Genomic DNA, 132091 nt, shown 5'->3' with positions numbered 1-132091 from the left:
TCATTTTAGGAAGCTGCTTGGCAGGCAGAAAGGGGTGCTATGGCATCACTTGCAACTGAATGTATTCAAAACCCACAGACAGACCTGGAGAGGAGCTGAAACTCAAGACTAGAGAGTCTTTTCCTCAGGCTTGAGGGGATTTGGATAAGAAAACAGAGCAAGCAGCTCAGTTTCATTGGCTTTATGCTCTGCTGTGCAAGTAGGTGCTATTAAAAATAATTTTTAAAGTCATCATTATAACAAAAATAAAAATTAGAATAAAAAATTGAATAGAAATGTTATGTTCTTGGGGGTTTATAATTGCAACTACTGTTTCTTTAATAAGTAATGCTACTGAGTACTACTGAAAATCATCTTTTTGTTTGGTATTCAGGGAAGTTGCATTAGTAAATTGTCATGGTTTTGCTGGTTCTTAGAAACTAAGCAGGAATTTTTCCCTTCCCCCTGCCTGCTACACAGAGGGATGTTAAGTGGGCAGTTAAGGAACACAAAAGAAGCTACTGGTAAAGCCATATTCCTGGTTAGTGGTCCTCAGAATCTGGTCTCCTGGGAAACGGGGTAAGGAGTTCCTTTTACTTTTTTTTCCTCTTGTCTCCTGGGAAATGGAAGAGAGGAGTTCTAGTGGCTGCTGAAGCTGGAACAAGGTCAGAGGAGAGCTCGGTGGTTTCGTTCTCAGTCTGGCTGTCAGCTGTGAACTCTGTTTGGATTTTCATCAGAGAGGAATTGTTTCAGGAGGTTTTTTTCCCCTTCCCTGTTCCTATTTGTTACTTTCTTAGCAGTGGTTCTTGTGCACATCAAAGGGAGAGGGAAAACTATACTGCACAATTCAGTCAGCAGTACAGAGTGAGTTTTTTTCCCACTGGGGAGGACCTTATTTTTTTATTGTTTCTCTCCCTCCTCTTTCTCCCCTTTCCCAGTGTGTGTGTGGGGGGGAGAGCAACCCATTTTCGGTTTTGCCAACACACCCCAGAGGGTGTTATCCCCATGTGGCAACAACCAGTGATTCCACAGCGCCCCCTGCCAACCAGCATAAAGCACTGCAAGCTCTGCATTTCCAGTGATCCAACAGCGCCCCCTGGTGATTGGCACAGAACACTACAAGCTCTGCACCTCTGGTGATCCAACAGCACCCTCTGTTGACTGGGGTTACAATTGAACCAAAGGACGCCAACTGAACTGTTCACTTTTTTTTTTTTTTTTGTGCTTGTTTATTGGTTTGTTTTGAAGGGGATTATTTGTGGGTATAGGAGTATTGTTTGGTTGTTTTACTTGTTTTCTTTCATTGTTTTTTCCAATACACATATATCTTTTAATAAAGGGCTGTTATTTTTCCTTTTTCCACAATTTTTTTCCCTCAACTGAAGCCTCTTAATTTTGGATTTACAGTTGCTTGGAGGGAGTTTGAGTCTTCCTCATAACTCATCCTCAGCAAAACACTTGTGTCTCATTTAAACTGAGACATAAGTCCTCCTCTAAAAAAACACCAAAACATTGCAGTCTGGATCCATACTACTACTAAAAGAGTAACATCTAGCTGACCCAGCAAGATTTAACCATAAAATACTAATTCCTCTGCTACTGAGGGGAAGAAATGCATTTCCTTCAGCTGAAAAGGTAAACAGTAATACTGAAAAAGAAACTTCTCATATACTCCTTATCTACTGTATGTGCAGTAAAACTGAAGTTTCTATAGCTTTCTGCAGCTGTCTTGCAAGAAACAATAGCAAATGTCTTTTCAAAGAGGAAAAACATAAATAAATCTGTTATTGTGATGTTTACCCGTTCTGCCAGATACATTTTACCTTACATTATGCCTGAAATTGTTAAATGAAGGGTTTTTGCCAGCAATTTTTACATTAAGAAAAACCCCAAGCAGACTTGAAGGCCACTTGTGCTGCTTGTCAGTGCTGCCCGTTTCCTTTGGGGTACATTTTGGACAATTGTGGTGACAATAGGGAGATTGTAGCACTCACTGTTTAAACAGCCCAGCTGAGGTTCTTCATGGTGTTACCTTACAATTTAAAGAACCCAGCAAATGGAAAGCAGAGACACAGAGAAGGTATTACAGAACGGCCTATTTTCATAGTAAAAAGAGCATAGGGGTTTGAATGAGATCATAAAAGTTTGATTATACCCATAATTAACTCACAGAATGTTACAAATCTCGAGTGGAGTGGAAAATATTGCAGAATATAGAGTAAAACTTACCTTTTTTTGAGGTGATAATGTGAGCTATGATGCAATTATTTAAGCTGTCCATGACATGATGTTTATGCTCTTTGGGCAATTTATTTTATCCCCTGGATATTTTGTAGTTAATGTCTTTGCTTTGCATTAATAATTTTAATCTGGTATAGTTGACATTTTTTCATATGTTTCATTAGACAAGATTTTTTAAAAAAAGAATATTATTGTAAAATAAAAAAAAAAAGAAGAAAAAAGAAAATATAAAGGTCATTGTTAGGTGATTGATAGGTAACTAAAAAAGCAATTGGCTTATCTTACTACAAGAAAGAGTTTCTCTGCCACTGCAGAAGCATCAAAGGTAAAAAATCACCAAATTAACTTAATCTTTCTGTCTAACAAAGCCAGGGATATGTTAGCTCTATGAATCTCTGCAAAGAGGATGAAAAGATAGATCTGAATATGCTTGAATAGTGATGAAGTCGGTCCATCCCAAACATGCAGAACAGAATCCTGATGCATTAGCAAAACCCCTAGATGTCACTCTAATAATATTAAAAAAAGAGTAAGAGCTGTAAATAGTAGCAGAGTTGTCTTACAATCAAGATGATCTTGAATGACACTCAAGGAACTTGATAAACAGATTTCAATCAATGGATAAGAGAGGAAAAAAAGATATTTTGTAAAGTTGTTGAACTTCAGAATATTGTATAGAGTTTGAGTTTCCTTTACCTTTGCCTTTACCTGTCTGAAGATTCTAGAAAACACTTGTAAAACAACATTATTTCAATAAACATAACTGAACTACAGCGTGATTAAAAGTTGTTTTATAACACTGGTCTGAAAAGCTCTATTACTGAAGTGTTACAGATGTTATTCTGTGTAAAGTACTTTGTAGGCTAAGATAGGCTAAGATGAGCATTGCAACATTTTATTTTTATTGAGTTTTCATAGTTCTAACTGGACAGTTGTTACCAAGTCCTTCTGAAAAGTATTTACATGTTACACATATAAAACCGTATTTGTATATTTGCACTTACATAAAAATGCAAGTACGTTTCCTTCCTAAGCAAAGGAGGAAATCTAAGACAGTAAAACTGTTCATATTTTTGTGTGTGTATATTGAAAATAAAGTCTGATGACAAAGGCAAGATTTCCTAGATTGTGATAAAAAATTATGTATATGTGTATATATATATATTTATATATAAAATAGATATGATGCTTGAATTAATGAAGAGAGATCTATGACTTTTTCTCTGAATGCAAAACACATCTGCAATCTGTGAAATGTTCTACTGTAAGCTGAAGGGGAAAGGGGTGTAACTAGCATTTCCTTTTCAGTCTGAAAATTTACAGGAATGCAACAGCACATCTGTATGAAATTAGTATGGCTTCTCTCCCCAGTATATTGAGATTCACGTGACGGCAAACTGAGAGTCTGTAATCCTCAGTCCAGATCTGTTTTGCCTAATAAAAACATCAGGACTGATTGTACCTTAGGGTCTAACATTTACAAGACTGAAATTATATTTTTAAGGAAATAAAACTAAAACCAGGCAGTTTCATAGTATTTTTAAGCTGCATCTTTAGATATCTGTTTAAGGGGCTGTGTGCAGCAGCCTAGATACCAAACCTTATACCTATATTTGCAGACAGTACAGCTGGATCTGGGAACATCGGTATACTCAAAAAAATCCTTCTTTCTGGAAAGCCACTTTACAAACATTTCTGATGACTGCTAGTTTTCTTACGGAATTTTCACTGGTGTATGACCTATCCTTTCTTATTCCATTAGTCTATATGAAAGACAAACTGTATATAACATGTCACAATTACAATATGCTGGCATAGTGCTGCTGAAATACAATAATGAAAACTTTGAATTGCTCTTAGTATATATAGTGTCATTCACAAATTTTTTTAAAACATTCCCTAATGATAATATATATAATATATAGTAGTATATATTAGATTTTTATAATAGGATATATAACATATATTGATTTTTCTATGTGCTTTGAGCATGGACCTTTTTAAAAAAATCTCCTGAACAACCAGAGTTTTATATACTGAGATTATGCTCATTTATTTGAACCTTACATAAATTCAGCACCAATCTGTTTCAATTTGCAGTTGAGCAAAAATTACCAGCTTTGCCTTTCATAGGTATGTGCCTAAATAAAAGAACTTCCATGACAATAATTTAGCAACTTGAGCCTGCTGTGCAGTCTCCATCAATGGAGATATTCCAGAACTTTCTGGACACAATCCTGGATCATGTGCTCAGGGATGACCCTGCTGGAGCAGGGATGTGGGACCAGATGACCCACCAGATGACCCTTCCAAACTGAACCATACTGGGATTCTGTGAACTTAATATCTGCATGTGACTTACAGCATGTAATAAATCAAAGTCTACCTGTACTTATATTTCACGAAACCATTTTAATTTGGTAAAAACAAACTCTACTATGAATCACAGAGTTATTAAGTTTGGAGAAGTTGTCTGGGGTCATTGGATCCATCAGAGACAAAGAACATAAAAATAACACAATAGAAAAATGTTATTAAATGTTTTGTTCAAAATTATTTATATTTAGATAATGCTACTGCTTAGTTCGGGGCTTATTAGAGACTCTTGGGACTGCTGTTACAATTGCTTCACTTTTGTGATTCCACAGGACAAGTAACACTTAATAAAAAGAGAGAACAGAGTGATACAGGGCAGTGGTCAAAACACATTTACATAAATGGTGGAATTCAGTTAAACTGAAACTTCGCTGCACCTCTTAAAGACTCTCCCAGCTCATTGTTGTCTTCAGTTGTCTTCATGTGGGCATGCAGAAACACTGAAATGTAGAACAGCTCTGTAGAACAGAATGTTAAGCGTGATCTCTGTTTCTTCAGATTCCTAATTTGTAGTGCAACACTCATGTGCTTGTAGCAGCAGCTTCTAGAACTTCAGCAATGGTTTAGACTAATAAAACTGCGTCAGTGCACAGAGAAACTGTGTACATGTTGTTAACAAGCTGCATCGTATGTACTATTTATGCTTTCAGGTGGAGGAATAACTAGAGGAATGTGTATTTCAATGTGTCATCTCAGTGAGATTTAGGACAGTTGAATCCTCTCTTTCTAAAGATATTGCCAAAGAGAAGCTGAGTCAGAAAATAATACTTAGAGAAACCTATAAAAGCACAACTATTTTAAATCATACAGCTATAAAATTATTAGTGTATTTAAATAATTAAAACTATGTAGTCCATAGTGAAGTTCTCCTGAGTAATTGAGCCCTTTCATGTACTCCGCCTACAGGCTCCCCAGTGTAATGTGTCTAGAATGAAGACAAGTCAAAATAATTATTAACAATAGATATCTTCCTAATCTGGGAACTACTGTAGCAGCTATGTGATTTTTTTAGTCATAGATAAAACAGAATATCCAGTAATATCTGTTGAGGTTTATATTTGTTTAACTGATTAATAATTTTAAAATACACAGGTGTTTGAGCTCTGCATAGGGATAGCTTCAAACTCCTGTTTCATTTAAGACATATATACAGATGTTATTTCCCTTATTAATTCTAAAATCTGGTTAACCTTTTCTGCATCTAGGGGGAAAAAAAAGAAAGACAATGCTTAATTTGGGGTTTTTCCCTCCTTTGACTCTTTCCTTCTGATGACATTTCAAAGCTAAAAGTAGCTGAGATGTCTGAATTAGGAACATTTCCATTTTATTTGTTATTACTTAAAAAAAAAAAAAGAAAGAGAAAAGTCACTACAGAGCAGTCCAACCTACTTCTCCCATGCTAAAAAAAAAAAAAAAATCCAAATAATACCAAATAATACCATGTTTTACAAATGACACAACGAAATCAGTCCTGGAAGGACTGCAATACTCCTTATACGCATTGAAATTTTACTGATGAGCACAGACAGGGAGGAGATTGTAACTATTTACTTACTTCTTTTTTATTGAGAATACATTTGAAGTTGGAATAAATTAGTTTTATCTCTTTTTGCTTACTAGTTTTTATTTGTTATTTATGAAATTATGGGCAGATACCAAATCACTGCCTAAAGAGTAGGGAAAAAAAGGAAGTTAGGTCAGCTAATCTAATTTCCTGGTCTGAAATAATGCTGAAAAAGAAATAATTCAAGTTTCCACATGAAAACAAGAACACCAAAAACAACCAAGAGAGATTTGTCAAAAGCAAGTAAGACATGGGCAGAGAACAAAGCAGATAGATTAAATAAAAAAGTAGATGCTGTCTACCTGATTTAAGTAATGCTTTTGAAACAGTCTCAGCTGATGTTCTTTTAAGTAGGAAAAAAAGATCTCAGTCTAGACTAAAATACTATTTATTCCATTTGCAGATTAATGCTAATCTGGAGGTAGCACAACTACACTGGAGGACAGGATTAGAATTCAAAATGGTCAGATAAATTAGGTAAATGGTAAAAAGGAAAATAGGTAAAAACAAACAATCAAAAAGAGTACACAGTTGAATAAATTGAAATGTAAGTGTTTTTACTGCTTAGGTAGTGCTCTTATGGAAAAAGATTGGAGTGTATTAGAATGCTGTGTCCAACGTCTTTTCTAAAAACATTGTTAAAATAAATCTATGGTAAAGATACTGGAGTAATTTACCAAATGGTCATTCACTGAAAAATGTGAAGATAGGGTTCAATTCAGTGGGGAAAAGCGAACAACTGAAAAGAGTCAGAGTAAAGGAGTTTCGGTAGACAGAGACATTTCTGTCAGCACTAATCTCAAAAAGGTAAGGCCAGAAAGGAGGAGGCTGCAATAAGTGAGGTGCAAAATAGGACTTATGGAATCAGTTTTTTATCAGAGTAGACTTACAGATTGAAAGTACTTTTGGGAAGAGAGAAGGATATAATGAAATTTACAAAACTGAGCAAGAGAAAATTTACCAAAAAAAAAGGTGGGTTGTTTTTAGTTTGGGGGTTTTGTTTGTTTGTTTGTTTTGGGGTTTTTTGAGGTTTTTTGGGCGAATTTTTTTTTTAATGGAGAATGAGTATTAGTTTAAGAGGATAAGTCCAAAACCCTAATTTTTACAAAATTTATTTTAACACAACAAATAAACACATACAGTAAGATGTCAGAAAGACAGGGTGAGACCTTAGACTTGTCAAAGAAGAGTGTATCAGAAATGGGTGTTGTGTAAAAGTCATCAATATACAGATAGATGCCCACTCAGTATCAAATGTTTGGATCTGTACCACACCACATGCTCAGGTTTTGTAATTGGTGTCTGGCACCTAATACTGATAAGACAGCTTTGTGTTCCTGAAATGTACAAGAGCACAAATTATGTCATGGTACCATGAAACAAAACAATATCAACAACAATAAACAAATAACATAAAGCAAACAAAAACTTTATCCTGCTGGGAAACCCTCCAAGACAAGTATGTTCTTTTATATCAAGTATGGGTTAAAATTTATGTGCCGTATTAACTTTAAGAGAAAACTTCCTGTAGGACATGATCAGCCTAAATAGATTAAACTCCTCTAATGCTGTAGAAGGAAAACAGCATGACAGCAGTTTGGACAGTAGCATTAAGAAGTAAAAAATGAGTTTTTTAGACTTGACATTCTCTTGTCATTTGTACTTTCAATACGTGTACTTAATATATCCACCATTGGGTGCTTGTAGTGATTCAAGTAATGAATAGCTGAGGATGTTTTTAATTTAATTAATTTAATTTATTAATTTAATTTAATTTATTAATTTAATTTAATTTAATTAATTGAGAGATATAAGTTTTAGCACTGTAAAAAAATTATTTACATCCAACAGATCTATTTTAATTGGATCCTGGATTACCAAAGTGCTTTTCCATACTTTTACTTTTTTTCAAAATACCAAGATAGTATGACTGTCTTTACTTAAAAATAACCACCACCCTTGCCTGGGAAGAAAAATGTCAATCACATGGGAAAAGTGTGCATTGAAAAATAATCTTCCCTATGAGCTTCTCTCTGGAAATATTTTCTGTTTGTAGATGTACACTTGCATGATTCCCGAACATCCACTATGTATAACATTTTGATCAATTTTTATTGGAATTGTTCAGACTTGAAGTGGAAATTCAGTAAGAGCAAAACAGGCATTGTTCATCCTTTTGCATCAGTTATGTGATGTCAGTATATCATGGCATCCCCTGTGAAGGAAGCTTTTCTATTTAATATTAAACAGGTAGGGAATAGGATGGGAAAGAATCTCTGGAAGGAGCAAATTCAAATGCTTTTCAAGAGTTGAAAGACAAAACCTACAATATCTTTCCTAATGAAATCCAATTTCATCCCCAAAGTACTTAGTTTTAGGTTCTACTTTTTCTCATGCAGAGCTTTTTCCTGTCTTATCTAAGAAACTCCTAATTGTAGCATTAATTTATTATTTTATACTTTTTCCTATTACTTTCCTTCACTATTTTTAAGAGAACTGCTGTTATCTAAAAAAACACCAGCAGTGTTTTAGCAGTGATTTTCTTTTCTTTACTGTAGTAGTGGTGTTTATGGACAGTTATTACAATTTTAATACATCTAGTTCTAATGTGAATGATCAGAACATAATCATTATTTTAGATCATGTCTGATCTGTGTCCTGTACCCATAAAAAGTATTTATGTTTCCTTTCTAACAATGACAGCTTTCTTGGGAAGCATTAATTTCTATGCATATTTACACAGAGCATTTTCATTGCAAATTTACTAAAAATAAGACACCTTGCCATTGACTGTTTTGTCGTTTTGTGTCCTAGTTCCTTTCAAAAATCTAGAAAGGGGCTACCTGGTCCTTTTCAGGTTTGAGTGCAAGAAGGTCTCTTGAGTCTCACAAATCATTTTACAAATCACTGTTAGCTTCTGTCTTTACTTCTGTTCCTGTGCTCTGTATTTGGAGTTTCAAAGTATATATCTCTTGGCTTTAAACTATAACCTCCCCCCCCCCCAATTTTTAGACCAATCCTGCTGTGTAATTGCTTAACTTTTGTTTTATTACTTGCTTCATTGTGGTTTTTTTCCATTTAAGATTTTCTAGTGTTGTCTTTTCCAGATGTGGTGTGTTTAACTTCTAGGAATTGCTTCTTTATCCCTGAACTTCCTGATATCCAAGGCTCTAAGTTTATCTCAGATCAGTACCTGTAGCCTGCGTGCTTATTCTTTGCATTTTCTGGAGATAGTTATTCAACCAAAGCAGCATGGAATCCTTCTCTCTCCCTGACTTTTTTTAGTAGCACTTCATTCATGACAAGTTTAACAACTTCTGTTTTGAAGAACAAAAAAAAAATCTCACCTATACTCAGAAGATCCCTGAACTATTGTATCCCATTTTCTTCATTAAATAGTTCATTTATTAAATACTTCCCTTAATTTCTCGAGATCTTTAAAGATTCAGATCCTCCCATGCAAAATTACTTTTGCTAACCTTACAAATCTAAACAAAACCAGTTTCTGATGTGTCAAAGCACAGATCTGTAAATGGAGCCCTTGTTAAAGCCAAATGGACCATCAAAGCAGGGCAGTCACTTGAACAAGAGAGTGGCTTCATGACCTCTGAACTAGTGGTTTTTATTTCTGAGATAACAAAAGACGGCTCCTGATTCTCATTCCAGAACTGGAAGTCACAAATAATATGCATGTGGAGCTAAATGAAACTGTTAAATGTTTTTGTTTTAAAACACAAAACCGCACCAAACCAAACCAACAAACAAAAAACAAACAGGTTTTCTGGTTGCCACACCATGATATAGTAAGGTGTTCACCCCTATAGCTGTAGTTCCAAGGGATACATCTCAGATGACAAAACCAGATTGTACCCTGTTATGAGAATGACCCCCAGCCAGTACTCGGTGACTTTCAGCAGGTTTCATTGTTTTGTTTTGTTTTGTTTTGTTTTTTGCTTTTTACTGGTGTCTAAGTATTCAGGCACATCTGGGTAAATGAATGTTTATGGCCTTAAAAATAAGTGGGAAATTAGCCAAGTTGAGGTTTTGACTTTTTATATAGTGAGAAACAGCAAGCAGAGAAGTAAAACTTTCAGGTGTTAACTCGCAAAAACTACTCCTGAACGGATCTGTGAACTAAACCAGTACCACGAACTAATCCAGTACCACAGGTCTTTCCTATTGGTGCTTTTCAAGTGTTGTGGAAAAATACGTCAGCTCCCCCTGAGACCAGCTCTATCTGCACCCCGTCCTCCGAGACTACTCAGCATCCCGGCAGTCACCTGCCTCCGCCCCCTCCTCTTTGCTCCTTCCCCACCCGTCACTCCCTCCCTCTCCTTCCCATCCCCTCCCAACCCACCGTCCCCTCTTCCCGGCCCCTGCTGTAGCCCCACGTGTGTGCCCCCTCCTCCCCATCTACATCCCCGGGGCAACCGGCCCCGCCTCCGGGTCTCTCCCTCTCCTACAGCTCCGTAAACCCGCCTCTGGTGCTGGGCAGCGGCTTTTTGCTTTCCTCTCCCTCTGTCCCGGCGTGTTTATCTAGGCTCGTTTAATTATCATCTTATTTCTGTAGGGAGAAACTCAGCGCGGTTCTCTTGGATTTCTTGCTGCGGCGGAGGGGAAGAAAATCCCACCCTACTCGTTTTCTTTTATCCTTTTTTCCTACCCTCTCCTCGGGGGAAGGGGCGGGGGGGGAGGTGGTGGTGGTGGTGTTGCCGTCGTGCCCCGCTGCCCGTCGGGCAGTCTGGGGAGGGCAAAAAAGAAGGAATTCCTGCCACTGGAATCCTCCCCGCGCCCCGGAGTGGGGCGCGCTGCCAGCGGTGCGGGATCGGCGCTTCCCGCCGGGATCGCCACAGGATGGGGAGGCGGCGGCGGCTCCTGCAGCAGCGCGGCTGCTGCTTCTTCTTCCTCCTGTGGCTCTGTCTGGGGTTTTGGGCGCAGGGAGCGGCCGGGACACAGCAGCAGCAGCAGCAGCAGCAGCAGCAGCAGCAGCAGCAGCAGCAGCAGCATCGTCCGGCGGTCCGCGGTCCTGGAGGAGCTGGAGGCACCTTCCAGGAGGACGGGATCGGGAGCGCCTTCGCCGCCGGCCGGGTCCGCAGGCGTGGACAGCAGAATGCGCTTCGCGGGTAGGGATGTGCAGCATTCTCCCGCCTCCAAAACCTCTTTCCTATCGCCTGTTCTGTCCCCTCCCGGGCATCCCCCCAGTTCCGGTGGTCTTCGCGTGTGCCCCTCGGTGCATCCTGCCTTCCCGCTCCATTGTGGAGTTGAAAGGTTGCGGTCCAGTTGGACTGGGTGTTTGGTGCTTGATTATGAAATGTGGTCTCCTAATTACCGTGGTTTATTTAAAAGCAGACATTGTGTGGGGCTACATTACTGCCACATTGGGCTTCTTGATCCAGCATGTTACGATCTTAAGATACTTTGACATTCATTGTATATTGGCTTCTACAAAGAACAGTGTCAAATCTGTGGGGGTTTGTTTGTGTGTAGGAGTCTGGGGTTTTGGTTTGTTTTTTGGTTTTTTTTCCTAAGTTTTTGGGGGAGAGAGAGTTCTTGGTAATGTGAATTACTTTATCTATCGTCAAAACCAAGCATCCCTTCTGTCTTGTGTCAGATGGCAGCATGAAGGCCATTTTTCTACCAAGGCTTCTAAGATGATACATGAATGCAGAGCCAAACTCAACCCTCCCACATTCTCAGTAGTTTCAACAGGGATGAATCTGGCCTGCTCTTGCCTTGTCTGCCTCTCCTCTTTATATTAACCAGTTGAACTAATCAAAAATAAAATGCCTTGGAACTTCTTGTGGTGGAGAAAGATTTTGTTCCTTTGGAGAGGACTTTCCGTAGATATCTTTGCTACGTGTTTCAGTTTGTTTCATGCAGTGAAAGCTGGATCCTGCTCTTGTGTGTACATAAAACTTTAACTTCTTTTTGCAATGGGTTATATTTTTGTATACATATTTACTACTTTGTCTGTGTTACAGACCAAATGTGTGTGGCTCTAGATTCCATTCATATTGTTGTCCTGGGTGGAAGACGCTCCCTGGAGGAAATCAGTGCATTGTTCGTAAGTGTCTGACTTCGGGCTCTAGGATAATAATAAAAGTCAATATTCTCCTGTGAGTTACTGTTCACTCTGAGAAAAGATAATTCATTTGTGTCTTTTAGCTTATTTTTAAAAAGAAACAAAGGAGAAAAAAAAAAGATGGATTTACAGGTCTACAGGTAATTGAAGGGTTACCCAATTATTGTAATTTCTTTGGTGTGCTCCACCTAGTTTTGTCTCCACCTAGTTTTTTAAAAAGAATGTGACAATGAAGGAAAAAGGAAAAAAATTCCTTAAATCAAATAAACAACTATAGTAACAGGGAAGAAAACCCCAGGAGGTCTTGATATAAAGCAAGCCAGATCTGAAGTCCTCTGAAACTTTGGTGCTAGGCTTGGAATTACAATCAAATGGAAATCTTTTTTTAACCTCTGGGGTGCTTATTCTCTTGCCTGTCATTTTCATTTGTGTTTTAATAGCTGTAAAGCATGTAGACTGATTGCTGCCTGGTTATGGTAGGTGCTGACAGATGTGGCTGTTGACATACATGGCTTGGCAAAAAAATGTTGGGGGTAATGTGCTCAGTACTCAGGTTAGGGGATGTTGCCTAACTTGAAATAGACAAATATAATTATGTTTAATTTTCTGTCTGTTGGATAAAAGTTGATAGGAGACACGTGCTTCTTTCAGCCATTAAATTTTAATTTCATTATGTTCCTATTCCTCCTAGCTTGTCAATGTCTCTTGTGCTAATAACTATGCTCAGGTTCAGAATTCAGGTTCAAAAGCATACTGCCCTTTCTATAAGCAGTGTAGGTCTTTGTAATACTCCATCTAATAAACTGCAGACATGCCGGACAAAAATAGGGAAGGAAGGAATAGTAAGCCAAGGTCTGTCAAACTTTTACTGGTTTCTGGACTGTTGCTTTATGATCCTGGACTCTCAACCTACTCACATCTATTTATTTTACATGAGTAAATTTGCCTTGCTAATACTGATGATAACTGTGCAACGTATCACTGACTTTTAACTAAAGTTGGCCTAGCATTTCCCATCAAAGGATAACGATGTTACTCAGAGAAAGATACTTGGATCAATGCCCCTATGGAATAGGAGGAGTTCCTCAAAATGTCCAGTTCACATTTATAAACTCTTTCAATATTGTCTTACTTTAATGTATAGAAGAATTTTAAAAAGTATTTAGGCTGACTATTTTGATGTTGATTCTTCAAATTCAGCCAGGATCTGTCTCAAATGAAAGTTGGTGCTTTCAGACATCCTTTATAAACTACCTTTAAACTGTGACTCTCAGTGCCTCTTAAAGGCTTGGGTCTCAGTTCTGTCCATACCCGAAATAGTCTTTGATTAAATTTATGTGCACAAACCACTTTTTTTAGCTCCTGCTTACTTACTGGAATCTAATTGCAGCTCTCTAACATCTTTGAAAGGTGAATGATTTTGCCTGTGACAATTTTCTTTTTGTGGTTTTGGTGAAGGTTTAAGATCACATGTTGCTCACATTTAATGTTTGTTGAGATGATGTTCCCTTTAGCAAGAGCTGTTTATCCAGACAAAGCATCCTGCACAGGATGCTGGAAAAGCTAGCAATCTTCTTATTGGAGATGTGTTAATTATAATGGGTACAGATTGTAAGTGGTGATTTTACATTGGTAATTCATAAAGAGCTATGAGCTAGTGATGGGTCAGCAGGAAACCATTCTCACCTGACAGTGTCTTCAGTTGATGTGATGGTGGTCTGTGACATATTTATGATTAAAAGTGATGTTTAAAAACCAAAGGTCTGCTTGCATTTACTATTTCTTTATGTAGAATAGGGGAGCCCCTGGTGGTCTAGTGGTTAAGGACACGGCGCTGTCACTGCCGAGGCCCGGGTTTGATTCCCGGTCGGGAACACTCCCTGGGCAGATGGAGCTCGTTAGCCCTTAAAGGCAGCCCATCTACGTCCTAAGGACCTCGCTGCCACTGTCCAAGCTCGCTTGGCCCCGGCAGATGAACCTTAGGATTAAAGGGTGGGCTCAGTTCCGCGCACACTGTGTCTCACCTAAAAAATCCAATGCGCAGGCTGGAAGGATCTTCACTCGCGAAGACTGGCCATTATTATTTATTATGTAGAATAGATTCTACTGATGAAAGCATATTTAGAATATGCTTTAAGTTCTAGGGCTTTCAGTTGATAAAAAATTACTCCCTAACAGATAATAAACTAACCATGAGGTCTAAATGTAAACCTCACTTTATTAGGAGATTGACCTATGTTGTATGTATGTATATGTTGTATGAAGTTGGATTGAACAGCAATATAAGGAAAACACCCGTTTCCTATGTTTGTTAATAGCTTGAAATCCAAGTCCCGTTTCTCACTTTTACCTCTTCTAATGAAAAAATTATTTCATGTCAGTTAATGGTGTGTCTCTAATTTTATTGAATAGGAAAATACCACAAACTCTTTCACCTCTCATGCATTTCCATTTAGGGTGTAGTTTATAGTGGAATTTAATGATAAATGTAGATGGTGCATGCTGCATCATTTTGATGCCCAAAGAGTGGTGTCCATGGACCAGTAACATGACTTTGTCTGTTCCACTCTCATAAAGAAAATGTGGCCTTTATTGGAGTATGTCAGGAATGGTTTTGGTCAGGTTGGGTTTTATTGGTTTTGATCATGTTTGCATCAGTACAGAGCTTTTAATTTGGTGGAGAAAGGGTAAGAAAGTGCATGAAAATTTCACTCGAGGTCTATTTGAATGCTATGATAGGTCAAGAAAACAATTTGTTTTTTTTAATGGGAACTGTGTTGCATTTATGTATATTTTTCTAAATCGTAAGTGAAGCACAAGCTTTCTGGGGAAAGTCTTAGCTCTGATTTCTGGGTTTTTTATATGTATGGCCAGGTGTGTTTTGGTTTTTTTTCTTTCCTTTTTATGTATATACAAAGTTTTTTTAGGTAGTCGCTATTTTCTTGCCAAGTTATTTACTGAAGGTATGCGTTCCATGGTAGTTCTTCAGTTGAGATGTGCTGTCAGATGATTTGGTTCTCCCAAAACCCCAGAGTTATTTACAAAAAACCTGTAATTCTTGCTTGGTTTTTTGCTTTACAGGCTCTCTGTTTCACAATATGTGTCCTTTTGAAGTCCTTCTGGGCTGTGGTGGCTCTTAATATTTCAGATTCTCTTTTGCTACGTTTGCTAGTCCAGCAGATTAATTAGATATATTCATTTGTATCTACTTTAAAATCTAGCTTTAGCCTTTTAATTCTTCTCTGGTTCTGTCATTTCTTTGTGCAACAGAACTCTGTCAGATGGTGAGTGAGAAGGGAAGGCACAGCTTTGGGTCATTAGGGAGATGGCACAACATTGGGCACACATATGGGGTGAACAGGCTTTCCTGAGGTTTTTATAGCCAATTTCTAAATGACAATGTGGAACTATCTGTGTACAGAAAATTATATTTAGGGAAACAACACAAAATCTGCAAAGTCCAGTGTTTGGACATTGACTTTCCACAAAACTGCTGTGTGTAAAGGGTATATGATCTCAGAAAAAGAAATAAAGACCCTAAAATGCCTTTAAAATGGTGATTATAAGAGTGAAGCTGTAGCATAAATGGGCATTTTTTATTTCTGTTGTTTATAGTCATTCAAGTCTTGGATTCTTGGTAACATTTTCTACGGGTCTTGTAGTCTAAAATATATAATCTTAAAAATTTTACATTAATTTTGCATACCTGGATGGTATATCTAATTATGGAAAGGTCTGATTACCTGTTTTCAGTGGTCAGATCAGTGTTTGAATATGCCATATTTGGTTGTTTGTCTTTAGATTTGTCAGAGATACTGATCATACCAAAATTAAGTTTGCTTTGTTTAACTTACAATTACTTTTGCATGTGTATTAACTGTACCAGTGAACTGATCTTTCAAGTGTTGGTTTGTTGTCGTTTCTTTTTTTTTAATAGAAGCTGTTAATATTTTGTTAAGGGTTTTTTTCCCTGCAATTTAAGAGTAAGGTTACTGTTAATCACCATCACTGTCATTTTGTGTTCTTCCTCAGCAATTTGTAGAAATAGCTGTGGCGATGGATTTTGTTCCCGTCCTAACATGTGCACTTGTGCAAGTGGGCAGATATCACCTACCTGTGGATCAAAATCTGGTAAGGACTTACTATATTTTCATTAGAGATTTCATCTAAAGTGATTGTCTTTTAAGCTTCAAAAAAACCACCAACTTCTTTAAAAGTAGCTTGTCAGTACTGCATACATGACTCACACTTTGGCGTATTGCTAGTTTTTTATAAAGTTTGATGTACCTTTTGTGCAACAAATTGAAAAAAATGTGTTAAAAGAATTAAGCAAGTTAAAATATATATGTGTAGTACCATTCACTGGTGTCTCCCTGGGCTCTGCTCTAGTCCAGCAGTGCAGCATCAGGTGCATGAACGGTGGGACATGTGCAGACGAGCGGTGCCAGTGCCAGAAGGGCTTCTCTGGGACTCACTGTGGGCAGCGTAAGTCACTCCTACATCTCTTGCATCTAAAAGTAAAGCCACATCAGCTCTGCAAGTCAACTTTCTTACCTGAGTTGGAAGATAAAAAAAGACAGTATGTAATGAAATATCTGAAATAAATGCTGGCTTGGGGTATAGCATTTGGCTGGCAGTCAGTTAATTCATGGAGTGCATTTGTATTCTCTAAAATTCAAATTAGAGATCAAATTCACCAAATAGTTTCAGAAGATCCTTGGGGAACAATGTCACTATACATCCTACTCTTCATACCACATGATCACTGACTTTTCACTCTCTTTAACAAAGTTTCTCTGTCTCAGGACAACAGTCTCGCTGCTGGGTTAAAGCAAGTTTTTCTGATTTCTACTTCTCTAAGGAGAGAAAGATGAAATACAGTTCAAGCTTTTGAATACCTTTTTAGGTTGTCAGACAAGCTGGAAAGTCAGTTATTTGCACAAGTCTCCCTACAACAGCACGGTGTTTACAAGCTATACAAATTTAGCAAACAACAAAAGTCACTGAAGGCTGCACGGATGAGGAAAGACTCAAAGTGTATTCCAAGGCCAGCTGACTACTAGTTAGCCTTGAGATTAATTCCTGAACGTAGTCTGAAGGAAGTAGAGGAAATCAAAGGGCTGCTATGCAAGGAAAAGTTAGACTGAATAGTATGAACATCCTTTTGCCTTACTAATTTTTGAAAATGCTGGAAGGCAGTCTTGTTCTTGCTTTATTTCAAACTAGATAAAACTCTCTAAAATTTTAGCAAATAATTGTAATCCTAAACAGTAACTACAGTGAAATTTACTATTAAAGAGTTGCTGGCACCTTCCTGCTTGTTTTAAAGTATTGGATCAATATCATATGCTGAATGCTCTCAAACAAGGCATACTTCCAGTGAATAAATGGAAAGAGGACTGAATTTTCAGGAGGTGATCCTGAAATGACCCAGAAAATCTGAACACACTCTGGAGATGGGTTTCAGTGTATAGGACAGTTAAAATTTCAAGGAAGATGTTTGAAATAGGATATTTGTCTTTAGACAGTCTTAAAAATGTAAGTAAGTTTTTATTTCTGTTTAGTAATGTATCTTGTATATACTAAAGTTAAATGGCTCACTAAAGTATCATTGTCCATTAATTCAGTAATGTAACACACATAGCAAAGTATCTTCATTTTAGTCATAAGGTAGGCATTCTCAGTAAACATTAATTTAGTTTTGTTGTTCTTGGTAAGAAGTAAGGCTTTATCACATTTCTACACAACAGTGTATTTTATGTTTCCCATTATGATACAGGAAAAAAAATGCACATTTTTCCAGTTTGAAATACTTACCTTCTCAAGGTTGCTGAGGCTCTTTTGCACTGGATGCTCAGATGTGCCACCTTCAAAGTCAGGGAACCTATGTAGGAAGGCAGCCTAGCAACTTCCAGAGCAAGATCTCTTTTCTGCTGTTGAGCGACTTAAAAATGTTGTGACTGTCCTTTAGGGTGAAATGCTTTGATTTGAAACATGCTAAATTTAACAAGGCATATGTTCATGTCCTCGAAACAATGAGACTTAAAATAGGTGGAATTAATTAGCTAAAGCACTCTTTAAATGATATTTTTCAACCCTGCTGAAGAACTGATTTTTCAGGAGGTGATCCTGAAATGATCCAGAAAATTTTCAAATTGAGAAAATTTCTGTGGTTTGGCAGGAAGCATCATTCTTGATTCAGACTGTTGGTAAATATGGGTGCTCTGAAGTCCCATGACTATGAAGTATCTTCTCCATCTAACTATACTCTGAATTTATACCTCCCTCACCCACACCCCCAACCTACACAGCAAAAATTTTATTTCTTGTTGGAATCTTTAAAAAAACACAGTTTTTTCAGGGACTTAAAAGATGAGTTAAATTGGTAATTCTTTTTCCTTGTCTCTAAATATTGCTTCTTCTGCCAGCAGTATCAGGTCTGAGAGATGATTATCTGTCTCTTGGACTCCCCAAGCCTATCTCCTTGAAAGGTTTGTGCTGTTGTGACTGAACAGCACAATTAAATATGCTCCAAAAAACTTGAAATAGTTGAGGTTTAGCTAATAGCTAACTTCAGTGATGGATATAAGTTCTTATGATTAGTGACTAGAGCTGTACAACTGATTAAAATATACTTAAGTTAAACATCTGCTATTAATCTGTGCTAAACAGCTGTTTGCAATTAGCATTAAACAGGTACTAATGGAATTTGATTTCAACAGTTAATTCTGGTGATGGTGGTAGAAACGAAATCAGTTTCATCTTCAGGTCCAGAAAGACTTGGAGCAGTGGAAGGAAAACAATATTTTTTTTTTAATACTGCACATATTAATCTTTGAAATATTATTGATATAACATGTAAAACCTTTGTTGTTGTTGTTGTTTAAAGCTGTCTGTGAAAATAGCTGCCAGAATGGAGGACGGTGTATTGGACCCAATCGCTGTGCCTGTGTCTACGGGTTTACTGGCCCTCAGTGTCAAAAAGGTAAAAGAAAAAAGCAAGGAAGAAAATTATGAGCAGTTACATGCAAAAAATTCTGTATGTACATATTTTATGGTGTGCATTTTCTGGCTGAGCCAGTAAGCTTCCAGTAAACCATTTAGCATTTGTAATTTGAGAAAGTGTGTCTTTCCTTTTTAGTCTGGAAGACACGTTACAAATTGACAGGTACAAAGGTGTTTTAATTGGCAGGAATTTGAGCTAATTTAGGTTGCTTATTTTGTTTGTATAATACTTAAATGATTAGCCATCTTTTGCTCTCAGCTACATGAAGTAATATTCCAGCAGAATTACTGATGGTGTTAGAACTGTGTAAGTGTAGCTAATTGGAGGATTGTTTTTCTGTATAACACCTCTTTTTTACAGGGAACTTGGGAAGTAGTTTGCTCTTGTTATTTCTGACCTATCAGAGAAAGTCAGAGATGGAATGAAAAAATAACCCATTACCATAATACTGAGATCAGTTACTAAACCTATTCTTACTCAAGAAAGCATCTTACATGTGGCTTAATTTATGATGCTTTTAATTGCTCTATATCCTGAGGCAGTTACCCTAAAGAGGTGGTTACAAACAGCAGTAAAGTCCCCTTGAAACCTTAAAAAAACATTGAGGCTGTTGAACTCAGTTCCCTCAGCCTCCCTACACAGGGCAAGTTCTCCATCTCCCTGACCTGTTTGGTGGTTTTCCTATGGACCTGTTTCAGTAGGTCCATTTTTTTCCTGTGTTGAGAGTCCAAGACTGGACACAATATGCTTGATGCAGCATCATAAGTGCCAAATGCAGGTGCAGGGCAACTTCCCTGTGCTGGATCCTGCTCTCATCCTTACACAGCCCATGCTCCTGGCCTCTCTTCTGCATGGGAATGCTGCTGCTTCACAGTCAGGTTGTTGCCTGTACCTCACCACTCACTGTATGTTTATGGGAGACCGTCCCAAAAGCTTTTCTCAAATCAAGCAAAAACCACTGCCCTCTCCTTGTGCTCCACACGTGGGACCTCATGCCTGAAAGCAGTGATGCAATTCATCCTTGATAAATCCACACCAGCTGCTTTCAAACATCTTCTTGTCATTCATGTGTGTAGAAAGTGCTTCTGAAGGGAATTCTCTGTTTCAACTGCAGCTCTGAACGCTTTTTTTGTTGGTTTTTTTTTTACATTTGTTAACCTAAATGAAAATTATTTCCATGTGGATAAAGGAAATAATGAAACCAAACAGTGAAAAAGCAGGAGTTTCTATTTGCTATCCCAGGCTGTTTTGTGTATATCTACATGCATGAGAGAAAGATAGAGGATGAATTTTTTTGTTTCTAACTGGTTGTTTCCTTCATTCATCTCACTCAGATTTACAGTTTACTCTTTACCCCACTCTCTGTAGTCGCTTCTTATGAAGAAAGCGCAAGGACTCAATCTTCTAAATTTTGGTTAGTGGAGAAATACGATTATTCTGTTAAAGTCATGAATACTGACAGTCATTTTATAGCCATTTACAGAAATATGTCTGTGTACAATGTGCACCTGCCTAAAATAAGAAACTACGAAGTCTATCTGTTCAGAATGGATTTTCAAGGGATTGGACAATGTTGGTTTGCATTATAGTTTGACCTTTAGTTCTGATGGAGCTTAAGATTTGTCCAAATTCTGCAGTCTGAGGTATGTATCCAAAATGGTTGATAGTTATAACTGAACTTTAGCATGATAGAGTTGTAATATTCAAAATGATTCATTGTTTTGGGGGTTTTGTATTTGATTGATTGCATTCAGGGTTTTTTTTTTTTATTTATAGTCAGACAACTTGGTAAATTTGCCTTTTTTTTTTTCCAGATAATAGAAATTATTCCTAGTTAAGATTTTCTTCTTTTCTCTGACTAGATTCAGGGCTGTGAAATCATGTTAATACCTGTGACAGACTTGCATTTTCTTGCTTGAAATAGGAGGCAGTAAGCGAAATTTGCTTCTGTCACTGTCACAAAAATACAACAAACATTTAGTATATGTAATTGCATATATAATAGCTATCTATCTAATGTAGCTATCTATCTAATGTAATATGCTTTTACAACTGTGACAGGGCTAAGTAAAATTTTTCCTGATCTTGGTGTTTCATAGACTTCCTCATGTTCAATAAAAGAAGTTACTGATTTATTTTACTATTACTCAGTTAAAGAAAGATGATTCCTATAGTATATCTTGATAATGAAAATGAAAAGTCTCTGAAAGTCTCAAAATTCTCTTAAGTCTCTAAAAGTCTCTTAACTGTAAATGTTACTAGGGTTTTTTATGCTTTAAATGAGATGGAGTACTTGAAAATACTGTAAAAGATACCTTAAATGCTTATTTTGTTCAGTAGTAATTTGTAATTTACGCTTTTAATGTAATAGTTCAGGTTTTCCAACAAAAAGCAAAAGGCAATGATTTCTTCATCTACTGGTTACAAGAGTTACCTGTAATATTTTACAATAAGAAGTGTCTCAGTGGTTTAGTTTTAAACTGAGTTTGGCAACAGTTCATAACTTTAACTAAAATTTTATAATTTAGGGGTGTGTGAACTTCCCTTGCAAATCACATCAGAGTTATAGGAGATTTTGTTTTGTTATTTTTTTACATCATTGTGTTTCAAATGCATACTTTTTATTGTTCTGTAAATTAAGTTCTCTAAAATTAGACAATTTCTTCCTAATTTAGAACATATGTAGCTTTCCTTCAGTTTGGCCCCCCATACTAAGTTATATGATAAAATGTTCAGCTATCTGGACTCTGAGCAGACTAATTTCCGGGCTGGAGACAGGAGGCTGAGCAATAACTAATGACTGGCATGATTACAGTATTTAATTTGAGACTTCTGCTTGGTTAGAAAGAAAGTAGAACCACTTTGGGAGCTCATGATTTTTCTGATACGTACACTGACCTTTTATATTTCCTATCAAATCTGATCTCTGGTTAGCTTCTTGTCTTTGATTTGTAAACACACAAGGTTTGAGCGTTTTATTTTGTCTGAGTTTTTGTTGTTGAGTTTTTAAGATGGAAAAAAAAGGTGTTGAAATTTTTGCAGTTGAGTTTGCCCAGTGAAAAAGTTGAAAAAGAAAATACAGCAGGTTAAGAGGCCTTGTTCTCACTTGTAAATGCAAGAGCAGGTTTTTTTTCTAGCATGACCAGTTCCTTTGGTTTCCCAACATGGCCTGAGTAAATGATATTTGTATTACTGCTGTATTACTGTGCATTTTTTTAATTGATGTTCCTTCGGGATATGAAGCTGTGGAAAAGCAATGATGTTTTCTTCCTTCTTTATCATGGGATAAAGGCAGTAAGAAGTGGGAAAAGAGAATCCTGTCAGGGATAAAAGTTTGCCTTCATCCCATGTAGAGGGAGAAAGAACAGTTTTCACTTACTCTCTACATAAATGGCTTGTAATGGAAAACAAAAGGGTTTGGAATGAATACAAATGTGTAGCTTGGGAAGAATGTCCTTTGCAAGAGGATTTCAGATAAAGCTACCAAGCTTTGACAGGTGAAAAAAGGGGAAAAATAAGGAAATATAATAGTTCAATAACAGCCTTCCAATACCTAAAGGTGGCCTACAATAGAGCTGGAGAGGGAGTTTCTACAAGGCAGTGAAGGGGTGATGTCTTTAAGCTGAAAGAGGGCAGGATTAGATTAGATGTTAGGAAGAAATCCTTCCCTCTGAGGGTGGTGAGGCCATGGCACAGGTTGCCCAGAGAAGCTGTGGCTGCCCCATCCCTGGAAGTATTTAAAGCCAGATTGGACAGGGCTTGGAATGGATCAACGTGGGATAGTGAGCTAACATTCCTGATGCAGATTCCACAACAGGGGACTTGGACCTAGACGATCTTTAAGGTCCCTTCCAATCAAAAACCATTCTATTAGTAAGATTCTGTGCATATAGCGTAAGGATTTTTGAAGAGGGGCAACTTTTGGGATATTCTCAGGAGACTTGTTGTTCATGTGCTTTAGACAAATATGTGTGTTGCAGCTGGTATTCACAGTAAAAGTATCAGGACACTTTCTATTGACTGAATATTGGGATTTTTTTTTTGTCAGTCAAAGGAGATAAGAGCCTGTACCTCATAACAGATGCAGTAAGTCTGGGGCAGCTGCCGCCCTGCAGGTTCTTACTGGGTTAACAGGAAAAGCTCGTTGGTAGAAACCCTCCTCTGTGCAAGGCAGCAATTTTTATGTCACTTCTGCAGCACCCAGAAGAATTTGGCCCAAGCAATTGAAGAGTCCTGGGTGGGGCAGTAAACATAATAAATAAAATGCCTCTGGATCTGAAGAAGAGCTTGCTGCAGAGGATAGTGAAAAAGGTTTGAGGCAGAAAACAGAACTGACATAGAGATTCATTTTGTGGAGTAGGAGAGCATACATCTAACATTATTTTCCTGTTGCTGAGGGTCAGATGAAAGTAACTGATCTCAAATATAATCAGTGATGATCCTATGTCTAAGGACAATAGAAGAAGAATGGGAGAAAAGATAAAAGGGTTTTCTCCAAGCTGCAAAGAGGATGGAGAAGCTTACCAACAGCACAGAGAAAGGAGTAAGAGGAAGTAAAAAGCACTCACAGTGTAAGTGTTAATACTGTATTGTAACTGAGGCAAGAGAGTAAAGAACACAGAACCGAAGTGGAGGCATACTGAAGCAGCTGATAGGCTTAAAAGTTGTAAAGATGTTTGAGGATAATACATGTGATTGAAATAAAGCTCATATAGCAAACTGACACAGATTTATATAGGACTCAATACTTCTCAAATGTATTTCTATTATAAAGAAAACTTACAATTTATATTTAGTCTATAGTGCTACTGAAGATACTTGTGTGTGCTTAAGTGACAGAGATTAAGTATAAATGAAGCAACATCCTTTAAGAAACTACTCCTTCCCCTGAGAGGGGTTCAGAACTTTACGCAGCTTTTCCGTATTTGTTTTTGGGCTGTATTCAGATCTTTTGTATTTGGTCTTACTCCTGTGATCTCAGAAACTGCAGAACCTCTTGCCATGAAGGCTGTGACAGGTTATGCTCAAGAAGTTTCCTGAGCTCCAGTTATGGCATGTTGCTGCATGAGTGGCAATAAGAGGACCTGTATTTCTTCTCAGGTTGGTTTACTTTAGCTCTCTCCCAGTGACAGTAAACTTCGTTCAGGTGCTTAACAGCAAAGATGTGCTTTGATCAGTGAGCTCATCTCTTTTTGGATGAGTTTTGGGAAGGTAACCTTTTAATTTTGCTAAGTTTTGCTTTATTAGTGAGAACTATTAGCCTGAGCTGAAATAAAGGCTCTTTATGTGGAATAGGGCATGTATGTGCGTATGCCAGTCCCCAGTCTGAAGAGCAAACTGGACAAAGAAAGTATTATTACTTTCTTCCCTGCCCCCAAGACAGGCTGAGGCACTCAGTGGTTGTCCCTGCTGAAGGCTAAGCAGAGAAACTTCAGCAGAATTTACAAATCAATCAAATTGAGTTTAGGTCTGAGGTTTTAAATCCTACCTGTTCTATTAACGTGGTGTAATACTGTGGAATGCTCTAGGAGTGAGTATAAATGAAAATACAGGAAAGTTTAGGAAAAGGTAGGAAGAAAAAAAGGCAATAAAATTAAATAAAAAGTAATTACTAAATGATGCTCCCAGATATCAATAAGCATTCTTCTTACCTTCTTGCCGTGTGTCGTCCTGCCTCTTTCTTTTCAGCTCACAGTAAGTGCACTAGACTTACCTACATACACATCAGTTTAATTCATCTTCAGTCTGATTTTAGTCTTTGGGAAGTGAAGCATATAGTCGTGAGATATTTTGTGCAGGTTCATAAGGGAGTCGTGCAAGGCCTGTTGAGTGAATTCACAGAGGGTGTTCACGGTCACTGAGGTAAACACAAGCATTTCATCATCAAATTGGAGTCTAATTTAACAAAAATAAATTAAGCATAATCAAGTTAACTAAAAATAAGTCAGCGATAGTTTAAAACTACAAAATGTGCATCTTCCTAAAATTTGCAATTTTCACCATGCTCTTCTACTTTTATCTTATAAATATTTAGTTAAAAACATTTCTGTCAGATTTCTCCACACTTAGTGGAAAGCTGATTATAAGCAAAATACCATGATGATCATAATGTTTTTAACAGAAGAAGCTTCAGTTTGAAATAGAAAAGCACATCTCTAATTAATCTTGGAGATAGTAACAGATAACAATTGCAAATACCTGCTAAGAGGCCAGATTATCTGTGTTAGAAGAACCTGCTAGTTATTTTCATTCTTTTTTCTGAGACTAGAAACACACTAGAAACACTGCACACGGCCAAGTGCAGTCCCTGCTCAGAGAACTTTTTCTTCTGCAGGTTCTGACCTGTAGATACCAGCATACATCATTCCTTGATGGATTACAGCAGTTCTAAAGGCAGATTCAAATAGCTGCTTTCACACTCTTAGATGTCAATAACTGGCAGGATTAAAAGGCATTACCTGGCTTTGCCATCTATCATTATCTCCAATAATGGTTTTCAAAAAGATTTTGCTTCCATTGCTTTGACAAGCTGGCAAGAGCTTTGTAAATCATTAAAAACCCTACAAGGTGCCTACAGAGTATGTTTACTTGTTGTTAGCAGGTATCTGAAAATTTCTTCTAGCTGTGTACAAGATTTAGCATTTTGCAATTTTAAAAATGACATGTAGTGTAGTCCCAGTCAATATCTTTCTCTTACTTCCCTCTTTTTTTTTTCTTGTTTTGTTTTTTCTTTTTTGATTAAACCCCCCTATTTGAATGACAATATGTTTCTATCCACAAACAACACCAGAAAAGAAAAAGGTAAAAATCCTTCAGTGGAGCAACCTTGCTACTTCTTACTGCAGCTGCTTTTGAAGAACTTGAAATCTCTAATGCTTTTTAGTTAACTCAGGCATATGACAGGTAATTAAAGTGTTATAGACATGGTGTTAATGAAATTGTGATAAACTAAAATCAGAAGGATCTTGTTGCTGCCAACAGCCAGTTCAACAGGAAAAGTCCCCAATTTTATTTCTCTTTTACTTTTTTTATTATTGATTTTTCTGCAGTGACTGTGACCAGCTTTTTTTGTCCTTTTCCTCGTTCCTAAGGTCCCTTAGAAATATATGACACTGTTGGGTCCCAGCACTCCTTCTGGTGTGAAAATTAGTCACATACTCCTCATTTCCTCTCTGTTGCTTCTTACCTATGTAAGCAGTTTCCCCCTGACTTTGTGTCTTGTCTTTTTGAAGAGCCTACAGCTGAGGTCTTTTGAGTATCCTACTACACTCAGTCTGCATCCACCTAATTGGTGTGTTGACTCATTAAAGAACTAAACTAGATATATGAGGTTTGATTTCCTTTCACAGAAGCCACATTGATTTTTCCATAATGCTGTACTCACCAGTATTGCCACATCAGTCAAACCCTAGTGGTTGAAAAAAGGAGATTTGTGGCATTCTTCTTGGCTCTGAATGCTTTTTTTGAATTTAGATTGGTGTGGGAATGGGTTTAGAAGTGGAAATTACAGCAATTTCTGCTGTATTTCTGTAGTGAAGAGACATTAATTTCTGTAAACTTGGAAATAAATTCGTGCTCTTGGTCTGCGGAGTCTGTCTTAGTTTTACCCTCTGGCGTACTCTGCTTCATTAGTTTATCTTCTTGTTTTTGAACTGTGGGTTCTTGGTACTGAAACAAATAATCTTCTTGGGATCATTCCACTTCTTCCCATCCAGGCTTGCAAAATCCTGGAGTGCTAAAAGTAAACTGATTCATTCTACCTCCAAGTAGTAATTTGCTGTATGAGAAACAGGAGTTAATTACTTCTTTATTGAGAGATGATATGAATTCTTTTAATTAACTTCTTTTCTATACTTTGCTTGTTAGAATATGCTCATCTTTATAATGTCCCACTCAAAGTGTTGTATAAGCCCAAGAGGTGAATGTCTAAAGCTCTTCTGTTCTACTGAACAAAACCAAAAGATTTGAAAAAAAGGAAACTCTGCTTCTGCTTCTACACAGGCAGACCTCTAGTAAATAGTAACTGGCTGGGTTGTTATTTTATTATCTACTCCAAGTATCATGGTAGTCTAGAGAGTCATCTGAGGAAACACAATTTAAATGTGGTTGTTTTTTTCTAAGGGCAGTGCATGAAACAGTTGCTTTTCCTGCTTATATTAACAATTATCAATATTGCATTCAGCTGCATGTCTCTAGTTTTTAGAAGGTTTCTGATATACTGAGACTTTTTTGCATACCTTTCTTAATTTACACTGGAATTGGTTATGGAATATTTTCCTCCTCATTTTGTGTGTATGGATGCATTCTGAAAGCCTTCCTGAAATGGTTTCTGAGAGGAATACAGCTAAAGCGGGAGACTCCATGGCTGCAGTCATTCACTTTTACCTAACCTTGGCAGAGGCTCCATCATGCATTATGGAGTCCTGACTCTGGGTTGTGGCCAGCTGGGGCTTAACATGTAAACATCACCTTTTTGCATCTTGCTTCTTATTTTTGACCTCATAAAGTAGTACACATATTAGCAGAGGGTTGAAAAACCACTACTCCACCTACAAAAGTTTTAAGTTATGTTTAGCTGCTTTTAAGTTTTGCTGCTATTGAAAACTCTACATTTGACTTTAAAATGCCCTGATTGCTTTTTCTCATTGGACTAACCAAAATACATCCTGACATACTACAGTGACATGGATGTTTCTGAGAATAATTAGGTGTTCACTGTGGATCTGTTCTGCAAACCCTTCTCTGTGTGGATAATCTTAACCAGTATAAAACGCTTCACTTTCATTAGTGGCATTAGCTTCTGGCATGAGGAATGACACTGAACTCTAAAGTGGGAGGGTGGGGAAATTACGCTGTGTTTTTTATACTATTCGTCAATACTCTTAAAATACCTAAAAGACTTTAAAAGACCTAAGCTTTTCCTTTTTCTCTGCTGACAAGCGATTTCATTCCTTTGAGTTTGAACTGAATAGCACTGATTTCCTGAGACAGGGAACCGAACGTGTGTGGACAGTGTAATTCAAGTTTTCTTATTATGGTCAAGAAAAGGAGCATATTTTCTTTGCAGGAATAGAGTGAGGTATTGACTTCTTAGTTCTTGGGATACAAGAGAAATAAGAATATACTGTGCATCTGTCTGGCTTTCCAGACCTCCAAGTTTTAATGAGAATAGTATTTTTCTTTTCACCATATGGGCAAACCCTGTCTTGTCAATGAAATCTGGACGCAAGGTTCTGTGTAGGGTACAGAATTTCAAGAGTGGGAAGGGGAATCCTTTCTGTCAATGAAAAATCAATAGCCAAGCTGTATGCTTTCTCTGCTTGTGTACATGTGTGTATTTTTCAAAATGTCTTGTATCTTAAAATATTGGAAGCTTCAATGTTCCGACTGATTACATAAAATTGCATTTTATTTCAGAAATAGTCTTGGTTATCTGGTACTTTGCTATCCTTTTCAGTGTGCTTAGGTGTGTAAGAATGAATTTTTTTTTAAATAAATAATAAAGAGTTTTAAGATCTACAGATAATGCTACACTTAAAACTGCCATTAAATCAATTATATTAAAATGTGTGTGTGCAAACCTTGGAGTCTTCTTTTTGGAAAAGAGCTGCTTCTACTACTTCAGCCAGAGGAAAATGAGAATGTGCATAGAATGGACGTGACAGCAGTACTGGTGGAGACTGGAATTTTTCTAAAAGCTACTAAGCCCACATTAAACATGGCTTTTTTCTTCTTTCATTTAGAGCTGTCCTCCACTTCCTTTTTAGTTGTCAAGTGTGTATTATTAAGTTACCTAATCAATCACAGGAGTCTGTGTGATGGAAAATACTGCATCACAGGAGCTGTTCAGAAACGGTCATGTGGGATCAGTAGAACAGTGTTAAAAATTCAGCCTTAAAATGAAAGCTGACAGCTTTATATGGTCAAGTCTTCCTAATGTTATTAATATGAATGTTCAAAATCTTTTCAACTAAACTTCTCTTCTTCTCTATTACATATTAAAATAAATTTTATAGAAGTCATTTCTTCAGGTAATGGCTGAAGAACCTTCTGGGGATGTGTCTCAGCTTTTAGTTATCAACAATTCTAAGTGTTTAGAAGACTTTTATGTTCATTTTTTACACTAATAATAAACTTAATTGTATTAAATACTTTATTAAGGATTTTACACACAAGTTTCTTGAAACAGTCAATGAAAGGAGGCTCTGATTTGACTACTCAGGCTTTGATTTATAAGTACTGCTTAGTCTAAATAGCAGTACTGCCTGCAGAATATTTTTTTCCAAGAGAAATTAATAGCATTGCCAAGTCTCTTTCATTTTTCAAGAGACTAGCTCTTATTTCCATCCAGAAATCTTTTTTCTGTAACTTTTTGGATGTCACCTTTGAAAAAAATGCTTTTTATTTATATCAAGACTGAATCAGTACAGTTGATATACCTCCTTGTTACTTTTGAAATTCCACTTATCATGAATCCTCAGTGTCAGCAGCTGAGCATTACTGCAAAAAAATGCCAGATTTCCATATAAGATTGATTAAATATTGAAAGATAGAATTTAATAAACATATGTACATTTTTAATATTTAAATCACATTTTGCATTACTGTGACTTATGATCTGCAGATTTGGAGCTGAGTAAGAATAATAATATTTACGTATATGCATACATACATTTCAAATTTGTGGTCTGAAATTGAGGACAAGACTATGTAGGAGTTGCATGTTATGGAATTTCCTCTTGCAGGAAGATGGAGCCCTATTACACTTTCATTTATTGAAACATTTAGATTTCACTTTGCAAAGGGAAAATTCAGTTCCAATTTCTTTGAAAAATCTCATCAGCAAACGAGCAGGTGCAGCAACAGGCAGCATAAAGAGTTTCAGATGTCTTGAGACCCCTGAGTGTTAGCAGAAATCATGGGGAAATTTGCCACCTATCAGAGTTGTAATAAAGACAGTTAGTTCTCCTTCATGTTTCCTGTTGGGGTATCTTCTAAACAAGGTTCATTTAACTTCAGATCTTTGCAGGTATAGACTTAATGTCTCCACTCTGAAGGCTCCCACCATGTTTTGCACCGCTGTGTTAATTTTTCTTTCAGAAGGGAGTAAAGTTCCTAGTAATGCTGACAGCATTTACTTCTTTCCAGCATTCAGATCCAATGTATTAGATTGTTCATCTAATAATGCTGAGGTATGAAATGGATTTTTGAGGTGTCATTAGTAATAATATACTTTTTGCTCTACTTGAGCCTGAAAGCGAGGTGGTCGAAATGAAATCACTTGTTTTCTTATATATTCCTTAATATTTGTTAAGCCATCCTTATGGGAGAGAGGTTCTGTAAAAAGTTCTTAGGAAAGGCAGATTTGCTTTATAAGGAAGTGAAAGACATTTATTAAGTATTAGGTCTTTAGTTGGCAGGGAATGGGAAGGTATATCTCAGACATCCTCCTTGACTCACTCCTTACGTGATTCATACTGATCAACAAGCTTAAAACTGTCAGTATTTTAGTTTTGGTAATAGACCTGTCAATATTCTAAATCGCTATGTCCTTACTCCCTTCTGTGGGCTGAATGCAAGAGACTGACATTGCACCACTGCTGGACTTCACACAATAACAATATTTTGGTATTGGGAGCCTTCAGTTGAATTTTCAGTCTGTGTTTTCCCATGAAAACAGACTCAAGTTTTTATGTTCTTCTGGATAACTTGCAGTGGACATTCCCACACATCTAGATGACTTTTTATTTTTCTTCATGTGTCACTTTTTCTCCTTTATGTTACCTGAGAAGAGGTTATTTTTTTATGAGCAGGAGTAGTAGTTAACACAGTATGAAGTTGTGGAGGCTAAGACTATGATGAAGTTCAGGTAGAAACTGAATCCTTATAATATGTACCAAAATTGTTTAATGTTTTGTTCTGAATGACAGCAAATGGTAGTTGAGGTGTTAAACATTATGTTTCAGGTTTTTAGCTGGTGGGTGTTAGACACAGAGGAAACTTAAATGGTGCAGACAGACTATCCCATGTCTACTTACAGCAGACTTCTTACACCTTCATCTGAATCATCTGCTTTTGGCCAGAGGTACAGGAAGAAAACCAAAGCAGATGGATACTAGACCAAAACCAAGACTAGAATTCTTAACATTGCTAATTCTTGTCTAAGGTTCCTGTCAGCTAGTCTTGTTTTAAATTACAGGTAGAATTAGAATAGACTTCCAATTTTAAAAAGGAATTAATGAAAAAGATCCTAAGACCTGTGATAGTTGGATATTCCCATTTGAGAATACAGAATACACGCTTCTATGAAAGGATAGAAATGTTGCAGATCAGCTAAATTTAGAAGTCTGGGATTTGTTTTTTCCTTGATGCCAAGGAAAAAGTACTTCTTACTAAATTTAATTTCAACAATTTGGATTGTTGATGACGATTGTCATTCTTCAAGTCATGGTGTATATTGAATATAATTTTCTGAAGCTAAAAAATATATGACGTGTGTGTGCTGAAAATCACTTTCTTTCACCAAAGCAGTTACCCTTTATAAGTAACAAATGATTTCTAACATATGTTCAACATATGTTCACTCTGGCAAAATTATTCCATCAGCAATGCTAGGAAAGGAGCAAACGAAGAAACACCTAACAATAAGACAAGAAAACCCATATGGAAAAAATGACTGATGCATAAACTGAGAGTTTTTAAGGTCAGATGAACCATTATAATAACATAATCTGACAGTACGAAACAGACCATAGAATGTTACATAGCAACTCCTGAATCAAATCCACAGCTTCATTTGAAACTACAGAGTATCTTCAGAATGGCATCGAGTTTTACTGTGTTTACTTCCCACAAGTAAAAATGTACTGTGTGACTACAGACCTTTGTGTAAACAGCTGTACTTTACTGTTTACCTTACCATACTTGCCTTCACTGTGTATTTTAAAATCTTGCATTTGTTTCTTAGGGTAGAAGAGCAGCCACTGATCAGTCTCTTTACCTTTGAGCTTCAGATTGGATAAACTGAACAAATAAAGACTTTGAAAATGGATACACTTTTTATGGATAATATTTTAAATTACAGTGATATTTCAAAATTTTGTTATAAGACATGTTTCAGAAATCTTAATTATTCTTTTGACTTTTTGCATAATTTTTGCAGTTTTCCAGCATCCTGTTTTAATTACAGTTGCCATAGCTGTGCAAAGAATCACTGCAAAGATTTATATATTCTCTGTTTATTAAGGCAAGGGTATGTATATGTGTATGTGTAGGTATAGGTTTCCAGAGCATATATTTTCTATTAATAGGATATATTAAGGAATAGGTGTATTGTATCACTCCTTCTTGTACTTAACTCTTTTATATTCTCTTGTACTTAACTCTTTCATATTCTCTTGTACAAACACCCTTTATAGTCTGGTTTTATTCTCTGACCCTTGTTTCAAACACACCTCTAAATTGAACTTTTCGTCACTAAGTTTGACAGAGCGTACACATCTTACATCTTATGGGAAGGTAATGGAACTCAAATACAATTTCCAACTATAGCTGGAATTCCAACTTTGATTTTGTCTGATTGAATCCCAGGCTTCTTAATGTGGAAGATCTTTGAATCCTACGGATGACCAGCTATTAAACAGAGAAATACATAGTTTGTATTTCTGCTCCTACTGTAATTGCTTCATGATATCAAAAGATTGGTCCTATAAAAAAGTGTACCTCACTATAAAATCTCTATATAAAATACATATACAATATTATATATATATATATATATATACACACACACATATAACACACCAATACGGAATCAATATATAAAAATACAACACTGTCCAGCAGAACTACTTATTTTCAGGATACGAATGGCAAGGTGAGCTGGGATGTGAAGATTATGAGTCCTGCTGAATGTAAGTTTTTAAAATTTTAAAGATGCATAATCACTATTTGATTTCATTATGGGGGGCATTCCCCCATGAAGAACGGGACTCCATGAGAGTGTGTGGAGCAGGGAATACATGAGCAGAAAATGCTGCAGATGAATAGGCACACTGAGTAGCCTTTGAGAAATAGATTCATGCTGATGCTGAATACAACTTCAGAATTATGAAAGGATTAGATAATCACATACAGATCTGTGTGGACTCAGAGATCACACACTACTGGAAATCTTACTTCATTCTGATAGTGATTATACTTCATAATGTGACTCTCAGTGTTACTAGAGGGTCATAAATGGTCTTTTTGCATTTACCTACACATATCTTCTTGGTTTTTTCAGCCTCATATTTTTGAACATCTTTTTCATGTGAAGTCTAAAATCAATCCCAAGTATAACTTTGAAGATTATTTTCTATTGAAAATCAAGAAATATTAAAATTCACAGGCCTAGCTGAGTATTTAAGATCTTTTAATCTCTGCAAAAGTCTTTCCTAGATTGATACCTGAGTGAACCTTACCAAGGGGTAGGGAACAGAGCATCTATTTCTGTTTGAACAAGCTTTTACTTAAGAACCAATAAAGCTTAGTATGACATCCCACTGGGAAGACCATTCTCTCCCTTTTCAAAGATGCCAAAGCTGATATTTCTTCAAGGTGAAAGTATCTAGTTCTAGAAAGCGTCAGTTGTCCCATTTCTAGCTTGGTTGTGAGACTAATTGCACAGTAATGAAGATGTGTGGAAGACAGTGTGTGACCAGTAGATAGCACTATTTTGCAACAAGCATTCCAGCAGGAACATTGATTCTTTGACAGTCTCTGGCATGGGTTTGATCAACGTGGAGTGAATAAATGTGTGGCTGCTGTGATCTGAAGCTCCCTCCCGTGAATCATCATGGAGTAGCTGAGAAAACCAATTTCCAATCCTTGTTTGCTTAATTTGATCTGCTCTATTATCTCTTTGTTGTTTGTCTGTAAAACTCTTGCTTATTGTGGATTTTACTGTATACATTGCCAATGCACAGAGTAGTTTAAGGTCTATCTGCCTTTCATTCACTTGTATCTATCAGAAAGAAATAAATTGAAAGGTAAAATAACTTTGTGAAAACCCTTCCCTTTAGTGGAAGATGTCATGCAACTTTTGTAACAGGAACATAGCTTAAATTTCCAGGTCCTCTTGGAATTTTCCTTATATAGGCATTTACTGGATTAAAAATCAAGTATTTCTATAGTTACTAGAACACCGTCTTGTATAATACAGTGAACTTTCCTTCTTTTTTCTAGATTACAGGACAGGCCCGTGCTTCACACAAGTCAACAAACAGATGTGCCAGGGCCAGCTGACTGGGGTTGTTTGCACAAAATCCCTCTGTTGTGCCACCATTGGGCGTGCGTGGGGTCACCCCTGTGAGATGTGCCCTGCTCAGCCTCAGCCTTGCCGCCGTGGCTTCATCCCAAATATCCGCACTGGGGCGTGTCAAGGTAAGCCCTCTGATCCAGATCATGCATGACTGTTGCGTTGTGTTGCTGATGCTCATCTTGAAAAATCTTGCAGTCCCTTTAAGGCAACATCACTGTTTTTCTTGTTTGTGTTCTGTGTCTTCCTGTTGAAAAAATTTGAATGTGCTTTGCTACTTCCAGATTTTAGCTATTATACGTTATAGAGCAAAACTCAAGTGCTAGAAAAAAATCACAACATTCAAGGAGACATAAGTACAGAGCACAGAAAGGTCAGAATATGCGTTTAGCAAAGCAATCAGATATTCCATGAGAGCATCAATCAGGCAACTGACTTATGTTTTAGACTTTAAATAGTACATGCTTAATTCATTTCTCTGTTTCTTGAGATGGAGTTGTTTTCTTTCTCAAATGGTTTGGAGTTATCATATAAGCCGCTTTTTTTAATCCCATCATTTAAATAAAGCACATAGTGAGCTGTCTCGATGCTTCATTTGGATTATTTGTACAGGGCTAGAAAAATGCATGAGTAGGGAAGGACTGAAGTCTTCTGTGCTAATTAAGAGACATAAAATGTTTGAGAAGTGGTAAAACCTTGTTTCTTATCAAGTCTCTCTTTCCATGATATTAAGATGCTGTTCCTCCTTCCAGCAGTTACCACATGGCCTGAAAGAACAGGACATGTGGTCCTGTTCTGGTGCAGCTGCTTTGTTAAATTTAATAAACTGCATGAAGAATGCTGTAACAAAGGATATCCGAACTCCCAAAGGAGAGTGTACTACTTTTCTGTTGCAGAATGGCACACATGGTCAGTTTGCAGGCTGTGTTATTTTAGAAGCTTCCAAAGAAGCAGTGGAAACCAAGTATGATTTTTGACAGTGGCTTGCAGTGGGTGTTCACTAATGTGAAGGCATCCTTTTCCTGAGGCAAGATAGAATGGTGCTTAGGGTGCAGGCAGCTGGCTGATGGACATTTTCCCAGGTTTCATTTTTCCACCCGATAATGCTGGGATAGGCAAATTCATCACTATACAGCCATACCAATACCTGAGGGTGTCTGTCTTCCCATGGAAGCATTCTTTTCCCCCACAAATAAATCTTGATGCACAGTATAACATCAGAGGACCCCCTTTTTTAAAGCACACACGAGTCTCACTCTTCCTTCCAAATTGATCACTTTATATCCCTAGGTACAAAATTATGAAAAAGTGTACAATAGCAGGATTTGTTTGTGTGTGTATACGTTAGCAAGAATATGTGTTAGCAGAGAAGGTATTTAACACTATCTCCCATAAGATGTTGATGGACAGGACGGATGAGCAGATGGTGAGGTGGATGGAAAACTGGCTGAATGTCGGTTAATGCTGCTTTTCCCTGCACTATATCATCGTTCAGTAGTTTAAAATCGCACAAATCTAACAGAGTCAATTGTTTGGCTGGATTCCTACTTCAGGTGTCCTCCATAAGCGTTTTTGTTAAGAGTCCTCTATGCACTTGAGTTAAAAAAAATGAGAGAAAACCAAGATGTTTTAAGATTTTTAATTCTTAATAATTAAAATTTGATGAAACATGTCTTTGGACTTTTCCACCAGTTTTCGTTTAACACAATGGTATGGTTGACCTGCAACTTTGACCTGTTAGCTCAAATTCCATTCTGAGGGACTCCTCATGGCATTATCTCAGCAAAGGCATCTATTTTATTTAAAATACTTGAATTAGTTTTAAGCAACAATGAATCCCTTCATTTTTATTCACTTTAAATATTTGCTTTCCTGTTTTTCTGTGCTTATATTGCTTAAAGTATCTAAATTATACTAAGGAAAAATATTTGATGCCACTTTTCCTTGTATGTCAGAGTTAGGCCTCTATCTGCACATAACAGCTTATGTTTTAGTGTTCATCTTGAGATGATTAGTATGTTTTAGACATTCTTTTCATAACAATGTTGTAAGCAGAAACAACGTACAGAAGGCATACACGTTACAGTCTCCAAGTCAAACTCCATTGTATAACTCAGTCAGATATAATGAGTCCTCAGAACTTCCCTACCAAACAGATCCTGGAATAGTTTCTGAGGCTTCATTTAAGTTATGGGAGAGATCAGTGGTGCTCTTTAGCACTCATCCCCACAATACTTTTGTTTTCTTTTTCTGAGAGTATATGTTGTGTGGCAAATATTTTTTAAGTTACGTAGTTGACAGCATTGCTAAAGTCCACAGGGTAGCATAGAAACAATGTGGTGGTTTACTTTGTGTGATAGATAAACAAAGTTTAAAGTTTAAGTTTAAACAGCCGTAATTTTGGCTACATTTTTGACATACACTCACTATATAGGAAGCTCTGATTGTATTTATGTCAGCTGGGCTTAGCGTGTGATGTTACAAGATGATGGTAAGGCACAAACGAAAAAAGGTTGACTATTCTGTGTGGGGAGACAGAATTCCTTTTTTTCACAAATCATTGCTTTGACTTCAGCAATATAGACAGTCCCTTTTAAGATTTAGTAAATCATAGTAATCAATAAAACTTTGTCGCATATCAGTTAGACTGGATTGACTCAGCCCATAGTTTAAATGCTTGGAATTTTTGAAGTGAATGTTTAGGTGAGTAGAAAGTCCAGTTTGGAAATTGGTATGAACAAGTGAAAATCAGTAAAACTTGCAGACCTTACTATTGGAAAATAGGTTATAATTTAAATATGTGTTATGTGTTAGATGTCAGACTGTGACAAGATTTAACTACTGAGTGACTACTGAAGTCGCTCCTACTCTTCACAGGATTTGCATGATGCAGTCTTAAATGGGTCTTTAGCTCCTTTTCAGGATTAATTATGCTTTCTGAGCAATATGTTTGTATAGAATATTGTAATACTATTGGTATTTCATTATTACCGTGAACAGCTTTAAAAAGATTAAGGAAGCAAACTCAATCAAAATTCAGATTGTGCAGTTTTGTTTCAGTTTTTTAACCCTAACAGTTTCTATTCAGTCATTGCTTAGAGACTAATTGTAACTGGTCAGCCATTTTTTATCCCAAGAATTCAGGCAGGGACTTAAATGTTCCACTTGAATGTACTTTATTGCCTTTGCTACATGGATTTAGGAGAAGCATAATGGCAGAAATCCTGTGTTGGATATTTCCTCAGTTCCCCCTGCATTCCTCAACAGTCCCATTTCTCAGCTACACCCTTTCCCTTCAGACAGTTAATGTTTTTGCTCTAAGGAGAGAAAAGTGGTTCAAATTCAAAATGAAGAGTGATAGATGATACTTTTAAGGTAATCTAGTGCTTGGAATTAATGTATCTGCTTACTGACTATATTAACAGTGTCATCCAGGATCCTGTCCTGCTGTTATTAAACCAGGGAAAAAATAGCTTAGTATTACTTCTGTTGCATGTAGTATTTCTTGTATCTAGAATGCACAGGGAAGACCACGAGTTTTCCACTGTATTCATAACCAGTATACTTTTTACTTCCCACATGCCAAATCAATTGCAAAGAAACTTCCCATACATATTCCAGGGAGATTTAAAGAGAATTTTTTTTATATATAATTGTTGTTACTATCAGAGTAAATATAAAGTGCGATCTCCAAAATTTGTGTCTAAAATCTGAGAGGATTTATTTTTCCAGAGCCTTTTAGTTTTTCAGAGTTTTTTTAAGAAACAACCCACAGATCAGAAGGGGAAGGTACTTTTGGCAGTGTTTTCAAAGGTGCAGATTTGAAGCTAGCTATGCAAATCCTATGGGCATTTTGCAGAGAAAACTCTGCAAAAGCACAAAACCATTTTTTTTTTCTTTTTACTTATCAGGTATTAGACTGTGAACACACAGAAGCATTCTACCTAATCTGTAGCATATTGAACCTTTTTATGCAGGACTGTATCTAAAACTTACTAATATAGTTTTTTATTTATGGCAAAAAGTTTATTCTGGTAAGGTGGTTGAGGTTTCAAAGTGTGAGGAAATAGATAATTAATAATCCCAAAACTCCTGTGTGATTTAGCCTGACTGTCAAAGATACAAAAAATTAAATAAGAATATGCTTCATTTCAAATTGGTTGTATTTTCAGAAAAAATATTCTTATACCTTAAAATGACATTTAGGAAGCAATTGATAAAACATGCCCTTTTAATAAAATACTTTTGTTCTTTTGGACTTTTCTCAATTCCAAAACACCTCTTGCAGTGTACATATATGTTTTTAAGCTAATATTAAAGCTGAATATGCTTACTTTCTTTACATTTAAATATGATGTATAATAATTAACATACAAGATTACATTAAGATTGCTATTAGCAGAAAAAATCAAGGGAGCACTTGTGATTCAAAGATTTCACCTTTCATAGTGGTACAACTTTCTTCACTGAACAGGCACTGCATAGCAATGCATAATTTGGATTGGCTTTTCAATTTTAGAAATATTAACATCCATTTGTCTTTTTTTAAATGAATTGAAAGAAACTAATGGAATCAATAGATCTTAAAATTTTGGTCACTCCAAGGCTTCAGTGATACTTTTTCTGTTTCTGGAAAGTATTCATTGCCTGCTGCTGCTGCTGCTGCTGCCATTAATTTACTATTCCTTGACATCTTCGACTTATAAAACTGTGTCAGATACACAGTGGGATTTTTTTTGACAGTGATCTACTGACACTGTAAACCTAATTTAAATAAGCATTAATAAGTGACATAGGTCACAGGCATCCTGTGTGTGATAAGTGCATTCTGAGGCCCAAGGGTCAAAAGACAAACACCATATGTTTTACTCAGAAAGGAGCTGCTGGGTGGGCTGTGTATCTATGAATGATGAAACCATCTTCTGTCTAGATGCTGTCAAGTCATGTCAAGATTCACGGAATCATAGAATAGTTAAGGTTGGAAGGAACCTCTGGAGATCATCTAGTCCAGCCCCCATTCCTTAAAATACTTCAGAGATGAAATGTTTGCTTTCTAAGTAAACAAGTAGCACCAAGCATTAGTTATTTAGAAGAAAAAAATATAGGAAGTTTATGCCTTTGGTGAAGTCCTTAATTCACTTACGGTCTAACTGTTGCATTTAGACATGGTAGTGTGCTGAGTCAGCACAGATTCAGGAACTAAGTGCAAACTTCTCCAACAAATGTACTTAAACCCAAATCCAGTGATTAAACAAAAATTGCAAAAAACCTTGCCTTCTTCCTTGACTGTGGGAGATTATACTTGCTTAAATGAAAAAGCAGATGAATGGACAAGGCATATATCATAGGTTTTATCTATAGCACAAACACCAGGAGGAATAAAAACTGAAGAAGGACTATAATCCACAAACTAAGGTGGAATTTCAGTGCCTTGTAAGGGCTTTGAGATAATGAACATCCTCCTGAAAAAGAGTACTGTATTCTAGCCATATGTCAACTGAGAGCATCAGACAGTATAAGAAATGAGGATGGGGAACAAAAAAACCCCAACACAATTTGAACTGGATGTAGCACTTAATAAAATACAGCAGGAAGTTACTGAAAGCAACTTATGTATCTTATACCAAGTAATCATTTGGTTTTTTGTCTTTGTAGATGTTGATGAATGCCAGGCTATCCCTGGAGTCTGCCAAGGAGGAAACTGCATTAATTCAGTAGGTTCGTATGAGTGCAAGTGTCCTGTTGGTCACAAACAGAACGAGGCAACTCAAAAATGTGATGGTAAGTGATGTTGTAAGGGAACATACCTAAAAAGTGGTCTTGTAAAAATCAGAGCACTTTAGTAATGAACATTACTGAATAGCTGAATAGTTGTAGTTGTTTGATTTGGGCAGACATAACATCATTGAGCTGTACTTTTTGTTTCTTCTTCACAGGGAGGGAGAAAGGGAGGGACAGAGGGAGGGAGGGAGGAAGGAATCACCAGTCCTGGCTCTTGCATTGGTGATGGGGTTTCCAGAATCCTGGGGGTACTGCCCGGCCTTTTTGGGGGACCATTTTTATAGATACGTTTTCCCCACCCTGGTGATAAAATTAGTTCATTTTTCTAGACATTCCTGGAGATGGCTCGAGTAACCCCAAATACCAGGCATCCCTTCTTGGTCTAGCCTTTGATTTTTACCCACAGCCTCTCAACCTGCTTATGGCTGTTTCCCAGAGGCAGCTCTCCACTGTCTATCCATTCCTATAATCTGCTCTAATCTATCCATAGTTACTTACCAAGAAGTGCACTTAAGTTTTTGATTCTCTTTTCCGTGGTGTATTTATTATTAGTCCATGAAACTTGGTACAGGAGGAGTTGGGTAAGAGTGCTTTTACCCAAACTGGTTGGAGGTGGAAGTCCCTGCCCCCTCAAAAAATACATTTTAATACAATATGTCATCAAAGCAGACAGCCTCTGGGTATCTGCTGTGATGGACAGTAGGAGTTCAATAAATGAAGTTCCTGTTCTGATGATGTCTGTAATCCGCCCCTGGCAGTGCTCATGGTTTTTCTGCTGTTAACCCTAGAGAGCTCTATGTGAAGGAGCTCCTCTCAGGCAAGGATGCAGTTAAAATATATTAAATAGATGTTCTCCTAGAGATCAAAAAAATTCAGGTCATTTTTTGTATGTTGTTTTTTTGCCTGGCACGTGCTCTCCATCTTTGATGACAAAAGGAGAACTTGCACAGTGATATGTTTCTTTTCTTCTGAAAACAGTAGTTAAAAGTTAATTCTTTGCATTCTACTTCCATAACCTATATAAAGCTCTGCTGTAATTTTTGAAAATGCTGTTCAGCATTTCTCCCTGATAATAACCACAAGAAAAAGTGAATGTATTTTTAAGACAGATCTGCTTAAAAATCTGTGGTGCTCTTGGGACCATGCATAGTAGAAGTGAAACATTACCTGCAGTCTGAAATATTTATTATTATTTATTTCATGGTTCAGTAATCAGTGGGTTTTAATTTCCTGTTTTGTTGGCAGTCTACTGTAGAACAGGTCATATGCTCTGGCTCTGTTTCTTCTAAGCCCCTACCACTTCTGTCTGTGGCAGAAATTAGTCCCTGGTCACCCTTCCCCATTAGCTTCCCTAGTCAGATAATTCCACACAGAGAATTATGCAAATACAACTTGTCCTACCCAGTTTGTACCAAATTTTCTGGGTAAAAAAGACATCATGAAACTGTTGCTTGTCCATTTCCCTACACATCACAACCAAATGGTAATGCCAGAATTACACAAGGGTAATACCATTATCCAACAACGGAGCAGAGAATGAAAACCAAGCCATAGTTTTATTCACGCTTGTTTGTTTGTTTGTTTGTTTGTTTGTTTAATTAAGTGTTCATAATCTCTCAGTGTTAAATTTATAGGATATAACTATAGCCAGTTCTTCAAACAATTCCACTTTTAGTGGGACTGGCCATTTGAGTGAAGTTATGTCATTTACATAATACATATATGGACAGGCAGGATGTTAAGAATTGGTATCCAAGGAGCTAGAACCTGTGTACAGAGAATTTATTTAATAGAAATTGCATTCTTTTTATGAAGTTTTTTATTTAAAACATTGTGTAGAAATGGTGTGGTATGAAGTATTCTGCTCACTCCTTTCGCTTCTTTACATATGGAAAATGAGGTCAAATGTTACTTACTGGTACAAGGACAAAATTCTAGTTGGAGTCAGTAACTAGTTAAGGCTCCAGTGTTCAGAGGCAAAGGCTGAAATCTTACACTAAATTCAAACTTCCTTATTATAACAGCAGTTCTCTTACTTAAGAATGAGAGATTTGAGATGCTCTGCCCTAAAGCATCTAGATATATTTTGTGGGTTAGAGTTTTTTCTTCTGTTGTTCCTCCTGGAAAAAAATTAGCTATTGTTAGAATAAGTAGGAATGTTCATGTTGTTCTTTTCGTACTATAATGGATTTTCATAGAGCTATGCTAAGCAATAAACATTGCTTTGCTGGACTATTTGCTTGCTTTATATTCCTATGTTTCTTTTTTTTTTTTTTTTCCAAAGCACATGGGCACAACTTGCATGTGTAACTCTGTGTGCCTGCCCTCATGTGTAGAGATGTAACTGGATAACTTAGGCCATTTGGGAAAATATGAACTTTAAAATTAATCCAGCTCTAGGCTCCACATTAGTAAGAACCCTTATTATAAATTAAGAAGGAGACACATTATAAATTTATCCCAATTTATAGACTTTCCACTGTAGTCAGGATGGCGCCTTCCACTACTGGGAAAGTCATGAGAGGATTCAAGGCTCATGAGCTCTAATGGGCACAGGGCTGAAAAACTTTGGAAAAGTCCATTACAGAAATTGTACTAAATCCAGTGCACTAGTGGGATGTTTTAACTAAACAAAAGAAAACCCCAAACCCTTCATTTTTTTGGCCTAAAAGTTTTGATTTACAATTTATTGAGGTTTCACTTTTAGGAATGAAATTATTTTCATTTTTAGAATGTTACTATCTTCCAGAGCTAATGCAACTTATGTCTTTGGGTTGTTCAGAGATGAATTGTACAAACTGAGAGGAGAAATAAACTTTCAGTTTGGCTTGCTGCTTTACAAAAGAGGTAGAATACTACTTATCGTATTTCAGGGATCTAGTAAATGTGCTCTACTTACTGTTCTCAAATAGAAAATACATCATACACATTGAATAACTGTAGTTAGTTATGACACCGTCTACAGTTAAAGTATTAAAGAATTCTAGGAGATAAGATGCCCTGATGCTTTTCTGAGAAGATATTTTGCTATACTTTTGACATCAAGGTGTTAGGACTACATGACACAGACTAAGTCCCTTTTTTGGTTTTTTGGGGGTTTTTTAGTGTTTTTTTTTTTTTTTTAGATGGGGCACCAAAAGAATCTTTTAAAATAAATAGTTCTATTTCCAAGTTTTTTCTAATTTTCCTACTTTAGTGTATCATTTCATTAGGCTGTGTACTATTCAGATTTGATGCTACCAGGTATTACTATAGACTAAAACTATTTTCATGGAACCCTTTTGCAGAACTCAGCATCTGGGAGCCCTGTTTCTGGTACTTTTAAATCAGTTATTTAAAAAATCCTGCTTACCATAGCAATAAAAATCATGAATTCGTAATCATGGGTAGCCAGGCTGGGTTTTTTTGGCAGAAACTCACCTATTAATACATCTGCAGAGTTTATATCATACATTTAAATTGGTTCTCATGCTGAGATGGGCTTTCTTATCCTGTATGCAGCATTGGAACTTTTGCTCTTCATGCCACCAGTCTTCTTTACCCTTAAGACAGCACCTCCTCTTTCTTATCATTGGAGCATTTTCCCTGAGACCATTAATTTATGTATTTTGGAGGAGGAAAGGCAGGAAATTGAATAACTTTTTCAATCAGCCATCCTAAAAATAGCCCTTCCAGAGGTAAAGTCTCAGAATTTCCAGTCAGAGGTAACAGAGATATTTTGAAATAATTGTAAGGACCAGGGATTTGGCTCAAAAACTAGTGAAACAAAAATCTAATTACTTGGTACTGCTCCAGTAAGTAAAATATTTTTCTTCCACAAAGGTTCTTCACGTTAATTGATAAAAGAAACGGTTTTATTGTCCACATGCAGAAGACAATGGAGTCTTCATTCCACTCTAGTCACTGCCCAGATTTCAGGAAGGTACTTGTTCCCTTCCCAGCATCCTGTCATTCTTGGACAAGAGCCCTAGACAGTGTTAAACTCCTGTGAATGTAGCCAATTGAGAAGGATGATCTACATCCACAGGTTTGCAGAGGTGGTTAACTACTTCCTTCCTATGTCTTTCACTTGCCAGCTACAAACTCCACCTTGTCATTGCCTCAACAGCTTTTTACTGTTTAAACACAAGTTTGGAATTTTGGTTTCCCTTGGTAGAAGGTCAGGTGTTGTGTTCTTGTAATTAAAATTACTGCCTCTAATTTTACCTGTGCCAAACAGAGTGAAAATGAAGATCAAGCTTTCAGTTTTCAAGGGCCTAGTGGTTTTTTTGTAGTAAGATTTTTATGGGTTAATTTTTTTTTCCTTTCTTATGCATAGTAGCTGCTGTTGTATGTACTTCAGAAGAACAAAAGAATAAAATGCTATGAAACCCACAAGATTTAAGACCCAGTGTCTAAAAGAGTGACTGAAGGAAAACCACATTTTTTGGAAATGCTACATTCCTGGCATAGGGATTCTTAAATTTAAGAATCTTAAATTTAACTAACTCATGTAGTACTGATGACTGTTGCATTGCTGGCAACAGTTTTGTGCCCTCCCTGTTGTGTGTGCAGATTTTGCATCTCCAGGCAGCATTTCCATGCTGGTAAATTGTGGCCATTACACTGGTTATACCTTGATCAAAGTTTGGGCACCTCTGACGTTTAGAATTAGTCTTGGGATTTATTTTTGGAACCACTACAGCAGTGATGAGAAAGGGTAGTGTAGTTTTTTCTCAAGACTGAAGGTATGCTGCAGGGGATAGTAAGCTCAGGGAAACTTTCTTGATGCACAACTTTACTTGCTCTGATTCTGCCCCACAGTGTAAAACAAAGGATGCTTATAGGTATGGACTAGTTAGAAAGTTCAAAGATTTGAATTTATCTTACCCATAAGATAAATTGTCTTTTTTTACATTGCAAATGATATGACAGTGGGAGAGGGAGTGTTTTGTTCATACCTTCACTTTTAAAAAGACCATTTTTCATGTTTTTAGGGGTCTTATGGCAAAACTTAATCTTCCTTTCAGTACTTGAATGTCCTCTGTAGATTCCTGTCCAAAGGGAGTTCTCACAGTGGGGAGTTTCCTCATTAATACCCTGTCCATGGCAGATCATTTTGTCACTTGTCCTTTCCTTTGAGTTTTCAATGTGGAGAATGTAGTGATACATTCTCCACATAAATAACTGCTAAAGTGTATTTCTCAAGTAGTTCATTCATCTCAAGAGAATTTCTAGAGTGACAGGCCCAAGGAAATGAAGGATTGATATGACCCATGGGTTCCCAAGGCTTTCCCACAAGGAAGGCAAATACCTTCAGTGTCATCATGAGATAATTTCTGTCATATGCTCTTTCTGATGCTTCTTCTGCATTATTTGATATGAGACAGTCTGAATTCAATGTCTGACTCTTCTGTTTTGAGGTTTGTTTCATAGTGTGAAAGCTAATTCTAGTTAATACTGGATCCAGATTTTTACAAACAAGTTAAGCCAAAATCTTGTACCTGTGACTAGCTTTGGTATCAAATCCTGCAAACCCTATGGTATCATCTCACTCCAAAAAGAGAACATAACTCAGCTCTAGTTAGAAACTTGGCACCAGTTTTTGCGTGTTTTCTCAAATACCTCTTAGGCCACAGTTCACATTCACAGCTACTAATGTGCAGCGGTCACTTGAAAGCAAAATTAGGTTACTAAGATGACCCTAAAAATACTCATGTGTCTAGAGATTGTCCCAGTTGTAGAATGAAGTGATTACTTAGAATGGCTTGCTTGTATAAATGGTCACGATGCAGTCTTTACTCTCATGCTTTTCTTCCCTTCCAGTTTGCTCTGCTATGCTTCACATCCCTAAGAATAAAACTATAGTCATTCTCATTACCTCTTCTTCTCATTTTGTTTTCAATTTGTTCTGGGAGAGCACACAGTGCTCTCAGATCTAATGTCAAGAGCCTTAGCAGCTCCTTGTTACATACAGCAACTCATTTATCAGCTTGATGACATCTCACTTTGTATGTATTTACATTCAAAATTGATTTAGTGTTCAGATGAGGCCACTGCTTAGTTAACAGAAATATTTGAATGGATCAATATTTTTTTGCATTTGAAGGGCTTGGCCAAAATTATTACTTACAGTTGGAGCATTAGAAGGCCAGGAAACAGTCAGATGTAATCAGCAGTATTTCTGTGATTGTGGAAGCCCAGGGCTGTTATGTTGTACCATACTTCTTCCTTCAGCTCCAAAGCATGGTATGTCTTTTGGTATTGCATTGTAGCTATTCCGTGTTCCTTAGAGGTGGCATTCAGTATGTGTCATTAACAGGAAATCTCAGCCTGCTCTCATGTATTTGTGACCTGAAGTGGTGCACCCTGTGTGTGTGTAAGGAAAATCTCCCGTAGATGGCAAACAAAGCTGTTTCCAATATGCAAGCACTAGGAATAACAACTTCAGTTCAGAAAAGCTCTCTTTCCCTTTTTTTTAAGCAATATGTACAAATGCTCTGCTAATTATCCCATGTCCTTTCCATTTTGGGTAGATATTGATGAATGCAGCATCACACCAGGGATTTGTGAGGATGGTGTGTGCTCTAACACAGTGGGAAGTTACTTCTGCATCTGCCCTAGGGGTTATGTCACATCCATGGATGGATCCTGCGCTCTTGGTAGGTACTCCAGCTCTCTGGCACTTCCCCCCATGCTCATTCAGTGCTAACTTACTTGTATCTCTGATCCAGCTGCTTAAATTTCATAGCATCCTCCTGTGATGGTGATTTCCAGTACAACCACCTTCACTTCAACAGCAGATCCCTTTGTGTTGGCTTATTGTAGCCTGAGATCTGGGGGAAAAAAAGCAATTGATGTCTCTTTGATATGTAGGCAAACATAGAAAATGTTAATTATATTTGTTTCTCAAACCTGCATCTGATTAAATCAAAAGTTATGCTCTCTTAGGTTTTAAAGGAGCAAACTTTTATCCTTGGTACTTCAAGTCCAATCTCACTTAAACTTTCTATTTAAACCTTTCATCATGGCTAGGCTTCGCGAACGGAGATTTGAGAAGGGCTCTACCCACACTTGCTACAAGCGCGCTGATGGCTAAATTTGAACCTTTAGAGACCAATATAAGGCACATATATAACCTCAAAAGGCTTTAAGTAGCATATACTGATGTGCCACTAATTTTGCGGAAACAGATAATAAATGAAGTGTTGAACTTCAATAGATTGCAGCTTTTACAAGACAATTTATTTAAAAGCTATCCCTGTATTATTAAAAATACAATGCATATTTCCACATGTGGCAATTTCTTTTATAGAGCTGCATGTGTCAAGTATGTGATATAAAAAAACCCCTTATGATGAATTAACTAAAAAATACTGCATATCATGTAAAAATTAGCAATTGCTAATAATAGTGTCTTTTCGAGATCTCATGTGGTTCCTCTTATTTCAGATAAGTCAAAGCACTTTGTTCTCATGTTGGGGAAGGGAAGGGAATTCTGAAGCTATTTTTAAATTGCAGATAAATGATGTAAACCAGTAGCAGCACAAGACCAAGAAGTGATTTCAAATGAATAATTTTTTAAACAATGTAGCCAGCTTCTGTTGTCCATAATAGGGTTTATATATATATCTGTGTAGTTTTTATTTCTTTGTATCTTTCATATAATCCGTATTTCCTGTTAGGTTGAGCAGACTTCAAGATTGCTTGCTGGATTAATGCAAGACTGGTGTCACTGCAACTGTGTGATCCTGCAATAAATCCAGTGTGGAATGTGTGGGTGCTGATCACCTCAGATAATTATTGGGTGTCTTTTGGGTGCTTTATGGTTTTGCTTTGGTTTTTTTTCAATACAACTTGTAAAACAATGTAGTCCTCACATCCAGTGAACAAAAGAAAGTAATTACAACAGTTCCATGTTACTATTTTTAGTTTTCTTTTAAATTAACTACCAGATGAGAGGACAAGTACATGTTTCTCCAGCACTATGAGTGGCCACTGTGCACAGGAGCTGCCTGGAAGGTTCACCAGAAGGCAGTGCTGCTGTCAGTCTGGGAGGTGCTGGGCCACTGGGTCTGCTCCAGAGATGTGTCCTGTCAGAGGATCTGGTGAGTGGCTTTTTTAGTGGGTTTATTTTGGTTGGTTTATTTTCTCCTTCTTGCTGTCCATTCTAGTTTGGAGGGAGGTCACAGGAATATTGTAAAATGGAAAAAGAAAGGCAGGAATTGCATTATTATTCATTCCCTTGGTTTTAATACTGATATTACCATCTCTGAACCATTTTTTTCAGGTCCGTGATTGTTTGGCACTTTTTTTTTTTTTTTACCTTCTTCTGTTGACTTTGGAAATAATTCTTGAGAAATGAGAAAGATTTTGTGGTCAAACTCAAAGATGAAACAATTATGAGGGCCCATATTTAACTTTGATTTAAAGGAACAGCTGCTCTCTTGCTCCATTACAATTTGGGTTACTTCGAACGAGAACTGTATCAGTATTTCAGTTATTCTTTCAACTCTGCTCAGAGAACAATAGTCCTAGTCCTTGGTGAAAGGTATTTTCTGTGTCAATGTCTCTGAGTAGCAAAGGAGTTACAGTGTTGTTGGCAACGTATCATCTAAAAGTTTTCAAAAAATAGTTGAAATTACAGTATTTATGTTTTTATTATTTTTAGTGTCCTTCCTTAAGCAACACCTCTCACAATATCATGGGATCTGCCTGAGATCAAGAGTGGGAAAGGAAACACTTAACATCAGGGAAACAAGGAGTTGGTGTTCTGTTTTTTATGGGAGACAAAAAAAAAAATCTGTCTTTTGAAGGCTGGACTCACTTTATGCTTCCCTATGCATTCCCGTTTAACAGATGAACACCGCAGACTTTGTGTGGATGGTTCTCCTGCCAGAGGTGGTTCCAGACGTGCTGGATCAGGAGGAAATGGGTTCCTTCCTGGTGGCAACAGCAATGGCTATGGCCCAAGAGGAGCAGGATTCATTCCCATCCCTGGAAGCAATGGTTTCTCCCCACGTGGAGGTGGGACAGGGGGTCAGAGTTCCACTGGAAGTGTTCCAGTAATTACAGGGCTGAGTAAGTGCTTGCATTGTTACTTGTTCCTCTCTTTTTTTACTTCCTTCTATTTTTCCTTTTTCTTTTTTTCTGCTTAGTTTTTAGTCTGGATATGATACAGTGTTCTTAACACTTAAAAATGACTTTGTCATTTAAAAATACATAGATACCTTGCTTATAATGTGTAAACACATCTCTGGGATCACAGCCATAAAGACAATAAAATACAAAGAGCATTATTAAGGCAGCAAACACGTAGGAAGTGGTTGCTTCAACTTTCACATAAATTATGGTTTATTCATGAGGCCACTGACAGGCTCATCAGGCTGCACACAGAAATGGTAAATCATATTTAAGAATGTTTGTCTAATGTGTTTTTTATTTCAAAGAGCTGTTTGTTGTTGCTAGTTTACTGTCATGTCAACAGATAGTGCTTGGAAAAAACATTTTTGGGATATATTTATGCACCTAGTAACATACTTTCTGAAACCAAGCATAATATTCATACTTACTTCCATTGGAAAGTATAAGAATTTGTCTCATGCTCTGTTTTTTTATATTAGCAATACTCAATCAGACAGTAGACAACTGTAAGCACCATCCCAACCTTTGTTTAAATGGACGTTGTATACCAACCCTTTCTAGTTACCGGTGTGAGTGCAACATGGGATATAAGCAGGATGCAAATGGGGATTGTATTGGTAAGTGCACATTTCTAAACTCCACTATTCACTTAAAAGGCTAATATTTTTCTGCTTTAAGTCTGATGTGATTTTTTAATAAAAAAGTATATTAATTTTAATGATACTGCTCTTTTGAAAGAGAGTACAATGACCATGGTGTTAGTTACACTATGATCATTTCAGTTCTATATGAGAGTTATCTGTTTTCTTACAAAAAAAAATCTTTAATTGAAAATATTGGTATTAAGTATTCCTATTCCTGTACTTGATGACTTGTCACATTCAATTAAGTAAGTTCTATTTCATGTTGTCTTTTGTTATGCTCTCAGAGCTCCATTTTTGCTATGGAATTTGGTGTTGAGCTGTGTTCAAGGTGATGACAGGTAGAATTTATGCTTTACCTCCTTGTAAGGATTAATGACAGTTTGAAATATATCAAATAATTTAAAAGTTGGCATTAATTAACTTCTGGTTATGTTTGTGTTTCATATGAAAATACAGGATGCTAACTTTATGTAAAAAGAGCTGAATTTAGGATTCTGCACTTCTGTTCAGTTACTGTGGACTTCACACTTGGAGTTACAGACCTTCCCCGGGTATTTCAGGGAAAATACAAGATTTGGGGGTTCTTAAGGCGTAGTTGTGTGGAGAAAAATCCTCTGTGCAGGATATAGCTTAATGGTTTTATAGGATCCTAAATAAAAAGTTCTGGTTGTGTTTTTGATTGAACATTTTCTTACTGAGTCTTTATAAAGAGGTTTGAGATCTGTGAACGAAAAATATTGCACAAGAGCTTGCTAGCCTGTTAGTCTTTTCTCACTGAAATTGTGGCTTTAGAATCAATTTCTAGTGTGTCCGTGGACTGGGGGAAAATATAGAAACAAAGAAACACAGAAAATTGAAGATATATGAATCCTTAAAAAAATATTCTAATGCAAGAAGATTCTACATAGTGGAATTCAAGTGGGGATATTATGGGCAGATTTTGCCATGGATGCAGCAGAGAGAGTGTCAACCAGATGCTGGGCAGGGAGGTTTTTATATTATAATTAACTTATCTGTTTTTCTTTCTCAAACTGAGTTGATAATCTGCGTCTGAAACTTGCACCAGAGAGGTTATTTATAGCTCTGTATGTACATCATTCCTGACCACTGTACCCCCTCCTGTTAAGAAAACTCAGTTGACAGGGATTCCACCAATTTCCCAAGCAGGTGCACTGCTCCAATAGTCAAACATCCAGAAAGTTTTCAGAACATCTAATCTAATTTAAACACTATTTTGAAGAAAAAAAAAATCAGTTAATTATTTCTTGTATTATACATACTATATAAGGAAAGAAGTTCAGTACCTTTCTCATTGCACTTTTTAGTATGTGAAGACTGTTACAGTTCTTCTTCCAAGTTGTCCTCTATGATATAGCAAGCTGAACTCTTTCAGCTTTTTTGTTTGGTTGAGAGTTTTCCGTACCTCTGATCTCTGGGAAATTTAAGAGGCTTAATCTCTTGCTGCATCCTTGGGCTTCAGGAGCTATAAGTGCATTTTAAGTACAGCAGTAAGAGTTTTATAAATCTGTCTTGCATGGCTATTCTTTTATAGTATATAGGGAACCCTGGCACATCTGTTGCAGCACTAAATTTTGCATCACTGAAATCAGTGTTTTTAACTATGGTGGACCTTGACTCTTGAGGACTGTCTTGAGTTGTGCTGAGCATTTTCTGAAAGCTGGCATGTTGGACAAATTGTCTTATTGAAATCTAGTTCACATCTTGTATCCATATTTTTTGTTACTTGGGGGTCAAGTTGAAAATAACATCTGAAGCACACAGATGTTTCTATCTATTTGATAACATAATATAGTTATTAAATTTTTATTAATTTTGCTTCCTTCAAAAGAAGAAACAAAGACTAATCATAAAAATCTGAATACATGGTTATTACAAAGCTAGCAAGTGAAAACTACTGAAAGATACTTTGTGCTTCATATCAGCCAATAGCATAGAGATGGCACGTGATTAATTATCAGTCCATTGTGATACATAATTTTGAATGCTATTAAACTCACCTTTTTTTAATTTGTAGAGCATGAAAAACAAGAGGCAGTGCTGAGGTAAAAATTAGTACAGTCTGACACTGTACCAAACATTTGAGTATTAATGAAGTGCATATATTGATATTCTAGCATATGCAGTTAAGATTCTAGAAAAAAATGAATCGTGGAAAATAAAGTCAAAATCAAAGTAAATCTTGATGCAGGTGGTAAGGTTAACACCTGAATAAGAGATGACCCCAGATGAAACACTGGAACCTAAAAATACTAGGACATTATAGGTAGGTAGAGAATCAAAGGCCTCATCTGTGCTTGGGCAACCTTTTAGACTTTTAGTGAATATCAGTTTCAATAACCAGTGACACAAAAGAAATGGTTCAATGTCTTTGGCTCCTTTTTGACTTCTCAGCCTAAATGGTCTGGCATTAATGTACTAATTTCATCTAAGAGTGACTTTTGGGATTAATCCAGAACAGAATAAACTCTGGTTGAGTCTATTGTGAATGCTTCATTTATTATTTTTTTTTTTTCATTTTTGTGCTGCTTTGTACTTAGGTTGCATCAAGTAGAGGTATATGGACTTAATTTAAACTCTTTTCTTTTTCAGTTGTCATTGGAGTAGGACAACCAGCTATGGTTAAAAAAGGCCATTAGATTTACATGTCTGGGTGCTGAAATTGATTGACAGAAAAATATAATGTGTTCTTAAGAATTGGCTGGCATTCTGTTTCTTTCTTCTCTGTGGGATCACCCTGTAGGTCACCAGTCTTACTGTTTGTCTTCTGTTCCAGGCTTGAGATAATAGTGAAGTTGTATCTGATTTTTGTTTTGAGGTTGAAGTGCCTGCAAACTGTGAGGCTGGATTGATAGGTGCATGGAAAAAAAAATATTTTTTACCTGTTTAATTCTCTAACACACAGTTGTGTGCCCAGGACAAAGATGTATTCACTTCAGGAACTTAATCTTGACTTTGCAATGCATACCTGAGCACAGAACAGTAGTCTGAAAACTGAGGCAGCTTTGGATGTGCTGGGATCAAAACAAAAATTTCAGTTGGTTTAACAAAAGCAGAAGATGCGGTCCCAGATACAGTGATATCTAAGGTTGAAAGCAGGGGAAAATACCCCAGAGATGACTTCCAGCAGGTTTAAGTATAATTCTTCCTGTTTTTTTCTGCATGAAATAAGTCAGTCATTACTAATTTCAACTCTTGGGTGGTTTGCCTCTTGAGTAGTTGCTTGTATTCAGAAGACTTTTTATAAGAGGGTGCACTATATGAATTATAAATAAGTCTATGAACTCTGTATAAATAATATGTTTGTTTAACTTTCGTTTTCTATTTGTATTATAAAGAAGTAGCCAGGGTATCTCAATTGATACATCTCATCTCCACTGAATTGAGTATTATATTATATAAATCACACAGAAAATTTTCTTGAAAATAGAGGCAGAAACCTAACTGCATGGATATTCTGTGTGTACTAATACATACTAAATTCATTTAAAGGCTTGCTTGAATCTGATTTGGGTACCCCTCTAATTACCGAACAAACAGTCTTGGGGCATTGGGAACAGTTACTTTTCACTATATGGAGTTAGTTTAATGCAATATAAATGAAAAACACTGTTCCTGTACTTCTCTGGCTGCCTATTCCCCAAGCAATAAATTGAGAAGCCATATAGATATTTTTGTATAGAATTAAAGTCTTGTTTCAAAATTAATCCTGCTAAACAAACAAAAAAAAACAAATAATGGTGTTACTGCTCTCTGACCTAAACTTGCATTGTGCTCCTCTCACAATAGAACATGCCTGGTAGGTCAAGGACCACCAGTGTCCTAAGTGATCTGACATTGAATGGTCAGTCTCTTTCCCCAAACCAGTAGATGGCTCTAAATTTATTACCTTCCCTTATTTCATTCTACTTATAAAATCTGTGGATAAAACTGTAGAGATTTTAAAAGTGATGGCAAACCTGTAGCTGTGCCCTGTTGAATTTAGTTGTTTTGTGGCTAAAAATGTTTTAACTTTTATAATGTATCTTCAGACTCATTGCAGTAAGTCTTTTAAGGGGATTTTGGAAGTTCATACTGTGCCTAGTAAAGTTCTGGCAGTTGTTACAGATTAAAAACTGAAACGTGGAGATAAGTGTGATACAAGTGCTGAAAGAGAAATATTTGACCTTGAAGAGGATTATGCTGGGAGATAGAATAAATGAATTGAATATCTTTGTCTCAGATGTTTCCTGTTTATCCTGCTGGAATATGCATGCATAAATGCAAAGCCAACAACGCCTTTATATTAACATATATTTGCCATTTCCCTCAGTTATCAAGAGCTTATAAAAATAAGAGCATCTAAAGATGCGTATTTTATGTGGAAATCATGTGATGCACATGGCTTTGGAAGGATTTTCTAAGCTTAAATCAGCTGTTTCATAGGGAAACTCTGCATTCCTGCTGTGCAATTTATAAACTAATTTATGGGGAAATCCATTTCTAGCATGAACGTATTCGACTTTTTTTTTTGTAATCAGATTGAAGCAAGTCGAATCCTATAATACAGAAAGTCATAAATGTCACTCTCTCATATAAAGATGCAGTTACTGGTTTCTTCATTGTATTTAACACCTCAGATTTTTCTTTTCTTTATTGTGTTTCATTCTTGTGGTTTTACTGCTGTGGTAAACAGCTGCCATGCAAATGTGAGTGAGTAAAATATGTGGGAGAGGAGGCATTTCATTCTTCCATTTCCTTTGCCTTTATTCATTTAACTATTTACACAGACTTTCTACACACTAAGAGTGCTGTAAACCAGTTCATTATATCAGTGATCTGGGTAAAAACACAGATCTCTTTGATGTGTGTATTGATGCTTTTTCTTTCAACTGTGTATGCATTAACACAGTAAACCCTGTTAAATGTATGGTCTTATTTATGATTAGATTTGAACAAAAGAAACCTTTTGACATCTTTTAAACTGAAGTAATTAACGGAACATGAATATTTATGAATATTTATTATGCATTTTTATGTTGTATTTAATGTAAATATTCTTATAAGTTTAATTCCTCATTCCACTCCACTATTTTCAAGTTGTATTGAACTAAGTTTTCCAGTCAGATTTTCCAAAGAGTGAGTGCAAATGATCCTGAAAATTGCCCTGGGCTTTTCGTTTTATTTCCGGAAGTATGCACTGCAAAATGCATAGGAAAATCATTATGATTAAGAACTGATCAGCAGTGGCTTTTCTTAGCCAGTACTTCCTATGGCAGCCTACACTCAGATACTGAAAATCCATTGCAAATCACCACTGACTTTGTGTTGTTAAAGCCTGTGTACATGAAGAGAGAACCAATTCCAGACTGTAAATGAAGTGGAGGGCATATGGACAAAAAAAAGTCAAATAAGCATAAGTAATTGATAAAGAAAGGGGTATTTCATCAAGGCATCTTCAGTTTGTAACCTGTAAACTGAGATGTAGCAGAGACTGGCTGCTTAGGTCATCCATCTAGTTGCTGCAGGAGAGACTGAGCCAAACCAGTGGGATGCATTCCCTCTGCTCCCTGGATCTCAGTGGACAAGGATCCTGGGAGGTTTAGAGGACTGTAATGGGGGGAGAAGTCAATGTTATTTTAGATCTGGGAATAGGTATCTCGAGCCAAAGACATGGCTGACTCATTGGTAACCACTGGGGATGAAATTTGGAAGGGTCCTGGAAAGGAACTCCTAAAGTTTTCAGAGCCCTGTGTCAAATAGTAGTTATTTCTGAGCAGTTATCCAACACTTAAGGTGGTTAAAATGTGGTTTTTCATGTGTTTTAAATACCAAAAACCTCAGGAAAGGAGAGTAAGGTACACTTCAGAAAAGGGTTAGATTAAGTATGGCATTACTCAAATGCAAAGACTGGGGTTGAAGATGCAGTAAGTCATAAATAATTGAGATGTGGTGCAGACTGTGGTCTCATTAGGAATCCCTCCTGCTGGTGTGTGGCCCGCCCTCACAGTTTTACGACAAACTTGTAATAAAATGGGGTAGTTTCTGCATGCCATGGTTTGCTCTCATTTCAAAGTGCCAGTTTTGATTTGTATTGGTTTTATTCCAAAGAAGAATAAGTAGTCTTTGAGTTAAGTAAAATTGTGCTTTACTGTGTTGTTCACTTTCACCAGGCAACCATGAGATCCCATGTCTCAAAATCCTTATGCAGATTTTTTTCTTTTGTCTCTCAAGGTGCTTATAAATTATGTCATACCATTTCTCTTTAAAATGTCTACCTAGTTCAACTAAGAACAGCCCTGTGTTTTTAGGAAAGTAATGATTTTCCACCATGAACAAGTTTTTGTATTTAGTGTTTGACTGTTAGTTACCACCTTTTTCACTAAGAAACTTCTAAACTTGGGAAAAAAATAAATGTTGTAGACATTGTGAAGGCTCTAATTCTCCTCTGTGCTGCCAGCAGATGTTGATGAATGCACGTCAAACCCCTGCTCCAATGGAGATTGTGTCAACACACCTGGTTCCTATTACTGCAAGTGCCACGCAGGTTTCCAGAGAACTCCTACCAAGCAAGCTTGCATTGGTAAGAAAATTCCTTCAACTCTGCTGGCATTGCAGATTTTCTGACCCCTTTGTTCCACTGGAGCTCCACTGCAGTTCAAAAAATATCAAAAACCCACACTAAAATAGTAGTTAAATTCATTGGGCTGCTATCCCATTTGTTCTGTTGTTGTCTTTTAATATTTAAACATTATTCTGGAATACCCATCACCTGGCCAGAGAATTTCCCAGGCAGGAGTTCTAAAAAAAGAAAAAAAGTGACAGATGCATATTTATGTATGCAGGTGAATCTGTGAGTAGATTTTTAAAGGTATTCGTGAAGTAATTGCTGAACATCATAAAATGTAGCATTTGTTGTACACTTCTGTAAAATAATATTTTTCTCTGCTGCAATGAAAGTAAATTCTTAACTGAATTTTTTTGTAGTAGTATTTAAACAACATGGCAGTATTTTTGAAAGCAATAATTATCACTATGTATATTTTTTTCTTACAGTAGTTCTCTGATTGTGTTGGATTCTGTTGTTGATTGTTTTTTTCTCTTCTTAGATATAGATGAGTGCATTCAGAATGGTGTTCTATGTAAGAATGGCAGGTGTGTCAACACTGATGGAAGCTTCCAGTGTATTTGCAATGCTGGGTTTGAACTGACTACAAACAGAAAAAACTGTGTGGGTAAGAACTCTTCTAAGGAGTTGGGGCAGGCATTAGCTTGGTGATTCTATAAATTATACTTCATACTACAGGTAAGGATCATTAAGGATTACTTTTTTTGTGATAAGGTACGGCCTGAGCTGAACTTTGAGGCCCTTTATTCAAATACTTATTGTACAGAACTGTATGAGTTCAAAGAAAATTTGAGATAATTTTAGTTTTCAAAGCTACATCTCTCCTCAAGAGTGCCAGGAATAACATTTTTCCCTAAACCTTCATAGCAAATGCCCATATATTAGCACTGCTGAAGAAGTACCTGGTTTTAGTTTTGGCTACTCTGTGTAAAAGAAACTTTCTAGGTAATCAACTAGCTCAGTCTCAGGTGATTGAAGCTTTTTATCCTTTCATGTGTGAAAGAAAGACATGCCCTGTTCTTTCATACACAGTCTACTGAAATAAGCAACTGCTTACATGAAAAAAAATTGCGGCTTTGTCTGTGGAGTGGAGACTTTACAGACCTTTATCGCAGTTGTTGTTAGAAATGAATCTTCAAGTGAAGAAATATGCCATGTCATTCCCAATTGTTTGTTTTTACTCGGTTATCTTCTGGAAGGGGAGAAACTATTCGCAGCTTACTCTGCAATATTTTGTAGACCATGATGAGTGTACCACTGCAAACATGTGTTTAAATGGGATGTGCATAAATGAAGATGGGAGTTTTAAGTGCATCTGTAAACCGGGATTTGTTCTGGCTCCAAATGGACGTTACTGTACTGGTATGTAAAACTTGGGGGGTAATGCATTGAGGCAATGTTGACTGTAAATGGCTTTTCCTGTCCATTCATTCGTGGAAGAATGGAAATCTGATCACATGGACTCAACATTGTACTAGTATCTTACTGACTCATTACAGTAGATTTCTTAAACTGCCTGGAATAGAAATAGATCTTTAACTTACAGAAAGAAATAACTATTTAATAGTATTGTGAAAGCTACAACAAATGATAAATTAGCTTTTGGAAAGCCTTGGAGCATTGTACATGCAGCAAAATATGCTGGCCATTCATGAAATGGTAAAGTGAGCAACAGAATGGGCAGTTTAAAAGATTTTATACTAGTGAACACATACATGTGTATGTGAGCACACACAAGCACATTTTCCTCATCATTATTCTGGAAATTCAGAGTGCATAACACCTGAGACGTTGTACTTGCCACACAGCATTAGAAACTTTTTAAAGCAAGGTCTCTAAAATAATAAACATTTTAAGAATAGAGTCTGATTTAGTTCAGTTTAACCAAACTAATTGAAGATACCTGTTGCTGCCTGTAGAAGTAGGTTTGGGCTTGAGTTGTCTCTAGTAAGTGCAAAATCATCTAAATTGTTAGTTTTCTGATTTGAAGTTGAACCATTTCTGTTAGTTGTCCTTAATTACATGCATTTGTGCTGTTGACTTAGAAATTGATGACTACTGAAAAGTTCTTTGAAATTGAAATTAAACATCTTAAGTATATTCTGTGATTATTGCTCCTTAACCACACTTTAAAGCAAAGTTATAGTATCCTGAGATGGACGAAACAGAAAATTTCTCATTAATTTTGCTAAATGTAGAAACTAAAGTCCCTGTAATCCTACAGTTTTTCTGTGTGTTTTGGTTTGGTTTTGTAGTTTCTTTTTTTGTTTTGTTGTTATTCCAAGGACAAAACAGAGATATTATGATAATTCGTCTGCTATCATAAGGTCATTTGATATTGTTCTAGAAATATTAATTGTAATCTTGCTTTAAAACAGCAATTGTTTTGTTTCCTCTTAGATGTTGATGAATGCCAGACATCAGGAATTTGCATGAATGGTCATTGCATAAATACTGAAGGATCATTTCGGTGTGATTGTCCACCTGGTTTGGTTGTTGGAGTTGATGGTCGTGTGTGTGGAGGTGAGATTTATTTTTTTTCTTCATAGAAAAGCAAGTGGAATTACCAGGTTTATTAATTATGAAATCAAACACATGAAATTACAACCTTCCAAATCGTGTTGATATCAAACCACGGAGTATCTGTTCTGGCATAAATCTGACCCAAAAGGATCACTGAGTCCAGCTCCTGGCCCTGCACAGGACACCCCAAAAATCCCACCATGTGCCTGAGAGCATTGTCCAAACACTCCTTGAACTCTGGCAGATTTGGGGCTGTGACCAATTACTAAGAAATTCTTCCCTGAGAGGGTGGTGAGGCCCTGAGAAGCTGTGGCTGCCCCATCCCTGCAATTGTCCAAGGCCAGGTTGGATGGGGCTCTGAGCAACCTGGTCTAGTGGAAAGTGTCCCTGCCCATGGCAGGGAGTGGAACGAGATGCAATCTGAGGTCTCTTCCAACCCAAATCATTCTGTGGTTCTACAATTCTATTCTGCCTGTACCGTAAAAAAGAAAAAACCCTAGTTAGAGAAATAGTGAAAACTAGATAGATTTGTTTCTGTGAATTGAAATATAATTAGTAAGAATTAGTAGGAAATCTTGCAATCCTGTAGGGATTATGAAGGAAATTAGTAGGAAATTATGCAATCTCATAAACCTAGTGTTTAAGACAGTTCCAGCATAGCTTCAGGGAGTTCACAGGAGAAAAACTGAAGATTTTCAAGCTGATGAAGAATTAAAAACTGTGGAGGGCAAGACATACTAAATCCCTTGTTTTCTGTTGGTTAGATCAGGTCAGCTGCTTATGTCATGATGTTTCACAGAATCATGAAGCAGAAAAAGCAGAGGGGAAACCATTAGCTTAGCTCTGCAATAGATGTATTAATTAATGCTGTGACTGATCTTGCTCATATATGTATGTGTGTTGTATCTGCCTTTGTCTTACCTACATTCTTCCAGATGAACTAAAAACAGCCTACATCACAGTCTTTGAAGTTTATCTCGCACCAAAGAGATGTAACATACTATGTCCTTGTCTTACTATTACCAGTTAATTCAAAATAACATTTTAAATTGTGCAAAAGTCAAAATTCTTTAAAATAAAATCTAGGGCAAATGTTTCTACCAAGTGCTAGCACAAACTAGCCCCTTCTGCTATCACTTCAGTTTGAAAAACACGTGGTAAAAACTGAGAATGGCTTTAAAAGGATAGGCTCTTAAAAGCTAAAATATATTCTCAGTCTCTTAGTTGAAACACAAATATTTCTTGTTTAAAATAAATTAGATATTTTACTAAGCATAACTATACTAAAGATTGGACCAACAAAAGGAAGTTGTGTTCCCTCCTATGTAGTAGTCAAGTTGTTTTCTTCTTGTTTATTAAAAGTTGAACAATGAAAAAAGGCTTGGTGTACTGTTTTAAATATAGAATTTCTCTGCTTAGTGGCACACCAACAAAACCAGATTTGAGTACAAGCTGTTCAGTACCTTTTTGTACTCCAAGTTGGCCTCATCTTCACCCCTGTCAGTGATACAGCTGCAAAGAATCAATGCAGTGCTCAGTTTTCTGTGCTTCATTTACCGAATACTGCCACAGTTCTAGCAGCTAACGACTTCACAAGTTGGCCATCAGCTGTGAACAACATTTATTTGAAAATGTTCAACTCCACATGTTACACAACTTTAAGGTTTACCATATATGCTTACGTTTTCAACAGGAAATATCCTTAATAGGATAGAAAACCATAAGGCAGAATCACAATCTAGTTGGAAAATTGATTTTAAAAAGATGATGTAGTTATTCCAGGTATAAAGTAAAAACCACAACATATAGGAAATTTCAAATACTGCATAACAAAAATATCCTCATACGTGACCTGTAGAATGGAATTTCTGAGCCAATCCACTGTTCAGTTTTTATGTGTGTGCTCGTATATATGTGTGTTTATATATAATCCACATGCTGCGTTAACCACAAGAATTCTCTGTCTGGCTATTCTATCCCATATATTGCATGACCTAAATAATACTTCTCAGACATTCTGGCTGCTAGAAGAGCTTCTAGTACATCCAGGCATTTCAGGTTTGGCTATACATCCAACTGCAGCTCCATGCTTGGATACCTCAGCTGGCTCTGTGTGTGTATCACCTCAGAACTTGTACTGAGCTGTGGCCATGCCTTCACTCGAGAGTGGTTTGTTCTCTTCTGAGACACTTTCAGTTGTCTCTGCCTGGAGCTGTAGTCATCCAAGAGAAAGTAACTAAACTTTGTTTTACCCTGCTAGTTTTGGAGAACCTCAAAGTGCCTGCTGTAAGCATGGCATGATTCGACCTTCTAAGGCTCCTGGATGGGTGCAGTGACTTACCCTGAGTGTAGGACAGCCACTGGTCTACTCAATGTTGACCTCAAATGTGGTGATGATAACTTTTGTGGATGTTGGAGTGCTACACCACAAAATTTAAGAGTCTGGGAATGATATACCTCGAGAAATGGTGGAGCGTTTCTCGCTGCAGGTACATGGTTTCAGCAACACCAATGCTGTTTTGTTTAGTTCCAGAGCTGTTCTGTTAGATTCAAGCCATAAAATAAGTTCTGAGTGGTCTGAAATCAGTAGCCAGAGGCTTCTCACACTAACCGTGGGGAGTGTCACAGGTTCATCAGTGAGGGGCACACTCACAGCTGTAGTGGCATGGGGAACCTTGGTAAGGTGCCTGCAGCAATTAATTCATGGACAAAGCAGTGCCTGTCCTTCTCATTCCTGCTGTCACTTTGGGTAGCACAGCCCAAGGAGGACGTTCTTCCTGTTATATGACTGCTTTTTTGCTTCTGGGGAAGCCAGCTTGGTTCTTGACCGTCCAAAAGCTTAGTGAATCACCTACTTTGTAGATCAGACTGTTTTCCTGTAACTACTTATTCAGTCTTCCTCTTCTTCTCTGTGCCATTTCTATAAAAACATTGAAGTATGTTGAAAAGCACTTGCTCTCTTATGCAGAAAAGTTGCTCTGTACATCTGTGGCTTCCTCCAACTGCTTCCTACACTTCACATCTCTGAAGACCTTCCTACAGTATTTCTTTCACACTTTACAGTCTTTTATCCCCCTGCAGTTTTCCTTGGTGCAGTTTCCTTCCCTTGATTTGCTTCTCCATTCCCTCTCAGAAACTTAACCAGAAGGAGGTCTTCCCTTCTGTGGTAGCCCCTTTCTCCATGGCAGAGCTTGTCAGAGTGGCATCTGGACTTGTTTGAGGTGGAGGGAAAGGATGTGAAGAAACTGATTATTTTACAGAGTACATGAACATACATTTCTTGTGCCAAAGTCCTTGACTGTTGTCAGGCATCATAATCTTTTCCTGATGTCAAGTGCAAGCAAATTGTACTGGCTTCACCTAGACTCTTGGCAAGGAGTAAATTCTAAAATCTAGGACATATTTAGCTGTGCTCCAGAACTGTCTGTTCCATGGGATACCCAAAGCAAGAGAAAACATTTATGTGCAGGCAATGCTATTTTATAGGGGCCAGTTCACGATACTCAAAGAGCAGACAGAATACATAAGGAATTGCCAGTTCTTATTTGGATTGGGCCTGGATATTCAACATTTACTGTAAATTTTTTCATGCAACTTTTCTTTATTGTTTTGGGGTCATAATTTAAGTAGGTAACTGTCTGGATTCCCTCAAACCCTGTTCAATTTCTGAGTCCACGCAGGCTCATGTCCAGGCTACAATGCTTAGTAGTTTTACTGGGGGAGATTGACAAGGAGCAGGAATTCTATCCTGGTCCATAAAGATAGCTGAAACAAAGACTTTTTCTGTAGCTTCAGCAGTATCTGTAGAATTATAGCAGACAAAAGTAAAGGCTGTTTACTTCATCTGTGCCTTGCATTTCTCAATGGCACATTTAAATGGACTGTCTAATCACACACTTGTTAAAAGATCTCTGATAGCATCCTATGAGCAAAAGTAAAAAAGGCATTGAAACTTGGTTACCTGTAGAGGTAGGTCTGGAGGCCTGCCTCTGAAGATGCTTCTTACTGCATCTTACTGGTCAAGCCTATCAAATTGATTTATATGACTGAATCAACTGTAAGATTGGCAGTATGCACATGTTAAGTCCTACAGCTGTATGGCAGGCCTGTATAATTTTTCTACTGTCTCTTTTTGTCATAATTTTGGAGGTTAAAGACTGTCCACATATTATGTGTTTTCTTTGTACAGTGCGTGGTTTGTCCTGGCCATCATTTCCAACCCTCTCCCAGAGATGGCACTGTAACTTCCATAGTGGGTTTTCAATCACAAACCTGAATTTTTTACACTCTAGGCAGTAGTGCTGCTTTCCACATCACTCATTTGTGTGTAAGAAATGCTAAATTGCTCTTGCTAACTGGGTTTTGGGATCTCTTTGGTGTCCTAATCAGCACTGGTGCCAGTTTACATATAGACCTAAGATAATCATGTCATCTAAATGCTGGTGTAAACAATCTGCTGAAATTGCATTTCTGTTCATAATTTATAAATGTAATAGGAGACTATGCTTCTTTTTTTTGGAAACAGGTGTTCACCCATGTTACCAGCCCTGGGCTGCTACTGAATTATCCTACCTGAGAAACCCTTTTGGAAGGAAATAAGAGATCTACATGTCCAATTTATAGAGGTGGTACTTCTCAAAGGGAAAAATTGACCACCACATGCTGCTTGAAGCCATTCTGTGTTTGTAGCAAGGCAGTGCAGACGTAGCTACTCTAACCATTTTGTTGACCAAAAAAAATATAAAAAATAAAGCTTTTGTTGAGATAGTAAGAATACATTTCACTCTCAGCCTAAGGAAATAAATTATGTCTTCCTTTATCCTTTTTTAGATACTCATATGCGTAGCACATGCTATGGAGGCATCAGAAAAGGGCTGTGTGTCCGTCCTTTCCCTGGTGCTGTGACAAAGTCTGAATGCTGCTGTGCCAATTCTGACTATGGTTTTGGAGAGCCATGTCATCCATGCCCTGCTGAAAACTCAGGTAAAATTTTGCATTTCTTTGAATAGTGCAGTGAACATACAGACTTAAAATATATTTTGTTCAGTTTTGAACAGATTGTTCAAGCCTTAAAGAAAAATGAATAGGGGACACATGGATGAAGTTCAGTCCCTGAATTAAGTGTTGTCTATAAGTAAAAATGCTTGAAAGGGAATAGGCGGAGTTCTCCAATGAATCTGTAAATTTCCTGGTCAATCAATCCAGTTTAAAAGAGCAACCCATTATTATTTCTAGAAATCTGTATTTCGTTTTAAGAGAATCAGTTCTTCAAGTAAACCTGGGGATTGATTAAAAAAATCTCTTGAATACAGGCTGAGATGATGTATCTTGGACAGAATTTTCATTCAGTGTCATTCTCTGAAGCAGCAGAAAGCTATTATAATGTAACAAGTAAAACAGGCATTATGGTTGAAAGCAGTAACTTGACGAGACAGTCATGTCAACACTTTAGTGAAATTACCTAGGTGTTTAACTGTTGTCATCTCATCTTGGATTTATATGGATGTGAAAGTTCAGAATGGAAAGCTACTTGACAGATTTAGCTATATTATCTGTACACAGTTATTCCATTTGAACATTGGCATTTCATTACTTACACTGTAGAAAAATTATTTTAAAAAAGTCAGGTGGATTTAGTTTAGAATGAAAGAAGGTGAAACACTGGAAAAATAACATTTTCTTTTCCCCAACATCTCTGCCTCAACTGAGTAGCTGAGTTCCATGGCCTGTGTAGCAGTGGAATAGGTATTACTGTCGATGGACGAGGTATGTGCACATTTTCTTCCATATATATGATTCAAGGTTAAAAAAAATACATAGTCAGAATTATATTTTTCTATAACATACTAGAGTAGAGTTTTTTGCCTCAAGATGAATGTGTTGATTTTAGTATTTGTATTCTAAAAGTACAATATTTAAATATTGTCTAAAGAAAAGGCTGGCAATAATTCTCTGCAACAGTGGGTTTTGCATGACTCTGATAAGGAAAAAAAAAGTAAACCATTTAAAAGTTTTGACTATATTTCTTTTTTTTTTTCTGGTTTTTTTTTTGGGGGGGGGTTGGTTTTTGTTTGTTTGTTTGTTTGTTTGTTTTTGAAAAGGCAAAAGAAAGCTCTCCCTTATTTGGGGAATGATAGGAGCCACTTGGATTATTTGCAGTTGATTTTCAGTCAACTAGGATAGTAGTAGAGCAGTTTTTCACTCCAGATCCAGTGTTCAATCACGGACCATTTCCACGGACAGATTGTTTCCCTGGCGAGTTAAGAGTTGGAAGGGAACTAACTAAAAGAAACAAATCCATATGAAAAACAGGCCTGAAAGTGACCACTTGCATTTTGTACTGGGAACTGTAAAGCTCCAGCTCCTTTTTCAAGTATCACAGAGACAGGGATTTTAAAAAACAGTAGCTGAGCCAGACCTGAAGTAGTGGCAACACTGCAACTACCTGCTAAAGTAGAGTGGATTGAAGAAGGAATAGGGGAACACAGTTTTATGATTTATTGCTAGGTGTTTATCTAATGAGTTAATAAATTTCAGCCAAATTAAAGCAGATACTGTACATTTAATATTTCCAGACATTTAACTTGTATAACTTTTGTCCTTCTTAGCATTAAAGCTCCTATTACATTCATCAGGAACAGAATGAGGCTGTCTTATCATTATATTTATTAACATCCTATATAACTTTTATAAATAGTACTATAATAAATTCTCTTTCTGTTCAGTACAGCAAGTATCTGCATAGTTTTCTGTTTTTTGCTTAACATGCTGGAGACTTACAAGTAAATTGATATCCATAGAATTTATAAATTCCCTCAGTTTACTTTTCAGTGAATTACACAAAAGAATCTCTGAAATAGAAGATTCACTGAATCTCATGGAGAAATAATGTAAGTGTTCCATAATCTTGCAGAAGCAGCATCCTACCGTGAGAATTTGAATTCACCTCATTCAGCTTGTGACTAACAAGCACAAGTCTCCATGTGAGAGAAATCTGGACATAGATAAGGACAGAGATTTTGCAGTTTCTTTCCGTGTAAAATGTAATAGGAAGGGCTGAACCTTCTGAAATCATTAATTTGGTAAGGAGAGAGAGAGAGTCATAAACTTACGTGGCTTGTCCCCAAGATTCAAACATGTTTAGGAAGCTACAGAATGCACTTTGCTCAAAAGAAAATATAAATGTGAAGTATTATGGTAAATCATATTTTCATATGAAATTTTTATATGTCTCATAGCCTTGAGTTTTGTCCAATGATAGCATGATTTTTCCTAATGTGTATCTCAGTATATGTAAATCAGTATCTGCACTATGATTAAAGAGGAAATGTCCTTTGTAAAAAGCTGAGAACTACAAGTATACAACAAACCTTTTTATGAAGTCACAGCTAGACCAGCACCCTAACTGTTCTTTCCAGGGTTTGGAAAGGGAACTATTTAAAGTAGTTGACTTACTGTATGGAAAGAAAGAATTTAATATTGAAAAACCCTCTTTTCCTGAGAGGCAAAAAATATTTAAATGAGTCTCTTCCTGTTCTTACATTTCCTATGAATATTGTGGAATTTTCCAACCACAGCAGAAATTTTATATGGGACTGTAAATTCAGGGAATATATCTCATTCATCATCCTGTTCTATCTGAGAAAAATTTAAAATTTCCAACAAGTTTTTGTAAGACTGAATATGCTATGGTATTGACCTATGCGTTACTTCTGTATTACGGCAAGTATTTGTGTCAGCTAATAATGTGAAACTAAAGATTCCTAAACCACAAGCACTGAGTCCACAGGCTGCATATTATACATCAAATTATTCTTACATAGTTTCCAGTTAGTTTAGGTTGGAAAGGATATCTGGAGGTCATCCAACCTAACCTTCTGTTCAGAGCAGGGGTAACATCAAAGCTGAATCATTTCTCAAGGCCTTGCCCAGTGGAGTTTGGAAAATCTTCAAGGATGGAGTTGCAGGGCAGCTTGCTCTAGTGCTTAACTACACTTGTGGTGAAGAATTACTTTCATGGTATTTAGTTTAAATTTCCCACAGTGCATCTTGTGACTGTTGTCTCTTGCCCTGTTACTGTGTGCCTCGAAGAAGAGTCTGGCTCCATCTTCTCTGTAACCATCTGTTAAGGTCAGAAGCTGCTGTTGGACATCCCTCTCATATTTCCTCTCACAATCTGAACAAGTCCAGTTCCCCCAGCCTCTTGTTACACATCAGGCAGTGATCCTGCTGGGGGACTTCCATTACACTGACATCTGCTGGGAAAGCAGCACATCAGGCTGGATGTAGTCCAGGGTACTCTTGGAGCTAGGTGATAGATAGTTAAACCAGAGGAGAAGCATTACTGGACCTGATGCTTCCCAACACAGATGAACTAATTAGTGATATCCAGACTGATGGTAGCCTGGGCTGCAGTTATCATGCCCTGGTGAATCCTTAGGCATATGGACCAGATGAAGAGCAAAGCTAGCACCCTGAATTTTGGGAGAATTTATGAGCTTTCAGTTGTTTAAGGCATTAGTAGATGGGACCCCTTGGGAAACTGCCCTCAGGGGTAAGGGAGCAGAACAGACCTGGCAGTTCTTCAAGGACTGTCTCATGAGATCACAAGGCCTTTTGATTACCACATGTACGAAATCAGGCTAGGAAGGCAGAAGACCAGCATATCTGAGTAAGGACATCCTGATTAAACTGAAATGTGAGAAGGAACAGCACAGTCAGTGGAACAGGTAGAATCCTGCAAGAATGCGGGAAAGCTGCCCATATATGTAGGCATGGGATCAGGAAAGTTAAGGCACATTGGAGCTTGAACATGACAGGCTTCTCTAGGTACATGAGGAGGCTTGAAGAGTGGGCCCATGTGAACCTCATGAAGTGGCCCAAGACTGGACACAGAATTCCAAGTTTGCCTCACTGGTGTCAAATAAGGGGAAGAATCACTTCTTTCAACTTTTAGCCACACCCTTGCTCTGAATGACAGCCTCAACATCCACTGAGTCAGATGTTGTCCACATCTGTCACAGGATCAGATTCCTTGTATCTTTCAGTGTCTAATAATCTTCTGTGTTGTGTTAATACAGATATTAATGAGTGTGCTTTGGATCCTGATATTTGTACCAATGGAATTTGTAAAAACCTGCATGGCAGCTATCGCTGTAACTGTAATAGTGGTTATGAGCCTGATCCTTCTGGAATGAATTGTGTGGGTAAGTTGTTAGATGTTTTATGAGTATTGAATTATTTATCACTATATTCTTGCTAATTTGACTTTACAAAATTCAGGTTGCAAGACATCTACTTCCTAAAGCTGCAATGAAAATGCAAAAAGCCTAATGAAACTGCTTTTCTAAATTACTGCATAGTTGTTATTCTTACTAGTTTATTTTCCTGTAATTTGATGGGCATATATTACTGTTTGAGAAGTGTAAGCTAGAGATACTGCAGGTTAGAAATCAATTTTCTCAAGAACATGGATCAGTTTGTGTTGTGTTTTAATGTATAATATATGTCAAAATCACCTAAAATGTGTCTTTTCAAAGCTGGAAGATGGTTTTTCAAGAGCTGAAGGTCATCATTTTGCATAGTAATGTAATAAAAATGTAACAAATGGCTCTCATTATCATCATGAATGATAACTGGTGGCCTGTGTATACAATCTCTACAATGTACAGTAGTTCATTATGTCCCTGAGCTACACAAGTACAGCAGAAGGGATTGCTGCACATTTAGTCCCCTGGGTCTGACAGCTTAAGCTCATGAAGGAGGCAGTGATCCCCTCTTAGCTTTCCATAAATTATCACTGAACACTGGGCTCAAGTGTAACAACCGTCGTTTTATTTTTCAGAATTTCAGGTCACCAGTGTACAGGAATGATTCACTTCAGAAACTTGTAATTGTAGTTTGGTTCAACTGTTGGTGAAGTATCTAGGTACACTTTCTGTAAGTGTTTAGGAATACCTGTGAGAAAATACCTATGATATGGTTCATACTGTCTAATTAATTTTATTATTTATAATCATACATGAAACCCAATTTTTTTTTCTTTTGGGAATTTTTACATCCAGAAAAGGTATATTATACCACAAGAGCATCGTACAATAATATTGCTTATAACTTGGTAATTTTAAGTAGAAAACTGAAGTTTGTTTAAATTAAAAGGTAATGGAAATCTCTCTGAAACCATTAGAAAATTTAAAGTCTTGCCTTTAAGTAGTGTTTTTTTTATTTTGGGCATTTACTCCTCTCTCAACTTAAAGATTACTGACCTATCATTGTTATTTGTGGTCAACAAAAGTCCACCATTTTTGGTAGGGAAAACCTGGACCATATAGCTGTGGTATAATTTTCAAATCAGACATTCCTACCTGGTGATGCAAAGCAAACACAAAGTAAGAAAAGTGTTTCTTTTCATCTGCTTGACTTAAGGAATTTTACATCTAATTGCTTCGTTTCTGCAGGAAAGGCACTGCTGCAGAAAACTATTGATGTGTTTTAAAAATACTTCACATAATATTTATCTTCCAAGTAGATTTTGTGTCAAGGGATTTTGTTTATCTAGTTACACTTGAGATTATGTAAGTGCTAATGTAGGTATATGTTTGTTTAATTACTTAAATAGAAACATACCATGCTGACTGTGAAGTTGCGTTTATTCTTAGGTAGAATTTTTGCATAAAAGAATTTAAATACAAACACTCAGATTAAAGGTTGAAATATTTTAATTAATGATACAGACTGTGAGCTGCCATGAAATGAAAATGGTCATGAGTCAGAATGCAGACAGTATTTTAGAGCACGAGTTATATTGTTCTGTGATTTTACAGTGCGTATCACCAGAGATTACAGTCCAAATCTGAAGTTATTGCATGAGATTCAAAGGAAATAATATATTCACCACGGTTTGGGTTAAAGGACTGTATGACAACAAGCTCATAATTGCTCTTGAAAATGTCAAATTGCAAATCCATCCTCCTTTCCTTAACTGAAATCAGATGAAGTTGGATTACTGGTAGGTTAGTTTAGAAGAGCTTTTTTTTTTTTTTTTGTGGCTGCCAAACTTAAACTTGGATTCATCATTTTGGGGAAATTTAGACTTTATTGTCTGACTCCTAAAGGAATTCATAAGCATAGTTTAGGAAATCTAAAATAGTGGATATGTGATGGGCATTGAAGGAGAGTGGTTTAAAATTATATTTTTTTTTCTTTTAAAGAATAAAAAAGAGGGCAATGAGGAAGATTCATTACTTTTTATTTTAATTATTGGTGGTTAGTTTAAGGGGAGCTCAGGAAATTGTATTAATTTATGGGATTTTCCTTGCTTGATGTCTTGGTCTTAATCATACGGGTTTTTTAAATACACTGTACCTCTGGAGGGGAGATACAAAAATTTTTTGTAGCATTAATTAGAATTAGAATTTTGTAGAATTAATTAGAGTTTTGAAACTAAGAACGAGTTGTGGAGATGAAGGCATCTCAGGGTCTTTTTTTCTCATTATGTAACTCATCCTTTTGCAGACGTTGATGAGTGTTCCATGAACGGACTGCTGTGTGACAACGGGCTCTGTAGAAACACCCCTGGGAGTTACAGCTGCACTTGCCCCAAGGGTTTCATGTTCAGCAGGGAGACAGACACATGTGAAGGTAAAAAGTCTGCAAATTTTGTAAATTCTCTTGTTGCATAAATCTTCACATTCCTCTTTGCCATATTTTTTAATGTGTTGGGTATTTGCTGTTGATTTTCGTTCAAAGTAATCAGTTCATTTTTATACAAAAGTACTTTCCCTAGATAAAACATTTTTAAACTACAATAAAGCAGAATATATCAATGCTTGCCTTTGATCATATAGCAGGAACACCTCTAAACAGGGAAATGCATCTGTTTTGATCACAAAGTCTCTTTCTTTTCTCCCTTCATCTGTTGTAATAGGATCAAATTCAGTCATCTGTGATGCATTCCAGGTCTGAGTATTACTACCTAGTACTACTAATATTGTTCTTTATTTTTACAGTATAATCAAAATTGCTTTCTTACATTACATTACATTACATTACATTACATTAACAGATGTTAAAGCAACAAAACCGTTACATGCAAAAGCTAATGCTAACCCTTAATTATTAAAAAACAATTAAGCAAGACTGTACAAAAAAAAACACCTTCAAAATGAAAGCATTAGCTTAAGGGGTGCCTTTTAGTTAGTATTCAGAGTAGTAAAATTTTACTGGTGTTTTCCATTATTTTTATTTGGTTCCACAATCTGTAAATCTCAATATTTGTTATGATTAGAAAGTTTTACAGTAAAGCGTCTCACATAATCTTACACAGGGAAGCTACAATCCTTTGTTATGGAATACCTGTTATGTGAACCAATGTAATCATACAGATTTTTCTGAAGTGGTGGTGGTCATTGTTGTCCTCAACTGTTTGTTATTACTGATCAGATGTTACTGCTATACAGCTAAACAAACATCTCAAAAGTGGAAGTGGTTTTGATTCTGACAGTATCAAATCATTCACATCTTCACCTCATCTACACAAAGGAAATTATATTCCTTTATATTTTAATATGGGTAAGTTTACAAGGTCACCTTTAAAAGTTAAAATCTCCACTCCTTCTGTATGAAGCAAATCAGTAGCACTTGTTCAGGGCAGGGAGTTTCTTACATCATCTGGATTCATAGTGCTTTCTGTGCTCTGTTGTCTCAATGCCTTGTATATATCCACAGTATTTGGGAATTAATTCTGTATGATTATTTTCTGTGCACTGAAAAATTTCTATCTGTGAAAATAGTGTAGTATGTGCTTTTAATGTACCTGTTTCTTAAGGAATCTTCTAGACAGAAAAAATTAAATAGGGTGGAAGATACAGGTGGTCACTAGCAAAATGAAAAGGCCATCAACATCAGAGTGTAACACTGACCAAAAGATAGATAAATGAAATACCAGAATGCAAACAACCTAGGTAATATTATTGATAAAAAATATATCTAGATTTTGAAACATAAAATGTAGATTTATTTTTTAATGGACATAATACTAATACAAAGGCTCAAAATAAGGATTTGACAACAAAAACAGAAAGAAAAAAAATGGTTTCATGGTTGCATGAGTAACCATAGACACCACAGCCCTAGGAAAAAAGCAAACTTTTCCATCTACTAGACATCCTTACCATCACTACAGTGTGTTTTCTCTTGTGCACGAAGTTTGGGGGTAATGATACAGTCAATGTGGAAGTCTCTTATCTTAGGGGTGTTTTTTGTGAGAGGAATGTAAGGGAGAGTTATTATGGAGTGGAAATGAATTTACTAGTTCATTTGAATTAATGGTCTGTTGAGAAGAGGATGACTTCTTTAGATAGCTCTGCCAGCTGATATTGACTGCAAAGCCATAGTATATAGTTACAGTTAAAATAAAATAGAATTTACCAGAACAAGAGGAAACCAGCAGAAATCCAGATGGTAGGAGTGTCCCTTCTTAATGGCATCTCAGAGCATATGTGCAAGGAATGTGACTACTTCTAGGCTTTGTCTAAGAGATTAAGGTACATTTCCCAAATTATCCATTTATAAATCAATTTGAAAAACATGAATAAAGAAGTAGTATAATTTGCTCAAACTAACACACTAATAGTGCCTGTGACAGTCTTCTAGTAAGTAATGTGTTTCTTAACATGAGCCAACCAGCGTACGATGTAGAAAATGCAAGCCTTGTTTATACAGCTGGTTATTTAAATTGAAATATATACTACAGTGAAGGAACAATTGCAGAGGTGATCATTCAGGCTCATTATATAAGACTGTTTGTGTTTGTGTTTCGTGGGTTTGGTGAGATTTTAAGTAATGCATTTACTTTTTGTAAGAATTTTTTATGTACTCCTAAAAGAACATACATCTTTACCTGCGTGCAGTATTTTTACTGTGGCTCCTGCAAAGACTAATGAAAAAGTAGTATCGGATATATTCCAAAAGACAATAAAAGAGGATAGATCTGACCCTGTCTTATCTCTCTTTTCTGGTAATCATCAGATTTAGCTTGTTACTAAAAAGGAGAATATTTTACTGTCTTCAAAGAGTAACAGTGACTGTACCTCTCTTGGCTGTATTTCATAATCCTGTATAACTGCTGAACTCTGAGCAATGAACTTGTGATTGGGCATGGATGCAGAAGTAATATTTAAACTAATTAACCTTTTTTTTAATAGAAGAAAAAAATCCTCTTTTCTCATTTGAGAAGGAAAGAAAACCTGGCAAACAACTGTTCATTAACTGAAACTTCAGATTTGTGAGATGTTTTCTTCCTGAACATATCTTATTTTAGTCACCTTCAAATACTTCTCATTTTTTATTGTCTGTACAGCAGAATCTGAAGAATTTTCAGTATCTTCCAATAGTCTTATCTACATTTAGCTTACGTACACTGGTCATGAAGATTCTGTCATCTTCATCTTGACTCTCATAGTTGGATTGATGTTTAAATTGAGGTGACGAGTTTAAAATGAAGGTCAGGAGGTGTTTTGTGTAAAACTGTCTGCAAAACCTATTAAAAGTATTGTGTTTTTACAAATGTTGAGTAGGCAGTAGTATGTTCGGAGGAAAAAATTATTCTCTTTCTGCCCAAACTCTGTTTTTAAGGAAACACTACATAATTTGTTTTGAAGTTACAAGTTCACTAGTTGTAAAAACCTTCTGTAGTCAGGAGCTCTGTATTGTGCACTTAAAATACTCTGATGCTGATTACTCACCAGTATATTTTTAATATAACTCTCATCAGCAACTGTGAAGAAATTATAAAACCCTTTACTGTTTTACTTTATAGTTCAATTCAAATTTTTTATGAATTTCTTGTGAGGAGTAGGAGACTTGTTTGAGGCTCTAGATCCTGTGAAAGTTGAGATTTTTTACAACAAGCTTCATGTTTTAATTTGTGTTTCCAATGACATAACTAGTAAAATGTAAACCAGATGTGCTTTGAAGTTCATTTCCAGGAATGTACAGTGGACTGTTTCAATTTTTGTTTCTCTGACATTTACAATGTACACTTACTTCACTTAACAGAAAAAAAAAAAATTAAAAACCCTCAATAAATGTTTTCGTACATAATGGGTTTTATTTTAAAATACAAAATTGTATTAAAAGCAATTTGGTTTTTTGCTTACTCTTTTTAAGATTACCATGTAATATTATTATAAGAAAGTGTAGGGAAACAATTTTCGGAGTTTTTGTACATTATGCATGTGATACTTTTTTCGCCTGATTCATCAGTGTGGTAATGCTGAAGTACATTTATCTTTTTCTTTTATTTCACAGATGTTAATTTTGGGGAGTAGTCAATCCACTATTGTAAACCTGTCACTATCCAAAATCATGGAATATGGGTTTTATTTCTTTTTTTCTTCTTCTTAGCTTAGTGCTGAAGCATGTCAAATGCAGAAAGTAACTAAATGAGCTTTCTGGGCGTTAGAGGCCTAGAGCATAGTCACAAGGTAGCTGTAGAAGCAACCAGAAGTTAATGCTGCCAATTATGAATAAATTAATTCTCATGGAAAGCTGTTCTCCCTCTTTCTGCTCCATAGAGAGAAAATGGAATGACTATTCCTTCACCTACATCAGGACAGAGGGAGATGAGGAGATACGACGGCTGATTTGGAGGGGGGCATCTTCAGGTCTTGGGTGTCAAACCATTCTCTGGAGATGTAATGTTCTCCCAAACTGCCCCTCGAGCATGTGGCTCTATGCACACAAACCACGGCTGAGGGACGGACGAAAGAGGAAGTTTATTGGGGATGGGGGTTTCTATGGCTTTCAGGGGGATTGAAAAGGGACCAGGTACTACAGAAAAACCCAATCAGGTAAAGAGTTAATAGCCAATAGAAAGAGGTGAACAAAGGCCAATGAGAAGACCTAAGGATATCTTCCCAGGACATTCCTGCATAAGGGTCCTTTACAGGGGGGTATTGGGAAGGAGACAGAGTGACTTTGCAAAATACAGAAAAGCCATCTTAAGATCTGTTTAAACAACATAAAAAACTTCTGTTTCTATAACATTTGAGCTGTTTTCTTCTTTTCCTTCACCAGTCCATCTCTGACAGGACTTTTTCCATCCCATAGAGCAAATCCATTGCTACAAGGAGGAGTCTGTACATCTTCCCTCACTCCTGATATTGATGACCAACTTCAGCCATTCCCACTCCAGAAGGTGGAAATTATCTGTCTCTCTGTAGGATCAGTGAGGGGCCAGTTCTGGCCCTTGAGAAGGGCAGAAACAGACTGGGAGAAGGAGCAAGGGTGAAAGGGGAATGCCCCTTGGGGACAGCAGCAACTGGCAGATTGAGTCAGCTGGTTTGTGAAGGAATATGTTTGATGTAAACTTGAGTGAGGATTTAGTCTAGACTACCTGATTTAGACTTAAAAGGGACAGGCAGTTCTTCCTGTCAGGTTATTTCTGACAAGATTGTATTACCCTTATGTTGTTTGCCTTTTTGCTCACCCATCTGTGTTCAGTTTGAGTCTTTTTCTCAGCTCTTTCACTATCTTTGGGCAGGGAATTAAGAACATGGACCATGAAGCCAAGAGAGCTGCCTCTGCTCTTCAGAACGTGTGGAACTTTATTTGCTTTGACCCCTCCATCTCAATTTATTCCCTCCTTTGCTTGTAGTTTTGGGGACATTGACTTCCAGCTGTGGTCCTTTATTATTTATCAGGTTTGTGTTTATTGTGAACTCTGAAAACCTGAAATACGAGATGTCTTTACTTAGAAGAAAATTGATTTTAAACCTAACTTGCTAAGCATCAGGGAGATTTAAAGATGGGCATGATAACCTGGTACTACACCTATAAATGTGAAGCAATTTAAGTTTCATGCATTTTCTTAATATTCTGAATACTGGTTGAAGTGGTGTTTTGGATAGTGGCAACTGTCTGCTTATTACAGGGTTTCGTCCTGCACATTGGTTGTGTATGTGCAAACCTGTTGCGCGTGTGCAAACAGGCTTCCAGCTGTTAAAACCATGTGACACTTTAAGTGAAAATCACCTATTTTCAGCCTTAAATATCTTCAGTAGACTTCACAGGTTATGCCTGGTCTGTCATGGGAACTTCTCTAAGGTTGCAACTTAGTGACAGCACAGAGGAGCAATTGAAACTTACTGGACAGAGAATAATATCTGTATAAAAGCAAAGACATAAATCCAGAGCCTCATCAGAGATGTCTGACTCACAACAGCAAACATACAAAACTCTTTGAATTCCCAACACTTGGGGGTTGGGGGCTTCTGACATAGAGGATCTTTACCTCATACAGACCTTGATGAATTTATCTTCCAGGAGCTTGTCCAGATCGCTGCTGATTAATGCTAGCTTCCATCATCCCAGGGCAAGAGTTTCCAATTTCTCTACCTGTTCTGGAAAAAAATGTTTCTTTACTTATTTTGACACCAGGCATCTTCACTGGATGTCCCCTTGTTCTTGGACTTTAGGACTCAGACAGTGACTTGATGCCTTTCAGAGGGAGAAACTATACATCACTTCAATTTTGTTAATTTGTCTTGTCGTTTCAATTTTTTGCTCACTTTCCCAGAGCTAGCCAAACTTCTGAAGGCAATATGGCAGATAAGAAGAAACAAAAGTGTGTCTTTATCCAAGAGCATTTCTATTCAGATAATTATTTGTGTATTTAAATGACTTCTTTGTGTAAGTGTAATTTGTTTCTGATTGCAAGAACCACTTGGGTTTCTCTGCAGAAGCAGAGAACTACCAGGTGTTGCTGTCTGGGAAGGTAATGGGAAGCAAGAGAGGCAGGGAGCATATCCTGGGTAATAGAAACTGACATAACAAAGTATGAAATATATTTACGGGGAGGAGAAGGGATGCAGAGCAGATGATTGTTGATGAGGCCTCCAGATTGCCAGCTTGGACAAAAAGGGAATTAGAGTTACTCTGTCAGAACCAACTGCTTTTGAAAATACATATTCCCTCCTGTGACTCAAGAAGATCTTGAAAGAATACATCTCTTGTGAAATGAAGGCTTGATGCATCATCATGTGTCAAATAGCAAATAGTACCTCTTACAGGACTTCTAGAAAACTAAGATATTTAGGCTTGCCTTGAAAATGATCTCTTGATGCTCTTAATGTTTCCAGTGCTTGTCTAGATACTGCTTTAGTTTATAATTCATTCAAACCAGCCTGTTTTACTTTATGGATATTCATTATTCCTCAAGTACTGCTAGCAAATATAAGCAAGCACTATACATTTTTGTTTCTGGTCTACCAAGGGAACTGTCTGGTTGGATTAGAATGTAATTAGAATGTATGGCTTAATTCAAAATCTAAATCAGAAAATTAAATTGGTTGAGTTCAGGAAGAAGTGATGGAAATGCATCAGCAATTGTTCTTCAAAAGAACTTACTAGTATTATTTTAATCTTAAAACTGATTTCACCTTTTAAAAAAATCAGCAAATAACACTGTCTGCAGGGGTCCAATTCTTACATGTGAACAGACTTTAAAAACCACCAGGGGTAATAAACAGAAGGAGTTAGGTGCTAGAGAGAAGTATCATTTACAGTATTCTGATTACAATTCCTATTTCTCTAACATTTTCCATAACTAGAGAGTAACAGCCAGCATTGTGATATTTTGCCTCTGATAGGGTTTAATTCTTCCAAAGTCTCATGGAGCTCTGAATGACAGAAACAATAAGGGCTTTTTTTGTGCACTGCATGATGTGGTTAGGAATGCACTGCATTCTGTGAAAAAAAGACTTTTTGTTTTCATACAGGACAGTTGTAACTGATGCCATTTAATTAACACTTTCAAAATAACGTGCTCCTGTACATGTGCAGACACAGGCTACCTGTCTGTTCCTATATCTTTTGAATGTCATGCTGAGAGGAGCAGAGATATAGCAGGTACTATATACCAGATATACTGGGCAGTCCTGGCAACTCATGGTCCACAACAGCATTTATATTGTGTAATACTTTCCAGAAGCACATTGTAGTTCTAACAATGTCTTTTGCATCTGGATCATAGATATAAATGAATGTGAAAGCAGTCCATGTGTCAATGGTGCCTGTAGGAACAATCTTGGTTCTTTCCATTGTGAATGCTCATCTGGCAGCAAGTTGGACTCTACAGGATTGATTTGTATTGGTGGGTATTTCCGGCTGTTATTTTCACTTTTTCTTATTAACTTGAAAAACATTGTTCATATTGATTAATTTAGCAAGAAAATAATGTATTTGGGTGATTTCCCTTTGATAACAGACAGTATGTTTGGCTCTGTAGGTAGGACCAAACAAACACATACTAATTTGATTGCTTCCACGGGAGCAGGAACAAACTGAGAGAAACACGATTCATGAGAAAGTCCAAACCATGGTGAGAGTGGTGAAATGTACATGTCAATTGGTGGGAGATTACAAAATTACACCGGTGGAAGGTTTTGTTTTAAAAGAGAGCCTGTACTCTGACTGCTGTTATCATGGACATCATGCCAGCCCTTTCTGCTGTGGCAATTCCATATTGTTTTCCGTTCTCCTGCAGATAGCCTGAAGGGGACTTGTTGGCTCAATATCCAGGACAATCGCTGTGAAGTCAACATCAATGGTGCTACACTGAAATCTGAGTGCTGTGCTACCTTAGGAGCAGCTTGGGGCAGCCCATGCGAACGGTGTGAATTAGGTATGGTCTTATATTGTGCATCTTTTGGGAAAGGGGAATAAGTATCACTAGATAGATTTTCATCGTTCTTTATCTAGAAAACAAACAGAAAACACAAAAAAACCTGTGAAAGGAAGTTATCTTATTTAGCATTACCTGTAATCTCCCCCATCAGATATAATTCTAATAGTTTTGAAGATACCACAAAATAACACGTGAATAAATCTATCAGTGTATGTCTCCACAGGGACTATGTGTTGTATGGGGTAGGGAGGCAAGGACTACAACAGTAAAGTGAAATATCTGGTAAAATTCTGGAGGCCTTTTTGTGTTGCAGGCTGTTAACCCTTTTTCCGTTTCTTTTCAAACACGTGGCTTAAGTACAATTACTGGTTGCAGGATAGTGCTACTATTAGCTTACAGGACTAGGTCTAGAAGTTGGAAGCAGGAATGCTGGCTGTGCTCTAGTTTGTGGTAAAAATACTGAGCCACATTCTTCCCAGAAGTTTTGAATAATACCACTTGCGACTGAACTAGTGTCAAGATGTTTTAGCCTCTCATTTTTAACTGGAGCAGTAACTATGGACACATGTCCCGCCTAACAGTGCAAACAGCATCCAAGAGATCTGTTAACTGTGCAGTGCTTCAGAGATACTACTTTGGACTCCAGGAACCAGCATGGGCAGGTTACATTGGTAAAACTGATCAAAACCTTGTCATTCTAGACAGTTCATTACCTCAGACTGGGTACATTTGGCCATTTCATTTTCTATTCCATAGTTAGTTAAATTTCAGTAAGCTTTTTGTATCACTATGATGCTACATTTTATATACATATCCTAAAATAATGGCATTGTTCAGATCCTTCATTAAGCTTCAATGAAAAAAAGAATGTCAGTAGTAATAACTGACGTCACCAAAGCTTTAAACCTTCAGGCAGCTTTACAGGAATTTTGCCTTTTAGCTACATCTGAGTGCAGAGATTGATATGATTAGATGCTGATCATTCTGGTCTCCATTAAGGACAGCACATGATAAAGTAACTTTCTAAGATTTCATTTTCTCAACTGTTCACTTACTTTAAGTTACATGCATGAGTCAGTCCTTTTCTTGAGGTTAGAGCACTCATCACCTTACACAGTCAAATTATTAGAGAATTCTGAAAAAAATTTTTTTTTTTTTTTTAATTTTCTGTCCCTACATTTCTGTCATTCTGAAGCAGTAATACATCTTTCTGGCTTGATTCCAGACACAGCTTGCTCAAGAGGATTTGCCAGAGTGAAGGGTGTTACCTGTGAAGGTGAAGTTTTTGCTTCTTACTCAAGATGTCACTTTTTTTCCACTTGAGAATGAGATAAAAGGGGATATTATGTTGTTAGTTTTGTGGGATATAATCATCTTGACGTTAGATGAATGCCTTTGTAAACAATTACTGACTGTTAATAAGTGTTACGCTGTTGAAGACTATGATGCAAAGACAGTGGAATTGCTCCTTCAAAATATGTTTAATCTGTTTAGTCCATTTAATTCATCTTGTTTTAGAGAATGGGGCATCTCAGTGCCCTATGACTTGAAAATCTTTCAAGAGACCCTTCAGACTGAGCCAGGTGTTTGTTCAGAGCAGTGTTCAGACCCTAATGCAGCATAGATGAAAGCCTCTTGCTTTCTTTCATGTCACCTAAATTCTCAATAAAGCTGTAGCTGTCTCCTTCCAGTTAGCACATAACTCAGCTCTTTGTGTCCCCCACAGATGTAAATGAATGTGATGTTTTCCCTGGAGTTTGTCCTAATGGGCGATGCATCAACAGCAGAGGCTCCTTTCGCTGCGAGTGCCCTGAGGGGCTGACACTGGATGGGACAGGGCGAGTGTGTTTAGGTAAGAGCACACTCAACTCTCCCAGCTTTCTAACTGTGGCCAGCAGTTCTCCAAAATTACTCTCAAAGGGGCGTGAAAAGAAGTTTGTGTCAGAATTATTCCTAAAGCAGTTTGTTAACTGTACATTTTAGTTTATGCCTGCTTAGCTATCAAATATCTGTGCCAGTTTGGAGAAGAGTTGTTAATTCCTTAGAGGAATGTGTTTGTGTTGAGGCTTGTTTTGCTCACAGTGCAGGCAACAGGTTTTGCTAAAGTTCTGTCCCTGCTGATTCCTATCCACAAGCAGCAATGTCTGATTCCCTGAGTGATAGAGGATGAGTACAAATATGCTGGTGCAAATTTGTCTTTTTTTGCAGTGCACACACCAGTATGTGGTTCTTCCTGACATTTGGGTGCACAGATACAGATTTTGCCTGCAAAATCGTGGTTGGTCTATTTTTTGATTGGCCTGCTCTGGTGCAAATGGGACCCTTGCATGTAAACATAATTAACTTTTCTGAAAACCCTGTTGTTTTCTCGTGCTAACTGGTGCTAAAGTAAGCAACAGTCAGCAATGTTGTTTGGTTTTTTTTTAATCTGTATTCACTACACTATTAATAATAATGCATAAATGCATAATGAAATCTTATGAGGATTTTTTTTTACCACAAATACCATGAAAAAGTCATTTGGTCAATGACAATACCTGATACAGTAAGGAAATACATGTACCTGTTCTGTCAAATACACATACAGGCCACAAAAGCACAGCCATGTCAAGATAATGGTATACCTCGATAATGGGAGACAACAAAAGAAATTCTTGTACTTTTATGTGATACAAGAAAGGTCCAGAAATTTAACTGTAGTACAGTATTAACAGTGTCAAATGGTTGAAGTGTAGTGTTGAGTGTTGAGCAGAAATTTGTTGCACACAAACTGAGTCACATTCATCAGAAATAGGTGCTTCTGAAAAAAAAGCAAGAAAAAGTTAGCAAGGAGTTAAACACCTGTTTGCTGTTGGAAATTATCAGATATCCGAATGGAGCAGTGCTACCTGAGGTGGGATGAAGATGAGTGTGTCCAACCTGTGCCTGGCAGGTTCCGTATGGATGCCTGTTGCTGTGCTGTGGGGGCTGCCTGGGGCTCCGACTGTGAGCAGTGCCCCAAGCCTGGCATGAAGGAATTCGAAGCTCTGTGCCCCAGAGGGCCTGGCTTTTCTAACCGGGGAGATGTTCTAACTGGCAGGCCATTTTATAAAGGTAAGGGTTCATCCTTGGATCTGAAAATTAATTATAGGTACGTCTGAGAGAGCATTCCATGGTTTGAGTCAGTTTTTTATGTGCTTGAGAGACGTTATGAAGCTATTTTGCCTGGAAGAGCTGACTTTACAGGTGGGGAAATTCTTTGCTTGCATGGTGCTCAACTGTGTTACAGGAGCCCTAGAGGAAAAGGTGCAAAGTTTGAAGTTCATAAAGAGAAAAAGGAAATCACTGTGGACAGGAGTGTAGGAGTGGAGCTCTGAATGGTGAAAATAACAGAAAATGTGCACCTTTTTTAAGGTAGTGCTTTGCAAAGAGTAAACTGAGGGTCAGATGAAGCTCTATAAAGTCAGGAATTTCAGATGCAAACATAAAATATTACTAAAATTTGACCAGGGTTCTTTGAAAAAATACTGAAGAAGGATAGGTTCTTCTTTTGGTTTGAAGAATTACTAAGTGAATAAAAGGAGAAGGCATCTGTTGCATTGTGATTATGAGGGCAATAATAACAAGGAGCGATAAAAGAGTAAATGAAGGTGTTTTGTCCATTTTTTGCTATCTTTACCTCCTGTAGAGCAACAACAAAATGAAAGAGGCTGGAAAATGTTAGAAAAAAAATTTTAAGAAACTAGACCTGAAGTACTATAGGTGACTAAATTCTGAACAGAAAAACTGTAGATTTTTGTGTGCAGAAGCTGAGGATATCTAGGCCTGTTTTAGTATTCTTTTTTAAAGGATGTATTCTGAAGCATTTGTCTTGAGAAGACGTCAAACATTGCCCTTGATAGTTTTCAAAAATAAAATCAACAGTTTCAAAACTGAGCTCCAAATGCAATCTCAATTTAAAAACAAAATCCAGTCAACCAGATAATAGATACAGGAAAATTTATAGGAGGAGGCCATCCTTCTGCTCCACTGTAACCCAAACCCTGCCTTTTATGTTCAAAACAATTAGTAAGAAGGAACAGGAAATTCCCACTCTATACACACATATATATGTGTGCTTAAGAATGCCCTTTTCTTTGTTCACAGATATCAATGAATGTAAAGTATTCCCTGGTATGTGCATGAATGGCAAATGTAGAAATACAATTGGAAGTTTCAAATGTAGATGTAACAGTGGATTTACTTTAGATATGGAGGAAAGAAACTGTACAGGTAAGTCAGTCTTGAATTTTCCTCAGTTTCCTCTAGAATCATATAATAGTCCTGGTTGAAAGGGCCCTCCAAAGATCATCTCCCTCAACCTTTTGTGGGGAAACAGAGCCCCACTGAGATTCTACAGCACCTATCCATCTTGAAAATAACCAGTGATGGGGACTCCACCACATCCCTGGAGCTTTTTAAAGGAACTTACTCTTATGGCATAGGTTTGTGGTCTGGAAACTTAATGTCATTCATTTCCTTCAGTTTCTAAGAGCTTAATCTTTGTACCAAATGGCCAACTCTCAAGTTTTCCTTGAAGAAATTGATTATGTGTGTAAGATGCTCAGGTCATGCTCTATCAGCACAACCTGAAAAATCAATAAGGTTCAACAGCAGAACCAAGTGTAATGTTTTAACATGGAGATTAGCTTAATTTACGTTCCTTACTCCCAGGTCATTTTATTACCAAAGGAACTTAGAGACACAATTGCAAGTTAATTTTCATACAGATTGGATAGTCAAGGACACACAAAGGCACCTCTGCAGTTCTGACACCAGTGCATTGTTAACTCAAGATACATGCATTTTATTTAAAAGTTTAATACTTTGTTCTTTACTGCCTGGAAAAACTGAAGCTTGATAGTTTTGTGGTTATGAGAACTTGGATGCCTGCACTGTGCATGGCTCTGTGCTGAAAATGGAAGAGGTTTTGTTATACCATACAGTCATCTGGGAGTGTGTCTGAGTGTTATGAAGTGTGGATGGTAAGGCATGTTAACTGAGGTTGATCTGGATGTTAATGCTGCCCTAACTGATTTCCTTGTTTTTATGGTGATTGCACTGATGAAAAATGCACTTACCAAACTTTATTTATAAATGAATAAGTATAGGTCAGACAACTTCTCCCTGCAAAAGCTTTTTTTTTTTTTTTTTTGGTTCTGTTTTCCATTTGTGGTGATGAAAATATTCCACTGAGAAACAGGTGGTCTTAAATAGATGACTTTTTTGTTTGCTTGTTTTAAATTTGCAACAAAATGTTTTATAAGGTTTATTGGAGGCCAGATACTTGGTAACATCCCAGACCTGCCAGTGGGTCTGACACTTCCACACATCTGTGTGTGGGAACTAACTGAACTATCATCACTCAGCAGAAATCTGGCTCCATGGGGAGTGACACAGAGGCGTAAGAGACTCTTGCATGTGCTGGAAAAAGAAGTTGTCTAAATCTTTAGCATTTTCTCTAGTTAAGCTAATACTTGCCTAGTTTTCCTCAGCCACTTACACAAATGAGTCTGCTGCTCAGCTCACCAATTTACTGCAATCATCATGATGCTCTTCTGTGATTCCTTGCTCCCTGGACTTCTGGGTTGACAGTCGCAATCCCATGACTTACCCTGAACTAACACCTTAATTGTTTCAAATATTCTGGGTTTTTTATTTTCTGTAAAGACTTCATGATTTCCTAATACGTAAATATTTATGATACGATAGTGAATTAAGCTGAGGGTAGAGGGTATAGGAGAGAACAGGAAACAAAGGCATTGAACCCTAGTTCGCCTCAAAAATGCTGGATGGGCAGGAGAGTAAGAAAGAGAAGTTTGGAACAAGGTGAGAAGATGGTAAATAACAGACTATCCAGTTCTTCTTTCCAGTCTTCTCCTTCGACACTGACCTGTTTCACTGGATCATATCCACAATACAAATTCCTCTTTAGACTTTTGCCTCACTACCAGTGTGCTTTAAAAAAAAAAGCTTTTCCTTCTTTTCTAGCTCTCCTACTTTCCTGCTATAGTTTTCCACAGTAAGTTTCATTCAAACTTAACTAAAAAGATAACCAGTGAACTGCAAATATAGCTGTCAAAGGAGCTACTTAATTCCTAATGGAAAGGGTATAGGTAAGCTTATAATGCTATTACTGGATAAATGTCTCTGTAATAAGCAATTTAATATCAATGGCACTGTAGTAATGGAGTCAGTTGATACTTCTGTAACAATGACAACTCAGAGTTTCTTACATTTGGTTATTTCCTTAAAAATCTAATGTTAAATTACACTTAATGGAAACCTACTTGTTACATAGTTTAATGTGACCCGAGAACTCTGAAGGCATTGCTTTATGAGTCTTTCACAAACTTTCATCTAATCAGATGTTTCTTTAAATAATAATTTAATTTTTCTCTGTTGATTTATATACTGTGTTTGATTTCTGTAGAGTTAATTTATCATGGTGAAGTGTTCACTTCTGTGAAAAGCAGGATAATCTTAAACTCTGATTTTTCTACCTCTGCATTGCTATAAAACAGACATTGACGAGTGCCGCATCTCCCCAGACTTATGTGGAAGTGGTACTTGTGTCAACACTCCTGGAAGCTTTGAGTGTGAGTGCTTTGATGGTTATCAAAGTGGATTTATGATGATGAAGAACTGTATGGGTAAGTGTTGACAGTAGGGCCTGGAGTCTCCATTTACTGTACAAAGCCTGACTGTATTCTGTGCTATTCTAGTTCTGCCATGCTGAACACTTCATATGTATAATTATTGTGACTTCATGAACAAATGAGTCAGATATGCAGTTTATACGAGAGATAACTGAATTAAGTATATAGCCTTCCTTGCTCTTTTTGCTAATTACTTTTATACATCTCTGTATAGGTATTTTAGAATGGCAGCAACTATTCATACAAGTAGTTTAAAAATGGCTAATGAGGTATCCAAATATCTGGTGAAGTTAGGAATAGAAGGCTGGAGTTCCAAAAGTAGTGTCATGCACTTTTTCACTGATTTTTCTATGACTCAAGAAATTCTGAGAGCGTATCCTGAAAAAAATCACATCTCTTTAATCTGTTCAAAATTGTAAGAATAGGCACCAAAATTAAAAGCATCTTTAAAAAACTTGAGTTACTATTGTGGAATTCTTCATTTAGGTACATAATTCAAATAAAAAGTTTGAGATTTCCATCTTGATGAGGCTGAATGAGTCGTCTTCTTTACCCTTCTTGGAGACTGGATTTATATTTCCTCTCCTCCCACCCTAAAGATCCTTGCCTAGTTTCCATGACCTCTCAAGGGTGGTCAGGACTGGCTTCAAAATTACATTAGCCAAATTGGATTTCAGTACTTATGGTTCTTTTCCATGTCCTGCTGCTTTTAACTCCTCACATTCCTTGTCAGGGTCAAGGGAATTGACCTCTTCTGATGGCTTTGGCTTTCCTAACCCCGTCTCTTCACACTCAGAGAGTTCCTCTGTATTTTTCCTGCATCTCATGTGCTTGTTTTTGCCTATTTTGTGCTTTCTTTTTATGTTTGAGTTTTGTTTGGTTGGGTTTTTTTAAAATTCTTTACATTAATAAAGTGTTCCAAAGGGCAGCCATCCAAACAGTTGCTGTCTTTGCTTGTGTCTCATAGAATCCTTAATTTTGAATCATGAATTTCTGGTTTTCCTGAGAGGGAAGAATACCCGTTTTTAGAGTTAACGATGATTTATACTTTTTTGGTTTTCCCTGTTACGCAGTATGAGGAAGGGAGCAACACCACTTCAATGAAACAATCCTTTTATTTTGTCACTTACAGGCACAAGAGAATTGCATTTCTCTTTGTTACTCCTTAGTAATGATTTTATATTTGTACATCATGATATCTTTGCAGATATAGATGAATGTGAACACAACCCTCTGCTGTGTAGAGGTGGCGCATGTGTAAACACTGAAGGGAGTTTCCAGTGTGACTGTCCCATGGGGCATGAGCTGTCACCATCAGAGGAGGAATGCTTAGGTGAGTTTCAGCTCAGGAAAGTAGTTTTCAGCTTGAATTGCTGCTACGAAAACATTTAGTCTCTGCCAAGGATGAGGTTTCAGGAAACTCTTACACAAATTCATGCTCCTCCTTTTTACAAGCATCTTCAAATTAAGACCTTAGAGACTGTAAAGCCTTCAGTGCCTTCAGCGACTTAATGCTGTTGACCTCAAAGAGTGTTTTACCAAGCCTCATAGGGATTATTTAGCAACTCAGAGGACTGTACCACAGCAGCTTCAGGTTAAGACACGTAAAAACACAAAGTGAGCTTCATTCCTACAGTCACAAAAAGATATTGTTCTGTATTTAAATATAGCTCTCTTTCTTTGCACTTAATTCACCAAAATAATGAAAGAAAATCAAAATAAAATAAAAAAAAGGACATATTACCTCTTTGATTTTTGTGCTTGATGGAAAATAGCAGACTCTGTAATTAATGCCTATAGCAGACTCTGTAATTTATACTCATAGACCAGAAGAGAAGAGAAACCTTTGAACACTGGCTCAAATATGCCATTCAGAACTCCATTCCTTGAAGTGGAACAAAGATAGAATTTTGAAAAAACCTGGAAGCCCCCAGTGTACAATATTACCTCACACTCTCCCTGTGAGAGTCTGTATTCTGAATTGAAACTGCTCTGAATGATTCCTTTCCAGATGTGAATGAATGCTCATTAAGTGATGGTCTCTGCAGAAATGGCAAGTGTTTGAACATGGTTGGGACATACCAATGTTCCTGTAACTCTGGCTACCAGCCCACTCCTGACAGACATGGCTGCACAGGCAAGTCTGGGGCACCTTCACATAGGAGACTGTGCTTCGGCGTGTATTGTTCCATCTGTGTTTTTATTTAATTTCAATACCTTCTTTTTCATACATTTTCTCCTTATCGTATACATCTCTTAAATCCTTCACTATAATAGTACTGAATTATATAGCTGCCATTACATCCTCTTTTGAAAAACAGAAGGGCTGAGAGTCTTTTATATTTGCTGGTTAGGTGCTACATTTCAAGCTTTAAGGAAACCTAAGTTGCTCAGGGCTTTTCTTCCTCTCCTTTCCACGTGTTGTGTTTTGCACTTTCTTTGTTTTTTTACATCCCTAGCAATACATGTGAACAAAAGCAACAGTTGAATTAACCACTTGCTCTCACAGATGAAAGTGCAGTTAAAAGACAGAAAAATGAACCAAATATAGATCAGAGACAGGATAGTGAGAGTAAAAGTTTAGATTAAAATCACTGATAAACTATTTCATATACCAATTAAAATATCAAGAGAAGGTGATTTTTCCTTATAAAAGTAGACTTACTGCTACTGTTGTTTCTCCCCCAGATATTGATGAATGTATGATAATGAATGGAGGCTGTGACACCCACTGCACTAACTCAGAAGGCAGCTATGAATGCAGCTGCAGCGATGGCTACGCTCTAATGCCAGATGTCAGGACATGTGCAGGTAGGTTTTAGGTTCCAGCATCCTGTCTTTCAGCCAGTATCAAGGTGATATTCTACCCATCTGTGCCAGAGTGACATAATTATCTTCTTTTTTCCCCCCAGATATTGATGAATGTGAAAGCAATCCAGATATCTGTGATGGTGGGCAATGTACTAATATTCCAGGGGAATATCGCTGTCTGTGTTACGATGGATTTATGACTTCTCTAGACATGAAAACTTGTGTTGGTAAGTAGCTGTATGCACCAAATTTAATGCAAGTCTAAAAGTTCTTCAGCTTATATTTTAAGATGTTCTGCTGAATCCTTGGAAGTGTATATAGAAACTGTGTATATTATAAGAAAAAAATCTCTGTATCTTTCTTGCCTATTGCTATATATGTCAGGAAGGGTAGAAAAAAATTCTAAAGTCCTTAAAGATGAATCAAATCATACAGTTCCAAAAACATGGCAGTAATTGTATTATAATGTTATGATTCCTCTAGAAAGTCTCTGTTGAGAAGGGACTACTTGAGTGCCCCAGGAGGGCAGTCAGTTTAATTCATTAATTCTTCTTTGGAGGAAAATTATAATGATCAAGACATGTTTAAAGATAATGCTTTTGAGTGATTCTTGAATTTTACTTTATAATCTTTTCATTAACATTCTAAACAAATTTGAAAATACTGTGGTATTTGGACTACACATTTATCCTTAGTAGTTTTTAGGGAATTTAAGGAATACAGAATGGAATAGCTGAAATATATTATGATTAAGATAAATAAATGCCACATGTAGTAGAAGTGCTACTGATATTTTCACCTGAATTAGAAGTATTCCTAAAAGACAAAGTGCGCTGCTATATTACAGTAATGTTCAAATAATAATTAATTTATGTGCACTTACAGATGTAAATGAATGTGATTTGAATTCCAACATCTGTATGTTTGGGGAGTGTGAAAACACTAAAGGTTCCTTAATTTGTCACTGTCAAGTCGGATACTCAGTCAAGAAAGGAAGCACAGGATGCACAGGTAAAGAGATTTCCTTTGTATGTGTCATCGTGTTGCACCTATCTTGGTTGGCTTTCAGATAAAATAAATGCCCAAGTGTTCACACACAAGTGAGAGGTTAGTGTCTGTATGTAACTGTGTATCTAAGTGTTTAAATCCAGTAGCATTTATCTAGAGTTTTAAAGGGAGTGTTCCTCGACCAGTGTCAGTACAAGAGACCCCTCACAATTTTACTTTAAAGGCAAAGCTTTTGTGAGAGATTGTGTGAGCATATGTGTTAGAAAACATAGCTTGCATAGGCACAGCTGCACTGTGTTAGAAGTGTTTTATCAGTACTTATCTGTCACATGTACTTTATGTATGTCAGCTCAAGCTCCACGAAATGACCATGTTAAGTCTAAAAAGAGGACAAAAGGGAAAAATAAAATAAACAAAAAGGTAAAAAAAAAAAAGTGATGTCAAAGGGAAAGTGTATGCCAACCTTCAACCCATACCAGCAAATTTTAAAGAATGGTAGTCACTCATAGTCACTCCAGAAGTTCCTGTGGTAGTTAAGAAGTACCTTATCTTTTGCAAGCTTGGTCCACTGTGTTTTACCCAAAATCAACCTTGTGGGAAAGTTGACAAACTCCTCTTATAATTTGATGTCTAAAAATTTGTTCAATATTTGTTAAAATCTCGGACTAATCATTTTTATACCTGAAACATGCCTGTGCACCCAAAGGTCTCATCCCATTCTTTGGCATATAAAGATCAACATATTTAATATTTCTGGAAAAGAGCTTTAATTTCAAACTGAAAAGCAGTTACAGGAAAGCAAAGTAAATGTCATGTTTACTTACAAGGACAGAAATAAAAAACAGTTGTCACTATTTTTTATTAATATTGAATGCAAACTAACTTGCTTGAATTATTCTGTGCTCTTGAACATTTGTTTCTGAAAGGACTGTAAACCTACACAGTGGAAATAAGCAACATTGTAAAAGGAACAGAATTCGTAATACTCTGATGCTCATGATGCAAATACTAAATACTATTTTGTGTTTGTAGATGTGAACGAGTGTGAAATTGGTGCTCACAACTGTGATATGCATGCTTCATGTGTAAATGTACCAGGAAGTTTTAAATGTAGTTGCAGAGAAGGATGGGTTGGAAATGGCATTAAATGTATTGGTAAGTACTCAGGGAATAAAACTCTTCTCTATCTTTTATTTAGTGGGGTTGTTTTGTTTTGTTTTGTTTTTCCCCTGAAAGCATCTAATCTGACTGTATGATTACTCCATTAGAAACAATGAATGATTCTTCTGTCTGCTATATTCTGTGGATAGATGGGTATGAAAGATTCTTATGTTTCAGGGCATTGTTTTTCTGAGGAAAAAACCCTTATTTTGTTCCAGAAGCTTGATTTTGTAACTATGCATTTTACAAAGTTTACCTACTACTACTAGAATATAGGAAAAAAAAAAAAAAAGAAAACAATCAAAAATTAAATGGACTGTGTTTTGTGATTTCTTCTCAGTAAGATGTTACTTCTGTCACTTAAAATTATTTTCTGGAAAAGTGCTGTAGTATATGTAATTTGTAGGCTCTGATATAAAATATATTGGAACTTTTGGGAACTTCGAGGAGCTTCATTCTACTTTTGCTGGACTGCAAGAGTTGCATATGTACCCTTAGCTTCATATTTTGGTTTGTAAGGCTGTAATAATTACTTATTTTTCAGAACATTTTGATGTCTATGGAAGAGGAGTTTTATTTAAGAATTAGGCTTTATTAATGTACTATGTGAAAGGAAAAGTACCATATTATGAGATTTTAATGCAGGACAGATTTTCTAAGCTTCTCAAGTCTTATCTGAGAAAAGGGGAAGGCCCCCCTGGTCTTTATTATTATCAATTAATTAAAAATGTGTGAGGTTCTATTTTTTTAATACATATTTTTACTTTAAAAGTCCCAAGTGAAGAGGGAAATGTTAAAGAGTTTTTCTGGCAGCATCCTCATAGATAGAACAGCTACTGTGTATAGAGTGTTATTCCAGAAGACCTCTGGAAGACAGGTGGAAAGGGACTGTGATACCCCATAGCACTGGCTAGTGTGACTCAGTCATGGACCCATTATGCCATTCCCATCAAACATGTCCTTGATGGAAAGCAAAGTCTCTTCTTTTTTCTTTCTTTCTTTTTTTTTTTAATTTTTTCTTCTGTCTTTCTTTTTTCTTCTTTTTTTCTTTTTTTTCTTTTTTAATTTTTCTTCTTCTTTCTTCTCTTTTTCTTTTTTCTTTTATTTTTTCCCCCATCCAAGTTAACATCCCAGTGGATTCTCATGGGGTCCCACTGATTTTGCTTTCTTCAATTCCTTGAGGAGACTTTCCAAGTATGTGGCAGATTTTTTCCTCGCTGTATTTCTTTGGTTTATTGGTTTGGTTTTTTTTACTAATTTTGATTCAGGTTGTCTAACAGGACATTAACATTTGCGTAACAAGTTAGATGAATTCCATGTGTTGTTGGAAACTATTTTTCCCAATCCCATGCATTTTAATTTAAAGGAAGAAATATTAAAAGTAAATTGCTATAGATTAACTGTGTATCATCTAGTGAGAACTTTGTGTGTTTACGGAGACAACAACTGTGTTTGTAGTTGGGCTGGTTAGCTTGATAGTTAATTGTAAGCCAGTTAAATATAGTAATTACTCTGTTGCTGCATTTTGACCCTGATGTGCAGACCTCAATGAATGTGCCAATGGGACCCAACAGTGCAGTGTAGATGCTGAGTGTGTGAATACCCCAGGCTCCTACCACTGTGCCTGCGCACAGGGATTCACCGGGGATGGATTTACTTGTTCTGGTAAGAAGCTGTGTGAAAGCTGACTTATCACTGATTGTTTTTGTCTTCTGTGGAACTGCAGGACAGTAAATGTAAAAGTATCTTTTAAGATTAGGATTCTTCCCATCTGCATAAGAAATGCTAACAAAGGCATCTGATTTTCTTTTGATTTCCATGCCAACTGGACACAAAATAGATGCTCACTATTAGAATGAATGTTATTTATCACACAGCGAGTGACTCAAAATTAACTGACATGTTAAAGGATTTTATATTAAATATTAATGACCATGTGTTGGGTTACTGTGGTTTTTAGTGGAGATGAAACACTATCTCTGCTCTCAACTTCTAACATATGCTGTACGTGGTCAGCAAATTTGAAGGTTTGAAGGAATGTGTCCTAATGATAGTAAAGCACCTAGAAACTAATGTGAATTAGCTAGCTATTTCAAAATAAAAATTAATTTACACCTTAAAAAGAAATTCTTCTGATTAGTATTATAAGGGTTTTAGTTTGAGAATAATAATACTAATAAATAATAAGATTTTGTATTTCAAATTTGCACCCATATTTAATTCAGATCTTCTGGTTTGTTTTTTTTTAAATCAGATGTAATCCTAATGGTGACTAATAAAATGAAGAAAACCTTTTTAAATTTTTTGGCATAATCATAAGCATATCTGACAAAATTATGAGTCCTTATGGTAACTGCAATGGTCAATACCCTCCTTTGTTATTCTGCTCTTTTATAGCTCTTTTGAGGCATACTAGAAGAATCTCTGGTAGTGTGCAAGCAGCACTTGTAATGTTCATAATCCTCAAAGACAATTTTCTAAATTGAATATGAAAATAATTTGCTATGTGTGATTCACTTTGCAAAATTTACCTTTAAATATTTTTTATGTCAAAATAACAAAGTTTTGACTTTGCCCGAAGTATTCAACTGATTTGTCAAAGCTAGTAGTACTCAATCTGACAGGCTAGTATTATTAAAAAAAAAATATCTGTTAATGAAAAACAAAGAGTTTTTTGTGGCAAGGTGAAAGGGATAATTTGGAAATTACATGTTTGCTTTTATGCATTCTTTGTATTTATTTCAACAAGTAAATGTTTTGTTTTATAACTCTAATGCTCAACATCACTATTATTTTGATCAGGATATTTTTATGTTTATTCCTGCTGGTGAAACATACCGTTTCAGGGAATTTTTCTGTCTTCCACAGATGTTGATGAGTGTGCAGAAAATGTTGGTCTGTGTGAAAATGGGCAGTGTTTGAATGCCCCTGGTGCCTACAGCTGTGAGTGTGAGATGGGATTCACTCCTGCCTCAGACAGCAAGTCCTGCCAAGGTGAGCTACTGGTAATTCAGGTTTGTTGTCTGAGTTTGGATTGCTGCTCCAAAGCAAAGAACAAGCAGTGCTGGAAGGACCTCAATCTGGAAGCAGAAAAATCAGCATATGCCTCACATAAAAGTAATTTCTTCAAGCAATATGAATTATGCTGAAGGTGGCTTTCATCTTTTTATGAAGTTTTCCTGGTCTTTTTCCAAAAATCCCAGAGTAGGGGTTTGCGTCAGTAATTTTTTATTTCTTTTTAAATTCATTCTCCTCTTTTTGTTACTATTGAATAGTGTGTGGAAAGTCTTGTGTTCATCACTTGTGGTGGGTTTTTTTAGTATGCTTACATAGGAGAGACAAATTGCACTGAGTGTCCTCATTTCAAAATAAATGTTTCCAGGAAAAATAAAGCAGACAAATCACTATATATGACTAATTTATAACAATCCTTAAAATGCACACTGGAGAATTTTTATCATCACCCCTGCACCCTCAATATTGTACCAGGTCATCTGAAAGATGTGAAAGAAATTACTGTTATTCTAGTCCAGTTCAGCTTCTATTCCCTATTGTGTTCTTACACCTTTTTTTGGTTGTTGTTTAATATAAGAAGACTGTATAGTCAATGAAAACTTTTTAGCTGGTGCTTTAAAACTTTGTTTCATATTTAATGGTGGAAACCACATAATATCTTGGGAAATTAAAATTCTTGAAGAGACATGAAAAAACAGATTCCATAATGTAGTCTCTAAGATTCAGTCCATAACACGACACATGTTCTAGCTTTCAGGTGTAGGTGTGTGAATCAGACTTTAGAATAATTTCAGATACTTCTGAAAGATTACCTGCAGCACTGTGTAATCAGATCTGTTAATTGTTACCAAGTGTTGTCAATCTTCTTTACTGAATTTCTTGGTGCAGCTCAGTCATATTAAAGTCATGCCACTGTTATAATAAAAATCTCCTCATAGATCCAAGCTATTCCAGCCAACCAGTGCTTTGAAAAACTTACAATTCTAATTTTTGAGACATTGTGTCACCGAAAACTGAAGAATTTTGGAGACGTGCTTAGTGTATTATTGTGATTCCAATATAAATCAGAAGGTGTTCTGCTGATTCAATTGTGCTGTTGGAGAGCTAAAAGATCTGGGAGCTGATTAATTAAAAGTTACCTTTTTCTTTCTATCATATTTAAGTTGATGTATTAACTTGTCCTACAGTAAGGAGAGTCCTGGGCTGATTTTTATGTTCAAGGGACAAAATCCAAAGCACAAATTTAGGGCAATAATTCTAATACAAAGAATTAATCCACTTTCTTCAGAAGATCCTTGAGAAGTCAGTACATTCACTTCTCAGTCACCTTATTTGGAGGGCATTCCATGGCTGTACTCCAAGGTACTTGTACTCAGTTAATTTCCAGATTAAGTTTACTCAGGACTTTTGGATATTAACTACTCATTCCCCCGTAAAAATGTACCTGTCAAATTCCCCTCAAGAGTTAACCCTTCTCATGTATTCCTGCAAGGAAGCATTATATCAATTCTCAACCTTTGTCTAAGGCAAACCAGCCAAGTTCAACATAGGTATTTTATTCTCTAATCATTTTAATACTCTTTTTGTATATCTTGTGCAATTTTAATTCATCATTCTTGAAAAGAACACTCAGAATTTCAAATGAAGATTTAGCTGTAAAAGGGTATTAATGCTTCCCACTTCCCTGTCTGTGCTAAAAATAAGCCACTAGTACATGCTAGAATTGTATTTGCCTTTTCCACAGCTGCTTTATTCTGGCAACTTTAAAAGTCTTGCAATCAGACTGTACATGCAGGTTTTTTCCCTCTTGTCTTAATTACCTTCAACTCAGAAGTCTTTTATAGTTTGTGCCTAAAACCAGTTGTTGATGACTGAATTCTCTCTTTCTTCTTACTACACTTTCTTTTCCAAAAAGTGGTATTTTAAAAATCTTAGACTGTGAGCTAGGAAATGACTGATGCCTTTGTACGGTGTTACACTTCATTCTGTCTAAGCACATCCTGAAAGGAACTTTACCAGATTTTTGGCTCAGCTTTTGAGTCCCAAGAACTCATTTTTGCTGTATTTACTTCACCCTGGGTAAAATAGAAATAAATAACAAGCAGCTTAATGGAGAATGCACAACAAAGAAAGATTTTGTGTAGTATTCTACCCAAAGCAAAAAATGTCTCTTTTTAAATATTTTACATGTGTCTCCATAACCTTTTAGTAGTATGACACACTGTAATTGTTATTGTTGTTATTATTATTACTAATAGTAATATTAAACTAATAATAATAATAATAATGATAATAATATGGTAATGATATGCACCTTTCTGTTCTTAATATATTCTTTCAGATACTGATGAATGCTCCTTCCAGAATATATGTGTATTTGGTACCTGTAATAATCTGCCAGGAATGTTTCATTGTATCTGTGATGACGGCTATGAACTAGATCGAACAGGGGGAAACTGCACAGGTGTGTTGCTTCTTTTCATAAATATGCCCGCAAAAAGGATGTCTCCTTAAATATGCAGCAGTACAAGGATTATTCTTAAATGGTTGGTGAACTATTAGTGGTTCTTTCCTTCAATTTCAGCTGAAAGTCACTTGCATTTGAAATTTTCTTGCTCGTTTTGTCTTAGAAAGTAAAATTATTCTTCTTTCCTGTCCAGTGAGCAGATTTATGAATGCAACATTCCTATTTTAGATATTGATGAATGTGCTGATCCTATTAATTGTGTCAATGGTCTTTGTGTAAATACTCCTGGGAGGTATGAGTGTAACTGCCCTCCAGACTTCCAGCTGAATCCTACTGGAGTGGGTTGTGTGGGTAAGTAAAAGCTACTTGAAGTATTACTTTGGAAGTCACAACCAAGGTGGCTGGTTTGGTGGGAATAAGGGTAGCGAGATAGAAAAATAATACGTTCATGGTACATATCCTTTTATGTTAGTTGTTCGTCTTATGTTAATTTTTTAGTGATGGAGTTAAAATAATTAACTGATAATTGGTATTTGTAGTTTCTTTAAAATACACATTTTTAAAATTTTTTGAAGCATATATTAAAACCTAAAGTTCTTGGATTTGGTACCCATATTCTGCTAGAGAATCACATTCCAAGATCTGTTGTCTCCTATTGTTCTTAATGGTTTTGAGATCTTATGCTGTAACCTGTGCCTCAAGAAGCAGTCACAATCAGAGTCACCATAGCATAGTCCCAATCAGAATATGGCAATCAAATACTGACAGAAAACTCAAGAAAGATTTCTGATATTTTTCTGGAGTGAAAGACTGGAAAGAGAATACGGGTTATGTTAGAGTATGAATTTGGAAGACATGCAGAAGTTTTTAACTCATCTCTGGGTTCTGAAGAACCTGAAAATGAACCCATTTTCCTTGCTATCTCTAGACATCTGTAACTGTCAGTGTACAGGAGTGTTTTGAGCTTGCCAGTGACTTCAAAAGCACAATGTTATCTGAATTATTCCATCTAGATAGGAAATGTTGAATGCCTGCTGTTCTTTGTCCTGGCTCATTGTATGCAGCTGTTGTCACATATCTATGTTGTACATAGATAACCGTGTTGGCAGTTGTTACCTGAAGTATGGACCAAGAGGGGATGGGAGCCTATCCTGCAACACTGAAATTGGGGTTGGAGTCAGTCGTTCCTCATGCTGCTGCTCCCTGGGAAAGGCTTGGGGAAACCCTTGTGAGACCTGTCCCCCTGTAAACAGCAGTAAGGAAATATTCTCTTGTTCTCCCCCTGTCCTCTTAATTTCAAGGTAGTAACAAGGGATGGAAAAAGTATTTGAAATCTTGTACTGTGTAACTATACTTCTGTCATTGAAGCAACTAATTTGTTTCATAAGAGAGCATTCTGGCACAAAATGACAATCTCCCTGATGCTGTTAAAGGATGATGCTGAGGTGTGGACCTGAGAATCAGAAGACTTGACCTTTAATCTTCTGTGACTGACTTGGTGCCTCTTCTCCCAGTAATAAATCAGTGGTAGCTTTAGAAGGCACTTTCAATTGGACCAGGCTCATATATTTTGGGTAGTTTTGGGCACTTAATTTTTTTTTTACTTTTCTCCTGTAAAAAAAAAAAGATTAAGAAATTTGCAGAGGTGCTTGTGTATCGTAAGAATGCAATGGATTGCATACATCTACTGTGAATTTTTGCTCAGCAACTCCATGCTTGTAGGGAAATAAATTAAGAATGTTTAGGACTCAATGGCTTTAATTTGAAGGCCTGCAGTAGTTCTCAAAGGAGAGTGTTGATAACTTCTATATCTGTGTCTGAGTCAGTCTTGAGTACTTTCAAACTGTTACCCAGTGATAGTTATCAGCTTTGTAGAGCTTTGAAGTTCTTTGAATAAATAATGCAACAGAAATGTCAAGGATGTTGTTCTTAACAGCCTTATAATAGTGTGAATTCCAAGTTTAACACATATCTTTATCAATGGCATACTGACATTTCATATTAAAGAACTTGTCAAAAAAGAAAAGATTTGCCTTTGTAAAGACACAAGGTGGAGAAATCAACATTGTACCTCCTTAAGAGTATCTGAGGTTTGATAATAAAAGAGAGCAGAATCTTATGCTTAATCTCCTAATCTTACCTTGTTTCTCTGTTAAACTAATGCACTTACTTTATTTGCTGTAAATAGGTCAAATAGGAGAAAATCAATGAGTGTAGGAAGGAACTGTTTCTGGTGTTATAATTTTATTCTTTATAAGACTGACGTGTTCTTTGTTATACTTTACTTTAGCAGAATATAATACTCTCTGTCCAGGGGGAGAAGGATTCAGACCAAATCCCATCACTATCATTTTAGAAGGTGAGTTTCTCATAAATGACTGTGATGACTGGTAATTTAAAAAACAAAAAATGTGTCATCTTTGGAGAGATGTGTGCAGAAACTGCATTTTTCAGAAATCACTACATTTAATGCAAAGCAAAAGCCACTGCTAATATGAATTGGACAGCAACATGATAAAAAGTTATACTGTAAAAGAATGTTGAAGAAGTCCAACACCACTTCAGTAGGAAAATAACCTGGTGCATGCCTTTTGTGCTTCCTTACTTAAATTGGACATCAAAATTGGACCCTGAAGGATAGGTCATTTATGAAAATTGTAACTTATCAGTGGAAGGTATAAGTTTCAGGAAATACTCATCAGACAATGAAAACTCTGGTTCCAATAAATGGGCAGGAATGAGGAATTAGATGTCAAAATCAGAAGAAAAAAAATCCATGTGACAAAAATTACTATTTGGTAAAATTTCAGGGAGGTACTTAAATTCTCTTGTTTCTTTTCATTCTGGAATGAAAATATGGTGGGTTTTGTTCTCTGTTTTCAGACATTGATGAGTGTCAGGAGCTGCCAGGTCTTTGCCAAGGCGGAAATTGCATCAATACTTTTGGCAGCTTCCAGTGTGAATGTCCAAAAGGCTACTACCTCCGTGAAGAGACAAGAACCTGTGAAGGTGAAGTCCCTTGAAGCTTCTTTCTCTGTCACCGTGCAGTTATTATGAAAACCTCTAATTTTCAGCCTTAAATCCAGAAGTGGATTTGGTATATGGTAACCCACACCCTTACCTAGAATATTCCCTACAATCATTATCTTTGACACAATTCATATGATTGATACAAAACTTGAAATGCAACATTTGAATATACTAATGTTTCTCTCTGCATGATAGACCTCATCTATGTGTATTCAGTGTACTAAGGTGGTTATTAATGATTTATGGCTTCTCACTTCAACACCTGATATCTCCTCCTAGCTTCACTAGGATACACTCCATATATTTTGGATGTGACAAGGTGTCCTCTTCACATTATTTAAGAGTAGCATTTTAATTTACTCGATGTAAAATAAAGTTAATATTGGTTTTCCTCTCATATTTGAGATTTTTCATAAGTATTGGAGTCAAAAATTGTAAATAGAACCAAAGGTCTCAGGACTCTTTCATGGTTTCTCATGGTTTGGAGTGTTGTAAGTAATTTTCCACTTCTTCGTTCACTTTGTGAGGGAAAAAAAGGCCTTCTTTTTGTAAGTGAACCTGTGAATCCTGAGACTTTGCTAAATTTGGATGAAGAAAACGTACTAAAGTCAGTTTGAAATGGAAATTGTGTGGGCAAAAAAGGTTTACACCCCCATATCTTAAATAAGAAAATCCAAGAATAGAGCAGCAAGATTATGCAGCATTATAAGGAGTATTTAAAACATCTTTTCTCAATGGAGTAATGAACACATTAATAGAACCGAAAAGTGACTAACCCTCCTGTGTGAAGAAGGTGTGAATTTTTTTTTCTTTGTGAAGTCGATGGGCCACAAGGCACTTCAATTTGAGTGGTAAATTCGAGAACTTTGAATTAGAGATCTAAGGCTAGACTAGACATTAACAATGCTGCTCTTCAGCAGCTGATACAGTAGCTGCTTAACCCAAATCAGAGCTCTACTTGCCAAACTGGTCTTCAAATGAAATATTTTTGTTATCTTAGCACTGTTTATCATGGTCATATTTCTCAGAAACACTTACTATGACTCAGACCTCTTTTCTCTTGTTAATGGTAATGTTTTTGCTTGGTCTCTAGATATTGATGAGTGTGTTGCACATCCTGGTGTCTGTGGTCCTGGCACCTGCTACAATACCTTGGGGAACTACACCTGCATTTGCCCACCTGAATATATGCAGGTGAACAGAGGACATAACTGCATGGGTATGCACAATGTCATCTTTAGTAGAACTGTCTGAATATCAAGCTGTTTGGTGGCCAGACTGTGCTCAGATTTCCTTAGATGAGGCCGGTTCTGAAGCTCTTTAACTTTTTTAACTCTCAATTATGATCGGTTAGACAGGAAAGAGATCCCTGTGATTGGCATGCAGCATTCAAGTGCTCTTATTCTGTAAGAAGAACTCGCTGTTCACTAGGTTATTTTCACTAGTCATTTGCAAATGTTAGGGTTTTTCTATATATAAGGATCTCATTAGCATCTGCAGTGTGTTTGTGATTTCCTGGGAGTTTTCTTTTTTCCCCACTGTGTTTTGGTTTTAGACTTACCTGAAATTTGACATATTTTCAGTTTTCAGAAACCAGAGTGAATGAACCTTTCTCTGGTTTGGTGGGGGGTTGATATTTATTTAAGTCACACTGTTGGTTAGTTCACAAGTGATTATTTTCTCACATCTAGATTTGAGGAAAAGCTTTTGCTACAGGAGCTATAATGGAACGTCCTGTGAGAATGAACTGCCCTTCAATGTGACCAAAAGGATGTGTTGCTGCACATACAATATTGGCAAAGCCTGGAACAAACCTTGTGAGCTGTGTCCAACTCCAGGAACAGGTAAATCTAATCCTCCCATTTTGTTACTTTCTTGCTTATTTGCTTTACTAAACACTTACTAAAAGATATATTTGAAAAAATAGCAAAGATACCTAGATAAAACTAAAAAACTCAGGTACCTGTTTAACAGAAACACATGTTATGTCTTTTATTTGTGATGCTGGTGTAAAAAACATATTACTTTCCTTCCAAGTGGTTTATACTGATGACATAAGGGAAACAGCAGGTTACTTAAGAAAGATTTTCCCTCACAAACAGTAAACAGGACTGAAAAGAATAGAAAAGAACCTTCTCCTTTTCTTTCTTAAATAGGAGGAGGGAGAATGAAGGAATATTCCTAGCAGTCAGGAATGGGAGATGGAATTAAGTTAGAGGAAATATATGTTTGCTTTCAAAGAGAGCTCATAAAATTCTTTCCCATAGCTGTTTGTCTCATTCCATAAAATTGTCATCATGTGACAACACGATGAGAAAAATACAGCAGACTACTAGGAGGGATTCATGCAATTAATATTCTTGGGTAGAATAAAGAATTCTCCTTTGAATTGGTAAGACTGAAATTCTCAATTACTTCTGCAGCTTTTAATGATTTGTTAAAACAAAAACGGCTTGTTAATGTGCCAGCTATGGTGTTAACTTATTTCCCAAAATATTTCAATATTGCCTTGTTAGGACTTTTAAATGTCTTTACTGTATTTGCAGACATGGTTGAACCTTTATCACAATGAAAAGAGATGGTGTGAGGGATCAAACACAAATTCTATGTGTAAATGGTCAAATAACTGCACTTATGTTTTATAATGTTGTCATATAATCAGTTGTTCTGAAATCTGGATGGGGGTTACACATCACAGACAGAGGTTGTGATGTACTGACCTTAACCAGTTTGCCAGACTGAGCCCAGTAGCTCATTAAGAGCATTATTCTGCTCTGATGAAAATTCTGTTGTTCCTCTGAGTGAAATTCACATACATTGGCATGTCAGTATCTGTTTGGAGATTTTAGGTAGTAAAGATGGTTTTGGTATTATGCAGATCATAACTATTAACATACAGACTTTGAACAGAAATAATAATTGGGTTTTTTTTATTTTTTAAGCAAAGAACAGTAGAAAAATGCTTCAGTGTTAAGAGGTAACCAAGAATTTACAAAACTCTTTCATGATTTGATAATTTCAGGAGTGCCTGATCTCAGAGAGTCTTTTTCCCATTATGTTACAGATTTTTTTTGTCCAAAAAAATAATGTAGTGAATAGTATATGGGGTTTTGAAATGTTTTTCATTTTTCATCCTCTACCACAATGGTAGACATCTCTATGGCCTTGTAGTGTTAGAATTTCGATTTGCATTGATTTATTGGCAATCTGAATTTTCAACACAAATTGTACAAGAGGCAGTGGCTCTTCTGAAGAGATTTGACTTGAAAGAGCTCTTGAAAAGTTGAGAAGACTACAAGTAATTCTTGGGAGATTTATATATTTACTGAAAATGCATTGTCCTCTTTTTTTGCTCTAGCCGAGTTCAAGAACATATGTGGGAATATTCCTGGCTTCACCTTTGACATTCATACTGGAAAAGCTGTTGGTAAGTTTCACTAAACCAATTTTAAGCAGAAATTATTTTGTATAACACCTGTATAGTGGTAAAATCAACATTTCATATACTAAAATTTTATTTTTGTTGTGGGATTACAATGGTGACATAAATTGTAAGACCAATTTTTGTGTAAAATGTTTCTGGTTTTTTTTATTTCTTCATTTTGTTGTGATATTTTGTTCACCTGTCATCCTAGTTCATGATATCAAATGTAAGATAAAAGGTTTTGGCTTCAAAAATACTGTGGGACTTCCCTGCATATTTCTAACACTTACGCATTTTGGTCCAGTACTTAATGTTGCTCTGTTTTCATCACTTCCTGAACTTTACATAGTTTCTTTTCTCTCATAATGGGCATATGTTTTGTTTTATAACTTGTATACAATTCTTGTAGATTAAAAGGAACTACTTAGCTCAGTTCTAAATGCTAAAACTAACTCATCTGATTTTCAGACATTGATGAATGTAAGGAAATCCCAGGAATCTGTGCAAATGGTGTTTGCATCAATCAGATTGGCAGCTTCCGCTGTGAGTGCCCCACTGGATTCAGCTACAATGACCTGCTCTTGATCTGTGAAGGTGATTTGATGTTATTTTCTACTGAGTCCCCATAAGCAAGTTTATCTTAGGGGGAAGGGGTACATGTACTTCTCATGTTTTTCAAAATCAGAGAGACTGACTGGGAACGTTTTCTGTAGGGCTCAAGGCTATGAATCAGTTGACTGTTTCGTCTTTAATACATATGCTCATGCACTTAATAAATTTATAAAAACTTTCTGTCAGGCAATTCATTGACTCCTAAATAGGTAGTGGGGTGGCCGCGTGGAAGCTCCTGGTGGGAGGCCACGCAAATCATGGGTCATTTATCACCACCACTTGTGACTCGTAGAACGCTTCCATCAGCGCTGCCTCCGTACAATCCTAAACATCCACTGGACAGACTATGTGACCAACACGTCTGTCCTTGAACAGGCAGCAGTCACGAGCATTGAGGCCATGCTGCTGAGAACACAGCTGCGCTGGGCAGGGCACATCTCCAGGATGCAGGACTACCGCCTCCCTAAGATCGTGCTCTATGGGGAACTTGCCACTGGCTGCCACAAGAGAGGAGCCCCGAAGAGGAGATCCAAGGACTGCCTGAAACAATCCCTTAGCCTTGGCCATATTGATCACCACTATTGGTCTACCCTGGCCTCCAATCGGGAGGCCTGGAGGCACACCATCTATAACGCTGCTGCTGCTTTTGAGAACACACGCAGGATCACTCTCGAGGAGAAAAGACAACGCAGAAAGAATTGCGTCTCGTCGATATCACCTGGGGAGTCTTTCTGCTGTGCCTTCTGCAACCAGACTTGTCTATCTCACGTTGACCTTTTTAGCCATCAGCGCGCTTGTAGCAAGCGTGGGTAGAGCCTTTCTCAAATCTTTGTTCACAAAGCCTAGCCATGAATGAATGAATGAATGAAAATAGGTAGTAACTGAATTGATTTGATTTGGTTTGATAGAGAAAATTTAATTCTTGTTCTCAAAACTTCTCCAGGAAAAGTTTCCTTGTGTTTTTTTTCTTTCCATCTTCTCTTGTGCTACAGTTTTAGCGGTAGAGATAAGCTAATAGTAGAACTTTGTATGTCCTGAAGTCAGTAGGAGTTTTGTCATTAATATTCAAGGGTTCTGTGCTAATGTGTACCTTTAAAAAGTGAACAAACTTTTTCAGTTCAAAGGCAAAGAGGGTTTTGGGTTTTTTAATACTAAAACTAATTTCTTTAGGCAGATGTTTAACATTCCATAGCCACTTTCATCTGTACTAAATTGGATTTGTAGCATCCTTCTTCATCCAAAAATGGACGAAAGTGTATTGGTTTATTGTGGACTAAAGATTCATCCCACACAAGGCAGACAGTATAGTCTTCGAGGCAGAGAGTGGTTTCTGATGTCTGAACCTTGGTCTTTCAGATATTGATGAGTGCAGCAATGGAGACAATCTCTGCCAGAGAAATGCGGACTGTATCAACAGCCCTGGGAGTTACCGCTGTGAATGTGCTGCCGGTTTTAAACTTTCACCCAATGGTGCTTGTGTTGGTAAGAAATCAGCTGGATTTTCTCTTCTGTTGTTTGTACCTTGTGATTTCTGCTGTTTTTACTTTATAACCATGTTTCTCTGCAGAAGGGAAGAAAAGACAGGGTAATAATTTTAAAAAACATTCTTCTTGCATTTGTCAAATCCTGACAATATGTTTAATCTCAAGGTGTATAGGCAAGCACCTCCTATAAAATGAAGTTTTGTTATGATTCAGGTTTATTTATAGATAATTTTGAGTCTGGCTTTAATAATAATAACAGTATAAAAATGTTATTAAGTAAAATGGGGGAATAATGGAAGTCAATAACATGCAACATCTGTTTAATATTTTTGTTGTAGATCGCAACGAATGTCTGGAAATTCCTAATGTTTGCAGTCATGGTTTATGTGTGGACATGCAAGGAAGCTACCAGTGTGTGTGTCACAATGGTTTTAAGGCATCCCAAGATCAGACTATGTGCATGGGTATGAAAAAAACAATACTTTTGTGTGTGGTTTTGTTTGCTTGTGGGTTTTTCAAAGGGGAAGAAGATGAGTCATTTTTTTTGGAGATCATAGTGCCATTAAAAGACTGATTCATACATTTCTGAATTTTTTTGTGATTAAAGTGTGTGAAGTTGTCCTTGTTTGAGGAAAAAAACACAGTATTCTCAGAGATAGATCCATGTTACTGAAGAATTTATGAACAGTATTTTCACAAAAATACATCATAGTGGCTTATTTGGCAGAGAGTTTTATAGGATGTATCACAGAGTGATGCAGTGAGATAAAAAGACACATTTTTCAATTATTTAGAAATTTATTGAGCGTGTTTTGTTTAAAAAATAGAATCCCACATTTAATGTAACTTAAAACTCTACTATTTTTGTATGAAAATGATGACATGGTAGAGATGATATAAGAAATAAGATTGAAAAACAGGAGTATTTTTCTTGTTCTTTTAATTTGTAATCAGCTCTACAGGGTCTTAAAAAGAAAAGGTGATGCATGTGTAAATGTGTTTCTTGCTGAGTTAAAATAGCAAAAAATTATTTTTATTTTTGAAATAATTATCATCTAAATGTCAATTCTAACCATAGAGAAGTTCATTATCTTCTGTAGGACAGGTATCTTCCAATTTCAACTCGAAACAGACAAATTAAAACCTATTCACACTGTAGTATATATTCATATATGCCTAGAGTCTTCTCATATTTTAACTAAATCACATTTGTCAAAATATCTGAGAAGGATATTTTGAAAAGTGACTCAACAATGCAAAATTTTGAAGAAGTAGGACAGAATCTCAGTACCTTCTAGACCCTTAATGGAACTCCAGAAATTACTGAAACCTACAGTACGACACAATGAATTTTAGTGCATTTTATAAGTGGATATCCATTTCCAGAAGTTTGTAACTGGTCTTTATAATTCTGGATGTAGGATTTCCATAATATATTTGCATATGTAAATTGAATTATGAAATACATTTTAAACAGCTTTTTGTGGGCTCTCAGGAAAATATGTACATAAAATTTGATCATTTCAGAATGTTTTACTGATTTCTCTTCATACATAGAAGTTCTTAACATACTTGTGTATGTTTAGAAATCTTATTATGGAAAATAAAAAGACAGAATGCCTTCAGACACTGCACATACATATTTATTTTCACATTCAACAGTAGCTTTTATTTTAGAATATATGTAAAAATGCATCATGTAGTGTTTTCCTATTGTACTGAGAAGCTATAAAACTCAGTAGTGTAAATAGATAATGCAAGAGATGAAAGTTTAGGATACTGTAACTGTGTACAGACAACACATTAACACATAATCTGGGAAAATCAGTTCTCACATGCAGTTTGTTTCTCTTTGCAGATGTTGATGAATGTGAACAACATCCATGTGGAAATGGAACCTGTGAAAATATGGTTGGATCATATAACTGCCTGTGTTACCCAGGATTCGAATTAACTCGTAATATTGATTGTGTGGGTAAGAGATGTAATCCATACTTTTGTTCTCATTGCTGCTGGCTTGTATGCCAAGGGGCATGATAGATAGTTAAACAGAAGAGAGGTGTTACAGAAGGAAGACAGAACAAAGCCTACTTATTTCTTCCTGGTTCAGAAGAGAACTACAACATCTTTAAAAAGTATTTTAAATGCTCTCCTTGTCCAGGAAAGAGAAAATTCATGGGTCATGTACAGAGGTTAATGATGGTTGGGGGAACATCACACTGGCGACCTGTCACTAGTGGGATTCCACAGGACTCCATCTTGGGCCCTGTGCTCTTCAACATCTTCATTAATGACTTGGACACAGGACTGGAAGGGACAGTGTAGTGGTTTTGCAGGTGACACAAAACTTGGAGGAGCTATTGCCTCCCTTGAAGGCAGGGAGACCCTTCAGAGAGACCTGGACAGATCAGAGGGCTGGGCAATCACCAACCATAGGAAGTTCAACAAGGGGAAGTGTTGGATTCTACACCTGGGACGGGGCAACCACGGATATACGGACAGACTGGGGAATGAGATGCTGGAAAGCAGTGCTGGAAGTGACCTGAGGGTCCTTGTCAATGGCCAGCTGGACATGAGTCAGCAGTGCCCTGGCAGCCAGGAGGGCCAACCCTGTCCCAGGGGCCATCAGGCAAAGCACTGTTAGCCAGGACAGGGAGGGGATTGTCCTGCTCTGCTCTGACCTGGGACAGCCTCAGCTGGAATACTGGGGCAGTTTGGGGTGACACAATATAAGAAAGATACTAAGCCACTAGAGAGCATCCAATGGAGGACCATGAAGACGGTGAAGGGCCTTGAGGGGAAGCCGTGTGAGGAACAGCTGAGGGCACTTGGTCTGTGAAGAGGAAGCTGAGGGGAGACCTCATTGCAGTTACAACTTCCTTATGAGGGGAGGAGGAGGGGCAAACTCTGCCCCTCAGCAAGATTCTGCTCTGTGGGGACCAGGGACGTGACCTGAGGGAATGGCTGAAATTGTGTCAAGGGAGGTTTAGGTTTGATATTAGAAAACAGTTCATCCCCCAGAGGGTGTTTGGGCACTGAACAGGCTCCAGGGCAGTGGTCACAGCACCAAGGCTGACAGAGCTCAAGGAGAATTTGGTGATACTTGGGGACACAAGGTGTGACTCTGGGAGATGGTCCTGTGCAAGCCCAGGACCTGGACTCAGTGATCCTTGTGGGTCCCTTCCAATTCTGCATATTCTGTGATTTTGTGAACTAAAAAGTTTTTCTGGTAAGGAGAGTCTGCTGCCAAGGAAGGGCATTCTTTGCCAAGGATGTTCTTCCCTTTGGCAGAATAGCTACCAGTTTACTGCCAGGAGCATCCAGCACCTCTGCTTCGGACTCATACTTGGATTTTGTTAGCACTTTTGACAGCTTCAAGGGCCTCAGGGCTTTCTTCCAAACTGTCCTAAAGGCATTTTAGCCCATCTGATGATAATATTTTTGAGGTATTTCTGCTTATAGAACTGTAACACAAAAGAAATGTATGATAGAATAATGTAGTAACACAGATGTGGTTGAAGCAAAAGGTATATCTTCCTCAACAGCTGGTACTTAATGCTTCTGACCAAGACTAAAACCCTTCAGTAAAACTGCCGCTTGTCTTCAGCCAAATTCAAGTATTGCAAAGCAAAAAAGTGTAAGTTCTTCTTACACCATGATGCTTCTCTGATCTCCTTTTCATTTATTCTGACTCTTTCTCATCTGTATTTTTCCTCATGCAGCACTCCTTTAGGTCTGCATCATTGAAGTAACTCTACAAAATAATAAGCATTTTCAAACCTTGTTTTCCAAACTGTTATGAGGAAGGAAATCATTCTGTGAGAGCAAATTACCTAGTCCATAATTACAAGTCCATATTGGTAGGTCAGGTTTTAGGAGGAAATTTGAGTGCATATAAATCCAGAAAAAATTCAGAACCATCCATGAAACATTTTCTCTTCTATTCGTGGACTTGGTATCATACAGTCACTTGGCTGTAATTGAATGTTTCCAGATGCAGTAACTAAGGTAATGCCAGAAGTCTGAAAATTATAATACCCTCTAAAAAGAGGATGTTGTTTAAATAGAGCATACACCTTAATGCACTAATGAATAAGAGTTACTTTCCCCTAGCTGTAAGCTGTTACCTTGTTGCTGCAAAATTTGCCTTTTGCACAAAAATATATTTGCAACTTGAGTATGTTTACAACATACTGGATATACTATGCCAGGACTCAACTGTCACTTCTAGGGTTTATTTTGGTTTTTTTTTTTTCACAGATATTGACGAATGCAGTTCCTTCTTTGGTCAGGTGTGCAGAAACGGACGGTGTTTCAATGAAATTGGTTCCTTCAAATGTTTATGTAATGAAGGGTATGAGCTTACTCTAGATGGCAAGAATTGTTTTGGTATGTATGATACCATATGAAGATGTTAAAGCACTGATGAGTTGAAATAAACTCTTGACTCCCATCTAGAGGGAAGCAAGATGGTCTGAATATCTAAACATAAAAAAAGAAAGACAGTGATTGAAGTGAAAACACAGTAGAAGTAATAGGTTTTTTGAATAATTGTTGGTCTTCAAGCAATTAATTGCCTTAGAAAAAGGTAATTAGTGAAGAATCCTACAGTCTTTTTCATTAATAAGTCTTCTTTATTACCATAAGAATTACAAAGATTGTAAACCTTTTTTGATTCCATCTACTCTCCAAAGATACTAACGAGTGTGTGGCACTGCCTGGTTCGTGCTCTCCTGGTACCTGTCAAAATTTGGAAGGATCATTCAGATGCATATGTCCGCCAGGATATGAAGTAAAAAGTGAAAGTTGTATTGGTAAGGCAAGTTGTAACTGTTGCTTCTGAACAATTTAAATATTAGGAAAAGTATCTGGTTCTAATTTGGTGGAAAGCAGTCATACACCCTAACGTTTGTGAATGTTTCCTGTCTTAAAATCATGGTGTCATGGAATAAGTATGAGAAGTCTTCAGGAAGAGGTTTTAAAAACAAAAGGCAAAATATTTTGTTTGTATTGTACTATGTTTTGAACACTGATTTCTTCATTGCTGCAAACAGAAATACTTTAAAAAAGAAAAAGAATAATTTTATATTTAATTTGCTTTTTAAAAATTACAATTCATAAACAAGTCTGTGCACTGGATTTATAATGTATACAGAAGGTAATTATTGGCAATGAATGCATGAACTGAGCATATAGTTTCAGGGGGTGTGAAGTTCAAAAATCTTGATAAAATTATGGAGCTTATGGGAACAATCAAATAATTTTCTTCTAAAAACTGTTTTCTGATTTTGCATTTTATATAATGCCTATCAAGTGTGAGATTCACAAGAGGAGAAAGAGGATACAGCAGGCCTATCATCAGTTTGAATGTTCTTGTTTGTTCATACAGGTCTCACATAAAGCTTCAAATGTTATTTTAGAGCTGAATGTCACACAGTGAATTAAGATTTGGTGTGACAGAGAAGAAGAAATAAATCCAAGTTCCAACTCCCTTTTCCAACAGAGCAAAGCACAGGACAACTTCATTTATTGGACATTTCAATTAACTATGTGGAGTACCTGGCAACGAAGGTGCACACAACTAGATTTGGGTAGCTAAGGCTGGAAGTTCTAGGTTTGTGCATGATCACAGAATAGAGTAAGCATCTTTCTCTCCACTGTGACTGTATTAAAAAACCTGATTTTTAGCTTAAGTGTCTGAAGTTAGCTGGTGTGAAACACACATTCATCCAAGTAACTCCCAGTAAAAAATGTGCAGCTTGTCCTTGTATGGGCTGAAAGAAAACAAAAACACTGGAAAGGACATAAGTATTTGGCTTGTAGCCACCTAATCTATGTGGCTGCAGGAACGGGAACCATTTTTGAATTTTTGTCTTCAGGAGTAGGATTTATTTTCTAAGTCCCCAGAGTTCTATCCGCCTTTTGTCTCATGCCACCATATTCAGTTTGCCTGCCAAGTTCATGGTTTCTTTTGGCAGCTGCTGATTCCATATTAGCAATTATGTTTGAGTCGAATTCAAATCACCTAGAGTTATAAGGTCATGAATATTAAAAAGAAAAAAAAGAATTAAAAAAAAAAAGCAAGCTTTTGGTTTTCCAGGAATATTACTGTTTATGGCTCTACTATAGTACCCTCTCAGAATCTTTTTGTGTTTTTGAGAGCATCCATGGCTGCCAAATCAGAATAAAAGGGACTTAATTACATCCTTTTTCTTAATTGAACCATATGTCCAGAAAACTTGCACCAACCATTCCTAGAAAATGCCTAGGTGATCGCGTGTGATTGTATAAATACTTAGATTAGTATTATGACAGCTCTTACAATATATGGTCCCCATTACTTTCTATTGATGTTGTATGCAAAGAGCTTTAAAGAATTCATTATTTCTGTCTGTAGTGTGAGGGCTGGCAATGGCTAGATTACCTTTTGAGGTTGGGGTCATTATATGTAGGAGAAACCAAAACAACTGGGGCCACAGAAAAATTCTTAGTTTTCACTTACCTATGTAATGTATTCCTTTCCATTTTATGGGAATAAAGGGGTAAAGACTTGTTTACTTCCAAGCTGACTCATCACCTGTTCGTCATGGCCGCAGAAGGACTTTCAGCCCAAGCCATTCGCTACAGTAAAGTAAGCCATTCATTACAGAGAGCGGTTTTCCCATCCCATGCAGCTGAATTGCTGAGCTTCGTATATTTAGAACTATCACAGTAACTGGGAAATTAATTACCATTTTCTCTGAAATAAGCTGGCTTTAAATGGTTCACAAAGTAAGAACCTGACCATGGGAAGTTACTGCAGAGTTCAGTCAAATGCCAGAATATGCTACAGTGGTTTGTCCATGTGCTGTTCCTAATAGCAATTTCTGAAAATAGGACAAAATGTAATATTTTTCAGAAGTAGTATCACAGAATCTATTCCTACCTGACTTATTCCATCACTCCACTTATATTTTCCAAATAATAAAAACTGTATTTCCAATGTTTTCTTACCTGCTAAATACAGGGTGGTTTTCTAAAATTCAGTATGGCAGAGAATCCAAAAAGTATGAGCACCAAAGATGGCACTTCAGCTTTGTGACTCAACACACATGAAGCTTACTTTCATGCAGACTACCTCTTCCTACCTACAGTTTGATTAAGATCAGGATGGATTTTATTGTAGAATGCTTACACAGCCGTGGCTCTCTGATGGTTCTTTCAATATTCCTTACTGAAAGATTTAGGAGGGATTGTTCTTTGAAGATTTTTAGAATACATTTCAGAATTTATGAAATTATAATTGTTATTATCTTTAAAAATTACCTTAGCAAGCAGGGTCATATATTCAGTCAGTATTTGCAGAATAGAATAAGTTTAAATATAGTTTTAAACAATAGATATGAAAAATTAAATGTCTCCTATTGTATTATTTTCTTAATCTGTCTGTTATATATGTAGATGCAGGATGTACAGCTTGATAACTGTGAGCTCCACAATTTTACAGGCACTTGATGCTTTTATTAAGTCCTCATTTTTTGGTTTAAACTTTTGATAATTATTTAATGTAATATTTAGTAATATGCCTCTATTAAAAAATTAAATCTCAGTGTCTTCAAGTAGTCACAGCATTATATTCTAAATTATGCAATTGAACAGGAACAGATTTTAAATAACACAATGAGAGTGGCAGTGAAAGATTGCTAAAATTAAATCTAGGTATGCCAATACAATTAAAGGTGTCCCTCTACTAATGAGTAGCTATAGTTTCAACTCCATAATCTGTCATTCAGCATGAAAAAAGCATACCTTTAATTAAAAAGAACCCCCTACGTGCCGATTTTTGAAAATTCATATTTGGATGTTTTACGTTTGAAGAAAAGTATTGTTCTTATCAGAAAGAAAAGCATATATTTAATGTTTATATTATAAATATAACAAAGAACAGAGAATGGTATTTGGAATGGTGGTAGATGCGAGTGGAATGCTCTAATTTGAAAGATTCAGTGGAACCTTCAGGCTGCTTTATCTCTTGGGTAGTTTACTGGAAGCTACTGAATTTAAATAACTAAATTAATAAACAAACTTTCCTGACCAAGGAAGTCACAGTCAGTGAGGTTACAGTGAACTTTTTCTCCATTACTTTACAGATATTAATGAGTGTAATGAGGACCCCAACATCTGCCTTTTTGGGTCTTGTAAAAACACCCCAGGAGGTTTCCAGTGCATTTGTCCTACAGGTTTTGTGCTCTCTGATAATGGGCGGAGATGTTTTGGTAAGTTAATGATTAAGGAATATAATAACTTATTCTAAAAGATAATAGAAACTCTGTAGAAGTCCCTTCCAAACTATGACCTTATGAAGCATGCAGAGTGCTTTCAAAACAGTATGAAAAATACAAGCCTGACATTATTCCTTCCAGGGCTAGAGAATCATCATCTAATACTCTCTTTTTTTTAGATACTCGTCAGAGCTTCTGTTTCACTAACTTTGAGAATGGGAAATGTTCAGTGCCAAAGGCTTTCAACACCACAAAGGCAAAGTGTTGCTGCAGTAAAATGCCGGGAGAAGGATGGGGTGATCCTTGCGAGCTCTGTCCAAAGGAAGAAGAAGGTACACATCAAGATTGAAAATTTTTAGATGATACAAAACGAAGAACACGTTGGTGTTGTACCTTTTGATCATTAGAAAGAGAGATTTTTTTGGTATTCATTCGTAATGGCCTTTTCTGGAATAATTTTCAAGTCAACAAAATCAATAAAATTAAATAGAAGAAAACATAAGAAGGGAAACACTGAGTTTTTGGCTTTTCTCTGTAGAGAACTGAACAAGTATCCTCCATCTGTAGATCTAGTCTAGGCAAAAGAGAAGAGCAAAATGGGAGAGTGCCAAGAATCCCTGAAATAACAGTTTTCAGTTCTGGGGTTTCTCCAGATATGGAAAAGGGAAGGCATCAAACACATCCACACAGAAGCTGAACAAGCGATAGTGCTGCTTTACTGACCTAAAGGCAGTGTTGCTTTTGCATCTGGCCAAGACAGTGTCATGACTATGGTTTAAAGGGTTGACAATTCTGAAAAATGTGATATAGAAGATTTTTTGATGGCTTTAACCATGTGTCATAGTTCTTCCACTCTTCTTTTTTAAAAGAAAACGTATCTCTACAGTTGCTTTTCAGGACCTGTGTCCTTATGGTCATGGAACTATTCCTGGAATAGATAATACACGTGAAGGTAGGTATTCTTTTTCCTGTTAATTAAATAAAAAATAAATATTTATACTTAAAACTAGAATACAATAGTATGTGATAGCTTACTCCCCATAGCTGTTGGTGACGAGGCTGACCTGTAAAATGCGGATCATTTGGAATGATAGTTAAAAGAACACTTTTGAAATTGCGTGGCTCAAGATGAAAAGAATTGGGTGCTTAGGGGTTTTTTTAATTTTTTTTTAAGAGTTGAAATGCATCAGCTAAATGATTGATGATATCTTCCTGCTTTTTAGATGTCAATGAATGCCTTGAGAGCCCAGGAATTTGCTCCAATGGTCACTGCATCAATACTGATGGATCATTCCGCTGTGAGTGCCCCATGGGATACAACTTGGATTTCACTGGAGTACATTGCATTGGTGTGTACAATTTGTAGGAAATGGAACACTTGAATTGAAAACATAACTTGAAATGTGTCCCAGTTCTCTTCAATTTGCATTTATTCATTATATACAGATACTGATGAATGTTCAATTGGCAACCCGTGTGGAAACGGTACGTGCACTAATGTCATTGGCAGTTTTGAGTGCAGCTGTCATGAAGGATTTGAGCCAGGCCCAATGATGAATTGTGAAGGTAATCTACCCTCCTTTTTTTTTTTTTTTATTTTTTGTCCAATCCTTAGTATTCAAACTAACTTTGTTAACCAGGTCTTTGGTACCATAATAACCAGGAGGGAAAAAAGTTTCTGGGCTTGAAATACATCATTAAAAAGGAAGTTGTGAATTGATTTAAGCAATGTTTTTAGATTATCGCAAGATTTCCCCAAACTGCATGATGTTGGATGTTCAGTTGCTGATGATGCATCTCTTCTCATTACTTAGGGGAGTATTTTCTTTTGTCTGTTTTAAACTAATCCATTACTAGTTTCATTAAGTACCTCTTATTTTTCATAGTGCGTTAATTGTGTACAACTCTCATCAGATGCTGATCAGGATTCTTCTTACAGATTTTGTATTTTATGATTCATAATTAGTTTGCTTTTTGAAGTAATATGTTTGTTGGGTTTTTTTAGAGTTTGGGAAAAAATCTGACATTTCCTATCACACGGAAATACATTAAAAATTATCATATAAAAATAAATCTGAAATAGGCCTGTTCCAGATTGTCATTCTAAACTCAAGTGATTCTATAGATATTATGCCATTATTCTTGAACAGAGCATTTTTCAGTTTTCTCTAGTCACTCAAAACCAAAAGTCTGTAAGTTTCTGGTTTGAATTATTATATTTCTGATAATTTTAGCTGACAAGGGAAGCATAGGTACAACAAAACCTTCATGATGGTTGTTTTAGAACTTAGTAGAGCATGATTATTTTGTTTCTTTTTGTTCAGATATAAATGAGTGTGCTCAGAACCCCTTGCTGTGTGCTTTTCGTTGTGTCAACACTTACGGTTTCTATGAGTGCACCTGCCCAGTTGGGTACGAACTAAGAGAGGATAGAAAGATGTGCAAAGGTAATGACTGATGTATAAACTCCTCCCTACCTTCCATCACCCTATACTTGCCAAAGCATAATCCAAATATTTCTGTGCATCTTGCATTCATCCTCTCAGCAGAATGTAGCAAGCAGCTCAGCAGATAATAATTTACGCTTTCAGAACTCGCATAAAGAATATTTAGTACTTTTGTCAAGTATCCCCCGTGATGGGAACCATACAGGCAAGGAGGTCACAATGGTGAAGTTCATCTTTAACATACCAAGATAATACAGCTCGCAAAATTAAGACACCTGCCAACAAACATAACTCTTAGATTTCTTTTCTTCAGTGCTTGTTAGTTAGGGAAGCCTATACTTCCTTTTTTCTTTAGAAAATTCTAGTCTTCAGTAACTGAAGCTACTGGAAGGAAGTTCAAACACAAATATGTCGGTTTTCTTACCAGATCTAGATGAGTGTGTTGAAGGTCTCCATGACTGTGAATCAAGAGGCATGATCTGCAAAAATTTGATTGGTACTTTCATGTGCATTTGCCCTCCTGGAATGACCCGGAGATCTGATGGAGAAGGATGCACAGGTAAAGCTTAGAAAGGGAAGAAGGCATCTACTGAAATATGTACAAGCAAAAAAAAGAAAAAAATTTTCTGTATATGTATATAGTAAACTAGAAAATAATAATTCATAAAGAACACTTAAGGTAGCTAATGATGCCAAACATTTTAAACTTTCTTTTTTGTTTCAAGGTTTGAGCCTTATCTGGAAGTAGTTGTACATGACTAATCAGGATTCCAGAAGAAACACTCTATTATTGTATAACAAAATCCTAAAATTTTCAGACAGTTATTGCATTTTAGAAATTAAATTACCAAACAACCAAGACCTCATTTGATGGGTAGGAAGCAAAATTATCATAAACAAAAAATTATGTTTCCTTTAGCATTAATATAAATAATGTGTCAGTTCTTTAAAGAATTAACACTGTAAGATTCTGAAACTGCCTATAAATGCCATGAAGAGCAAAAGATACGGAAACTGCCAGAGTTCAAAATTATTTCCCATCCTGTAAGTAACAAACAGCTTTCCTTCATCATTTACTCAATTAGTTGAGGGGGAAAGATAACTACATTTTAGCAAATTATACTACTGGTATATAAAAAAGACCATTCCGAAGTTCTCTGCCAAAAAAATTGTAAGCATCCATCTTAGTAAATAGTTTAAATTAAAATATTTTAAAATAGTGTTCCTTGTGCAAGAGATGACTCCTGCCCTTTACAGAGCTTTCTGATTTTTTTCAGAGAATATGATCTGTATTAACAAGAATTTTGTCTTTTTTGACATGTAATTTTGCCTTCAACTCACCTCAGTTTTTTCTGAGGTTTCATTTTAAACATCTGTAAAGGTGTGCCATTGCTTACAGTATCTGTGTCATTAGCTATGGAAAAAAATACACTAAAATTGTAAACTTTTTGGGGGAAATACGTGGACTGAAATATGACACTGAAGATCAAATGTATTCAGAGACTATTAGTGATTACGAAGCAAAAATCTGTTACTCAAATCATGCATGTATTCCAGTTTTATTTAAATATTACTTGCCAGACAAGTGTTATGACTAGAAGTTGCTTTGCTGAAAGTGTTTTCTGCTTCTTGCTGTAAGTTGCAGAGCACATAAAAGGATTAAAAAATTAAATTCCTATTTATGATTAAATATTTATGATTAAATATTTTTATTAAAGTCTTGTATTATTATTGTTATAAGTTTTTTGTCATTATTATTGTTGTTGTTGTTATTATTATTATTATTTTTATTTTTATTATTTCTTGGATGCAGTACAGAAGGAATGGAATAGGATATTACTAAGAAAGTCCTTTCCAGTCTTAAACAGTTGTTGCTTTTTCCACTTCTTGCAGATATTTTTCAAATATTACAGAGAATAATTGATGCATTCTAGGAGTCTGATGTATTTTCCTGTAGCAATTGTTTTATTATAATTATTATATTTTTATGAAGATGAAAACGAGTGCCGGACCAAGCCAGGTGTCTGTGAAAATGGTCGTTGTGTGAATGTTGTTGGGAGCTACAGGTGTGAATGTAATGAAGGATTCCTGTCAAGTCCATCAGGCATTGAGTGTCTTGGTAAGTGCCTCTTTTGTACACATTTCCTCTTAAAGTGTAAAGGATGCAGACAGTGAATTAGCACCTAACAGTTCTCATATCTACAGAAATGAAATAATCATCTTTACTTAGCAATGATATAATATGAAATACTGATAGGAATGAAAAGCATCTTGAGAATATCATCTGAGTGTAGGAATCAGGGGCTTCATATTGAGCTGTCTTAATTTTATAGGACATAAATCTAGACAAAAGATACAGGTGTTTTTAAATAAGAAGGAAAATTTAATTACCTTGAGATAAATAAAAAACTGAGATACAGAGTAAAATTGAGAGTTTGCATATTCAGAACGCAACCTTAAGCATCATAATACAGCAACTAAGCACCTGAATTTTCTGTACCTTTAATTCAGACAGTAATTATGAATATAAAATACTATGATTTCATGGAAAATTGCAAGACATAGTAAAAATTTTTATGCAGGCCTGCAGATTAAATGCTGCTGAAGAGTTTTATGTTCATCAGCCTGTATTTCCTTTTCAACACATTCAGATTTGCACTATAAAATCCATCATTCCCATTTTGGAAGTCAAACAGAAATGCAAAACCTTACTTTTCTATGACCAGCATTCAAGTGTAAATACATTACTGAAATGGTATAAGTATTTATTAATATTTTGACATTAAAAAAAGCCTGTATATTATCTTACGTAAGTACTATAAAACCAGCTCCCTGTAAATTGTCATCAGTAGTGTACTGATTTCATGGCAAAGCAATAACATGGTTTCATAGAATTTCATAGAATTTCCTAAGGATTGAGACCAGATGGGAAGAGAATGCTGCATGCTGTTAACCCCAACCAGTCATTAATACCAAGGAAATAGCCCTTTTTGGAGGTCATTGTTGCTTCCTTATATTTAATATGTAATTTTTCTTAGTATTTCCTAAAAACCATGATTTTAGAAGGTTTGCTCATTGCTGCTTTTTCTTCAGGGTTTCTGGGTTAGAAATTACAAGGAAAAATGAGAGGGCAGAAGCACAGTATTTATTCAGAATTAAAGCACAAACATGAAGTCATAGATTACAGTGGTTTAAATACACTGCACAAACCTTTATGTTCTGTCTACATTGAAATTTATTCCACATCTCAAACTGGGGACAAAGCATTTATGTTTTCCTCAGGTTATAATGTCTCTAAAGGTCTGCAATATACCCTGTGTAGGAGAACAGAAATCTGCTTATTCACGTAAGAAATGTACAGGTTCTGCTCTTCACAAAGAGAGGGTCAGCCAAGTGTTGATACATTTACATATTCTGGGTGTTCAGAAGGATTTTAACTCCTAGTTCTAAGATTAAAAAAATAAAATCTTTCTTTTAAAAACTTAAGCCTATTCAGAACATAATTGACGTCTCTATTTTAATTAGCAAATAAGACAGATGACATAGCCTATTTAGAAGATATGATTTCCACAAGATTCGGAGTTTCCATTAGCATTGTAAACTGGGATCTCTGTCTCCTCAGCTGGCTGTTTGAAGGAAACCTGTAGCAGCTCCATGACTTTCAAACTTTACTTCCCTTTCATTATTGAGAGATATTAACCAAAAGGCTTAAAAAATAAAATAGAATTAGACAGGGACAGATCAACAGTAAGACCATAATTCTTCCGCCTCCCCCCAGCAAAAACTAGGATAACCACAGAAAAAGGACTGACTTGCATATACACTTTTTAGTGATGAGGATTTTATTATTTAAACTGCATAAAGGTAATTAGAGATGATCAGACATGTTATTTTGGCCAGTAAAACAAGCAAACAAAACAGTCTTCTAACCCCACTCCAAGTAAAAGCATGGGCAGCTTAAGTGGAAGCTCAGTTTGGCCCACAGCTGTTTTACTTTCAAGCCAGTCTTACTATCACCAGATACGCCTCAGGGCTCAACTTCCCTAGAAGTCAAACTCAGCTCATGCAGGTACTGAACATTAGGAATGTCTTCAATATATTTAGAATTGCAGCATACAAAAACAAATCTGAAAGGTTAAATCAAAACAGTCTTCATGGTAGCCAGTAATCTTGTAGTGCTTGCATGTGTTGATGGACAGCCAGAATAATACATCAGGTGCTTAAATTTCTATTCTTTATTTTAATCTCTCTCCTTCTTCCTCACAGATAATCGCCAAGGGTTTTGCTTTGCTGAAGTTCTGCAGACAATGTGTCAGATGGCTTCCAGCAGCCAGAATCTTGTCACTAAATCTGAGTGCTGCTGTGATGGAGGCCGGGGCTGGGGGAATCAGTGCATACAATGCCCACTGCCCGGAACCACCGCCTACAAGAAACTCTGTCCACACGGACCAGGTTATACCACAGATGGAAGAGGTATTGGCAGGGGTGAAAAGAGGCGAAAAGGGGGAAAAGAATATGCTCACATATTTAAGCAAATGCAGGATTCTCTTTGAAGTTCCTTTGAAGTATTTCCTTATTAACAGAGTTTGATACTTCAGATACTACTAAGCGACCACATATTAAAACCACATTTCAACAGCAGCTGTGACCAGAACAGCTGTGCAGAATATTCAGGATTGGGATCTAAAGCAGGAGCTACCAACCAGTAACTAAAAGCTAGAAATTATCCCAAAACTTTTGTGTGCTGAAAAGTTGCATACGTGGTAAAGGCAACAACCGTTGCTCTAACAACAATCTCACAATGCTTAGCAGGTACTGCTTCCTCAGAGGAAGCAGAAGCTAAAATATATATTTTTTAATTGTGGTAAAAGTTTTTTGGCACGTAAGTGGTCATAAGAAAATTCACTTCTGTGTGTTTTGTATTTTGAGTTAGTAAAACTGGGACCTAAGTACTCAAAGAAATAGCAGGAAGGTTTTGATACAGAGAACAGTAATGAAGGATGTTCGAAGGATGTTGGCTTTGGATTCAGATCCACTTTTAAAAAGGGAGAAGGGGCAAAGATCCTATCAGAAGCACAATGATAAGGAACTCTGGAAAAATGGAAGAGAAGAAAAACGTTGAATTTAAAACTGAGAGGTGATGTGTTTAATATTTTCTGTACAGATATTGATGAATGTAAGGTCATGCGAAATCTGTGCAGAAATGGACAGTGTATTAACACCATGGGCTCTTTCCGATGCTTCTGCAAAGCTGGTCACACCACTGACATCAGTGGCACATCTTGTAATGGTAAGATTCAGTGTCTTAGTTATTAGTGATTTGTTCAGTTTTTACATAGTGATGTATCAATCTCTGTAAATCTTTGTAGCAAACCAATTTTTTTTCTTCTTCTGTTTTATCTCATTTCTGTCCTTCTTTTCCTAATATGCACTTCTGGTTTTGTATTTGATTTGGGGAAATAGAGAAATGAGCTCTGTTGGCAATATTCCTACAGTAGAATGATCACTGAAGTTATACAGATCAGCTGCATATTAACTGACATTAACTGACAAACCAGCTCATTACTTTTGGTCTACATTTTCCCACTTTTTCCTGGTTAACATATATAAATATACTGTAGCGTGCCAAAAAATAAATACTAGTTCCTTACATGAAAAAACTCAGGAGAGTTTTTCATGGTAGAGGCAACCCTGTATAAACTCCACAGCAACATAGAGAAAGGAATAGAAACTCAGAACAAATGTGAATCAGAGGCTTTTTCTATGAACATTTTTCTCTTAAATTTAGTGCTGTTTAGCGGACATCCTTCTGTTGAGGAAATCAGTACAAAAGATACTTAATATTTTCTCTCTTCAGACCTTGATGAGTGCTCCCAGTCTCCTAGACCATGCAATTTTATCTGCAAGAACTCAGAAGGGAGCTACCAGTGCTCATGCCCTCGGGGCTACATCCTTCAGGAAGATGGAAAGACATGTAAAGGTATAAAGAAAGTAACTTTTTAATTTGGTTTCATCTTGGCTTCAAAGCAAACAGTTTTGAAGTGTAATTTTTTATCAAATTAGCCTCTTTTTTTGTTGACTTTTCTTAAGACAACACCATCTCTTCCTTTCAGATCTCGATGAATGTCAAACCAAGCAACACAATTGTCAGTTTCTCTGTGTCAATACCCTTGGAGGCTTCACATGCAAATGTCCACCTGGTTTTACACAACATCACACAGCTTGTATTGGTAAGAAAAACATTGGTTTTTCTATAAGAACAACATTCTCAACATTCTGTTATTTCCTTTGCTCTTTCTACAGAGCAATAGTGTCATGAGTTCAGAAAACAGTTTTTGAAAACTAACGATTATAGCTTAAAAAAAAAAATCCGTCTATCTAATCTATCTACTCTTTAAATTTTCTTGGTTAGTAAACAGTTATCCGTATTTAATACATGTTATTATGTTCTAAGTATCAACACATGGAGAATTATTAAAATCTCTTTTAAAATGTAGTTAATCAAAACCAGACTGCATTTTCTTTCTTAATAGATACAGATGTTTTTAGATCTTAAGCATCTGTATGTGTATGAATCTTGTCAACTGAAACTATTTTAGTTCAGCTAACACAGAAGTGAACCATTTTTCCAGTATCAGCAATTACATGCCTGGTCTTCCACATACATATTGTAATGGAATTACAGCTTGCATTTCTAATTTATTAATTACTCCTAGCTCTGCATGACTTTTCAGGTGATCTGACTTTTAAAAACTAGAACCTACAAAATGTTGCATCTCTGTGGATTTCAGACTCATAAGAACTTGTTATATAAACATGTCTAAAATAATGCCACAGGTTAAACTGACCTTCTTCTCTCTCCTCTGTGTTTTTAAGATAACAATGAATGTGGTTCTCATCCATCACTTTGTGGATCAAAAGGAATTTGCCAAAACACTCCTGGAAGTTTTATCTGTGAGTGTCAAAGGGGATTTTCTCTGGATTCTACTGGATTAAACTGTGAAGGTAACTAGCAATGGTCAGTTTTTTTGTTATGGTGCAAACCCTTACTTCAATGTCTAGTGGATCATTTGATGTCAGAGCGCCATCCATACTGAAAATAATCACCAAAAAATAATTGGAAAGCATCTAAGTAATTTTAAGTGTAGTGTAAACATATGGAAGAACATACTGCCTGAGTAATTTTTACACAAATTAGCATAAAGGCACTTTTTAGCCAAACTCTTGAACAATTGTTTTCAGCCTGCAATTTCAGCTTTACATAGGCTTATGCATCTAAAAGTCTAGTATTTTTTTGTGGGTTTTTTCATTTTTGTCTTCATACTTCTAAATAGAATCTGTCCACAATTTTTCAGCTAATTGTGATTGTCCACCTAAAGGTATCTAAGATTAAATTCTAAATTCTGTAGTCTAGATCTCCTACCACAACAATACACATTCAAAAGGCTAATTCTCTATATTCAGAAGGGTAATCCATTACAGTTAAAATGCAAATTATATTGATGAGCTTCATCACTCTGTAGTGGCCCAAAAGGGAGCCTCAGTCAGGAATTCTCTGGGATCTACAGACTCCTCAGTGGGCCTTACTTATTGAGCAAAGAAGAAAATAAAAGGCAATACTAGGCCATCTGGCTGCTGAGAATCAGAAATGCAGGGGTATACATCAACAATTTTATGAGATCTCAAAATAGCAGCTGCTGTGATACAGCATTTAAAATAGGAATTGATAAAAAGAGATTATTTCTAGAATAGCAGTGTAGGATATATACAGGTAGAATGTTCAGAAAGGTTTATCTCTTGGCAGATTACTTTGTTCTCAGGAAGTACATATACCTTTGTGTGCCTATGAAACACAAAAATTATATATATCAAAGCATTCACAAAATGTGTGTGTAAACAACTAGTACATCAAAACTGCTCTACATGGCCTTGCTGATGAAAATAACATCTTTCAGTTCTTGTCACAATGGTTTTCTGCACCTCAGGCTCTGGGACGTTATAGTTCCATTACATTTGTTTCCAACTGTGGACAGTGGAATGTAATTTACAGTCTGTAATACGACACATTTTTTTTTAATTTTCTACTAGAATTTCATACTGTACCTGGCAAATTTGGTTGCTTACAGTCTACTTATTTCCTATAGTGGACACAATTTCAGATATCTGAACTTTTACATTTTAGGGAAGAGGGACTAAGGCTTTCTTCCTTATTAACACTTACCTCAGAGACTTTTTAGATGGCTTTTTCTTTTTGGTTGGAAAAACATCTAAATTTAGCATTCCAACACCTCAGTATGTTCCAGGAAACTGAAAGGTTGACCCTGTGTAGTTCTCAAATATGATGGGTGAACTGAGGCAAAAAAAAATACTAGTGTTCCAGTAATTATGATCCAAGTGAGTAATGTGTTCGGCAATGTGTGTAATTGTGTGTTCTTTCATGTTCTGCTTCTCTCTTGGTCACACAGATGTGGATGAATGTGATGGAAACCATAGGTGCCAGCATGGGTGTCAAAATATCCTGGGTGGATACAGATGTGGATGCCCACAAGGATATGTTCAGCATTACCAGTGGAATCAGTGTGTTGGTAAGGAAGCAAACAGCACAAAATATATTTGAGCAGAAAAGGTGTCATGGGGGTTATAGTGGCGACACCAGGCAAGGGCAAGAATGGACAGAACAAAGGGTATGCAAACACTGATCTTTTTTATCTCTCTTGCCCTCCTTCCATACATTTACTACTCCCAACATAAATCAATGACAGGAGGTAATAGGAAATTCTGTGAGACAAGAAGCTTTCCTAGTAAGGTCTAAATTATGATTCTCTTCTTCTCAGAAAAGTCCTCATCTTAGAGGGGCGAAAGATATTAGTTAAATTCCTGAAAGCATCAATGTCAATACCTCTGCTGGGGGAAGAAAAAAAATTAAAAATCATACCTTCCGCTATTAAGAATTAGCATTATTAGCAATTTGAGAATACTACAGAATACCGTCTATAGTGAATGGTGAGAAAAAACCCAACAAAACCATTAAGGGTTTTCTACTTTCAAAATTCAGTATTAACGTCAATATTAGTTATTTATGCAGGGAACAGGGACAAATTAAGATGGTCAGGAGTTTTATTATAGATTTATCTCATTTATTTTCTGTGTTTCATGAACTCAGCTAAATGTGATACCAAATGAAATGTGGGAATCTTTTTTTTTAAATAAAAAACAATATATAGTGAAAAAACCCCATCCTGTTCTGTTCACAAAGAACAATACAGCATGTTTACCTTTTCAGGCTTGCTTTCATGGTATTATAATCAGAGGATATATGAACTGCCATACTTTTCATAGAGGCTGATACTACTGTCCTGATCCTTGACATATAAATTAGTTTACCCATTTTACATTAAGTAGCACACAGACAGTTTTTCTGAATCCCAACCAACATTGTCACTCCTCAGTTATTACTGCTTTACAGCAAAGAAAGCAAAGGACTGGGGTGAGAGTGACGGAACGCAAAACCCCAAACCAGCTACAGTTTCTGAATATTATAGTCCTCAAATAATCTCTCTGCTTTTTTTCTGCCTGAAACCAAATCCAGTCACACTGACTGGAGGTGTCACCTCTGTATCTTAAAACCCACACGGTGAAGGTGATAATCCTTTTCTCTTTCATTTGTTTGGTTATTTCGATTGGCTTTCCTACAGAGCCTGAAAGTTTCACTAAAAGTATGTGCAAACTTCTCCCCGTCAGTAGGTGCCCAGGAACACCACCATGGCTGGAATTCCAACTCATTTTCCCTCTGAGGACCTTGTATAGGAAGGCAGTACACTCCTATCTATCCTGACAGGCGAAACAGAACCCCTGAGCAAAACAAACATTGAAGAAAGGGTGAACATTGAGTGACTATAAGGTTAACAGGAACAGTATCCTAAAATACCTCTTCATCGCAGATACACAAATTTGGGGCCTTTGCCAATGCACTTTTCCTTCAGAAGCCAAGTGTCTGTGGGGTAATGAGGTTTGGGATGTAGCAGAGCCCTAGGACTTGCAGATATTCTGATTTCTTAGCTACATCATGCTTGCCTGATGTCTGTGAGATTAGAAAACACCAATATATTTTTGTTTGCTTATCAGATGAAAATGAATGCTCCAATCCTAACACGTGTGGCTCTGCTTCTTGCTACAACACCCTTGGAAGTTACAAGTGCGCCTGCCCATCTGGGTTTTTCTATGACCAGTTCTCCAGTGCCTGCCATGATGTGAATGAGTGCTCTTCCACCAAGAACCCCTGCAATTATGGTTGTTCCAACACTGAAGGGGGTTATCTTTGTGGCTGCCCACCTGGCTATTACAGAGTTGGACAAGGGTGAGTATCTTCACACAGTCATTCACCAGAGACACATTAAGGAGGGCTGGTCTGAGGAGCAGAGGTGCAAATGAAGGACAACTGCTAAGTCCTTTCCACTCATTTCTACTTTTGCATACAATATCCAGAAACTAGGGAAAAAAAAAAAAAAAGACACGTCTGTACATGCAACATGACATTCATTTTAAATCTAGTATATAAAGAACATTAAACAAAGAGTTCTGCTTTCTCCCCCAGTACCAGCACATAAACTCCTTCAGAAACCTACTCAGTGAGGACTGCTACCACCTGTACTGAGATAATCAAGGGTTGTAAATAACACTGCTCAATCCAGAACATTAAACTCAAATCAGCATTGTGCCAGTACATGACAATGGGTAAATTCTGTAGTTCCCAAGTTCAGGACAGGTTGGCCTTTTTCTGTTTCTTCATAAAACTTGTAAATCAGAATTAGAAAAGCCTACAAGCCCTCAGGCAGTGGCTGTATTTTTCAATATGCCATGCTAGTGTGAAGGAAATAAATGCACAGAGCTCCTGCTAAGCGATGCAAAAGGAAGGGGATACAGGCACTGGGGTACAGATTACACACTCACTTTCCATTTAACAGGACAGTTGGTAAAACTGCAAGGAGTAACTAAAACAGATATTTTTATTCAACAGACACTGTGTCTCAGGGATGGGATTTAACAAAGGCCAGTACGTTCCACTGGATGGAGATGCTGATGAAGAAAATGCTTTGTCCCCTCTAGCATGTTATGAGTGCAAAATCAATTCTAAAAAAGACAAAAGGAAGAAGAGAAGTGCTAATGACACTGTATGTATTGGGATAAATAACCACTGTAATGTACTTTCATTTTCAGGTATTTCCAGATACCAAAAGTATCAGTAATAGAGGGAATTCTTAACGGGCCATATTCAGTGGTCAAATCAAATTTTTTTTCCCTTGCCCTGTTGGCAGCAATAATGTGACAATAAAAAACACACCAATAACTATGAATGAAGTTTTTAAAGCTTGTATAGATTCCTTTGCAGTGTGATGTGGTCTAGTTCCTCAGAATACATTCAGGGAAATAATTTTCCTTTGATGATAGAGAGCTAGGAAACTGGTCATCTGTTCTGCCGTCAAAAGGAGATTGCACAGCATTTGTGCTCTGGGACAGCTAAACAGACCTTCTTGCAGATCATTTTAGTCTTGGTGTCTCTTCCATGGTTGCTCACAATTGTGTGGGACTAAAGCCCATGACCTGGCTAATACACTGAAGTCCAATATTTGCAGAATTGCTGAGGTTGTTAGAGAACTATACTTCATACTTTTTTTTTTTCTTACTGCATTTGTTGGGCTTTTGTGATGGTTTGGACTTGGCTCCCTGCCAAATGCCCAAACTCACGGTAATAACCCCTTCCCTCTCCCTTCTTTCCTTAGGGCAAAGGAAAAAAACTATAAAAATTGTAGAACCTGAAATCAATTTAATTATATAAAAACATATATTTTTACATATATTACAGTTATGTACAATTAAAATACTATGTACACAGCAAAGGAGCTCCCAAACACCCCCAAAGGCAAAGGGGAAAAAGGGACAAAATCAGAACAGATATGCACAATCAAACCCAAGAACTAGCAAAATAAAGAACTATCAGAACAAAATCTCCCCACGTCCCTCAGAAAAGCAAGATCACCAGACACGGCCAGCACTCTCCGATCTCCGCATGGCAGACGAGCGGTCGCTGCAGCCTCAGCCTTAGATAAGTGAGACCAATGCAAGGACCCACTGCTCCTGGACCTCAGCGGGAGAGACGAGAGTGAGGTCTCTGATCTCCAACTTATTTATACCCTGGTTTACGTAAAAATCGTATGGAATACTGGGTACATGGCTACTTCTTTGGTTACAAGCTGGTTACCAGGAAGGCCTAGACTAAAACTATCACAGTTTTTAAGGATAAATTATGGGATATTGATGAATGGACAGACCTACTGTTTACACCTTTTAGATCCTTTTTTTCAAATGTTAGAAGAGTGTACCTGTGTATCTGTCAGCTGTATAATCTGTGTGATAGCTCTTATTTTGTAGCTCTAGTCTTGGGATCTGCAGTAATATGAAATTGACTCAGTTTAGAGGTGGGGACACACACAGGTTTTCTTTCAGTAGTAAAAGAGCTGTATAATGCAGGCAGGCAAAATACAAACCCTTAATTAAACTTGCAAGGTGTGCTACCCACACAAACTACACTGAAAAGACAGGGAAACAAGTCTGCTTTCTAAAAGGGATGGGGCATAAAATAATCCGGATGCTCCAGCCTTACTACACACTACTTTGCATGATGCCATCAAAGCCAGTTCTTCTACTGGCAAAGTAGTCCTGTAATTTTTTCTCTAAAGGATATAGTGGCACTTCAGATTTAAATGTTTGATTTCCCCAGACACATTCCAACTTCTTACAAGCACTCCTTGTCCCTCCCTACCACCCACTCCCACTGATCCTGAATTCTATTGTGAATTCTGTGGTCAGGCCACCACTGAAATTCATGTATGTTTTGAAAAACATTTTTTTCTGTTGCACAGTTAATTCCATATTGAGTTCATAATTGTAAAATCTTGTTGTTGCACTTTTTTAATAGCATTAACCTTGTCATTTTCTAGTGTTTGAGTGGTAAAAGTGACAGTTTTTGCATCCATAAAACTAGGTGAAAAAAGAAAAGCTCTAATCACTATTCACATGTATGGGCTTCAGTATTTAAAACACTGCAGTTCTTCCTCCTGTCCAAAAATTTTCCTCATTTTCAGCATGGGTTTTTAACTGCATTGCATATTGGTACACATTTGTACTCCCGTGGGACTTCTGCAAAAGCACTTTCAAAAGCTGTTACTTGTTAAATGGCTTTCCTAGGACTGCACTGTGCTCACAACTAACACCTCTGGGCACATTCACACCTGCAGCATAACTGTACTGAAACTTGAATTAAAAAAGAAATTGTGAATGATTTGTCAGAAAAACAGTGCTGTGTCTTTTTGCACACTCCCTTCAGTGGTCCCAATAGGATGTAACTGCACAATGTGACACACTGGCTCTCTCTGTGGAAGGCTGACAATGCAGCAGTTCTCTCTTTACTTCAGTTTCCTCCATAAATGGTGCTTCCTCATAACCAAATACTGAGCCTGCTTGTTTTTAGAAGGCAGGACTCATTAAACCAATTTCAGGGAATTTTCAGAGAAAGTTTCAAGGAATTCTCTGAATGGTGTTGTGGTATATGTTTCACTAATTTGAGACGGATCATAAAAAAAAAGCTGTGCCTCATTGTACAGACTTTACTGCAGTAGTAAACATAAGTCTCTTCTTTACATGGGCTCTTTGCAAGCATGAAGTTAAACAGGTTCTCAAAAGAATTTGAAATTAGAGCCTCCCGATATTCATCCTGTTAAGCCTGTGTGAAAAGCCTTTAAGGTTTACTGGGTGTGTTGTATAAAATCAAGCCATACTTCCAGGTGGAAAGGATTTACAGTTGCTTCTTTCACGGGTAGATTTTGACAAGTACAGAAACTGCTAATTATCACATAATTATTCCTCTGTCAATACAAGTGAGTATCTGTTTCTCCTGCTCTAAACATTCTTTCTTCCTTTGCTTCAGATGGAGCAGACTAAGTTGGAAAGTCTAGACATGGATAGCCCTGTGAGGATCAGGGTCAACATTTCCAGGCTGGACCACAAGGAGCACATCCTGGAACTCCTACCAGCCATTGAGCCCCTCACCCACCATGTGCGCTACGTCATCTCCCACGGAAATGAGGATAGGATCTTCAGGATCCACCAGAGGAATGGGCTGAGCTACTTGCACACAGCAAAGAGAAAGTCAGTGCCTGGCATTTACACACTGGAAATCACCAGCATTCCTCTATATAAGAAGAAGGAGCTAAAGAAACTGGAAGAGAGCAATGAGGACAACTACCTCCTGGGAGAGCTGGGGGCAGTGCTCAGGATGAGGCTGTGGATAGACCTCTATTAGCCACGTTCCAGACTGAGCACAGTCCTTCAGTCACTTCCGCTCTCCTTTCTACCCACCAGACAATATCTGCTTTTCCAAGGTTTTGAAAAAGCCGCTCAACTCCAGGGGAGGAAGAGCCCTTTCTTCCCACCCTGCCAGGACTACAGAATCACCCTTTCAGGAGGGTAACTCAAAAGGCCACTGCCAAAACTTCTATTACAAGGGCAATCATGGTTACTGTATCTTTTATATAACCTCAGTTTAAAGTATATTAAAGAGCTAAAGTTCAAGAAGTCATCATATGGCACTAAAAGGCACAAAAATGTGAGATTTTTTTTCCCTCTTAGCAGTCTGTAACACTTTGGGTATTTTGCTATAGTTCCTAATTAAAAAAAAAAAAAAACCACAGAAGTTTATTTATTTTTAATGCAGTAATATATGGAGAGAAAATAACAAATTATGGGGGGAAAAAAAAGGAAAAATTGCTTGTTTTTCTTTAGATTTATAAATTTGAGCTATAACACTTTAGAGGTACTTTCTTAAAAAAATAGATTTGAAAGATACTTCCTTTTTGGGCCAGTCATCCAAATAGCACATAAGTGATATTAAAATGTGTCAGAGCTGAAACATCACCATAGTACATCTGGATATTCTAAAATGCTCTTGAAAAACTTTGAGTATTTAAAAAAAAAAAATAAAAAGGAAAAATGGAAGAGAGTCATAGAGGACAAGTATTACAATATACAGTATCAGTCTCTGCAGAGATCATGTTTCACATCAGCCACAGCAAATAGCGGAAGAGGCACAACCCCTGTAGCAAAATACCTTGACTGTTTTTAATGCCATTAGAATTGCAGAACCAAATTGTACAGTACTTCCCTGCAGAGACCTCAAAGAGCCACACATGCAACCACACCTCACTTTCAGAAAGGTTGCTCTAAAAACTGGCATTACTGCAGGAAGCTGAAGAAAATGTCTCTCTGAAGCGAGCACACAATATTTTCATACTGTTTGGTGCTGGCTGGAAATGATGGTGCTACTTGCTAAAACCTCAGAGCTGTTTCAGGAGTGCCATGTGTGCAAACTAATTATGCAGCACAGAGCAGGGAAAAGGTGGTTTTGAAGTTCATTTGTTAAAAATTTCATTAATGCTGTAGTTATACACCATATGCCTCATTTTATCATAGCTTATTTTGTAAGAATGGTGGCTGTACAATCAGTTGAGTTTTAGTTTACTGTAGTAATTTCTGTTTTATGTTTTGTACCATTATGCTTTAAGTGTAGGTCTCAATGGTGCTTTTTTTTTTAACAACTGGTGCCTGTAACTAAGTCATGAAACATAATCTCATATGTGAAAATAGCCAAAGCACATGCTGATTCCAGATTTGTTTCAGTTTCATGTAGGTGCTGACCAAAGATTATATGAAGTTAAACTCAGTGATTTTTCTTTTCTCTTGTTGACTACGGGGATTTTATAAAGAAAAAGAAACTTTGTACATTTTTAAATCAAATGTTGTAAGAAGAAAAGGTATTTCTTGAATGTTTGTATCAGTAAGACAACACATTTATTGCAATAAAGCTTATTTTGGATTAGCTTTTATTCTTTGAAATATCTGCATTCTTTATACAAAATAAGCAATGTAATAGTAAATCTGAAAGATTCAGAGCAGGAAAAAAAGGTGTTAAAATGTAAATATTTCTTCACTTGTATTTAAGGTTATACAGTATTTGCTGACTCAGTTTCCCTCTCATGGCACAGCTGAAACACAGGCGTTAAAATGTCCCTAGAAAGTTAAACTGCCTCTCTAAGAATCTGTCATATATCAGGTTGAGGTGGGCTGGCCTTGCAGAACATTGTGCTTATCCATGAAATGAGTGATGAAGAACCATCACAATTTAAGCTGGATAATTCAGCTCTGAAAAAAAAGTCTGCATACATTTAAGAGTAGGAGTGTAAAATCTCCATCCCTCCTGAACAGCAGAATTCTGTAAAGTCCATCAATAAAGGTAATTTTGCTTGCTGGCAGTTGCTTCAATAGGTATACAGTCAAATAATGCAAAAAATGTTTGGGTTTTTTTCCTAAAGTATGCAAGGTTTCCACAAAGACATAATATAGTGCCCTTTTATTCTATTCAGAGTTATCCTGATGATTGCTTTTAAGTAATAGCCAGTACTGATTATGTGTTTTTGTCACACTGGTAGCAGCCAGGGAAAGGGCAATTGGACATATTGGTTTAACCACCAAACTAAAATGAAAAATGTTTGGTTTAGTTGTACCCTTCAATTTCTGAGTACAATAGAAGACAAAATCAGTCTGGATGAGCAGAATTAGCCCTTCATACTCTGTTGGGGTTCTTTTGTGGGAGTGGCACTTCACGAGTTTATTGCATTGAAAGTCGAGGGTCTAAGGTTCTAGTTATTGGACA

General features: G+C 36.7%; 1 protein-coding gene across 6 annotated transcripts; it reads left to right on the top strand.

Annotated features, from left to right (window-relative positions):
* The first annotated feature begins 12164 nt into the window (after nt 1–12164).
* FBN2 (fibrillin 2) lies at nt 12165–131237 on the top strand. 6 transcript variants are annotated; one of them, XM_050329107.1, is made up of 64 exons: nt 12165–12224; nt 16275–16373; nt 16632–16727; nt 19132–19227; nt 34474–34671; nt 40202–40327; nt 46843–46968; nt 48262–48414; nt 49166–49387; nt 49930–50067; nt 56555–56674; nt 57201–57326; nt 57959–58081; nt 59120–59242; nt 64073–64225; nt 64955–65008; nt 68323–68448; nt 70757–70882; nt 78276–78395; nt 78789–78926; nt 80155–80205; nt 80656–80781; nt 81795–82022; nt 83055–83180; nt 85499–85600; nt 86814–86939; nt 87618–87743; nt 88295–88417; nt 88519–88644; nt 89303–89428; nt 90458–90580; nt 92129–92251; nt 93455–93580; nt 95943–96065; nt 96297–96419; nt 97162–97323; nt 98359–98427; nt 98952–99077; nt 100192–100317; nt 100790–100942; nt 102457–102525; nt 102991–103116; nt 104491–104616; nt 104957–105082; nt 106477–106593; nt 108879–109007; nt 109313–109432; nt 112748–112873; nt 113059–113211; nt 113766–113831; nt 114103–114228; nt 114326–114445; nt 115204–115326; nt 115754–115885; nt 117320–117445; nt 119593–119799; nt 120491–120616; nt 121184–121306; nt 121440–121556; nt 122203–122331; nt 123792–123911; nt 125452–125683; nt 126344–126497; nt 129311–131237. In XM_050329107.1, exons 2-64 carry the CDS (start codon nt 16322–16324, stop codon nt 129683–129685), a joined length of 8298 nt encoding a protein of 2765 aa, XP_050185064.1. In that variant the 5' UTR covers nt 12165–12224; nt 16275–16321; the 3' UTR covers nt 129686–131237. The 6 variants fall into 6 exon arrangements, with proteins under 6 accessions (XP_050185064.1, XP_050185065.1, XP_050185063.1 ...); XM_050329108.1 differs by having other exon boundaries at nt 85472–85600; nt 96384–96419; XM_050329106.1 differs by having other exon boundaries at nt 85472–85600; nt 98362–98427.
* The last annotated feature ends 854 nt before the right edge of the window (nt 131238–132091 follow it).

This window comes from Myiozetetes cayanensis, unplaced genomic scaffold (genome assembly GCF_022539395.1).
Source record: "Myiozetetes cayanensis isolate MyiCay16 unplaced genomic scaffold, myiCay2020 scf4, whole genome shotgun sequence".
NCBI lineage: Eukaryota > Metazoa > Chordata > Aves > Passeriformes > Tyrannidae > Myiozetetes > Myiozetetes cayanensis.
Note: the sequence above shows the minus strand (reverse complement) of the source record. Positions and strands in the feature narration are given on the sequence as shown.

Coding starts and splice junctions, on each gene's coding strand:
- FBN2 (XM_050329106.1), top strand. CDS start 16,322: ATGTGCACTTGTGCAAGTGGGCAGATATCACCTACCTGTGGATCAAAA. Junction 56,675..57,200: donor TACCAAGCAAGCTTGCATTG/GTAAGAAAATTC, acceptor TTCTCTTCTTAG/ATATAGATGAGTGCATTCAG. Junction 88,645..89,302: donor AGACATGAAAACTTGTGTTG/GTAAGTAGCTGT, acceptor GTGCACTTACAG/ATGTAAATGAATGTGATTTG.